Source organism: Coenobita brevimanus, chromosome 17 (genome assembly GCF_032717465.1).
Source record: "Coenobita brevimanus isolate Jiangsu-jjx chromosome 17, ASM3271746v2, whole genome shotgun sequence".
Classification (NCBI taxonomy): domain Eukaryota; kingdom Metazoa; phylum Arthropoda; class Malacostraca; order Decapoda; family Coenobitidae; genus Coenobita; species Coenobita brevimanus.
Window position 1 is genome coordinate 33,777,655 of NC_136970.1, and position 144,179 is coordinate 33,921,833.

Here is a 144,179-nt window from a genome sequence, read left to right on the forward strand (position 1 = left end):
GCTATACATATGTACTTATATTCCGACCATATCCATATCTGACATCGCTTAAAGTCGGACCAACTCCATTGTCTCTCCGCAATAAACTATTCCAAATAAGGATCAAAATTCCAATAAACTGTTCCAAATTTGAGTCATACATACATACAAACATACAAACATACATAGATACACACATATACACATCCATCCATCCATACACACCAAAAAGGCTATACATTCCACCAGTTCAAAAGCAAAAACATAAAATCAATATAACTGAGATACATATTACACAACTGGTAATGTGTGCTTTCAACCAGCACACACACACACACACACACACACACACACACACACACACACACACACACACACACACACACACACACACACACACACACACACACACACACACACACACACACACACACACACACACACACACACACACACACACACACACACATCTTGCAACAACAACACAGCCACCGCCGCCACCATCGACAGCAACATTGTGCCGTTTCTTTCCTTGCACTAAAATGGCAACTCCACACATCAACCATTTTTCTGATAGCATTCGACACAACCACACCAGTTCTGCAATGCTAATTAACAAAAGGCCAATTAACACGTCACACAAATGCTCGCTACTGACGTGGCCAAGTGCCCCCCAAAAATAAGAAACCACTTTTTTGGTAAAAGTTTCCTCCCATTAACTGAAATCGTCATCTGTGGCAACATGTATATGATCGGCAAATAATTTGGTAGGTTTAAAAGCATTATTTTCGCTCTGTGTCGAATCAGAGAAGAGAGAGTGAGAGATTCGCAGGCCACATGATTCCTTCGAGGTGATCCGGTGATTTTCTCTCTCTCTCTCTCTATATATATATATATATATATATATATATATATATATATATATATATATATGAGAGAGAGAGAGAGAGAGAGAGAGAGACAGACAGACAGAGAGAGATACTGTTACGATGAGGTGGGGCTAAAAATCTGACTGCCTGAAGATTAATGTGTGCAACGGAAATTTAAGATTACAAAGGGGCCAGCTAGCCACACCAGTCCCAAGCTGAAAAGGGGGAAAATGGTAAAAGGTATAATACAAGCAGCAATGACTAAAAAGGGTGAATGAAATAGGCAATTACAAATATTTAATTTAGTTTACTTAACAACAATATAAAGCTACAAAGAGAACAAAATAAAAAGGGCTCGAAAAGGATTGCAAAATAAGACTTGCAGAATTTATCCTAAAGTTCCAACAACAATAATAAAGCTAATCCAGCACAATGAAACTAGCCCCTGGGTTGTAAAGCCGCTGGAGGAGCAAAAAATTCTACTAAATTAAAGATAGACTCTTGACACTTGAATGAAGTAGGTGGCATTCGCAAGAGCAATTGGAATGACTCATAATTAGCAGTTCATATAAATAATTGCAATGTCAATCAATACAACCTAATAAGTAGGTCATGTGCTGAAAGTCTTAATCAGTAACATTAACTCACGTGTGGCAGATATGCTACTGCTACATACAAAACATCCCAGAGCAGAGCACACCAACACACTGGTCTAACTTCAGCCACTAAGTCAACTTGGTAACAGATAGTCTGGCCTTTATTATTCGAGCGAGCTAAGCGATCGAGAACATCAAATTTAGTCACAGTTTGGACCCCCGACATATGTACCCGAGCGAAAGATTTATCGCATCAGCAAGAAATGGGGCAGAAGTCGGGAGGAAAACTCTGTAGAACAGTAGCGAACTTTTTGGGATGTCTCAGCCAATTTTGTATTTATAAGAAAGTTAGACACCAATCTGGAAATTGCATAAAGATCCACAAATTATTTTCATTTCATAGTCAACTCGTAATTCCCAATAGTTTTTCCGTAAATCAAGGAAACGATTTTTTATAAGGCAGATTGGCGTAACAGCCGGCTCAGCAGGAACTAACGGTCTAAGGTTGCGTGAGTATTTTCCGACGATTGCTGAGAGCAGCCAGGTTTTGCCTTTTGAAAACAAATAATACTTTTTTTTTTTTTTTTTTTTTTTTTTTTTTTTTTTGGAAATTTCTGACTGGATCCGAGCCAAACTAATACAATACCCTGATCGACGAAAGAAACTCTGAACTTCTGACTTCTGATTCGAACCGGAGTGGACCGAGAGATTTGGTGAAAGGAATTTTTGTGAGCAAAAAGCAGTATTATTAACCCCCTAGGTCCCAAGCCCTAGACCTAAAATTATTGCAAGACGAGTATTGGTTTTAAGACGTGTGAGGGAATATTTTTGGTGTAATCTAATAAGTTCTTTTTAGTATTTTCAGGTCAGGAAATCAGATGATGAGCCACATGAGACAATATTCAGCTGTGCCTTACTTGCTCGCTCGCTCGCTCGAACACGTTCCACGCTTTCAATGTGGACGCCTATTTCATGTTATACAAACTCACAGAAGCACAAAAGGCGTAACAGAAACTCATTAACAAGGTCGAAACTAACTTGGACAGACACGAAAAGGTAGTTCTAACGGCAACAACAACTCTATGGAAGGTCCCGGAAACAGATGTGCGTATTAGCTTACACATCGGAAAGGCTCCAAATTACATCTCAGCCAGCGATAGAAAGTCCTACTGGTAAATTTCACATCAAGAATAACATCTCAAGTAGTAACAACACACAGACAGGCCAGTTGCTCTCTCTCACGATTTGATACTAACAAAACTCTTCTCTATTCACATATTTCCTATGCATGATGTTCACAACACAAGTGAATAACAAGTGGTGCCAGGCACAACAAATCTCTCCTGACAGCAGTTATTTTATTTTCATCCGCTTTCAAGTTATAGCCCTCTGAAAATCCGTGATCTTGTGTTTGACCTTTCAAGGTCACTCATGGTCAAAGGTCATGCTGCCAAATGAAAGCCCATATGTGACTTCCTATATCTTGATAAGAGTAAATATCTCTGTCATAAACCAGTTTCGAGTTATTTCCCCTGAATATCCGTGACTCTGACTTTTCAAGGTCACTAAAGGTCAAAGGTCATGGTACCAATTAAAAGCCCATATGGGACTTCCTATCTGTTAATAATAGTAAATATTTCTCTGCAACCAGTTTCAAGTTATAACCCCCGGATTATCCGTGACTTTGAGTTTGACCTTTCAAGGTCACTCAAGGTTGAAGGTCTTGATCCCAAATGGAAGCCCATATGGGAGTTCCTGTATGTTAATAATAGTAATTATCTGTACCATCAACCGGTTTCAAGTTATAGCCCTCTGAAAATCCGTGACCTTCATTTTGACCTTTCAAGGGCACTCAGTTACCGCCAATATTTAATCACTTTCTTTTGGGACAAGTGCCCACATGTCCTGAAAGTTTTTTATAATTTCATCCAGCCGTTTTTGCTTATTTTTGTTAACAAACAAACAAGGAAACAAACACACTCGACCAAAAACAATACCTCGCCCGGACGGGGTCCGGGCGACGTAATAAATGCTCTGAATGATACTTGAGAATATAAGCAATTTGATCGGCTACATGTAACGATATATATCTATCTATTGAATCAACAGTACAGTAGCTATCAATATATGTATGTATGTACAGTATCTCTCTCTCTCTCTCTCTCTCTCTCTCTCTCTCTCTCTAATAATAAAGGCGGGTGTTTGTATGTCTGCTCCCGTAAGGTTTACCCCCACATGTGATACATATTCTGAGTCAGCATGACCCAGGCAGTGTTTTGGTACATGGTTTATCAGGATTAAATGTATGTTGAAAAGTTACATTAGGTGCAGTATACTGGCCGAAGGCACAACCAGCCCTCCGCAGGAGTTAGCCGAAAAAGTCCTCCGGGCGGACTTTTTCGGCTAGTATATAGATATAGATATAGATATAGATATAAAGAGATACAGATAGATAGATAGATATAAAATCAGTGGAAATGAGTTATTTGAGAGGAGCATATGGGGTTACGTGGAGAGATAGACTGACAAACGAGGATGTGAAGAATAATTGTGGTGTGGATAAGGACGTGACAGAGAGCGTTAGAAGAAATACACTATGGTGGTTTGACAATGTGGAGAGGATGGACAGTGAGAGACTAACGAGGAGTGTGTTTGCGAGTGAGGTGGATGGGGAGAGTGAGGGGGGGGGGGAGCAGAGGATGAGATGGAGGGATGGAGTGGAGAGGTACTACATGAGGGGTGTGATCTGGGAACAGGGCAGTGAAATGGCGCTGGACAGGGCGACATGGAGGCGATTTGTTTGTGGTCACCCCTTAAGGGTTTGAGGCGTCTGGCAATTGATAGATAGACAAACTTAAGCACCAGTCAAAGAACCAAGGAAAGATAACGCAGAAGGCAGTCGTGCAACCCTTCAAACCCGGACTGTGCCGTACAAAAAAACGTTGGAAAGCAGTAGCTCACAGGATTGAACTGCCGTAAGGAAATTCTATATGATGCAGTGCCAGTGGAAGAATAAAATTACTCAAAAGGACTGGGTAATAGGCAGATTCATTAAATGCTGTATTCTACGAGTGTTAAGGTACCCAGACATACACTGATGTCTATATATTTTTAAGTGCCTGCATACAATCATATGCATACAAATGCAAACACACAAATACATATACATACACCGGTATATGTTCCAAGTTTCCAGTTTCATTATTCGTAGAAAGTATCAGGCTTCTTGGTCAGCAAATATTGATCAGTTACTTACTGGTACAGTGTGTAGATAAGCTTTATTGTGCCTGTATACAGTTGCTGGTGTATTTTTGTTCTGCAAGTTTTTTTTTTTTTTTTTTTTTTGGCTACAATTTTGCCATATGTATGGTGTGAGTAATGATATAACAAAGCATTGATACTGTTCTGTGTATCTGGTGACAGTTTTATATCTTATACCAGTGCATAATACGGGTAAATATTTTGCTTCATCAGCATATACATTTAATCCACTCATATAACACAGCACTGTCAGGTCTGCCTTATACCATATTCAGATGTAACTGACTATTGGCATTTTTTTTTTTTTTTTTTTTTGTGATATCACAGTCTGGAAGCTTGGACCATACATTTTAAAGACATTTATCTTTCAGTTAGGTGGGGGCGCCCATCATCCACTCACTCAGTGTAGAGTGATGCCATATGAGCTCTACACTGAGTGACAAGCCAAATGGTTTCCTGTACCCAGGAAACCATTTACTACGCTGGGTGGTAACCATATAACCGGGGTTTCTGGCAGGGTTAAGTGTCCCCCAGATTCCCCTATCCAAAATCACTTAATCATGGCAGTCGTTTCAGAGAACCTCAGAGGGCCCAATACCTGCCCAGGGCCCCAACCAAATGGGCAGACTCGCATGGCCATGTGGAATGTGAGAGGTGTGAATGAGGAGAGCAAGAGGGTGGAAGTGGTGAATGTGTTCAAGAGTGTGAGATATGCTGTGATGGCATTGTGTGAAACGAAGATGAAAGGGTGCGAAGTGGAGGAGTGGGAGGGTGTGAAATGTGTAAGATCGGGAATGATTGGGAGAGGAAGATGTGAGGATGGATTTGCTTTGTCGATGAATGAGGTGTGGCAGAGTGGAATGAGAGACTACAAATGTGTCAGCTCGAGGTGTGTGTATGTCAAGTTCAAGCTTGAGAAGGTGAAAGAGGCAGTCATTGTAGCGTATGCACCGTGTGAGGACAGGAGTGAGAGAGAGAAGGACAGGTTTTGGGATGAGCTGGGTGAAGCAGTGGAAGCAATGCCCAGGAGCTATAAAGTGGTCGTGATGGGGGATATGAACGGAAGAGTAGGCACTGGTCATGAGGATGACATAATGGGTTGTTATGGAGTACCAGGAGAAAATGATAATGGGAATCGACTAAAGGATATGTTTCGGGAGAGAAGGTTGTGCATTTGTAATTCGTATTTCAAACACAAAGATGTACATCAATATACATGATATAGAGGAAACGGGGATCGTGGTGAATGAAGCCTGATTGATTACGTGCTCGTAGAGAGGTCGATGTTGAGAATGATTGCTGATAACGGCTGTGAGAGGACGATGTGAAGGTCTGTCAGATCATATGATCGTGGTGGTATGCAAGATCAAGCTGAGAGGAGTGAGGTGGATCAAGAGGGAGAGGAGCAATCAGGGAGAAAGACTGAAAGTTGAGAAGCTGAGGATCAAAGAAATGGCAGACGATTACAGGACCAAAGCAGAGGACGAGTTAGAATCAGGGAGGTGGAATGAACTCGATCTGGGCAGCCTGTGGAATGCATGTAGGGATTGCTTAGTTAGGAATGCTAAAGTAGTGTTTGGTGTGGCGAGAGTATCAGTAAAAAAGAAGGGTACCGCATGGTGGGATGAGGAGGTTAAGAGAGTGGTGGAAAAAAAAGAGGAGGAAGGTGGCTAAAGTGGTTACAGGATAGGGGTTCAGTTGATGTAAGAACTGAGTATATCGAGAGCAAGAAGCACGTAAAGAGACTAGTGAAGAGGAAAAAGAAGGAGGTAAACGATGATCTGGGAAGAAAAACGAATGTGAATTACTCTGAAAATAGTTAATTATTCTGGAAAGAGGTTCGAAAATGTAGAAGTGAAAGCAGAAAGAAATGTGATGGTGTGAAGGATGCAGGTGGTAGGTTACTAACCCATGGAGATGAAGTAAGGACCAAATGGAAAGAATATTTTGAAAGCCTGATGAATGGGAATAGAGAGAGCAGAGCGGCTGTAAACATGATTGGTTTGGGAGGTGTGCAGAGAAGGAATGTAGTGCCAGGAGACGTGACAGTTGCATAAGTGAAGAGCACCGTGAAACGGCTGAAAATTGGGAAAGCAGCTGGGGTTGATGAGGTGTATGCAGAGATGCTTAAGTGTAGTGGAGAGAGTGGAATGAAGTGCTTGTTGGAGATATGAAACAAGGCATGGATGAGTGAAACTGTGCCTGCAGAGTGGAAAAAGGCTGTGATTGTACCCCTGTACAAAAATAAAGGTGAGCGAAGTGAGTGCAAGAATTATCGTGTCATAAGTTTATTGAGTGTGGTAGGGAAGGTATATGGAAGAATTATTATAGAGAAAGTAAGAGAGATATCAGAAGTCCTAGTGAGTGATGAACAGGGTGGCTTTAGGAGTGGCAGAGGATGTGTGGATCAAGTATTTGCAGTGAGACAGATAGCAGAGAAGGCTTGTGAGAAGGACCATAACATGTTTATGGCATTCATGGATCTGGAAAAAGCATACGACAAAGTAGGCAGAGAGGGACTGTGGAAAGTTTTGTGCATGTATGGTGTAGATGGTAAACTGCTAGGTGCTGTCAGTAGTTTTTACGAGGGTGGCGAAGCATGTGTAAGGGTTAATAGGCATCTAAGTGAATGGTTCACGATCGGTGTGAACGTGCGACAAGGTTGTGTGATGTCCCCATGGTTGTTCAATATATGGATGGGGAGATAAGAGAAGAAAAAACACGACTAATGGAGAAAGGGATGGCGTTGGTAAGGAATGGTGATAGATGGAATATCTTAAACTTGTTGTATGCTGATGATGCAGTACCATTTGCAAGTACTAGACAAGAATTTGGAAGGCTGGTGAAGAGTTCTGCTGTCTTTGAGCGGCGTGCCTTTAGTAATGTAGAGAAGAGTAAAGTGATGGTTATTGAGAGAGAAGGTGACTCCCAGTGTGAAGTCAGTGAATGGAGAGAGACTGGAATTGGTGAGAGAGTTCAAAAACTTGGGTACAGTGTTAGAAATGAGAGGAAACTGTGCAAAAGAAGGTGAAAGTAGAGTGACACAAGTAAGAAAAGTAGCTGGTGCAATGAAGGCCTTGATAAGAAACAGAGGCTTAAGTGTTGCAGGTGCACGAGGCTTACATGAGGGTGTTAGTGCCAACTTTAACACACGGGTGTGAGACTATGGTGTGGCATGAAAATGAAAAGTTAAGAGTAAGACCAGTGGAGATGGGACTTCTGAGGAATGTATGTGGAGTACGGAGGGTGGATAGGATACGAAATAATGTGATTCGTGAAAGGTGTGGAGTGAGGAAGTCATTGGACATCAGAATCGAAGAGAGTGTCCTGAGATGGTATGGTCATGTGGGAAGAATGGATTGTTGAAAGAGGTATACCTGAGCGAATTTGAACGAGGGAGGAGGCGAGGTAGGCCAAGGAGAAGGTGGAGAGATATGGTGGATGGGTGTTTAAGGAAGTCGGTAAGGCTAGTGAACTGACAAGAGATCGAGCTGGCTGGATGAATGTTGTGAGGAGAAGTGCATGATCAGGAATTTTGGCACCCATTGTGAGCATGGCAGCATCCGGATTGACGCAATCGGATACGTGTGTGTGAAGCTGCAGAATGTGATGAATGTTTTTGGCATATCCGGTAGAGCCAGGATTCCGGGGGCTTGAATGATGAGTGAATGGAAGTGTGGCCTATTTGGATTGGGCAAGTTTGTGTTGTCTGGACATTGCTACTCCTCACCCTGCCCTTGGGTGGGAAAGGAGGTCCGGATGATGATGATGATATATATATATATATATATATATATATATATATATATATATATATATATATATATATATATATATATATATATATATATATATATATATATATATAAACAACAGAACGAAGGAAGGAAAAACAAATGAGTAAAAAAAAAATAATCCATACATCAGATTACTGGTGTCCTCTCTTCATAAAATATCTGTAACAGTTAGACTTGAACAGTTGTGGGTTGAAATTTGGAGGGAAACAACTCTGGGGAAGCGAATTCCAGAGAGATGCAGTTAGGGGAATGAAAGTATTCTGATAGGCAGAAGTTCTGCAATATGGCTGAGTGACATTCCAGTCATGAGTGCTACCAGATGCCCGTGTAGCACGAGGGAAGGCATGGAGAGGTGGCACCATGGACGCAACTTCGTCTGAGCATTTGCCAAAAAAATATCTGTAAAATAATGCAAGGGAGGCAACATTCCTTTTTACTTGCAGGGGAGGTAGTTTATATGTAATGGCAGGGTTGTTAATAATTCTAACAGCTTTGTTCTAAATTTTGTTTAGTTGTCTTAATGCAACCTCTCCACAACCATTCCACAAGGGTGAGCAATATTCAAGCTGAGAGCACACATGACTCTTATAAATTATAGCTAACTGCTCATCGACGAAGAAGTTACGGACTCTGTACAATAATCCAAGTTTCTTTGAGGCGGTTTTAGCAAGTGATCTGACATGAGAGGTCCAGCTGAGGGCACTGTTAAGTGAGACGCCAAGAATTTCAATACTTTTGGAGATGGGAATATTAGTGGCACTGAAGGTAATGTACGAATCTGGCAATATCTGTCTATTAGTAAACTGTATATATTTAGTTTTACTAGCATTAAAAGAGACAAGGTTGTTTTGTCCCCATTCACTGATTGTAGATAGATATTGATTTATGGAGATGGCTGTACTGAGTTGAGAGGTGGAGATATTAGACTTTGTAAATGGATGTCTGGGTGTGAATGAACTATGTAGTGTTGAGTCATCTGCATATGCGTGAATGGGATTGTGGGTGACAGATAAGAGATCATTAATATGAACCAAAAATTGGGTTGGCGCCAGAACTGATCCCTGCGGCACACCAGAGTTGATTGAGTGGAAATTGGAATATACATCATCTACTTTTACTCTTATTTTCTTGTCACTAAGATATGAAGAAATCAAAGGAACAAAAGACATTAGTCCATAGCAAGGGAGTTTGGACAGCAGGGAACGGTGCCATACTCTGTCAAAAGCTTTAGAGATATCAAGAGCTACTGCAAGAGTTTCTCCAAAAAAGATCAGTTCATTGATGAAAGGTATGAGTTAAGAGATTGAGTATGTCAATGGTGGATCTTTTGTGGCGAAAACCATATTGTCTATCACTAATTAAGTTGCTGGATTCAAGATGTTTAACAATGTGCTTAGTAATTAAAGTTTCAAATACCTTACCAAGAGAAGATGTGACAGCTATTGGTCTGTAATTGGAGGGGTCAGACGAACTTCCTTTCTTCGGAACTGGGTGGATATTGGCTTCTTTCCTTGAATTTGGGAAGAAAGAAGTACGTATGCATAGTCTGAATAATTTAGCTAGGACAGAGGCAAGTTCAGGGGAACACTTTTTCAAAACAATTGGCGGAATTCCATCTGGGCCTGGAGCTTTGTTGGTAGGTAAATTGTCTAGGATGGATTTTACGTATCTTGTCTGTATTTTAAGTGGGGCAATTTCGGGAGAATCAAGTTCCAGTACTGGGACATTCTGGCTGATATCATCTATGGTAGAGTTAATGGCAAAGGTACTGGCAAGGATATCTGCTTTCCAACGTGGGTCATTTGTAATGTCGCCATCTGAAGATTTTAGTGGGGGAATGGAAGATGACTTGTTAAAGTTATTATTGAAAGAACTAAGAGTTGACCAGAATATTCTATTGTCATTAGGGTTGTTAAGTAGTTTTGATGCTTGCTTTTGAAGAAAGTTTGATTTAGATAGATTTAATACAGCTTTTGCATGATTTCTAGCAATTTTAAATTGGGAGAGTGATTCAGATGTTTTTGATTTTAAGTAAGATTTACATGCTAATGACTTTTGGGCTGTTGCTCTGGCACAGTTGCCATCAAACCATTTTGGAGAGTTCGATCTTTTAGTGAACTGTTGAAGTGGTATGAATAAATCCATACCAGCCAGTATTAAGTCGCAAATGTGGGACTGGGTAGAATTGGGATCACTAGAGAAGAAAGACTGCCATGGAACATCAGCAAGATAATTTCTAAATCCATCCCAGTCTGCCCTGTCAAAGTGCCATCGGGTCACCCTGACAGGTTCAGAACGGGGAGGTGTGGGAGGGTTAACTAATGAGCCTTTGATGAGATTGTGGTCAGAGGATCCAGGTGGTGACAGTACCTCTATCCTGTATTGATCTGGATTATTTGTCAAGAATAAATCCAAGAGATGGGCATTATGGTCAGGATTATCAGGTATTTTGGTTGGTTGCTTTACCAACTGGGTGAGATTAAACGATTCCGCAAACAGCTCGCACTTTAGACCAGTGTCGTCAGTCCGGGCAGAATGCAATAACCATTCAACATTGTGAATGTTAAAATCACCCAAAATGGTAATTTAGGTGCCAATGGCAAGGTCAAGGTTACTCAACTGAGTGGATATGGAATCAAATACACTGGGTTCCGAAGAAGCATTGGGTGAATCATAAACTACACAAATATATTTGGTAATGTTTTGACAATTTAAATTATATAATGAGTAATCAATGCTGGATGAAGTGAAGTTAAAAATAGTGTCAACTGCATACTGGGATTTGATATAACAACAGGTGCCGCCCTTGTTACAGAAGTTTGTAAGGAGATGGTAACCGGGAAAACAAAATGGAGATATATCGGTAAAGGGTGAGATTTGTGGTTCTGTGAGGAAAAGGGCCAAAGGGGATATGGACTGAAGGAAAAAATGAACTGAGTTTAAATTTGTGGTAAGGCCACGGATGTTGGTAAAGAATAAGGCCTCACTGTCACTTCTTCGCCGACGAGCATTCCCGGAAATAGCAACAGTCGCTGCCGACACAGTTGCTTGATGGCGACCGGGAGGACCCTTTGCTGCCAGCCCTACGCTGCCTGTGGTGGCAATCCGAGGTACCACCTCATTTGATAGTAAGATTGCAGCGGCCATTACTAAAGATGTGAATAGAAGGTGTGATATGTTATGCGCATGTAGTGTCGTGTAGACAGTTGAAGGTAGAGTTATTATGAGAGCATGCTGGCCTACTCTCTGTGTAAATGAATGCACTGAAAATGTTCAGCAAAGGGAGATGGTCAGGATCAAGTCCTGAGGGCTGGTGAAACGGGAGCTCCAGCTCTCCCTATCACCAGCTTGCCATCAACCTCGGGAGTATTAGCTTTGACCTAGGTGTCAACCCGGGTAGGCGTTGCATGAGTAATATGTAAGTCCATCCATCCATCCATCATCCAATCCTACGTTGACCCACGATGAGCGTACGAGCCCGGGGCTAGGCAGTTGGTCCTGACATTTAAGATGAGAGTGACCAGCCTCACTCATCCCTGAGTGGCATTACTTGAGCAATAAACCCCAACCTACCCTTGGATATAAACCTTCACCGGCTCAATCCGATTGGAGCGCAATAATTACCCACTAAACCACCAGGCGCCGTAATTTGGTTATATGGTTACCACCCAGCATAGTAAATGGTTTCCTGGTGTACAGGAAACCATTTGGCTTGTCACTCAGTGTAGAGCCACAGGCAGAAGGAAGAGGAAAGAATGAAGGAAAGAAAGACAGAAGAGGGAGCGTAAAGTCACCCGTAGACAGAAGGACGAGGAAAGACTGAAGAAAGACAAAGAGATAATTTATTGTATATTGTTCGTATGAATGTGTTGCTTGGAGTATAAATCTTTTTAGAAACATCTTACCTTGAATGCGGGCACCACACTGGTAGATGATTCGGGTGATCGGCCAAATTACAATTTCCCCAAAACGTCAATGTAACCATCCCCGCGCATGCGCACTTCGTACTGATTGGTAAGATGGCGGGTACGAGCGATGATATTCGATGGAATATTATCGATGAATATTCACGATTTTAAGGTACTGTATGTAAGACTTGTGATCAAAAATTATTACCCCCACCCTTATTTACTACGAGTACTAGACGCAGATTTCAAAGTGCTCAGCCTCAAAACTAAAGACATGAATTCTATGACAGCAATCACCCCAAAGTGCAGGATATAATATTAATGTGCACACACACACACACACACACACACACACACACACACACACACACACACACACACACACACACACACACACACACACACACACACACACACAAAATCATTTGCTCACTGCATTATTACTTACTTTGAAATAATTAACTGCATGACTGCAGTTTTTCGATATAATTGTGGGATGATAATTATCACCTTTCAGAGAGTTATAGTACAAAATGTTCTGGTAGACTATTAACATCGCCAACAGCTGACTTGCGAAAATCTCATTTGTCAAAAATCCTTGGTGATTACAGCTCTGAACTAGGAGGCTGAAATGAGCACCTAGATTTTTTTTTCTGTGTTTATCAGTCTAGAGATAAATAGTTGTTATATTACAATGAATGTGGTCCTGGTGTAAAGAGGATATCCTGTAGAAGCCTATGCAATAGACAAGAGTAATGAAAGTTTGCATTTTAATAATGCACTTAGAAGTGTTTGTGTATATTACTGATTTGCAGAATCTATTTACTTCCGATGAATATTAAGCAAAGCAGACATTTGTAATGCAACCAGTACCACTGAAAATTTGTCTTGAAATTAATTACTAAGAATCGAGTTACCACTATATTTTAGTGTGTCGACTGTGTACAAAACTGATATGTTTTTCTTAACCGTCTGCTCTTACATTATGATGAACAGGCATGACAGTGGTGGTGATGGAAAGAAGAAAACACTGGAAAGTCGATGCAATAAACAGTAGGGAAAGTATCCCAAGTGTTATGGATCTATTTGAGGCTGAAAATATATATATATATATATATATATATATATGTTGGCACAGTTCCGAAAAACCTTTATATACCATTTTACACTTTGTGGGATTTCACCTGTAGTTTGATAGAAATTATTTGCTCAAGTGCTGAATCGTAAAGTACAAGCATTTGCGAACTAGATAATTATATCATGAATAGAAGCTGAGAAAATGGCGTATAAACAGGATTACCGAGAAAGGTGTTGACAATTTGATATTGGTGTGTACAACTTTGCATTTACTTTAATGTTAATATTGATTGATTTTATTTTTCTTTATCACTATCATGTTATACCTGTCTGTAAAGACGTGAACCAAGCCAGCATCCAATAAATGTATTCATAATTATGACAACGTGTGCAACTTCATTACCTTGGTTCAGTGTGTGTGCGTGTGTGTGTGTGTGTGTGTGTGTGTGTGTTAGAGAGAGAGAGTTTGAGTGCTTTAGTGTGTGTGTGTGTGTGTGTGTGTGTGTGTGTGTGTGTGTGTGTGTGTGTGTGTGTCGGTGGTGGCGAAATGAGCGATGGTGTGGGTAACTGAGTCCGGGTGTGTTCTAGGGGAATGTGACAACGCTTCCAGTACCCTGAACATCAATGATTGCCATGCTGTGGCTTTTTGACTCATTCCCAAATCAGAAAGCATGTTTATTACAATTTTTTAAATTAACAATACGCACCAACATTGTAAATGAATATTTATAAACATTTCACATAATTTCCAAATAGATAATCTCAAAACTTGTAGAATCGCCTTTATAACAAAGTGTTATGACGTTTTTCCCTGAAAACACTTTCAAAGTACTGTTACGTCCCCGTCCCACACTGCCACAGGCTCCAACAGCAGTAGAACAATATTGGAAGGACGTTGCCCAATGAGTTGTTCTTCCTGTGGACAGACTTTAGGTTCACAGTACACAGGATCAGCTCAGGCGTCGTAAATAAACACTGGTTTCTTAAGTTCACTGCCATTATTTTCCAAATAATTACACTTATGCTTTCCAACTTCGCTTCACTATTCTCACACACACTGGAGTTATACAAACATTACCAACTGCAGTTACACTTAATGCTTGGCAACATTTCATTATTTTTCAAAGGACCGATGATATACAAACTTTAATAATACTTCACTGACACTCAAACTGAACTGAAAACTGACTGAACTTACTCCAATCTCTTCCCCATCCTTATAAAAGCTTGCATTACTCTAGAAATTTTTACATTTTTCCACAGTTCCGGTGTACTCCAGAGAGAGAGCACGGTTACAACAATCACCAGCTCGGAAACATCCAAAACATACCAGAGTTTTCTTACATTACATAACGCTGAAAATTATTTAGTATATATATACAAACTTAAATTACATAATTTAACAAGCAATAACATAGAGAAAAAGAGCACAAAAATTAATGCTTAACTTACGAAACAACTACGCTCACAAACAGCAGGCAAACTGGCAAATCTGACTGGTACTGGAACCACTGTAAACAATGGGAAATATCGAGAACCTGCTCAACTACCTAACTGGCAAATCTCACTTCTTAACACTACCCCCTCCCTAGTTCTTTGTTGTCCCGACAAAACTACACAATATATATAAGCATAATTAATCCTAATGAAACATCTAACTACACACAAAATATTCCTTCAACTTACCAGGTCTTCTCCTATGCCACTTCCAATGACGTCCTTGTTCCTCCACACAGTCCACTTCTGGATGGTCTTGATGCTCTTCCTGATTCACTTCTTCTCTTGGGAAACTGTCACCATCCTCTTGCACTTCAGCTCCTTGGTCCTCCTCAACATCCTCGGCTGCAGGAGAGCATGATTCCTAGGAGACGTCCCAGCTGTACTGTCCTGGCCCATGGTACTGCCATAGACAGTTCACATGTACCACTTTTGGGCGAGACTTCTTGCTGCCCCGAATCTGATACATTACATCCGATAGGCGGTCCAACACAGGGTAAGGCCCTTCCCATGGGATCTACAGCTTCAGTGACTATCCCTTCTTTCACTGAGGATTGTATAACCAAACTTGGTCACCATCCTTGACGTTCATCTCACTTGCCTTGGCATCGTACTTGCACTTCATCACTTCTCCTGAAAACTTAAAGGCTCCTCGCACTTGATGATGTACCTCAGCCAGCCTTTCCTGAAGATGCTTCACGTAGCTGTTGGTGTCTGTTGGCAGCTCTTCACCAGAAGGTCTTCCCACTAACAAGTCAACAGGTAAGCATAACTCGTGGCCCAACATCAGTTTGGAGGGGTGTAGCCAGTAAACGCATGGGATGTAGACCGATATGCCATCACCAAGGCAGGTATTTTCTGGTCCCATTCAGTTTGTCACTCTATGCAATACTTGGCCAGTTCTTGCCTCAGGGTCCAGTTGAATTTCTCCACCATCGTCCTGGTCTTGTTGATCCCCAATAACTTGCAGCACTCAGAATACAGCAGACCCAAAGTTTCTACCCTTGTCTGAATGTAGCGCTTGTGGCACCCCAAAACGACAGAGAAACTGGTCAACCAACACCTGAGCAACAGTCGCATCCTCTTGAACGGGGATAGCATTGGCTTATGGCCACTTTGTGAAGTAGTCCATGACGACACATACATACCAGTTTCTTCTTTCACTGAGTGGCAGAGGTCCAGCAATATCCAATGCGACTCTTTCCATCGGTGCACCCAATTGCTAAAACTGAAGAGGGGCAACCATGTTTCTTGGGCCCCTTCTTGGCACAGCATACATCACAGGCCCAACACCACTCTTCAACATCCTGACGCATGCCAATACAGTAGAACCTCTGTCGCAGCCAGTTTAGGGTTTTCTTCACTCCCAGGTGCCCACTAGTGATCTGGTTATGAGACTCATCCAAGATCTTAGACCTCATTTTCTTCGGATCCACCAGTTGCCAATACTTGCTGAGGCCATCGGGTGTCTCCCACTGATGCTCCAGTAGTCCATTGTTCAAACGAACCAAACGAACTCCAGTAACTCTTGGTCGCATGGCTTAACTTGGAAACTTCTTCCCAAGATGATCGCACTGTACTCCACTGCAGCTACTCTAGCACTGGTTGTAAATCTACATCCTCCATCTGCATCCTCTTTAGGTGATCTGCACTTGACGCTGGCCGTCACAACAGTACAGTGGCATTTCTTGACAAAATTCCCATTCCTGGTACACTGCTTGTCGTCTGCTCTTCTGTCTTCTCACACACTATTCATCAAGATTCTCCTGCATTTCCTCAGTGGTGGTTCTTTTTAGGAAAAACTGGCTGGTTGTCGCCTCTCGTTACCAGCCTGCACTAACCCATTAACTGCGCATGAAGGTTTTTTGAAGGTGTCCGTGGTGTGCAGACATAGGGGTAAAAATTAAATTTCCCAAAGCTCAAATTTTGTCTTAGGAATTGAGAGAACACATGCCAAAGTATATAGTAACGAATTATTAGATCAATATTTACCTTGGTAAAGCCATGGATGAACATCGAAGTGTCAGATTCCCTATTGGAATGTATGGTTTTTGTTTTCTTTTTCGGATTCGGTTTCGGTTTTGGTTTTGAAGGCTCATACATGCTTGCATGGGTCGGCCTTGGTCACCATGGCACTATATTCGAAATTGACCTGCGCAGCCAGGGCTGTATTGAGCAGTCGCACTCGGAACAGCCCAGGCTGTATGGAGCAGTTAACAGGCTAATTAACAGTCATCGTTCTCATTTAGACACTCATAGCTGACGTGTCCCACCTCACACATGTCCAACACCTGTTTGTTGCAATCGTGGGTTTCCTGACACTGCTCCATTCTTGCTCTTTTTTCCATTTGTAACAATCTACCTTCTTGTGTCCCAGCTTCCCCTAGAACCAGCAACCTCCTTTGATCTTCTCATGTTCTCTCTTCCACTTGTTGCAATCCACTTTCTGATGTCCTGGCTTTTCACAGTACCAGCACCATCCTTCAACATTTTCCACTTCCCATACCTGCGCCTTTTTTGCCTTGAATCCTTCACTATGACCTGCCTGAAAAGTGGATGTACTGGACCTGGCATAGGACGCAAATTCTAGAGCTCTGGCTAGTGCTTCTTGCATGCGTCTGGGTTGTGCCTACTTCACTTGCATTTTCAACTCTGCAGTGTCAAGAGCATTTTTTAAAATGCCACATTTGAACCTACGACAATGAAGGTGTTAATACACATATACAACAAATTTACCACAGAAGAACCCCCAGCAAAATTATCACAGAGGATCTCCGCACCCAAACTTGGCGAAACTTGACTAACTGACCTTAGTTTCAAGGGAAAAAAAAAAAAAAAAAGATAAAGAAAAAAATACTAGAGCACATGAAAATACAAATTTACCAAAGTTGCCAACGGTCATGGCAAATGCGTGCACAACATGGATTTAAGACTGAAACTTGGCATGGGGGAGAAATAATACAAAGCACTACAATTTTTTTTTCTTTTTACAGAAGATGAGAGTAAGGAAAACTTAAAGTCTGAAAATCCATACACCAGATTACAGGTGTCCTCCGTTCATTACAAAATCTGTAACACTTGAACCTGATCTGATGTAGGTTGAAGTCTGGAGGGAACTTAATCTGGAGAAGAGAGTTCCAAAGAGAAACAGGTCGGGGAATACATGAATTCTGATAGGCAGAAATTCTGCAGTAAAACAGTGTGACAGTTCGGTCATTAGCACTATCAGATGCCTGTGTAGCATGGAGAAAGGCGTGGAGAGGTGACACAAGGGATGCAACTTCGTCTGAGCATTTGCCATAAAAGTATATGTAATATAATGTAAGGGAGGCACCATTTAGTCTTAATCGTAGGGGAGGTAGTTCACTTGTATTTGCAGGGCTTTAAATAATTCTTATTGCTTTGTTCTGAATTTTGACCAGTCGTTTTAGTGCGACCTGCTAGCTTCCACTCCACAAGGGCGACCAATATTCAAGCTCAGAGCACACACGACTTGTAAATTATAGCTCACTGATCGTCGGTGAAGAAGTTACAGATTCTGTTCAGTTACCAAAGTTTCTTTGAGGCGGTTTTAGAATGTGATCTAAGGTGTGAGGTCCAACTGAGGGTATTGTTAAGTGAACCAACGAGAACTTCAATGCTTTTAGAGACTGGAACATTAGTTGCATTGAAGGTGATATAGGTAGCAGATAATATCGGTCTGTTAGTAAACTGGATATATTTTGTTTTCCTTGGATCAAATGAGACAACATTATTTTGTCCCCAATAAGTGATCTTAGATAAGTCTCGATTTATGAAGACTGCTGTACTGATTAGGGAATTAGAGATATCAAACTTTGTGAATGGGCGTTTAAGTGTGAAGGAACTGTGAAGTGTTGAGTTATATGCGTATGAACGAATGGGAGACAGACTGGAGATCATTAATATGAATTAGGAACAGAGTTGGAGCCAGGACTAATTCTTGTGGCACGCCAGCATTAACTGAGTGGAAAATGGAACTTAAATTGTCAACTTTTATCTTCATGTTGCCGAGATATGAGGAAATCACTGGGACAAAAAATGATGGAATGCATAAAGGGAGTTTGGATTGCAGGGAATGGTACCACACTAGCTTTAGAAATATCAACGGATGCTGGATTTGTTTCTCCATATTGGTCAGTTGACTGTTGGATGGTATGAGTAACGACTCTGAATATATCAACAGAGGATCTTTCATGTCGAATTCCATACTGTGTGTCACTAATTAAGTTGTTGGATTCAAAAGGTTTAAAAATGTACTTATTAACGACAGTCTATACTTTACCACGAGAAGATGTGACAGTTGTTGGGCTGTAATCAGAGGGATCAGAGGAATTTTCTTTCTTTGGAAATGAGTGGATGTTGGCTTCTTTCCCAGAACTGGGGAATGAAAAAATAATTATGAATAGTCTGAATGATTTAGCAAGAACATCCTGAGCAACGTATGGTGAACACTTTTCCAAACTACTGGAGGAATTTCATCTGGATCTAGAGCTTTGTTGATTGGCAAATTGTCTCGGATAGATTTTACTTATCAGGTCTGTATCTTTAGTGGAGCCAACTGGGGGGGGTCAAGTTCTAGTACAGGAACGTTCTGGCTGACTTACTCTAAGGTAGAATTTCTGGTAAATGTACCTGCAAGAACGTTAACTTTTCCACTTGGACCATGTACTGTGTTGCTGTCTGAAGGTTTTAGTGGGGAAATGGGTGATGACCTGTTTAAGTTACTATAGAAACAACTGAGACTTGACCAGAATATTCCATAGTCAATAGGAATACTTAATAGTCTGGGTTCCTGATTGGGAAGAAAGTTTGATTTCTATCTATCTATCTATCTATAGCCCGACGCCCTAATCCCGCAAAGGGTGGCCGCAGACAAAACGCCTCCAAGTCACTCTGTCACCCACCATTTGACTCCCCTCCCCCCAACTCACCCCCTCCTCCCTCATATACCTCTCAACTCCATCCATCCACCTCATCCTCGGTCTACCTCTCCCTCTCCCTCCCTCCACCTCACCTACATACACCCTCTTAGTCAGTCTTTCATTCTCCATTCTCTCCACATGTCCAAACCACCTCAGTGTATTTCTCCTAATCTTTTCAACCACATCCACATCTACCCCACAACGTTCCTTCACTTCTTCATTCGTCAACCTGTCCTTCCACGTCACTCCACATGCTCCTCTCAAGTAACTCATTTCCACTGCTCTCACTCTTGATTTGTTCCCCTCTTGTAAGGTCCACGCCTCGCTTCCATACGTCAGGGTAGGGATCACAATACCATCATGAGGTGACTTCTTAACTTCCATACTCACCTCCCTATTTCTCATCACTGCTTTCAGTGTACCAACAACCTTTCTTCCCTGCTGTACCCTTTCACGTACTTCATCCCCCAAAGTTCCATCCTTACTCATCACACTACCCAAGTACTTGAATGCACTCACATTCTCCATATCCTCACCATCCAATCTCACTGCACACTCTGTGACTTCATTCCTCTCAAACACCATAACTTTACTTTTGTTTACATTAACTTTCAGCTTCCTCCTCCTACACACTGTCCCAAATTCATTCACCAAACCTTGCAACTCCCATTCATCTTCACTCAACAATACTGTATCATCAGCAAACAGCAACACCGGAAGCTTCCAAATCTCATCCTCATTCATTAGAGCCACCCCCACATCCACTGCCCTACCCTGCACCTCCTTTACAACCCCATCCATGTATATATTAAACAGCCATGGAGACATCACACACCCCTGTTTCAGTCCCACATTGAGATCAAAGAACTCACTCAGCTCACCATCCACTCGCACCGTAGCCCTAGCTCCCTCGTACATACTCTTCACAGCACTTAACAATTTCCCCTCCACTCCATATATTCTCAATACCTTCCACATACCTTGCCTATCTATTCTGTCATAAGCTTTCTCCAAGTCCATGAAGGCAGCATACACTTTCCTTCCCTTCTCTAGATACTTCTCCACTAAACATCTGAGAACAAATATCTGATCTACACACCCTTTTCCCTTCTTAAATCCCCCTTGTTCTTCTCCAACTAGCTCCTCTGTCATATGCCTAACCCTATCAATGAGAGATTTATTACTGCTTTTGCGTGGTTTTGTTACTATTTTTTTTAAAGTGACTGAGAGATTCAATAGGAGTCGTTGTGTGCCACAACCGCTGCGGAACATTTCGGGGAGTCTGATCGTTTAGTAACTTGTTGACTGGGTATGAACAATTCCATACAATTTTGTATTAATACATAAACGTGGGGTTCGTTAGAACTGACATCAGTGGGGGGGGGAAAAAAAAGACTGCCATGGAATATCAGCTAGATAATTTTTAAATCCATCTCAGTCTGCCCTATCAAAGTGCAATATGATCACCCAGACTGTTTCAGAATGGGGAGCTTTTGGGTCACAGGATGAATGAGGCTTTGATGAGATTGTGGTCGGAGTATTAGAATGATGACAGTACCTCTTTGCATTACTGATGTAGGTTATTTTTTTCAGGAATAGGTCCAAGAGATAGGCACTATGGTCAGGGTTATCTGGTATTCTGGTTGGATGTTTTACCAGTAGCGTAAGATTCAACGATTCTGCAAATAGCTCGCATTCTTGACAAGTATTGTCAGTCCTAGCAGAATGCAATAACCATCCAACATTATGGACAATAAAATCACCAAAAACGGTAATTTCTGTGCTAAGGGTGAGGTTCAGCTTGGTAAACTGTGGATCTGGAGTCAAATATTCTAGGTTCTGATGAGGCTTTGGGGGAGCAATGAACTACACAGATACATTTGGTTGTTTTAATGTAATTTAGTTTGTATAATGAGTACTAAAAATAGTAAGAGTGAAGATCACGATAATGTCAACTACATAATCAGATTTAATATTGCGATGTGCCATCCTTGTTTAGAAAATCTGTGAAAAGATGGTAACCAGGAAAATTGTTTGGGGATAGGTCAGTAGAGAGAGAAATTTTAGTTTCCATGAGGAACAGGGCTAATAGAATGCAAATTCAAGGAAGAAGTAAACAGAGTTCAGATTGGTACTAAGACCATCGATACTGGTAAAATATAAGGTCGAACTCGCACTTCTCCACTGACGAGCGTGATCCGTGGTAGCAACAACTGCTGCTGGAACAGTCGCTTGACGACGGCCAGGCCCTGTGCCACCAGTCCTATCCTGCTGGTGGTGGCAGTTCGAGGTATACCACCGTATTTGCTCCTAATACTGCAGCGGCAATTGCTAAAGGGGGATGGAATAGAAGGTATGATGCCTAACGTGCATGTAGCTTGGTGTACACATGTGGAGGTGTACGGTATGTAAGAGGACTACTGGGCCTTGATAGCAGGCTGTGAAGCCTATGCCCAGAGTCAGACACATAAAAAAAAAAAAAAAAGACAGTCGGAGGCGGGTGTTTATGAGAGTATGATGGCCTCTCTGTGTTAATGGAAACACTGAAAATGCTCAGTAAAAGGTATGGTCAGGAACAAGTCCTGAGAACTGGTGAAATCGGAGCTCCAGCTCTCCTTGTCAACAGTTTGCCATTCACCTTGGGCGTACCGCCCAGTTCGACTGGTGCTACCATCTTCATAACTGACTGGTATGATAACATTCCAAGTCAAACGTATACACACACACACACACACACACACACACACACACACACACACACGGACGCGCGCGCGCGCTCTATAACTATTTTTTTTCGTCTGATTCAGAATAAGCCAAGGATGAAAAGGTTCGATTTTTAAAACAAAATGTCAGAGGTGAAGGTCATAGGACAAAGTCAACTCAGACAGTTTTGATCCGATTTGGTCCAACCATACTGGAAGTGTTGAGGATTAGGCAAGAATGAACTCATCCGGTCTTGAGAACAATCAGTCAAAAGTCAGTGTCACAGGGCATAGTCAATTATTCGGTTCTCAGATCACTCTGAACACTTCTCGTTTTTTTTCTGGGTGGATCACTGACCTGCAAACCATCTTTTCTGCCCCCACGACATACAGGGGTCAGTGTGGTTGGTTATATAGTTATTGCCCAGTGAAGTAAATGGTTTCCTTGTTAACAGGAAAAAAAAAAAACAGTCCTGACAATACGAGAACGATAGCATTAAAGTTAGTGAGTGGTTTGTGGGCACCCAGCATAACACAAACTACAAATATCAAATTTTAAAAACTCACTTGAACTAACCGTGAAAAGTTATCGGAAACACAGAGATATGTGTCTTATGTACTGTGGTGCCCGACTTCTACTTGCCTTATATAAAAGAGTAGATCTGGTAAACAATTTCATGCAGTGCTCTCGGGGTTCTGAGGGAAATTTTCCATAGATCTGAAGAACACTGCTTTCTACCACTGGGGAGTTGATTCAACCCTACTCAATATTTTACATATAAATATATTGCTTCAGAGGTAACCTAATCCATTAGCTCCCAGTCTTCCTGTGTGAGGGATTGTTGTGGAAGTCGGCTCATAATCGCGACGCTTATAGGTCCCTGTCCTGGAGTTCCACCCTTTATTATCCTTTGAAAACGCCCAGTTCCGTCCTATAGTGAGGACCCTGGACGCAAATGGGTTAAGAAATAATCACGTAGTGTTTGTATGAAGAGTTTATTTCTTTAGTGGCACATATATTACATGTTATGATCACTACAGTATTTACACTATAGGATTTACATATTGTTAAAATACAAAATATATGTTTTTATTTTTAGTAAAAGTGGAATTTAACTGAAGTGTTTTTTCCTTGCAATATTATCGAACAGATTTCTGATTCTTTTTTTTTTTTGTCAACTTTAGAGGAGTTAATTCAGCTACGGAAGGCCAGAAGAGCCAGAAAGTTATTAAACGCCTGTCCTCCATTTTGATAAATTTACCCAAAGGTGAGTAAAATAGTGTGCAGACAGCATGTATTACATGAAAAAATTGCCAGACCTTACCATTCTTTTGTATTCTGTTTATAATTTCTTATTACCAACACAGATTGCCTATAAAACGAAGTGCAAAATATTAACATGCTAAATGCAGGTATAAACTGATAAGGAAGCTGTGCCTATACATCTAAGCAGTCGGAAATACGGGTCCAAGACACCAGGTGAGAACAACAGTCACGAAGTACTCCCACATACGATTACCCAAGATGCGGTTAGAGGTTTTCCGATAATATAATGTCATCAGGGGCAATGATGGGTCATCTACCCCAATATATTCTGTACTACAGCAGACTGGCCCCGGGCCCCTGCACCACGCAAGGGACAGTATGGGACGGGAGACTGCCGCTGGGATAGGATGGAGAGGATATACGTACAGGGCAAGAGAAAGACAGACTGGCAAAAGTAACCTCGTCCCCCCTCCTTTATTTGCTGATCACTGAATGTGTTACTGTCATTAACTGCTACACTATGATGACGTCTTTATTTACCTCTAAATACTTTTAGACGGCTTACGGGAAATCAATGAAATGACAAGGTCAATTTAGATAATATGATATATCTAAACACTCTGGGCTGAAACGTTTGTCCTAAGCTGAATAAAGTCTTCTGGCATTAGGGAAATTAAATCTGTCGTCTGAAAAAAGCCTTAACTCATCCTTCAGTCGTTCAGGCTTTTACTGGCCTTACTTTCAAACCTGTTTTTCTTATTGAGGATCAAACCAGTATAGGCAAATAGCACTGCATCTCCACAAAGCATTTCCATATACTGAAAAGGCCATCCGCCAGGAAGACTGCCATGTGATACTGCCAGGATTGTCTGCACCTAGCCAGCCACCCAGCCCGTATATATTCCATACTGTTGGTGCTTAAACATTGAGGGAGGTTATATGGGATTAATACAGCAGCCACCATTCACTTATTCACTTTTTTTTTTTTCCTGGAAGGACCGAAAAATAATGAGAAAAATCCACGGGGTAGATAAACTCCACTTTTACCATTTTCCTATATCAGCTTTTAAAAATTCTCAGCGTACAGATGGAATACACTCTCATTTACTCCCTCCCTCCCCCCCCATACTGCGTTTTGCATGAGAGTGAGAGATGAAAAACACAGGCTTAAAACCCAAACTCAGTAAAGTTTTCAAATATACCAAGAAACAAAAAGTGAATAATTATGGTCAAGTGTGGATAACCCAAAGACCTGATTCGCAGATAAATTTATGACCAACTCCGTCGCAACTTGGCTTGTGTTTTAAGAGAGCACAAAGAAGGGGAGTGTAAAACATTATGTTACTGGTTCTTCCTTTATTAAAGAACTGTTGAGAAAACTCACTGTAAATTATAAGGTTGATTAGTAACGAGGAAAGGGGAAAGCTGAATGTCCCCACGCCTCTCGTTCTTGCTGAGGCAAATCATGGTAGTGAAATAAAATGATCGTAACCTATGCTTGTTACCGCAGGAAGGACAAAGCAAGGAGGAAAACAATATCTTTTCAAGCCTCTTGCTCTTCCTGCAAAAATACATCTTAGTTACGACCGAAGACTAATGGTAAGTTAGTATGAACAGTTGGAAGTATGTCGTTAGCTGTGGGCAAGGGGGTCAACCTCATAGTCCTGGTCGTAGTCTGCGGGACGCCGGGCTTCTTCAGGATCCTCGTCATCTTCATCCGTGTCCCTGTCGTCCATGTCGATCACCTTCACTGGATAGGTTAACTGCTTGCCGTTGTCCCACGAGTAAATTTCCTGCAGAAAGGAATATATTCTATCAGTTCATCCATCCATCCTTCAATCAGTCAGTCAAACAAACCATCTACCTGTCTGTTTGTCTATCTCTTCCTGGCTCAGAGTTCTTTAACAGTATTTTAAATCCCCTTCCATCACGTAGATGTCCTGTTGTGAGCGATAAATCACCCAAGCCATGTCGGTGATCCAGCCTGCTTAAGATTAATGTACGTAAATGGAAAAGAACAGGACGCCAACGCAAACTGAACCTTAATGTGTACATTGTCTGGTAAAGCGAGCTTGTCTACTACAACAAGCTTACCTGTTCATACTAAGGAGTCATGTGATTTGTAATATCATAGGTCTTAGTTCGAAGGGCAAGATAATAAAGTGTAGCGAAAGCAAATAAGGAAAAAAAAAATATGACACTGGATGTTCCATCATCAAACACATGTTGGCAAGCTGGCACCAAATTACCATGAAAGATGCATCTTGACAGTGAAGGGATCAATATTCTTATTTAGATATTTCTCTGTTTCTCTTCTTATTCCTAGACTGTTTCCTGTCTATTACGCGTTTCCTTCCCCTAAGCATTCCCTCCACCTGATTTTTCTTTAATATGTTCAACTCTGGACACAGACTTAACGATCCATTCCCTGAGGTCTAATAGTAAATCATCGTGCCTCAGAACTTTACATGTCACGAGTTCATTGCTAGTAACCACAGTCCATACTGACTGTATTCTACAAGTGTCTCATTCGGGACTGATGTGACTGCATTAGCAGGGCTATTTTTATAATATGTCATTGGGGTCTGTGGACGACCGGCAGTGTTTGATCGACTGAAAATCATCAAACTGTCTGTGATCGTCCTCGCGTTTTTTCCAAGAGCAGACCTATTCTCTAACAATCGACCCATCACCACCACCCATACCTGACCTAAAATTATCTAAGTGGACCTACAGTAAATGGACCCAAAACAATCCTAACCAACTAGAAGTTCCCAAGTGAACATAGGGCCGTCTGTTTCTATAATCCTAAGTTCACGTCAGACCTTCTATCTTTCTGTCTGTCTGTCCGTGCAGAGGATCACACACACGCGGCAAGAGATATCAACAAACTCTTAAAACAAAAAATGTTTAGAACCTTGCGAAGCGTGCTGTAGGCAAAAAGAAACAAAGAAAAACTGTCAATGTACGAAAACGCTATTGGAGGCAGAATAGCCATTGTGTGGAGCGTCACGCATAAACTACAAAACTTATCAACATCTCCAAAAGCAAAATTCACTAAGACCTATTTGAAATGTGCAGTAACCACCGCTCCCCCTCCCCTCCCCCAAAAAAGAAAAAACGGAACAGTTGGGTCACGTGAATGCGTCATGTCAGAATAGCGCTAAATATGACACAGAGGGGCAGGGCAACACGTTAATCAGAATAGGTGTTTCACCTGATTCAATAATTCTAAGTTTGAGTCTGTCTGTCCGCCTGCAGAGCAAATTTTGTGCAGAGCATCACCGCAAAGCAGTCAATGATACCTGAAGTTCTAAAAGCAAATGCTCTCGAAGATCCTTTGTTGTATATTTTTCCCCAAAAATTATCCACAAAAGTCGACCGTGCACCTGCGTCCTGCCAGAAAACAAACATGAAACAGTGGAATAGGGCAAAGCATTACGTACTGTACGTAATTATGTTTACATCTGCTTGTAATCCAAAGTTCATGTCTATACGTAAGTTCGTCTCTCTGTCTGTAATGCGAATTTAGGGCAGAGCAGCACACAAAAATCCGTATTATGACGGAAAATCTCTCTCTCTCTCTCTCTCTCTGGAACTCGAGGGGGGTGCATATAGAACTCTAAATATCACAAACAGGTGTAACTTTTTACATCAAACTTTGATGTGTATATTACATTTCTAAAATTTTGCAAAACGTTGCTAACTACACGCTTTACCGTGAGCCTAACAACGTTTTTCAGATCGTCGGAGCGGGGCAGGCTGGGCCGTGCGCGTGCGGTACAGGTTGGGCGACTAGAAACTTAGTTGAAAGTTTGAAGGTTGGGCTCAGAGAACATAATTCAGATTAACTTATGAGCCATATAGTTGGAAGTAATGAAGGATATTCACACTGGCTGATGATTCGTATGGCAAAACTGGAATTAAGTATAATGGTGTACAGTACATTAAAGTTCCTAAAATTTGTGAAACTTTGCTAAACCTGCAAAACATGGATTTCCTTAGTGTCCCCCTGTTGGTCCAAATTGGAACTACATATTATTCGGTGTTTCTAACGACGCCTTTTGGAGCATCGGAACGATCCAGGCCAAGCAAGCAGCGCAGGCAGGAAGAACAGAAACTCACGTGAAAATTTGTGGATTTGTCTCAGAAAGCTTACTTTAGATTAAATGATGAATTATATATATATATATATATATATGTATATATATATATATATATATATATATATATATATATATGTGTGTGTGTGTGTGTGTGTGTGTGTGTGTGTGTGTGTGTGTGTGTGTGTGTGTGTGAGAGAGAGAGAGAGAGAGAGAGAGAGAGAGAGAGAGAGAGAGAATGTCTGTCTGTCCTCTATGGAGATCAAGGGGGATGCACAGAGAACTCACTAAAGAGCATTAACATTTGTAACTTTTTACGACGAATTTGGATGTATTCCTGAAGTGAAGCCCCTAGTGGCCAAGATTAGAACTAACTTGAAATAAATAACACGATGGAAACATGATAGTTAATTACGTTTGTTTTTTTTTAACTTATACAACCATATCATCATTAGCAACAACGAGACTGACGGGTGGACAGACTGGTGGGGTAGGCAGAGCAGGTGGGGTGGGTGGGCAACGTTAAGTAGCTGGGTGGGTGCGGCGGAGCAACAAGGGTGGAGTGGGTGTGAGGGTGGAAGGAGAAGTGTGGTGGACAGGGTTGGGTGGGTATAACTGGGTAGCGTGGATAGGTGAGTGGGTGGGCAGAATGGATTGGTGAGTGTGGGTGAGTGGAAGAGTGGGGTGGATGGATAGATAGCATAGGTGTGTGGGTGGGTGTGCAGAGGTGTATGGGTGGGTGAACAGGGTGGGTGGGAACTTTCGTGTATGGGTAGGTAATAGGAAAATAAGGGAAATACATCCTTGGTGAAATGGACCCATGGAAGAACATAAGTTCAGTGGATAAAATGTGAACTCATGGGTGTTATGCTACAGGAGGAGTGATCATCCAGGGTCCCAGGCAATGCCGACATGCACCATCATTGGATTTTACCCGGACAACGCCGGGATCTTCTGATAGTGGTAAGATAGGCTATATCAACAGACGCCAAAAGTAAAAGCTGTTAAGTACTCTTCCACTTGTGCTTTATGCATAAAACAAACAAAGCGGGAATCAGATGTCGACCGCATACCTGTGTCATTCCGGATGGCCCATAAATTTGACACTAAGGAACAGGACAAAACATTACATGCATACATACATAATTACATCTGATTTAGTTATCCTACGTTTGTCTTTGTCTGTCTTTAACGCGAGCTTTGTGTGGAGCATTACAAAACCAGTAAGGTTATCAACAATCTCCAAAAGCAGAAGTTATGGACCTTTTGCAGTATGTTTGGAGCCAGATATTTTCTGGACACTATCCTGGATTGCTTTCTAACCGTGATATTTTTTTAATGGTATTCTGGAAGAAGGTAGGAGATAATGTTGATCCACAGAAGAGCTAAAAAGTGACCAAAGGCTTCTCTAATTATTAGAGGCTTTGATGACTTCATAACATTTCATCACTTTATGAAAAATTGTTTACTTTGTACTTCAGTATCCTTTTACACAGTGTTCATGTAAATGATAATATATTGATATTTAAACGATTTCATTATCAAGGAAGTGTTAGGTTGTAATATATTAAATGAATCGCGAAGGAAGAGCTGCTACAACCTATGTCATTTTGAACACAGTATAGTTTTAAATCTTGACTGATCCGATCTAAAGGAATTCGAGTGGATATGACCTGACTTAATACGAGACCCGATGAAGCGTGAATCAACTACGCATCGGCTAATGCATTATACTGTGCAGAAGGCTGGCCAGGAGGTTACTAAATACTTCTGCAGATTTTTTTTTTTTTTTTTTTCAAGGCTGAGTTCAACCAAAATTTGGATGACTGAACACTGAGATAATTACTAAAAATGAATGTTTAAAATTAATGAACAATCAACACAATGAAAACACGAATATACACATAAATATATACATAACTTTAGCCCTGATCATCTTACGACGATGACATTCTTGTTGCGTTTTACATAAGGTATTTTTAGACAATTTTATACAGCTCGAGCGACATTTCGAACAAAAAACAGAGAGAGTAAGCGTTATTTATTTCGCTCAAAGTTACAGTTCAGTGGAAGCGCTGAGCAATTTATTCCGGGGGTAGATCCAATGAACAGAGAAAGACAATTAGACTGAAGGGTTTACCGCCTCACTGCGGTGACGTCTTTTGCCACACTCACAGGGGGGCGGCCAAATCCAGTGTGTGTCCCTAACTGTCCCACTCACTCATTGAATCACCACACCTTTTGGTAGGATGAAATCTTGCCAGATGCATTCATATAGTTTCTGCTTGTCACACTTTCGCTTCCACACAAGTTTACAGAAGCGTGTCTGGGTGTGTATGAGGCGCATGTGGTGTGCACGAGGTAGGTCTGGGTGTGTTTGAAGTGCATGTGGACTATGGCGTAGGTCTGGGTGTGTTTGAGGTGCATGTGGTGTACTGTATATGGCGTAGGTCTGGGTTTGTCTGAGATGCATGTGGTGTGCATGGGATAGGTCTGGGTGTGTTTCAGGTGCATCCGTCGTCCATCTGTTATGTATGTGGAGTAGTTCTGGGTGTGTCTGAGATGCATATGGTGTGGATCTGTTGTTTGTACGGGGTGTGGCTGACAGTGTGCCTAAAGACAAAGATTTATAAGGCTGGGGTGGGTGATGCTATCAAAGGTGTCCTTTATCTTCTTTTTAAACACCTCACAAGTCACAAGACTAGGGAGAGCAACACAAGCTTGTGTTATTCTTTTTGGAGAAAACTTTTAAGAACGGTGGACCCTCCCTACATCAAACCTCGATATAATGGATTTCTGATTTATCAAACACCTCTGAGCCCACCGAACGTCTGTCAGCTATACCAAACTAGGGTTGATAAATGGGACCGTACATTGTACAGGTTTTCTACATTTACTTTACCCCAACCTGGCCCGAAATTGCGCTCTCCTCGTCTGAGGTTTAATAACATTATAGTAATACTGTATTAGACATGAAATGCCATGACAAGGACGTGAAAAATGTTGCAAAAGGGTGAAATTATTTGCCAAATTAGTGTAAAATGGGTATAGTTTTCATTTCTAGTGCTCGAATGATAATGCAGTCAAATATTTTCAATTATTTTTTAATTCCCTCCTGCTGGGGGTGACCCTTGGATTTATCGAACTTTTGGTTTTATTTAACCAGACTTCCCCAGTTAACCCGTTACAACTAAAGTCTGCACCTTTGTTTTACTCAGACCATGGTTCCTACAGCTTTCCCCCTCACAGGATATATTCTTAGTGCCTATCCCCGCCCTAACATAATTCAGTTCATTCATTCTAATCATTTATTCCAATGACCATTACTCTATCTCCTCTCTCCCAGCCTTTTCATTTGCTGAGGGTATTTTGAAATATATTTAAACTGTCAGCCAACAGTTCTACATCATCCGTTTTCACAGTACATACTTTGGTAAGCAACTCCATCACTCACAATATTTCTAGCCCATATCACCCATTCACGTGCATTTGTTCCCCACTCTTATATAATTAACAAGGGTCACGGGGGCCAAGAACAAACTGTTTTTGCATTATTCTTGTTACTACCAGACGATTTTACTCAGGCTGCAAGAGACTTCCCCAGTGTGTGTTGCGATTGTTGAGCAACGCTGATCTGTCTAGCCGAGCATATTCATTGACTGCAAGCGAGCAACCAACCCTACAGGGCTGTCCCATGCAATGAAGTAATGTTCCCTTCCAAGGAAGAGTGTTGAGGTTTTGTTCCCAGATGGATGCAGCATTTGCATCTCCCCGCCCAGCTAACTGTAATACCCTAACAGATTTCACATCAACCTGTTATCTGGCTATTTGGTCATCACCCAACTTTGTCAACGGTGTCCTTGGTTGCAGGAACCCACCAGTCTTGTCTTTCATTTTATAGCCAACTGAAATGGAAGGAAGAGAAATAAAAAGTGACAGGAAGGATGGGAGAAAAATGAAGGGATGAGGGAGACGAGGGCTTACACAGAATTAAAGAAAAAAATCTGAAGGAAGAAGTAAGCAGCACTACAACAAGTGAGTGGGTGATCGAAGTGAGTGGATGATGGCTGTCTTTACCTACCACCATCCAGGGTGGGGGAGACAGTTCTTTTCTTTTCTTTTTTTTTGCCCCTTCACCACGAAAGGTCTCCCCTAAGCTGACTCAAGTTATCTGGATGTTATTTTTGTAGAAGAAACCCGGTCTGCCTGTCTAAGCATACCCATCAACCACAGGCAAGTAACCTCTCCAGCAAGGTCGTCTTTGCAATGAACCGATGTTACCTTGCGGTTAACAGAGCCCCGCAACAGCAAATCCCAGGGAGAAGAGTGGAAGTTTGGGTCCTAGATGGATGTCACATTTGCACCTCTCCACCCAGTCAGCAGGGGCACCATAGAAGGCTCCATACACCCCGTTACATGGTTACCACCCAGCACTGTAAATGGTTTCCTGGGTTGCAGAAAACATTAGGATTGACATTCAGTTTAGAGCCACCTGAAGGGAAATAAGAGAAATGAAAACGGGCAGGAAGGAAAGGGATATGTAGAAAGAAACGAGGACAGACAAAGGAACAGAACGATAAAGGTAAAGGAAGAAGTAGACAACACTATATCAAGTGAGTGGATGATGGTCGCCACCACTTAGCACCAATTAGCTGAGGGCAGGAGGAATAAATCAATAAATGATGGCACCACTCTTGGTTAACTCATTCCTCTAACCCCGTGGCCCCAGTTAAAACACTGACCTTATTATCATAGTTGTAGCCCAGCATGGTGGTTCTCTTGAAGGGGTTGTTGAAGGGCAGGTCCACATCCAACAGTCTCTCTCGAAACAGGTCCAGGGCCACTCTGTGAACCAGGACAGACAGCAGTACGATGACAGCCAGGCTCATTTCAGCAACTTAGAATATAGGAGCCCGAAGCCAGGCCACTGCATTCCAGTACTGTTAAGGGTAGACAACCTGCCTGCTGTCTGTGATGGCAGTAACTGACAGAAAGAACTCCAGATATCTCTACAGGCCTGAACCTGTGGAAGGCCTTCATTCTGAACAGTCCAAACAACTAAATAAAAGTAATAATTCCCATGAAAGGAAGAAATGGAGAGACTGGAAAGAAAGGTTGTCTATTGTCTAAATAAAAGAGAGAGAGAGAGAGAGAGAGAGAGAGAGAGAGAGAGAGAGAGAGAGAGTTTGAATACGAAAGATCCACAACTGTACACAAAAGGCATCTCCTACCTTAAGCAATGCTAAAGTAGAGCTGACCCTGTATTATGCCGAAGTTGGTATAGCAAGAATTTATTCTGAATGTGTTATTCAGTAAACATATAACTAGCATAGGAGTCCAAGTCCCTAATTTAGAATGATGAATTCTTTCACTTTTATTCTAGCTACTTCCAAACGATTTTTAGTTCTGCTTTGAAGAGACTTTTGGATCAGGAAGAATCAGATTTTGGTTGCATTATCTTTCCACGAAGAGCGGCCTCCACAGAGCTGAATAAAATCGTGTGTGGACTGCCAAAACATATGTCACAGTTATAGTGTTAATATTACACAGGCATTCTATCATCTAGTCCCTCACTGGTCCATAAGGATCGTGGGTCCCTGGTCCAGACTACTTAGGCCACACATACGACGATGGTGACAGTGCCTTCTCTCCCACGAAAAACTGTGTTTATTCTGAACATACCAAATCTTCTGTCAGACTTGAGGTCATGTCGGGTTGAGGTTGTTGTACCATCACAATAAACACATATTCATTGAGTCTGTATACAGAAATGTTTCCATCCAAGCAATTTACGGCATTATTATATATATACACGTGTTAATGTTACCTTATCCTGGTTTCCCTTTTAGTGGAGCTATCAACTGCGTAGAGGACCCCACAGGTGATGAAGTAGTTGCCATAGTGTTTGTGGTTCATGGATATATTCCAGATGTACTCAACCTGCGGCCAATAATATATATTATGAAGTAGTTGCCATGATGTTCATGGGTATATTTTAGCTATACTCATCCTGTGGACAACAGTACAATGTGATGAAATCCAGAGTGGTTATGGTACCTGGACAATACTCCAGCTGTACGTAACAACGGCGTGGCACTAAAGAGTCCGGTTAGCTCTTGTTGGTAAGTAACCCTAATCTGTTTGGCCGAGCAGACCCATCAACCACAAGCAAGCAACCACCACTGTTGGCCATGCCATTCAGTGAACCTATATTCCTTCGTACTAGACAACATCTCGCCATGTCGAGGAGCAGAGAGGAGTGTGGAGGTTTGGTTTCTTGATGGACGCAACAGTTGCGTCTCTCCACCTACTTAGCACGGGCACTATAGTAGGCTCCACATCACCCCGTTATTTGGTTATATGATTAACACCAAACGTTGTAAATGATTTCCTGGATAACAGTAAACCATTAGGCATGTCCCTTGAAATGGAGTCACCTGAAGCAGAGAGAACAGTAGCCTAATGAAAAGTTACAGGATTGCTGGGAAAAACAGGAAGAAAGAAGGTCAGGCGAAGAAAACAAATGATAAAGATGACAGAAGAAATAGGCAGCACCACTTTCAGTGAGTGGATGATGGTCGCCACCACCTATTACCATGGCAGATGAATAAGTCAGTCAGACTATATTTAGAACTACCCATACGTCCAATTATCTCGATGCCTTCTGTACTGTTCCAGAGTCCAATTGTGAATTTATTCAGTGGTCCAGACATTATATTTTACATACTGATCATTCCTGTAACTGATATGCTAAAGTCATGTTATCCAGGTAACTAATATTTTAGTCTGATTATTCAAACACCAACTAATCCTGTATCAAATAGTTATATCTGTCTAAGGTATACTGCAGGACCGGATCTTTTCCTCGGAGGGACATACCTATAATTAATCCTTTTCCATGCTGACAAAGGAAGAATGGGAAGGTGGTGTTTGCAGGAAAAGTGATGCTTGTGGAAGCCTGTGCTGCAATGGCTTTATATACCGTATATTATACATATATATATATATATATATATATATATATATATATATATATATATATATATATATAGAGAGAGAGAGAGAGAGAGAGAGAGAGAGAGAGACTGACGAAGAGAGTGTATGTGAGTGAGGTGGAGGGGGAAGAGGGAGGGAAGGCCGAGGATGAGATGGAGGGATGGGGTGGAGAGGTATATGCGAGAGGGGTGTGTGAGTTGGGAGCGGGGCAGTGAAATGGCGGGGGACGGGGCGACTTGGAGGCGATTTGTTTGTGGCCACCCCAAACGGGATTGAGGCGTCTGGCAATAGATAGATAGATAGATATATATACAGTATATATATATATATATATATATATATATATATATATATATATATATATATAGATGTGTGTGTGTGTGTGTGTGTGTGTGTGTGTGTGTGTGTGTGTGTGTGTGTGTGTGTGTGTGTGTGTGTGTGTGTGTGTGTGTGTGTGTTTTAGTCATAAGTCGAAGCAACAGGGTGGCACCATATGTTAGCATATGGAATGACATACACTAACTCTATATGTCCACAGCGACTGTGTTTGTACCCTAGCCTCGAGGCACACACATTACGAGATCAGGAGGGTACCAGCAAGCCACTGATTTTCCATCTGATGATTCAGGCAAGTGATAAACATGTTACTGATATTAAAATGACTATACATCATGGTACCTAATAACTCAGATAACGGATATTATAGAGTGCAAATAACGTGCTACCTAATACTAAGTAAATTACGTTCTTACACCTGAACATCTTAGCACCAAACCTTCAGGTAACCTGTATACTAAGTCTGAACATCCCGCACCTAATACTTCAAGTGATATTCTAGAGTCAAAATATCCTGGTACATACCTAATAATGTATATTCTAGTGTCTATCTGGTACCTAGTAATTCAGATAACTTATATCCTAAAGTCCGAATATCCTGGTACATAATTATTCATGTAACTGATATTCTACAACCTCCAGTATTTCGTGGCATTCCGCGAGTATTTCATGTACACCCAGATTACTGCAGACTTTTGTGGCCTTCAGAAAACCATTCGTTCCCTCACCAACCGTTTCCATCATACAGTAACTCCCCTATTAAATGTCCAGGGGACACTCAACATTTCTATTAACACAGTAGTCATGACCAGCCACTATCAAACCTTAGCCTCATTTGACGCTTCTAAGGGCCAGTCTATTCCTCAACAGTCTTTGCTAACCTTTATCAACCCCTCTGAGCCCTCAAAAGTCCTTATCTTGAGAGTTAAGTTTCAATGTTGCCCTAAAGGTCCTTTCTGGCTACACCGGATTTTCTTGCTACACATGATCCCTTTTCGAGAGTTCAGAGATACGTCTTGCTTTCAGCAATCATCTCTAACCTCCAACAACAATTGCTAAACAACAAAGACTTCAGCAGCTCTTGCTAGCCATCAGCAGCATCGGTTTTGAGCAAACATGATCAGTTCAGTAAGCAACAGCTACCTCTAACAATCATATGCCCTTACCATACCCTTCCACCACTCGAAGCTCCCTCCATATAATTCTAAAGTCAGTAGCACCTCTCACCCATAAAATGCCATCTCTAACCCTAAACAGTCCGTTACCAGCCCATTCCACTCCTCAACAGTCCTTTCCCAGCCTTACCGCTACATCCACGCTCTCAACAGAGTCTCACCTGGAGTGTGTAGGGATGTATCTTCATGATGACCGTTGCGCTGTCTGGCGCAGGACTGTATATGGCCCACAGACCATTGCCATCAATATTCAGGTCCAGGTAGTCCCGGCTGTCCTGGTACAAAAACACCTGCCCTTCCGTCGCTAATCCTGGAACTGTTAGCGATGTGGTTTCGTTCGTGGCTAGGTCGAGACGGATTAGGTTGGGTTCATTCCGTTCTTGATAGTAGAAGGAACCATTGAATACCACGTGAGAGTTGCCCTATGAGAAAGTGAGCGAGAGTATTAGGTACTGATGCTCAGAAAGGGAGATGAAGAGAAAATATGAAACTGATATCTGCAGGATGTTGAATGAGGGTAAAGGGAAAATTACAAACGAAATGAGCTGGGTTGGTTCCTGTCTTAATTTAAAAACATCAGTTGAATAATACATGAAAGCTGCCCTTTAAAGATGGAGAAAGTATGTGGAACCAATAACTTCACACAACACTGGAGTGGGAATATAGTGCACTGAAAGCTATGGAGGTGGAGGAAGAGTAATCTCGTTGCACACAGGGTCAGGTAAAATCAGACTGGGAAAGGTTTTTGAGAGATGGAGTGATAGGATGAAACACCAATATCTAGATCGAGATACAGAGTGACAGAAGGGGCACTGGTAGCTGATTATGAATGAAGGTAGAGTGAGAGGATGAGGCACTTTTATATGATGTGAGAGGAAGAGGCACTGGCATCCTAATATTATGGTTGGAAATGGAGCGAGAGGATGAGGCACTGACACCCTAATCTGGATGAAAATGAAGTAAGAGGATGAGGTATTTATGACCAAATAAGAATAAAGATGGAGAGAGAGGACAGAGTGTTTCATATTACCATGGATGAAAACTGAATGAGAAGAAGTGGCAATAGCATCTTAATATGAATGAAGATGGAGTGAGATGATGAGGCAGTTGTATATTAATATACGAAACTGAGTGAAAGGAGGAGGCACTAGCATCTATATATCGATATGTTGAGTGGGAAGACGAATATGGAGTCAGAGAACAAGGCAGTGATAACTGACATGGACACAAAGGTACTGAGAGGATGAAGCACTAACATGGTAACCCAAAGCATCGGGATTGGCACAGAGTACCACGTCACTTGATATTCGGGTGATTGCTGTGTGGTACACGGCAGTGTTTAAAGGATGAGCATTCGTTCGTGGATCTAATGGTGTTTGGTACGTTAGGAGAGATTGCCTGGAGCCTATTGGCACTCATTTGTCTCAGTTCTCCTTCAGTTTTCACCACAGGAAGACGTAGTACAAGTTCCCACCAATCCTCACTGTAAATTTCATCCACTAGAAGTGATAACATAAACAAGAAAATTGCATGATATACAAATGATCTAAATATATTTAAAGAACTCAGTGATGGCTTTTGAAAGCGGTTGTTTGTATTTTTTGTGGTATTGTTTGAAAGAAAAGACAACTAAGTTTTGAAAATACTGGAAGCATGACATAACAGAGGAAATTAATTTTACATATATCAGATGAATCAATACTACTTGCAAATGCTCAGTGAAGTTATTTTTTGTGCTAAGGTTATTACTATGATTTAATTATGCAATTATTGTAGTTATACAAAATTGTTGGGCACATTGAATGCCTCGACAGCTTTAGTTAACTCTGAAGTAAAGAAATTAAGTTTTATGCCCTTGAAAAGCAAGTGCGTGGTAAGCAACATTATTTTTGTGTTCAGTGTTATCTATATGGCCATTTGAGACGGGAAAATGCGCAATTTGAGAAAGGCGACTTTTCATACGAAAAATAAAATCACTGGTTCTTGTAGACCCTTGGATAAAACACAAAAGATTACTAAGGATTAATAATGACAGATGGAGTGCTGGATACGACACCGGCATCTTATCTTGAGAGATATGCACCAACTTGACATTTTAAGAAAGCTTGAGGAGGGGGGAATTATGCTTATGGACACAGTGCATATGTTCATTCCTTTCAAGAGCGATGGAGTCACTGGCAACTCTCAGGGAACCATCAATCTGCTCCTGGTTCATGTCTGGTCGAGTTATGAGCTGCATGAGGCATTTTAAAGATCCTGGCTACGCGGCATAACTCAAGGAATTATTATCTGAGGTGCAATAGATTGTGAGCACCCAGTGCACTGAAGTGTCCATCATGTGGTATGAAAATAAAAAAATGCTGCAGGAGCAAGTGTGCTGAACCAAATGCATCTGTTTCAACCACTTGTTCGTTATCTTCCATCTTTACCCACTTCCATATGGGGTCATTGTCCGTGCTGATTTGTTTTTAGCCAGTTTTAAGGCCGGATACCTTTCCTGACGCCAACCCTCCCCCTTTATCTGGGCTTAGGAGCAGCACCGAGTTGGACTATCTAACCACCTCTCCTACCAGTGGCTGGCAGGAGTGCTTTTGGTCTGATTGCTGCTAATGGACCCATCTAGTATGGCCCCACTTAGTCGGTGCAGTACTCAGGCCTGCTCGCCAATGTAAGGTAGCATTCCACAAGCAGGCTCACTTCCACATCTAAATGGCCGACACCACATTTTCCAGTTGTGGCTGTTGCTTAAAGGGCCTCAAGAGAGGTGGGGGATGAGGTGGTCTGGCCAATCTCTGCTCCACTTTCCTTGTCCCTACTCTCAATAGCTCATCACCACTTTTTCTGGCTGGAGTTCCGGCTTAAGAGGGTCTCAGGAGAGGTGGTGGTTGAGGTGACCTTGTCAACTTTTTCTGCGTCCTGACTGTCCCTACCCTCAGAGGTCCACCACCATTTCCAGCTGTCTTTGACTCTAGAGGGTTTCAAGAGAAGTGGGGGAGGAAAACAGCCAAAACACCCATCCTGGCTGACTTATGACTCAGATAGAGAGAGTGTTTTCAGTCTGATTGCCACCAGTAGTCTCTTCTGGTATGGTTGCCCCTATGTAGTACGACCCTACTTGGCTGAAGCTGTACTCAAGCCTGCCCACCACTGCAAGGCGGCACTCCACGGGCAGGCAGTGAAGAAAAAGGAATAAATCTAAAATATTTTTTTTTTATATAAATAACAGAACTGAGGAAGGAAAAACAAATTAGTAAAAAAAAAATAATCCATACACCAGATTACTGGTGTCCTCTGTTCATAAAATATCTGTAACAGTTAGACTTGAACAGTTGTGGGTTGAAATTTGGAGGGAAACAACTCTGGGGAAGCGAGTTCCAGAGAGATGCAGTTCGGGGAATGAAAGAATTCTGATAGGCAGAAGTTCTGCAGTATGGCTGAGTGATATTCCAGTCATGAGCGCTACCAGATGCCCGTGTAGCACGAGGGAAGTCATGGAGAGGTGGCACCATGGACGCAACTTCGTCTGAGCATTTGCCAAAAAAATATCTAAAATAATGCAAGGGAGGCAACATTCCTTCTTACTTGCAGGGGAAGAAGTTTATATGTAATGGCAGGGTTGTTAATGATTCTAACAGCTTTGTTCTGAATTTTGTCTAGTTGTCTTAATGCAACCTCTCCACAACCATTCCACAAGGGTGAGCAATATCCAAGCTAAGAGGGCACATGACTCTTATAAATTATAGCTAACTGCTCAACGGCGAAGAAGTTACGGATTCTGAACAATAATCCAAGTTTCTTTGAGGCGGCTTTAGCAAGTGATCTGACATGAGAGGTCCAGCTGAGGGCACTGTTAAGTGAGACACCAAGAATTTCAATACTTTTGGAGAAGGGAATATTAGTAGCACTGAAGGTACTGTACGAATATGGCAACATCTGTCTATTAGTAAACTGTATATATTTAGTTTTACTAGCATTAAAAGAGACAAGGTTGTTTTGTCCCCATTCACTGATTGTAGATGGATCTTGATTTATGGAGATGGCTTTTACTGAGTTGAGAGGTGGAGATATTAGACTTTGTAAATGGATGTCTGAGTGTGAATGAACTATGTAGTGTTGAGTCATCTGCATATGAGTGAATGGGATTGTGGGTGACAGATAAGATATTATTAATATGAACCAGAAATAGGGTTGGCGCCAGAACTGATCCCTGCGACGCGCCGGCGTTAAGTGAGTGGAAATTGGAATATATATCATCTACTTTTACTCTTATTTTCCTGTCACTAAGATATGAAGAAATCAAAGGAACAAAAGATGTTAGTCCATAGCAAGGGAGTTTGGACAGCAGGGAACGGTGCCATACTCTGTCGAAAGCTTTAGAGATATCAAGAGCTACTGCATGAGTTTCTCCATGTAGATCAGTTGATTGATGGATGGTATGAGTTAAGAGACTGAGTATGTCAATGGTGGATCTTTCATGGCGAAAACCATATTGTCTATCACTAATTAAGTTGTTGGATTCAAGATGCTTAACAATGTGCTTATTAATTAAAGATTCAAATACCTTACCAGGAGAAGATGTGACAGCTATTGGTCTGTAATTGGAGGGGTCAGACGAACTTCCTTTCTTTGGAACTGGGTGGATATTGGCTTCTTTCCATGAATTTGGGAATAAAGAAGTACGTATGCATAGTCTGAATAATTTAGCTAGGACAGAGGCAAGTTCAGGGGAACACTTTTTCAAAACAATTGGCGGAATTCCATCTGGACCTGGAGCTTCATTGGAAGGTAAATTGTCTAGGATGGATTTAACGTATCTTGTCTGTATTTTAAGTGGGGCAATTTCGGGAGAATCAAGTTCCAGTACTGGGACATTCTGGCTGGTATTGTCTATGGTAGAGTTTCTGGCAGAGGTACTGGCAAAGATATCTGCTTTCCCACGTGGGTCATTTGTAATGTCGCCATCTGAAGATTTTAGTGGGGGAATGGAAGATGACTTGTTAAAGTTATTATTGAAAGAATTAAGAGTTGACCAGAATATTCTATTGTCATTAGGGTTGTTAAGTAGTTTTGATGCTTGCTTTTGAAGAAAGTTTGATTTAGATAGATTTAATACAGCTTTTGCATAATTTCTAGCAATTTTAAATTGGGAGAGTGATTCAGATATTTTTGATTTTAAGTCAGAGTTATATGCTAATGACTTTTGGGCTGTTGCTCTGGCACAGTTGCCATCAAACCATTTTGGAGAGTTCGATCTTTTAGTGAACTGTTGACTTGGTATGAATAAATCCATACCAGCTAGTATTAAGTCGGAAATGTGGGACTGGGTAGAATTGGGATCACTAGAGAAGAAAGACTGCCATGGAACATCAGCAAGATAATTTCTAAATCCATCCCAGTCTGCCCTGTCAAAGTGCCATCGGGTCACCCTGACAGGTTCAGAACGGGGAGGTGTGGGAGGGTTAACTAATGAGGCTTTGGTGAGATTGTGGTCAGAGGATCCAAGTGGTGACAGTACCTCTATCCTGTATTGATCTGGATTATTTGTCAAGAATAAATCCAAGAGATGGGCATTATGGGCAGGATTAACAGGTATTCTGGTTGGTTGCTTTACCAACTGGGTGAGATTAAACGATTCCGCGAACAGCTCGCACTCTAGACCAGCGTCATCAGTCCGGGTAGAATGCAATAACCATTCAACATTGTGTATGTTATCCCGCCCCGTCCCGTTGACGTATGGGTACGTTGCAACGATTTGCATTTGCCAGTCACGGCGACGTACCATTACGTCGTGCAATTGCAAGGTCCCTAATTTGCACAATTTTCAATTTTTGCGTGTGATTTTTCGTATGTATACACAGGACACCTTCCTCTATTCCTCTACAAGATGCCAAGCAGGGACAATGCCTTACACCGCATAACCTCCCCCCTCCCCCCCTCATGCCATTGTCTCGGCAATGGACCTGTTACCAATGACCTGGATAGTAAAAATATTCAGGGCCAGAGTGATTCCCCAATCGATGACAATGTGGAGGACAATGTTTACATAGCATTAGAAGAAGAAACAGCCAGAAATAATGATCAGGTAATGTGGCAAAAAAAGGTCAGGTATGGTGATTAGTTAGTGAGTTAAACAATGCTTATAATGCCTTTATTACTGCTTGAAAACCAATATACTCTCATACTACATATACATTCGTACCAAGTAAATAAATAAATACCGTTTATGAGTGGATAAAATAGTTACCCTCCCATAGAACTCGTTTTCTTTGGTGCCAGCATGTTAGAAAACCCAGTCAGGTAAGGAGGAACTCCTACCTGGAATGGGTATTTTAAACCTCAGGTGAGGGATTTCTCTATGAATTTTCGAAGTTTCTCACCAAAAGCGAAGGTTTTAGCCAAAAAATTTTTTTTCGAAAATACCTCGGGACTGGGGGATGTCAGAGGTGCGGAAAACCTCGGGACGTGACGGGTTAAAATCACCCAAAATGGTAATTTCGGTCCCAAGGGCAAGGTCAAGGTTACTCAACTGAATGGATATGGAATCAAATACACTGGGTTCCGAAGACGCATTGGGTGAACGATAAACTACACAAATATATTTGGTAATGTTTTGACAATTTAATTTATATAATGAGTAATCAAAACTGGGTGAAGTGAAGTTTAAAATAGTGTCAACTGCATATTGGGATATGATATAACAACAGGTGCCGCCCTTGTTACGGAAGTTTGTAAGGAGATGGTAACCGGGAAAACAAAATGGAGATATATCGGTAGAGGGTGAGATTTGTGGTTCTGTGAGGAAAAGGGCCAAAGGGGATATGGACTGAAGGAAAAAATGAACTGAGTTTAAATTTGTGGTAAGGCCGTGGATGTTGGTAAAGAATAAGGCTGCACTGTCACTTCTTCGCCGACGAACATTCCCGGAAATAACAACAGTCGATGCCAGCACAGTCACTTGATGGCGACCGGGAGGACCCTGTGCCGCCAGCCCTACCCTGCCGGTGGTGGCAATCCGAGATACCACCTCATTTGATAGTAAGATTGCAGCGGCCATTACTGAAGACGTGAATAGAAGGTGTGATATGTTATGTGCATGTAGTGTGGTGTAGACAGTTGAAGGTAGAGGTATTATGAGAACATGTTGGCCTACTCTCTGTGTAAATGAATGCACTGAAAATGTCCAGCAAAGGGAGATGGTCAGGATCAAGTCCTGAGAGCTGGTGAAACGGGAGCCCCAGCTCTCCCTATCACCAGCTTGCCATCAACCTCGGGAGTACTGCCCTGTTCGACTGGTGCTACAGTCTACTCCACCTAACTGTGTGTAAATTTTCATATTTATTAGCATACTATGTAGTCTGCTATAAAAAAGTGCTTCATGACTGTAAGTACAAGACAAAGGGCCTTTTGGTTGTGTCCTCTGTTGTGTGTAATTTCGAAATTAAACTCCCTAACATACCTACACGTATAAAAACTAGGTTTTATCCTGTATTGTACAAACACATCACCAACTACCCTCTCTGACACACACACACACACACACACACACACACACACACACACACACATATGAAACGTGAAAGTCTGCATTTATATTATACGAATCGTTTTTATTGTATAGTCTGCCAGTCGTCTGTCTTGCACATTATCGTGTGAATTCATTAAGCACATACTGGCTTATACTTTTCCATTTCAGAATGACTTTTTTATCGTAATCAGTCATTAACCCCTTCCCTATGACCGTGACTCACTGGACACTGTGTCCATGTCTGAGATACCTGCGTGCGCATTTTTTTTTTTTTTACTATGTACCATTAAAGAATATTATTAGAGGTACTGAATTATACATCAGTTAATACCTTGAGAAAACCTTCAATTCATAGTTATTTATTATTGCTGAAATCAACCAACATAACATAGGTATTTTGTGAAGAATGCTAGAACTGATGATGTGTCCTCCCTGCTAAATGGGAGTTGGATGGAAGAATGGAGAGAAGAGATGAGAAAGCTGGAAAGGAGGAGGCAGTGGGCTAGTGTGTGGAAGGAACAGAAGAGGGAAAAAGGGAGAGAGGAACGGATACTGTAGGGATGGAGACTAGGAAGGGAGACTGTGGAAAGGGAGAAAGTGAGGGTGCAGTGAGCCAGAAAGTGGGAAGGATGGGAGACGGGAAGATGGAAGGGAGAGAAGGAAAGTCGAGTGTCTCATTCTTTCTCGGTGTATGAAAGTGGTGAAGGAGTTGATTTATAGCACATCATCTTTTCTTCTTCTTTTCTTCTTTACACTTTTATAGCACCAGTCGAACAGGGCGGTACTTCCGAGGAGGATGGCAAGCCGGTGACAGGGAGAGCTGGAGCTCCTGTTTCTCCAGTCTTCAGGACATGTACCTGAACATCTCCTTTGCAGAACATTTTCACTGTTTCCATTATCAAAGAGAGGCCATCAAACTTTCATTAACCTCTGCCTCCTACTGTCTACACCACACTACATGAACAATAGACATCACATCTTCCGTTCCATCACCGCTTTAATAAAGCCCATGGAAGAAAATTCGGTGGTACCTTGGATTGCCACACCGGCAGGATAGGTCTGGCGGCACAGGGCTCTCCTGCTCGCAACCAAGGGACTGTGCTAACAGCGGTTGGTGCAACCACTGATCGTGCTCGTCAAAGAAGCGCAGGATCGGCCCTATATTTTTCTAACGTCCGTGATCTTAGTACCAATCTGAATTCTATTCAATTTTTCCTCCAATCTGTATCTCCTCTAGCCCTATTCCTTACAGAAACCCAAATCTCTCCCTCTGATGACATAACCCCATCTAGTTTTCCTTGTTACCATCCCCTCACAAATTTCCGTAACGATGCTGGTACCTGTTATTATATCAAATCTGAATATGCAGTTGACACTGCCTTGACCTTCATGTCTAGTAACTTTGATTATTCAGTATGCAAACTAATTTACCTAAATATAATCAAATATATCTGCTTAGTTTATTACTCCCCCAATGCTTCTTCAGAATGCAGCGTATTTGACTCCATATCCACACAGTTGGCTGACCTTAACCTCACCCTTATCATTGAAATTACAGTTCTGGGTGATTTTAACGTCCATAATGTAAAAGGTTATTGCATTCTGCCAGGACTGACAATACTGGTCTAAAATGCGAGTTGTTTGCGGAATCGTTTAATCTCACGCAATTGGTAAAACAGCAAACCAGAATACAAAATACAGTAATCCTGACCATAACGCCCATCTCTTGGACCTATTCCTGACAAATAATCCAGATCAATATAGAACAGAAGTACTGTTACCACTTAGATCCTCCTACTACACTCTCATCAAAACCGCATTAGTCATTTACCCCAAACCTCCCGGTTCTGAACCGTCACTGACCAGGTGGCACTTTGATAGGGCAGACTGGGATGGATTAAGAAATTATCTTGCTGATATTCCACGGCAGTCTTTCTTTTCCAGTGACATCAATTCTACCCTGTCCCACATTAATAATTTAATAAAAGCTGATATGGAACTGGTTACACTCAGTTAACAATTTACAAAAAGATCGGATTCGTGTAAATGATTTGACAGCAATTGTGCCAGAGCAATAGCCCAAAAGCCCTTAGTACATAACTCTACCCTAAAATACAAAACACCCGAATCCCTCAGTGTATTTATAATTGCTAGAAACCAAGCAAAACCAGGAACAAATCTCGCCAAAACGAACTTCTTCGCAACCAATCATCCAGACTATAAAATAATCCTAATGACCATAGAATTTTCTGGTCAACTCTCAGTTATTTCAGCAATAACTTTAACTAATCATCACCCATTCCTCAACAAAACTATTCATTAGGAAAAACTATCAATGACCCCCGCTGAAAAATAAACATCCTTGCCAGTACATTTGCCAGACATTCTACCTTATAAGAATTCTGTCAAAACGTCCCAGTACAAGAACTTGACTCTCCCAGACTGCTCCACTGCAGTTACAGACTAGACACGTAAAATCCATCCTAGGCAAATTACCGACCAACAAAGCTCCACGTCCAGATGGAATTCCTCCAATCATTTTGAAATAGTGTTCCCCAGAATTAGCTCCTCGTCTAGTTAAATTATTCAGACTATGCATACGTACTTTATAATTCCCTAACTTTTGAAGAGAAGCCAATATCCACCCAATTTCGAAGAAAGGAAGTTCCTCTGATCCCTCAGATTATGGACGGTTAGCTATCCCATAAAATTCTTATTAATAAGCACATTGTCATACATCTTGAATCCACCAACATAACTAGTGACAAACAGAATGGTTTTCACCACGAAAGGTCCACTGTTGATATACTCATTCTCTTAACCCATACCAGCCATCAGTCATTTGACCAACATGAAGAAACCGTGTAGCAGCCCTTGATAATCCTAAAACCTTTGACTGAGTGGGGCATTGTTCACTACAGTCTAAAGTCCCTTGCTATGACCCATCATCTTTTGTTCCATTGATTTCCTCATATCTCAGCAACGGAAAAATTAGAGTAAAAGAAGATGATGTGTATTCCAGTTACAACTCGGTTAATGATGGTGTGCCACAGAGATCAGTCCTGGGTCCAACCCTAATCCTAGTTCATATCACTCATAATCACATTCACATTTATGCAGATTACTCAAAACTTAACACCTCTTTCACGTTTACATACTCATTCACAAAGGTTGATATCTCTAACTCCCAACTCAGTACAGCAATCTCCAAAAATCAAGACTTATCTATGATCAGTGAAAAGGAACAAAATAACACTCTCTCATTTCATGCTAGGAAAACCAGACATATACGATTTACTAACAGAGATATTGCCTGATTTCTGTATCATCTTCAGTGCTACCAATATTCCTGTCTCTACAAGTATTGAAATTCTCGTTGGTCCATTAAACAATACCCTCCGCTGGACCTCTCTTATTAGCTCACTTGCTAAAACCACTTCAATGAAACATCGCTTATTGTACAGAATCAGTAGTTCCTTCACTAAAGAGCAGTTAACTATAATTTTCAAGAGTCGCGTGCACTCTCAACTGGAATATTGCTCACCTCAATGGAATGGATATGGAGAAATTGCACTAAAACAACTGGACAAAATTCAAAACAAAGCTTTATGAATTATTAACAACCCAGCAGTTACAAACGATCTACCTCCCCTACAAGTAAGATGGAATGCAGCCTCCTTTGCATTATTTTACAGATACTTTTATGGCAAATGCTCAGACAAAAATGCATCCATTGTGCCACCTCTCCACGCATTCCCCCATACCACACGGGTATCTTATAGCGCTCGTGACTGGACTGTCACACTGCCGTATTGCAGAACTTCTGCCTATCAGGATTTTTTCATTCCCTGAACTGTTTCAATTTGGAACACGTTTCCCCAGAATAGTTTCCTCTAAAATATCAACCTACAGCAAAGAGTTTAAGTCTAACTGTTATAGTTTTTTTTAATGAAGGGAGGACACCTGTAATCTGTTGTATGGATTATTTTTTTTTTCCTTCCTCCATTCATATTCTGTAAAAAAAAAATATACAATGAAAATGGAAAATCGAAAAGCCTTTTAACAACACTTGGTCATTCCACAGACCCCTCTCGGGTCTACAAAATACTTGGCAGCATCACTAAATCACAAACTTCAACTTCCAAGATGCACAGCACCACCACCTCCAACTCATCCCTTCCTACAGGGAACAAGTAAACATATTCGTGAACCACTACACAGAGGGCATGGAAGCATACATCCCCTTCTCTTATCCTGTTATTAATGCAAAAAAAATCTTAGTTTAAACAAGCTTGTTCTAATGCTGTCCACAACAAGAGGAAGGCCTATCATATGTACCGAAGCCATCCCACCCCTGAATCTCATCTCTTTTATATTTCTGCCTGGAACCATGCTCAGTCTGTTCTCCTCTCTTCTGAGAGTAATTTCATCCGTACTATATGGTCCAAACTCCCTGACTCAAAGTCTTTCTGCTCCTTCTCGCACCATGCCAAAAAATCTCTTATAACTTTACTTCATCTTCCTTCCCTACTCTTTTCTGTTCTGAAAGCTCTGCAGCTGTCTCTTCTATTGAAAAAGTAGAACTCTTTGCTGAGGCTTCCTCCTCCAATTCCATCATCGACAATTCCGGCACTGTTCCTTCATCACATCTGACATCCTTATTACTGACAATAAAAATTCTTCAGTCAATATACACTACTTTCTGCCATGACTTGCCTCAGTACTAACAAGGCATATGGGCTTGATGCAGTCCATCCAGTTGTCCTCGAGAACTGTGTTTCTGTGCCTGCACTCTGTCTATGTATGTAAACTCATTCATCTTTGTCTGTCGACTTGTACTTTCCTTGTTGCTGGAAGTTTGCTCTTATCTAGCTTGTCCCAAAAAAGGGTGACGATTCCCAGCCCTCTAACTATCACCCAACTGCTTCAACATCCTGTAATTCAAAAGCTTTTAATCTTAAATAAATAAAGCACCTTTCCTATCAGAACCTTCTTTTCTACTGCCAGTATGAGTTCCTCCAGGGACACACCACTGGTAACCTTCTCACCTTCAGGCTCCTAGTCATCCTCCATTTGGAATTTGGCGAAAGCTTTGCCTTTGTGCTTGACATTTCAGAGGTGCTCGATCGAGTCTGGCATAAATCTTTAATTTCCAAACTGCCCTCTTACAGTGTCTTTCCTTCTATATGTGCCTTCATCTCTAGCTTTGTCTCTGTTAGTTCTATAGCTGCTGTATAGACCACCACCATTCTTCTTGAGCTATCAGTAGTGGTATTCCTCAGGGTTCTGTTGCATCGCCAACTCTCTTCCTTCAATTCATCAGTGACCTTCCAAGCTGTACATCCAACCCTGTCCACTCATATGCTGAAGACTCCACCCTTTACCCTTCCCTTCATTTCTTGCGGCATCCAGCTCAGCAGTCATTTTAACAAACACGGGATAAGACACACCTAATGTTTTATTTGGCTCATATCTCTGACTACGGTAAAAGTAATCATGTTGTTTTTAATGCATCAGAAACTCATTTTTCATCGTTCGACCTGTCAAAATCTTCTACAGGAGTACGAGTATCCTCAATTTTTTTTTTGTAATATCCACCTCGGTCCTGCATCTCTGAACATACTGGGTTTTCATTCTCTCAGGATTTAACTTGGAAAGATCATATAATCTCTATTGTAAAATCTGCTTCAAAGACACTAGGTCTGCTAAGCCAAAGCCTGCTCCATGCTTTTTTTACCCCCTTCACAGTTGTACCCTTGCTACATGGTTTTTATTTGCCCCTGTGTAGAGTACAATTCTCATGTGTGGGGAGGCTCCCCACATACAAATCTTCTCAACAAAGTGGAGTCAATGGCTTATTGTCTCATTAACTCTCCTCCTTTTACTGGCTCCCTTCAACCTCTGTCTATCCGCTGCACTGTTGCATCTTTATCTCTTTTCTATCGCAACTTCAATGGTCACTGCTCCTCTAAACTGTTTGCGTCCCTCCACCACTATGGCGAGCACTTAGCTCTTGTCTGGCAAACTCTCATTCCTTTTCTGTCCAACACTCTAATGTAGGAGTTAAACATCACTCCCAGTCCTTCATATATGCAACAGGCCAACTCTGGGACTGCCTTCCTCTGTCTGTATTTCCTACTACCTATGGCCTGCAGTCTTTTAACCCGCCACCCCAGACATAAAATGGCACGCCACTGCCGGCCAATTTTTGATTTTTTGTTTTTAGGCTAAAATGATAGATTTTGATGTGAAAAAAACGAATATGACCATTAAAAGACTCACCACAGGCTAGAAGTGCATTTTCTGGAAGTCTCCGGTCTGCCCCTCAGGTGTGGTTTCCCAGCAGAACTGCAGCGAAGGTGAGAGAAAACCTCGTTTTCTATCAAGGTAAACTCAGGTATTCTGCCCAACGTCACTCTGGGAAGGTCTAGGAATGTTTTTTTACACTTTTCAGTTCACTTCATATGCATAAAAAAAAAAAATTTCACTGGATTTCATACAGAAAACATCTTTTTTCCCCATATAAATCACTTAGTACTGCAACACCTGTCACCTGTCACGTATATCTCTCATTGTGCATCCTTCGTCTTACATTTACGGTAACTTACGTACAACTTTACTTCACTATGTACTGCACTTACACTTACGGTAAATTATTTACAACATGCCTTCAGTATACACAGACACTGTATGAATATTTCTGTGTGTCTCACTGTGAATACATCGTCTTACACTTACGATAACAACATTACTTCATCACCTCCCTCATCCAAGGGCTGTGGGGAAGCGTGGGGAGGTGTGGGGAAGGAGGAAAAAGTCTCACTGGAGGTGCTGGGAAGTGTGGGGGATAGAGGAACACCTTCCCTCAGTGTGCTGGGAAATATAGCAAAAGGAGGAACACTTTCATGAGCTATGCTGGGTGTGGGGAATTGAGGAACACTTTCTGTGGATGTGCTGGGTGCAGGGAATGGGGGAACACTTTGTCCTGAGGTGCTAGGGAGGGCTGGGTCACGTGGGTGCGAGGGATAGCGCAGGTGAGATGACTCATCTATATCCCCAGCCAGTGGAATATTCCCAAATCTCCCTCTCTTCCTCCTAACACTTCCAACCCCACGTGGGGAAATTCTCGGCTTCCCCAGCCACCCAGGAATGCTAGAAGCCTCACCTTCCTCCTCTGAATGCTCCTCCTCATCACATAGGGCTAGGCGACGACGTGCTGATGGCCTCATCCCTCGGGTACTAGCATACCCCACATACCTGGATTTCCTTGGTGTGGGTGTTTTCTCCTCACTAGTACTTTCACATTCCAGTTGCACATAATCCTTATCTTGCACGTCGTCATCCATGTCGCTTTCGCCAGCACAGGGCACCTTCATGAGCTCCTGAATCTCCTAATCAGAGACATCACGGCGAGACATGACTGTACAGTGTGAGTGGTACAAGCAGAGTGAGGCAGAGCAAGGGCGATGACTCAGCGCATGGGTGTATAGGCCTGAGCGCCTGAGGCAAGGCAGCGGAAGAGTTGATATACATCCTCACCAATTTTTGCACACTTAGTTTGAAAATTGCGCTCACCATGATTTTTGGAAAAAAAAATGACATTTTAAAATGGCACTGGCACTAAGCACGCATTTACGTAACACCGTTTTAAAACAGCACTGGCACAGGGCGGGTTAAATGTAATATGTACAGGAATCTCAACATGAAATAATCTTGATTTTGGTTCTGCTTTTTTTTTTCTCTTGGGGGGAACAATCTTGCAGGCTTCTTGCCTTTGGTTCCTTCTTCCTTGCATAAGGAAAAAAGTATCAACATAAGTAACCTAACACCAACACATACTGAATCTGAAAATGAACCCTATTAATAAAATAATACCTTTCCACTCTACCAGCATGTAGCCGACTGCACTCCAGAACAGACACGTAACATCAAGAAAACAAAGAACTGTACCAGCACAGGGCCAGGTGGCATCAGGAACCTGAATCTGAAATACTTAGGACCAAGAGATATCCAGGTTTTCGAACATGGAACAATTATCATTATATTAAACCAAACAGTAACCCAACACACCCGTCTTCGTACAGACCCATATGACCACTTAGCACACCATACAAAATAAATGAACCTCTCATTCTCAGTTAAGCCACACCCCATGTCCAACTTGCTCCTTCGCACCCCGGATATAGAGCACTACAGTCTACAAACATCTTGCTGAGTAAACTCACACAACAAGCATTTGATGGCATCAACTCCACAACATCCAAACAATGCATACTTCTCATAAAAATACATACTATTAAAGACTTCAGTGTTATCACCAGGATAATATGGAGAACAACAGCAAATGCTGGCTTGCCAACTGTTTATCTGGTTGAAATGCATATTTTACATTTTAGGGCAGGTCTTGGTGAGCACAAAATTTCCCTAACAGCGTTCTAAAGGACTCCGTTCTCTTAAGGCCCCGTCACACGATCAGTGGGCAAGTGTGGTGGCCAAGCATGGTGCCGAGGAGCGTGGTTCAGCTGGAGTATTGTGTCGTTGACGAACCTGCTCGAACAAGGATGGTGCTTCAGTTCCGCACGTCTACACGATCATTTTCCACACATTCTCAGCTCCCATGCTGAATCAGCACACTTGCCCACTGATCGTGTGACGGGGCCTTTACCCACGCACTTCAGCCCATACCCCAGCAGCCCACAAACATTGCCTCATATATATATATATATATATATATATATATATATATATATATATATATATTATGGTGGTAGGTTGTGGCGACCATCATCCACTCACTTGATGTAGCGTTACCTACTTCTTCCTTAGCATTTAGCATTCTTTTTCTGTACCTGCCCTCCTCCCTTCCTATTTCTCCCATCTTTCCCGTCACTTCTTATTGCTTTTTTTTCCTTTACAGGTGGCTTTACATTGAGTGACAAGCCAAATGGTTTCCTGTAAACCAAGAAACCATTTACAACGCTGGGTGGTAACCATAAACCCAAACCATACGTGCTCCCTACGTGTCAACAAGTGGGTTGGTGGAGTTTTAGTGCCCCTCCCCGTAAAACAAATAGGCTAACTCAGAGTCAAATGGCCTCCCCTTACGGGATTATGGCGTCTTGCAATAGATATATAGATAGTAATTTTTAGGTGATCGACCCTGAGAAAAGGCTTCAATGCCTATTCCCTAGTCCCAGTAGTCCTCCTTGGGGCCCAGTAGTCCTCCTACCGTACATCTCCACATGTCACCACTTCGGCGCTAACACCCACCATCCATATTGAATATACTGTATACATGCTAGGGCTGTCTCATACAGGACTGGTGTACTGGTATTAGCGGGGGTACTTTTATGACATGTCGGCGGGTCATCTGGTAGATCAGAAAGTCTGCATTTTATGAAATTCAAATCCTTAAACTCTTCCCTGCCCCAGCCGGGATTCGAACCTGGGTCCATTAGGACTGCAGGCCGTCTTTCTACCGATTCTGCCAGCGCCTTCCCCGTAACAACCACACCACACTTCACACATTGCAAACCTGGGTCAAGGACATCAGGCTGACGATCACCCCAGCCAAATACACCTCAATATTCATCATCGGTAGTAAATATGAGCACAGGTACTCTCCTAATATAACAATGTAGATGTACCACACATCAATTCAAACATTCTTGGAGTGACATATGACACCAAACCCACCATCAAGAAGCACTTACATGACATGAAGAGGTGGTGAACATCCGGACTCAGTGCACCCAGAGCTACTCCAGGACCAGACTTTTGGCAACAAAAAGAAACACGCTCCTAACTCTACAAACAATACATTAGATCAGTAATATCCCATGCAGCCGTGGCATGGGTTCCCATCCTATTTCACAGCCACTACAACACCTTGCAAACCACACAGAATAAGGCCCTAACTATCACCATTGGCTGCCCCAAAAACACCCCCCCCCCCCAGCTCACATTGTGGAACTAAAGTCATCCCTGTCAGAGACTATCTTCATATTAGAAACACAGTTCTTTGCATCAGCCTGTGCCAATACACAGCACCCCTGTCAGTACACGACAGAGACACACAGCAGACACAGGCACATAAAACGATCATCACAGATATTATCAAGCCTTCTACAACAATATCACGCCTCCGGACATTCCAACACTAGCAACGAGGAAACGCTTCATACTCATTTCATACGCAGGTATTGCAACACCTAGATCAGAACACTGTACTAAAAGCTCACCTTCCCATATTCACACACTGGATTTGTCCTTAAACCAGTTCTGTATGAGACAGCCAAATCATGTATTCATTATGGATTGCTGGTGTTAGCGCCGAAGTGGCGACGTGAATAAGTATATGATGCCAAACGGAAGGACTGCTGGGACCTAGGAAAAGGGGTCTGGAGTCTATGGTCAGAATCGGACAGAGAAATTACTGATTGGACTCATCTAGCTAGGCTTAGATTAGAACATCACCCAACCCTCCTCAGCTACCAGCTTAGATATGGATTGGGTGGAATCACAGATGGCATGTGCCACGCTTGTAGTGTATGTTCAGACAACATAACAAATATAACAGAGGACTACGCACCACAAGCCACACTAAACAGACACAATATCAACATATGGGACAACCCCACTGGGACAGTTTCTTATTTGTGGTCTATGGGTCTGCCCGATCAGACGGACCGGCACTGAGCAAGAACAACAACAACAACAATAATGATTATTTCAGCTGGAACTGAAGTAGAAAAAGAACACAATGAGAAGAAATGATTACAATGGAAAGGTGAGAATTATCACAGTGGGAAGATAAATAACCTCTGGAACGAAAAGCAGAGAGAGAGAGAGAGAGAGAGGATGGTATAGGAATGGAGGTATGAGGGAATGAAGGAAAGGACTGTATAACGAAGGTGTATGGACAGAGGATCAGAGGAGTGCGAAAAGGGAGGAGGAAGATTGCAGAGCCAGAGGGTGGAGGGGAAATGAGAAGGAGAGGGGAGAGGAGAGGAGAGTGTAAAAGTATGTCATCCTATGAAAGTAGTGAAAGGGATGATTTACGACGCATCACCCCCTCTCTCTTTCTCTCTTTCTCTCTCTCTCATTTCCTTCTTTTACATCTCGTCTTACTTCGATCCATCACATGTCATCTCATTTTCATCATTTTGGGATAAACTATAAAGAGAAATGAAATCTAAGTTGCTAGAAAATCACTAATTATGCCAACCGATAATGTGCAGAGGGAAGGTAAAGATGAAAAAAGGAGGAAAACGAGTAACTCAACAACAATGCCGAATTCTCCACAGAAGTCACAAACCTTACCACAATCGGGTGAGGCGTTATTATGGCTGGTGTTCAATGCTTCCTAGATGGTACACCCCGTTAACAGGATTGACAGATGAGGTTATGATGGGTGGTGATAGTAAGGCCCTTCAAACCAGATCCAAGGCTTTCTAAACCAATGGGAACAGGTACGATGTAGGGCAATAGTCCCACACGCTATGTAGATCTATGACGAAAAACAGGTATTATCGGATGTTTCATGGATGATGCCACGTCAAATAGGCATCAGCAGACTGAGGGCTTACAAAATCCCTAATTATCAGCATGCAAAAGCAAGAACATACCACACCACATCACACACCCAAAACATTATAACACACTACTAGCACACCACTTCAGATCACACAACACCATTATCATACCACACTACCACATCACACCACTACTATATCACCACATCATACATACACCATACCGCATCACACCACTCACGCACAAATACTATGCATCAGTATTATTGGCTGTACCACAACCTTACATACTGCTGTTCTGTTTAAGATGCGCTCCTCATTTCTGATTCATTATGTTCATAAAAAAAATGAAATATTAGATCTAGTAATAAAAACTGTGTTCTAAGTAAATAGGCGTGCATATAGTAAAATGGTATTTAAATATTTTTTTCAGTACTCTACCAACAGTATCTTTTCTTCTTCAAACTTTTGTATTTCCGCGACGGCATTTTTTCTTTTTTTCCAGTGATTTGTGTTGCTTCGTTTTCATCAAGGATTTTTCTTTCCATCATTACCACAATCATGTCGATACATCAAAATGTCGTGGGACACAGTTAAAGGGAACCAGCTGTTTTGTTCGTTTTTTTTGCACACACACACACACACACACACACACACACACACACACACACACACACACATATATATATATATATATATATATATATATATATATATATATATATATATATATATATATATATATATATATATATATATATATATATATATATATATATATATATATATATATATATATATATATATATATATATATAATGTTGGCATTATTCGCAACAATCACATTTAAATATAATTTACTCTGGTTCCGCTTCTGATACTATCAATCACATTGGTTCACAGTCTTTGCAAAGAGTTGTACATTGTGATTCATTGCTAGAAACAGTTTTCAACATTCTTTACGCAAAATCCAGCAGAAAGTGAAATGGAGTATAAAGATTTTTCATTACCATGCCGTCATTTGAGTTTTTACTTCAAATCCAAACAGCTTCCTGATAGATGAATTTATTTCAGTTCCGTCTGTTGGATTGTCTTTCTCGCGATTTCTTCTTTCCTTTAGTACACCATATTCCCCTTCATACACCAAACTGCAGTGGTGCGTAGAGAATGGAAACAAACCAGTTTTGTACATGGTTGACACACCGAAATATTGTGCCAGGGTCCTACACAGTACACGCTTTTAAACTCCATATTCTCACCTAATTTGGAGAGATTGAATGTTACGTGCCAGAATAAAAACAAACACTTTTCAGCGGTCAATAGCTGAAATCCTGCAAAGAGCGAAATAACATACTGTACAAATATTTTTGTTCAAGTGGAGACTTCTTTTTTCAAATACAGCACTCCATATCTCTTGAGCTTATATATTTTTTCATCGTTCCATCATCTTCTGCATGAATTTTCCATTTCATGAATGTCATATCATGGCCATATTTATAAAAATGCATCACATAAAAAGTGGGAAAAGTTTTTTTTTTTTTATTATTATTATTATTACAGCTTTGAAGAATTTGAGGTATTCATGTGTTAATGCAGACTTTGCTTCATCTGACGACGGATTTTCATAAAAATATTACTACAGTATATGTACTGGCCAAAAACAATACACAGTAAAAATAATCTTAGGACACGGTTCGGCCTTCCAACCCCCTTGAAGGGGGTAACCAACGAGCAATTTAGACAACTGGATATTTCGTAGGTCAGGCGTCAATGATTGTGCCAGTATGAATGAACATGGAGTAAGAGGGTGAGGTACTGGTACCTTGACACGGGTGAAGAAGTGACGGGAAGAAACACTGGCATCTTAACAAGGATGAAGATGGAGTGAGAGGAGGAGGAGGTCTTGGTAACATGATACTGAGATGCACTGAGAGGATGAGTTTCAGAAGTTCCATTGAGGTGAAGCAAGAAAACATATGCTAACCCGTATCCAGCTTCGCAAAATAATAAAGTCTGTGCAGGGTTTAGGTTAGCTTTCCTGATTTCAACAAAATGGTGCAGCGAGATAACAAAAATAACTGTATTTCTATATACCATAAGAGATGTGACCTGGATGTACGAGTAGTCACTGCAGTGTTTCTTTAATCAAGTTATGGCTATGATGACCCAATGTCTTAATCTACCGTAGAACGACAGTACCTGAGTTGTGCTGCAGATTTTAAATTATGTCGAATCTTGCTACCCAACATCCTCCGCCGTTACCATTGTCAGCAACGTATCATCATCAACTTAAGAAGAAAAATGTGAAGAGTGTGTGACTCATGCAGTAACTGTTGTAACACTACAGGTGTGGTGAGCCAAACTGAAAAGCTAAGCAGCTTCTCTTATAACCATAATACTCCTGACTGTCATTCGCATCATCATCACCGTCATCATGTGAAACTTACCACAAAAGGTGTGGGCAGCGTGTGAGTCTTGCTATTTTCCTTATGAAGATAGTAATTCTTGTTGGCATACTCGTAGAGATAGTTGGGGTCGGAAGGTGAGGTTATGAAGTATTTGGTTTCGCCTTGTTGTCCTCTTGGGTGTGTGTCTCTCATCCATGAACCGTACTTAGAGTTGGTCTGACTGTGATAGACAGGCTTGCCAACAGCTGACAGCATGCAGTCTGCGGGTGCAAGAATGAGGGATTAATGTGAGAGAGAGAGAGAGAGAGAGAGTAAATGACTGTGTAAATAATATTTGTTGCCATATCATCGTACGAGTATATTACCTTTCATTAAACCTTCATAATATTCACCACCTGTACTCCATCCATCCATCCAACATCAAATCCTATGTCGCCCCAGAGAGGAGCGTAGGAACCTGGGGCTAGGCAAGTTGGTCATGACATTTAAGGTGAAAGTGACCAGCCTCACTCATCCCTGAGTGGCATTACGTGAGTAATAAACCTCAACCATCCCTTGGATATAAATCTACACAGGTTCAGTCCGATTGGAGCGTCTTAATTACCGTCTAAGCCACCAGGCGCCATAATTTGGTTATATGGTTACCACCCAAAGTAGTAAATGGTTTCCTGGTGTACAGGAAACTATTTGGTTTGTCACTCAGTGTAGAGTCACCCATAGGCAGAAAGACGACGAAAGAATGAAGGAAAGACAGGCAGAAGTGGAAGGATGGAAGAAAGGAAAGGGCAGACTCCCAAAGCAGCACTATATCGCGTGAGTGGATGGTGAGCGCCCCCACCTACCACAACCACCTGTACTGCCGTCCGATATTTACTTGTTCATATTATTAATCTGTCATTATTTAACATTTCCTAGCCTATCCATTCCTTCTCTCTCTCTCTCTCTCTCTCTCTCTCTCTCTCCAGTCCGGGATAATAGACATGCCCATACTTCTCAGCCACGAACCCGACCAGTATACACTCCTCCACTCCGTTGATCCTTCCCATCACACACTTTCCACCCTTTGTTCCCACTCTTCATTCACACTTTGGTATTCCCCCTCCGAATTTACGTATTACGCTGCTTCTCCCTTGCCTTTAAGGAAGGGTATGGCGCAATCCCTCCCTTACCCCTCCAGTAATCTCTCTCGCTTCCTCCCTCCCTTTCTCTCATTCTTCCATCGCTCTTTACTCCTCCGATTTCTTTCTTTTCCCGCCGGAAGAGCTCACAATTCGTACTTCTAAGGCCTCCGAACAAAGGTACAGTCCTATGTCCCTCGCGCTTCCTACACCCTTTATACCCTGTCTTTTCATCTATTCAACCCATTTTCCTCTTTCCACTTTTTTCCCGTCCTTGTCTCATTTTCTCTTTCTTCATCCCCGCCCCCTTCCTCTTCCCTTTCCCTCGCAGGTCTACCATGTTCCCATTCCCTGACTTTTACCACATGATTTTCTTGTCCCTCTCCTAAATTCTAATTCTTGACCTGGGTAGGTGACACTGTCGTACGTTTCCATCCTAAAACACGTACAGATTAATAACCCGTGCACTTTACTGACATTCTTCATCCTTGCATTCCTGCTTCTTCCTGCGTCTCGTTCCATCCCCTACCCTCACCTTACTTTCTTCCATTTCTACCGTTTCTCAGTACTTTCCTACATTCGTTTCTTTTTTTTTCTTTCATCAGGTACGTATAGTCATGCATATAAGAAAAGATCCCCTCCGATGATACTGTAGCTCTCGGCAAATCAGTTCTGGCAATGCTGACCCCGCCTTTAGGGATGGCGTTAAGGGGGTGGACTTTGAAAAAAAAAAAAAAAAAAAATGACCCAATGCATGTTTTACTTCACCCACACCTCATAATCAGTGACAATATTAAATTGCAAACGATTGCCACTACTATTTTAAGGTTTTACTGACATCAGACATCATTATAAAACATGAATATTAACATTCGCTTATTGAGAGATAGAGAGAGAGAGAGAGAGAAGGGGGGGGGAAGTGTGAGCAGATGACCGTGTATGACTGGGAAACGAATGTGTGGGAGGTGGTGTGTTATTTGGAGTAGACAGATGTTAAATTATGTTCATATACTTAAATGTGAACACCGTCGTTCACACTTGACGCTAACTGCAAAGTTTAATCAAAATGTGTAATCCACATGTGTGGTATTCCACATTTTGTGCCGTCTTTGAAAGCCAAAATTACTGTGAAGAAAAATATGAACTACAAGATGCCTGTTCAAAGTTGTTTTCAGAGACAAGAAATACAGTTATATAAATCAGTCTTCTTGTACCCACAGTCTTACCAATCTCATCCCCACGCAGCCCTTTTGACTAAGCAGTCAAGAAAAAACAAGCATCATGGGAGGCGAACGTAGATATCATACGATCCAATAAATCAACGCATAATGAAAGTCCCCACATCTAAAAGGTAAACACAAAGCTCTTCTTGTAAATGCACCTAGTATGCGTAATAAATATTCATATTTAGAGGCCCTTGTCTTTAATGAAGATTATGATGTAATTGGTATAACAGAATCGTGGCTAAATACTGAGCAAAGACATTTTCTAGAAGAGTTTAATTTGCCAGGCTATCACATTTTCAGCAGTGAAAGGAAGAAAAGAGCAGGTGACAGTGTGTTATTCTACATTAAATCAGAATTTCATCCAGTCGTCATTATCAAGCCATGTATCGAAAACATCGACACAATTTATATTCAGCTTAGAAACGAATCTTGTCATAAAAACTAATATTGTCAGCCACTCAACAATGACAGTGAAATCTACAATCAAATTGCCGAAATCTCTTGTATGCATAGCACCATAATATTTGGTGATTTATACTTACTAGTTCCGAAATTGGAAGAAGCCCTATCCTCGCACAGACGGTCAGACCTATAGGCTATGCAAACTTGCAGGAAAGTTCATTGTATCAGTTTGTAAATTATTTGACACGCAGAGCTAACATCCTAGATACTGTCTTAGTCACATCAGGGAATTTTGTGAATAACGTTATTATAGGAGAAGAATTTATTACAAGTGATCATCGTATAGTTACATTTAACATTAAATTCAGTGAAGACAATGTCAGGGCCAGTTGCGAGAAAGTTACCAACTATAAGAGGGCAAATTTTAATCAATTAAAGGCAATTGTAGGTACAAGTGACTGGCATCCTATTGTTGAAATATTAGATATCAATACTGCATGGAAATTTTCAACGGAAACTCTCAACAATGCAGTCAGTTTATGTATTCGAATGTATAACAGAAGGCCTGCGAAAAATTCTAAAACCAAATGGTGGAACTTCGATATTAAACATTGTCTGGTACCAAAAAATCTTGCATCTAAAAATTACAATACCGGTACCACAAAGAGTCAAAGCAATAAAAACAAACACAATGTGCTTCAATGATGGAAAGCCAAAAATTTAATTGAATACGGTAAGAAAAACCTTGAGGCACATATTGCCAGTGTCAGTAAATCAAATCCCAAAGAATTTTTCAACTACATAAGAAGCAAAAAGGTAATAACTTCAACTATCAGGCCCCTTAATCACAGATAACGGAGAACACACCGATGATGAAACTAGATGGCGAAAATCCTTAATACTTTCATCGCATCAGTAGCTATAACAGAAAATATATAAAAGATTCCTGCAGTTTCTCCAGATCCTATAGAAGAAGGCAACATAATCAGTGATTTCACAGTTAATGATTGCGGTGTACTACTTGCAATATAAAAGAGAATAAAACACCAGGTTTGGACAAAATATCACCACGTTTATTAAAGGAACTACATAATGAAATATCAGAGCCTTTATCTGAAAGTTTTAACTTATCACTAAAGAGCAGTAAGGTGCCACACGAATGGAAGCTTGCAAACATAACCCCGATATTAACAAAGCACAACCAGAAAACTACCGCCCAATTAGTTTAACATCAGTGGTATGCAGGTTATGTGAAACTATTATCAGAGACAAATTTGTGAATCACTTAGAGACAAACAATCTCATCAAAGACATGAAACATGGTTTTCGGAATAATCGCTCTTGCCTCACGAATCTGTTGGACTTTTTCAACGATGTATTGAACATGTACAGTGAGACCAGATCTGTTGATATTCTGTTCAGGTTATCTACCTCAATTTTCAAAAGGCTTTTGACAAAGTTCACTCAAAAGACTCCTTGAGAAGCAGAAGGCACATGGTTTCAGTGGCAATGTCCTCGAGTGGGAAAAAGATTGGCTCACTGGACGAAAGCAGAGTTGTAATAAATGGTTAGGGTTAAGAGTCAGACTGGATATTTGTTACAAGTGGAGTGCCTCAGGGTTCACTGTTAGGTCCTATTGTTTTTTTTATTATACTCATACATAAATGATACTGATGAAGGATTATGTTGTAAATATATTTCAAAATTTGCTGACGATACTAAAATAGATAATAGAGCAGATACAGCACTGCAGAAACAGGCGCTTCAGAGAGATCTTGATCAACTGTTCAACTGGGCCTAAACATAGCAAATGGATTTCAATATTAATAGATGTGAAGTGCTAGACACTGGTAGTAAATATGTAACACCTAGTTATAACATGAGTAATGTCCAACTTGATAGCATAAACCATGAAAAAGACCTAGGAGTAATAACAGCAAATGATATGATATCAAGCAAACAATGTACAGAAGCTGTTAAAAAAGAAAGGCCAATAAACTGATTGAATTCAGGGGTAAAGCATTTGATTATTAACCCCTTAACCATGGGGCGTCACTTTCGTGACGCTTGGGAGCAAGGGATCATACCGCGGGGCGTCACTTTTGTGAATCTGTGTTATTTTGAATTTGCCCGGGCTTTTAAGTGGTGGCTTGTATTATCCATCAGTACTGCCAGTGTCCAACACTAGTCAGCACTCCTAATCTCATCTGTACTCCCATCCATTGTTGACAATTTAGCCATTTCTCCCTGTTCTTGACTCCCCTCCCTACCTCTCCTCCATTACCCTCTCCTCTCGCCTGCCTGGCCGTGCTATGCTAAGTAAATCTCCCTGGAATTTTCCACTGATTTCATCCATTGAAATAAGCCCTATGCCCTATTCTTATACCAAATAATATATACAAAAAAAAAATAAGGTAAGTGATAATGCCATACACCTGGAATTGGCTAATTATCACCTGATAACACCTCACGTGCACTCATTCGCTAATTTTCACTGTTTATTTCCCCTTGAAATATGCCATATAATCTATTCTCGTAACAAAAATATGCATAAAAAGGGAAGGGAGAAGCCTAAGTGATATTTACATTCACATGGAACTACCTGATTTATTATGTATTGTCTAGATTTCCTGCCAATCATTTTATAGCGTATATATTAGCAGTTGTCACCAGGCTGACATTGGCAGCATTGCACTTCCCCTACGCGGCTAGGTAGCCACACTGTATTCAGTTTTCTGTCGTCTTTCAAGGTGAAACCACGTCGGATTCGTGCCTGTCCAATTCTGCCACTTTTTAGCCCTATGCAAAGGGCCCTGTGACCTCTACTACCTACTAAACCTCGTGCGGAAAGGGGTAAAGGGCCAAGTGACTGCTGTCAAGTGGCTAATTTGTCAATGAAAATGATAGACAGTGACTATGATCTTTCTGGTGAGTAAAACAGTGCAAGTGGAAATGTAAATAATGTGTAAATAATGTGTAAACAGCAAGTGAAAGCAATGAATGTAAATATAAGTGAACAGTGGAAAATAGGTTTATAAGTTACTGCAAGTGACAGTGCATAACACAGTGTAAATAAAATAGAGATTGTAAATAGAAATGCAAATGAGTAGTAATATAAGAATATGAGTATATATACTAGGAGTAATGAAAGTGAAAGTTTCACTCTAGCATATATGAATACTATGAGTTATGAGAGTGAAGGTGAAAGTGACATTCACTCTCAATGCTAGTATACAGGACGAGAAAGTGAATGCTACGTATTTTACTGAAAGAGAAATTGAATGCCTACAGTGACAATAAACTACTGTAACTGAAGGAAACTTATGGATAAAGACTGTAGATATATATAAGTGTAGTATAGTAATAGAAATATAAAGTGTGAGTGTTTTTATGAATAATAAATGACAGAACACCAGCGGCGAACCAGCACAAGTGGGAAGGTCATACGTGCTCGTAATTTTCATTGCTTTCACAGTGTTTTTTTTTTGGAGTATGGATTCCAAACTATTTGAGAATCATAGAATAGTATTTCTAGTGATAATATCAGGCTATGGTAATCATATTACGGGTTGTCAGGAAGTGTAAAGTGGAGACTTCATTACCCAACTTCAGAGGTCTCCACAAATCCTACGGTACTCGACGAAGGCTCAACAAACATCCCAGGAGAAAGCTGAAGGTATGTGCCATATGCATATGTAATTTTAATATTCTAGGACTAATAACTGATTTTTGGCAAATATTTTTAGAGAGTCTGTCGGAGCGCAAATGTGCCCGCGAGACGCAAGTCAAGCAAAAACAACCCAACGGTTTAGGGGTTAAGTCGATAATATTGTCCTCACTTTGGATAATTCCTTTGTATGCCCGCACTTGGAGTATTGCGTTCAGTTTTGGCCACCGTATTATAAAATGGATATGGAGAAACTTGAAAGAGTGCAGTAAAGGGTGACAAAGATGATACCTAAACTGAAAAGTAAACCATACAAGAAACGTTTAGATGCCATGAATCTCTTTACCCTAACTAAACGGAGGTTAGGGGAAGCTTTAATTCAAGTATTCAGAATATTCAAATGACACGATAATATGGCCATCTTTATTTTCACAGTTAATCACTCAAACTATACTAGAGGTAATGGGCATAAAATTATTGACAAACGATTTCAGTCACATGAAGCCAGGCATTTTCTCATTAACAGAGTTGTAAATGTATGAAACAAATTGCCCTCAAATGTAGTAAACTGTGATACAGTACTAACCTTTAAAAATCGCTTCAATAAGTACCTGTCATCGGACCCCCAGCTAAGTATGTTCACTCCAGAATAACACATTTCTGAGGTGTATGTTATTTTCTCTTTTTCAGAGCCTGGAAGATGCAACTGCTGAACATCAGCAACAAATACTGCTAACTTAATGTCCCTCTCCTTTTCAGGTAGGTAGTGTGGGATAAAATATCCTTTCCCTCTTTCGTATGAAATTTCCATGACAGTTTTCCTGTGTTGCATGGTCGTCTTTCTCATTGTTTCCTGCCGGCTTCGGCTGGAGGGTTTGAAGGGTGGGAGCCTTCCTGTTCTTCTATCCTTGTCTTAAGCTGATAGATTAGTTTTGTTAGTTATAACCTTCCCCATACTAAACAGCTATGAAAGGACCAACAGGTCTTTTGCAGTTTGCTTTCCTTTGTACTCTTTTGTACTACCTGGGTTGGGCACAAAGTAACAGTAGATTCTATGAATGAAATTAAATTTCCGATCGGCGTTAGCATGCATGGAAGGTTCAAATATGTGTCGAAAAAACGGATTTTTATCATAAAGTTGAATGAAAGACCGACAGTAGCTAAGGGAAGAAAGGGAAAGATGAAATAATATATCTGATATAGCACCTCACGAGCAGGTTGTGGCCAAATGGACTGACAACCCAATAAGATTTTGATGGGAGCAAGAAACACTGTAGTTGCCGATTTCCCGCCAGCAGGGAATTTTCTGACTACAATAGATCCGTAAGTGTGGAGAGTTGAGCGAAAATAATTATGGGTGGGTGTGTAATACCAAGAAAATTATGTACGTTTGAAATAATTTTGCAATGGTCGCTAAATTTGCTATATTGTCACACCACAGAGGCTGTTTTGCAACCCTTTTGCTGCAGTCCATGGGTTAACAATGTACCTGTGCCACATGCACTCTCCGCCAAATTTCTTAGAATGACATATGCCACTTGGCTCACCTTCATGGACAACAAACAAGGCATCAAGAAGAAATGACCACTTGACTAACTGAACTCAGGACACATACAGGGACGGAGTTTGTCATAAAAATAAATCAATCAATAAATAAATTACGCTGTACTCTTCAAACAGTAAGGGATGTCTTACATCTCCCCACCAGGGGCTTCCATCACAATACATTCATTACAAGACCTTGTAGACCATACAAAACAATACTGTAGACATCGTCGCTAGCTGCACCATTACCAGTCCCATAGCTCAGTAACTCTATGAAACTATACTCTTCCCTGTTATATATATATATATATATATATATATATATATATATATATATATATATATATATATATATATATATATATATATATACTGTAAAAATCATCCATCCATCCATCAAGTCCTATATTGCCCCATGAGGAATGAAGAAGCCTGGGGTTAGGCAGTTGCTCCCGACATTTAAGATGAGAGAGACCAGCCTCACTCAACCCTGAGTGGGGTTACATGAGCAATCAACCCCAACCACCTCTTGGATATAAACCTTCACCGGCTCAATCCGATTGGTGCACAATAATTACCCACTAAACCACCAAGAGCCAAAATTTGGTTATATGGTTACCACCCTGCTTAGTAAATGGTTTCCCGGTGTACAGGAAACCATTTGGCTTGTCACTCAGTGTAGAGTCATCCACAGGCAGAAGGAAGAGGAAAGAATGAAGGAAGGAAAGAGAGAAGAGGGAGTGTAAAGTCACCCGTAGGCAGGACAAGTAAAGAATGAAGGAAAGAAAGACAAAAGAGGATGGAAGGAAAGAAGGATGGAGGAGAGGAAAGGGCAGACATCCGAGAGCAGCACTACATCGAGTGAGTGGATGGTGAGCGTCCCCACCTATATATCTCATCTCATCTCACCTCATCAGCCGTTTGAGTGTCCGCTGCAGGACCGGCCTATCCTTACCGAAGTGGGATGATACAGCCAATATATCTCTACCAAATGGCTTAGGCTGTCTAGTAGAGTTTGTATGTAGGGTGAGAAGTGCTTGTAAGTGTAATTATAGTGTTGTAGTGGCTTTCGATGTGTGTGTAGTCTGTGAACCAAGTGTAATCGGCCAGTGCAAGCTGGCTGGGTGCAAGCATACTTTATAGTATGCGACACTGGTTCAACCACAGCACCCCTTGTGTCGGCCAATTCAGTACGTGGCCAGAAGAACACTCCCAAAGTTTATTACCCTGGTGGGGCGAGAACCCTGGTTCTTCAGTTATATATATATATATATATATATATATATATATATATATATATATATATATATATATACACACACACACACATATATATACTCTGCCCAGAGTCGGACACATAAAAGAAAAAAGTATATATGTCATATATATACTGTATGTATATATATCTTGATATAAGAAGCATACAAGTCTGTGTGGCAGCCTGTAATAACAGCCAGCACCCCTGATCAATATACTTATGACTGAGTTACATGACACAATTTGGCACATAAAATAATCGCCATACACACATTAAGTAATCATCTTCAGCAACATCTCACCTCCAGACAAGCCATCACTCGCAATGAAGCTGCATACTCATTTCACACGTAGGGCAATACAGTTCCTCGATCAGAACACTTTACTACAAGCTTCTCTAAGACATCCACACATCAGAGGTGTCCTTAACTGAATCAACTCGAATTCGCTTGCATTGGCATCACCCATCCCTCCTCGCTTACCAGCTTATGTTTGGAGTGGCTGTAATCTGAGATGGCACGTATCTCGCCTGAAGAAGAGGCCCCACACGGTAACGCACATAATGGAGCACTCCACAGAACATGCCACACTATGATGCATACACATCGACGGTGTTGGAAACCTATGGTACGGCCTCACATGGACAGTTGCTTATCTTTAGTTGATGGGTCAGCTGGGCCTGGCAGACTGGGACTGAGCAACAACATCAACAACAATATTGCTCCATGCCACATACACGTCTCACATTCCTGACACTTCCTATCCTTACCTGATGTCCTATTCCTCGGTCCAGGATAGGTCACATTGCCGTACTTCTCCACCCTGAGCCCATACAGTATGGCACTATGCCCAACACACTTCTCACACTTCTGGCACTTCTCAGGTGCCGGGCAGAGTTCCTCGTAGCTCTGGATGCGGGGCGGGGCAGGACCGAAGGTGATTTCGTCTGCGTGGTTGACTGAAGGTGTGTAACGAGTTCGATCGATCTCTGTGGATGAGGCAGATGTGGGGTATTGGTCATTATCCCTTGTTGGCTGTAAGAACCATTAGCATATGCCAAAAGTATCATTATTTGTATTAGAGTTTCCCACAATACGTTTATGTTCCTCATCCCGTTTTCCACTCAATTTGGTCGTGACTCACTGAAATACATAAAAGTAAACTCCTTACAGGGGATATTTTAGACGCCTACTCTAATTACTGTAATGGTGGTTGTAGTGACAGTTCTGATGAACACTGTGAGAAACAGGCGGAGAAGTGACCGGCAGAGTCATCAATGTATTGGTGACTGGGGTAATATGTACAGTCATATCAAATAAGTGTCGCACAGGTAGGGTTCAATGATATTCTAAATGATCAACAGAGCTCGTGGTGTTCCGACGGAATTAATCTGCTGTCATCTGAATTTACATACGATAACAGTACTGGAAAGATATGTCAAAGAAGGGAGATATACGGTTTCCTCATAAAACCAGCCTTAATAGCACCTTATCGACTAAATAACTCTAAGGGTCATTGTTTAAAAAATAATAATAATAATGAAATTAGTGAAAGACCAGAACCCTGTGGAATGTCACTTTTGATATTTCTGTGAGAATATTTGTCGTCTACAGCCACAGCTATGGAACGACCGGTGAGGGAAATTGTGATGAAAGCAATGAGACGGAAAGAAACCGCAGAAAGGCAGCATGAAAATAAAATATTCGTGTCTGACTCATTCGGATGACTTTGAATATTTATCTACTGACTGAACCAATATCCCGCAAAGGAAGATTAGCGTGAATATGAAGGAAATGTGAAGCATCTGTAACGAAAGACTGAGTGACGACCAGAAAAGAGGTTGTGGGAGGATAGGTGCTCTAAATTTTCTTTATCTTAAGAAAATAAATAAAAAATAAAATCAAGCAAGCAAGACACTGAAGAAGTTGGGAGGTTTGGAAATGGCCACCCATTTCGGGGGGGAAGACTGATCGAGTGCAAACGTCCAGCAAGAAGGAAATGTGCATGTCGAGAAAGAAAGACGAATGAGTATTCTTAAGCTGGGTGTCAGACGGAAGCACTGTTGTTGCGAATAAAGGAGGGACCCTATCAGAATTGAACACCTCATTAGCATTAAGGCAAATGAGGGCAGAAACACTTCTTCCAAAAAGTTATAGTGTAATGATAATGATGATGATCATGATGATGATTTTATTGTACTTCATCTGTATTTCTGTTGTATTAGGCTTGCATTTCTCTTGCAGTTTCTTGTGTACCTATTGTATTTATCGTGTATTTCATTTGTTTCTTCTCTGCTTGTACCGGATTTCGTCGGTGTTTCTATCGTTATTCTCTCTGGTTTCCATAATATTCCTCCTGCTTATTTTTTATTAAATTTCTTTAGTATTTTTATTTTATTCCTCTTGCATGTCTGTTATCTTGCTTCTGTACTTATATTCTCCTGCATTCTTTGCCTGCCAAACTGTACAACAAGACGCAGTGAGCTCACCATGAACCTTGACTTGTCCTCTGGTGATGGACAGCTCGTTCTTGGCGACGCAGTGGTAGTTCCCGTAGTCCGACCCGTCAATGGTCAGGATGTTCAACTGCATCGTGGTCTGGGGGAAGAGGGAAAATGCAGACGTGGATATGTAGGTGAGGCGTAGGACAGTAGTTACAGTATTTATAAGTGTTTAAAGATCTCCATTATCCATCTTTCTCCCTTAGTACTCATCCATCACTTTTCAGTCTGCAAAATCGGCTGGAAGTTAAAAAAAACATCGATAATGAAAAGACTATTTCAGTAAGAGATGCATGTGCACGTTGCGTTAAATGACTGGAAATGACAGGCGAAAGAAACACAATCCGATGAAGACTATTCCAAAGTTTACCCCCCTCTCGCCAAGCCTCTCATTCACAGCCCACGAATCTCCCTCTCCCAACTGCACCCCACCACCCCCTCTGAATCACTCCTCTCTCCCTATCACGCATCCCAGTACCACAACTCAGTCTTCATCCCCAATTCCACTTCCTATAGCATAATCTCTAACTCCCAACCCACCCCTAACTCAAGACTTCCTATCTTACTCTTCCCTTCCCTCTCTTCCACCCAGCTCAACTTTTATAACCTCATTCCTACCCCACCCCTCACTCCCACTGTCCCCTCCCCAACCCCTCTCCTCACACCCCTTCCTCTCATACAAACTTTCTCTTCAACTCCAGCATTTTTAACCCCACCCACACTCCTACCCCACCCTCAATCCGATCCATCTCCTCATTCCTATCCATCCCCTCACTCCTACCCCACCCCCATTCCTACCGCACCCTCATTTCTACCTCACCTTCATTTCTACCTCACCTTCGCTCCTACCCCACCCTCACCCCTATGCCTCCCCTCACTTCTACCTCATCCTCACTCCCACTACCCCCTCCCCAACCCCAACCCATGCCACCCACCTTCCACACGACGTCCGGGTTCTGGTGGTAGGAGATGGAGTATTTGGTGGAGTTGCCGATGATCCGACCCACTTGGTCCTCCCAGTAACTGATGGCCACGGGGAAGGACTCCACCAGGCACTCCAAGGTGGCGCTCGACCCGTTGTATGTGCCAACCTTCCAGTGTTTGACCCTGATGTACGGTTTGACTGGAGAGAAATAGGGAGACGGAATGATCACAGGCAAAGAATAAGGAAGAAAGAGTCGAATGGGGAGAATGGAGAGTGGCAGAATGGGGTATGTGGTGGGGGAAGAGACAGCGATATAGATGAGACAGGAGAGGTGAGGAAATGGAAAGGAGACAGAGAGGAAAAGAGGATGAAAGAAGAAAGCTCATGTGAAGGGGAAATCTTCCACTAAGCATTCCATGTTGGCACTCGCTCCAGTGTATGTGCCAACCCTCGTGTTTCACCTTGATATATGGCTGAACTCTGGAGAGGGAGAGACGAAACAATTTTGAAGCGGGGAGAGAGGATGTAATGGAGAGAGAGGATGGGTGCAGGAAAAGAGGGTGAGAGGAAGGATAATGTGACAAGGAGAAAAATAAATGTATGGAAGGAAAAGAATGAAAGTGGCGATAATGACAGAAGAGAGAATGACTGGGAGAGAAGAAAGAGACAGAAAGAGTGGGAGGAAAAGGAGACAGATGAGGAAAGAGTATGAGAAAATGAAACTGATACAGAAGGAGAAGAAAAGGTAAGGGGAGAGGGGTGGGGCCGATCAGAAGAGATGAGAAGCGTGACAGAGTGGTATTACAGCAAGGAAATGGAAGGAGAAAAGTAGAGGGAGAAAGTAATATGAGAAGGGGAAAGTCTGTGAGGCACTCCAGGCGGCATGGGAACCGCTGTGTGTACCCAACGTGACAGTGGGAAAAACAAAGAAGGGTTTGAAGAGAGAGAGAGAGAGAGAGAGAGAGAGAGAGAGAGAGAGGGGGGGGGGGTTGTAAAAAGAGGCTGAAGAGAACTGAGCAAAATGAGAAATAGCTGAGGGGAAAAAAAAAAAGCAATGACAAGGGGGAAAATGGGGCAGAGAACAATGTAGGACGCGGGGAGAGGCGGAACAGGAGGTAGAATATAAGGATGGACATGGAGAAAATAGAGAATGGGAGAGAGGGAATGGGAGTGAGAGGGAGGGGTGGTAGGAGTGGAAGGGCCGGTATGGCAAATGTGATGAGTGGAGAGGAGGAAAAAGAGGAAAAAAAGACTAGGAGACGCAGAAAGGGAGAGAATGGCACTTCAGCTGGCAATGAACCGATTATATGTGTTAACCTGCCAGTGCCTCACAATGATGTTCGACTATACTAAGGAGAGAGAGAGAGAGATTAGTAATAATTACCTTCGCCAAGGAGGTTATGTTTTTGCCCGCGTTGGTTTGTTTGTTTGTCTGTTTGTTAGTTTGTTTGTCTGTTACCAACTTTACTTAAAAAGTTATGAACGGATTTTGATGAAATTTTGTGCAAGGGTGGCCATGGACCAAGAAAGACACTGGTTAAATTTTGGGACGGATCCGATCTCCATTCGTATTCTATATCCATGGATCCGGATCCGGATCTTTTTTAATGGCAATGGCATTGGCGGAGGTATGCACCCTCTGAGTGCTTTCTAGTTACAGTATATATTGTCTTCATTGTGTCACCTACAAACTCGAGATTAATAATTTTATAATCAGGCGATTAAAACCTTTCATATGAAATATTTCGTGTGTGTGTGTGTGTGTGTGTGTGTGTGTGTGTGTGTGTGTGTGTGTGTGTGTGTGTGCGTGCGTGCGTGCGTGCGTGCGTGTGTGTGTGTGTGTGTGTGTGTGTGTGTGTGTGTGTGTGTGTGTGTGTCTTACTGAAAGCACTTGTGTTGCTGCTAGAGTGCACAGCCACGTCTAAATTTCCATAACACCGTCTCTAGAAAGTGCGTCATAACCCAGTGAGATGCATTATTAGGTATGTAGTTTCAGCATGACTAGAATTAGAAAGTCTGAGAGATAACGCAGAAACAGCAGGTTGAATAATCAAGATGTAGTGATAATAGATGGTTCAGCAGGTGTACTGTTTTGGCTGATGTAATCATCATATGTTGTGGGGTAGTTAAATGTAAAGACAAGCGATACAAAAACATTAGATGTATTATTTTGTAGCTGTGCAGTATCAGGCGTGCCGAGCCAGCAGATAGTCAGCAATTAGATCTACTACTGAGTGTCATATCTAGTGTCAGGTGTGAAGTATGAAGTATCAGCAAGTTGAGAGAAATCAGCGCCAGTATGTTATGTGTATTATCTAGCGTCAAGTGTACAGTGTCAGTGGATACCGTTTCTGCAACTGCAGTCAAAAAGTGAAGTATCATACAATGTACTATCAGTAGGCAGTATATGCCATTTTTGCATATGTGTGTATCTTATTAGGTAGGACTCAGCAGTTAGAATCAGCAACAGAGGCAGCAGGTATAACAAGTAAAGAACACGGACATAAAGAATATTTTCATGAGAAGTGCGGTATGTGAGTGCTGGTGTTTAAAATATAAAGTCAACTAATAGATTCTGCAACACAATCTGCAGGCAAAGCGCTGTAGTACTGACAATGAACCTGACTATGGAAGGAATTAAAGCCCATAAGTGTTTTAGAGTTGTCAGGTTCACAGCAGGTACAGTGTCAGTAGAAATGGATCATAAGTACAGACGCAGTTGAGATTAAGCATATAAAATCATCAGCAGAATCAGTAGCCAAAGTACTAATAACGAACCTGACCATGGATAGCTTTGAAGTAAACATACAGTATATGTGGCGTTAACTGTTGTAGTGCTAAACAGAATGAATCAGTAGGTGTTGTAATTAGTAGGTAGAGAATCTGCAGGTATAAAATCAATCACACATTCACCAGGCATAGTGCTGGCAATGGTAATGAACATGGAAGGTTATGAAATCAGGTGTGTAGTATTAGATAGGCAGATTTGTGAGCAGAACAAGTATGTTTGATATTAGGCATGTAGCGTTAGCGACAAGAACCAACAACACAATCAGCAGCCCAATACTGACAATGAACCTGGACAGCATAGGTCTTGTAATCAAGAATTTCTGATCAGAGGGGTATTCAAGTGTGAAGTGTCAGATAAAGAGCCAGCAGGTAGAGAATCATCAACATAATCAAAAGCTATTATACTGACAATGAACCTGCACATCGAAGGTCTTGAAGTCAGCAGGTGGTATGGAGTTGTCAGCCTCACACACGTAAACTCCAGCGTGAACTCGGTTGATAAGGGTTAGGTTCAGTAATGGTCCAGCAATCTGTACGTCTGAAAAAAGATCAGTTACATGCACTGTTACTATACAAAATATATAAGGTGAGAAAAAACTAAGTTAATAATAATGATGATGATGATGATGTTGATGATGATGATGATGATAATAAGAGCAATAATACGAATACGAATAAGACTAAGAATAAAATAAACATACATACATCATCCAATCCTGTGTTGCCCCACGAGGAGCGTAGGAGCCCGGGGCAAGGCAAGTCGGTTCTGACATTTAAGATGAAAGTAATCAGTCTCACTCATCCCTGAATGGCATTACATGAGTAATAAACCCCAACCAGCCTTTGGATATAAACCGACACAGGTTCAATCCTGCTGGAGCACCTTAATTACCCACTAAACGCGCCGAGCTCGTGACCGGGAGGTAGTGAGTTCGAGCCTCGCCCGGGACTGCCGTGCCGGGAGTTGTAGCGCGCTCCTGTAACCAAGTGGGGCTATATGGCCATAGTTGCCTATCTGTGGGATTAAACCCTTACCCACTAAACCACCAGGTGCCAAAGTTTGGTTATTTGGTAACCACTTACCATGGTAAATGGTGTACAGGAAACTATTTGGCTTGTCACTCAGTGTAGAGTCACCCGTCGACAGAAGGAAGAGGCAAGAAAAGAGGAAAGAAAGACAGAAGAGGAGGGAAGGAAAGATGGAAGGAAGAGGGGAAAGGGTAGCCACCCGAGGGCAGCACTAAACAGAGACGGTGGTGAGCGCCCCCCCCTACCACAATAAACATTAACATACTACGACTATCTGTCTATCTATCTATCTATTGCCAGACTCCAGAATCCCGTAAAGGGTGGCCATTTGACTTTGAGTTAGTTGTTTTACGGGGAGGGGCACTAACCCTCCACCAACCCACTTGTTGACACGTAGGAAGCACGTATGGTTTGGTTATATGGTTACCACCCAGCGTTGTAAATGGTTTCCTGGCTTACAGGAAACCATTAGGCTTGTCACTCAATGTAAAGCCACCTGTAAAGGAAAGAAAAGCAATAAGAAGTGACAGGAAAGATGGGAGAAATAGGAAGAGAGGAGGGCAGGCACAGAAAAAGAATGATAAAGGCTAAGGAAGAAACAGGTAGCACTACATCAAGTGAGTGGATGATGGTTGCCACCACCTACCACAAATACTACTACTACTACAACTAATAATAATAATAATAATAATAATAATATAAATAACAATAATACCAAGTGGTGCCAGGCACAATAACAATAATAACAAGTGGCACCTTGCGAAAAACCTAACAACATTACTTCATCATTGTAACCTCCTCTTTTCTACTCTGATGGCTCTGTAGCATTTTCTTCTACTGATAATGCAGATCTCTTCACTCAGACTTTCTCCTCCAGTTCCACCTTAGACGATTCCGGTGCTGTTCCTCCATCACTTCCCTCCTCCGACTTCCTCATGACTGACATTAAAATTTCTTCAGCTGATGTATTTTCTGCCATCACTGGCCTCAGTACTAACAAGGAATATGGGCCTGATGGAGTCCCTCCTGTTGTCCTCAAGAACTGTGCTTCTGTGCTTACACCCTGCCTAGGTAAACTCTTTCGCCTTTGTCTATCAACTTGTACCTTTCCTTAAGTTTGCTCTCATTCAGCCAGTCCCAAAGAAGGGTGACCATTCTCAACCCTCTAACTAACGTCCAGTAGCTTTAACATCCTGTGTCTCCAAAGTTTTCAAGTCATTTCTTAACAAGAAAATTTTAAAGCATCTTTCCTATCACAACCTTCTTTCTGATCGTCAGTATGGGTTCCGTCAGGGACGCTCCACTGGCTATCTTCTCACCCGCCTTTCAGACTCCTGGTTATCCTCCTTTCGGGACTTTGCCGATAGCTTTGCCATTGCACTTGACATCTCAAAGGCTTTCGATCAAGTCTGGCATAAATCTTTAATTTCCTAACTGCCCTCTTACGGTTTCTATCCTTCTATCTGTGCCTTCATCGCTAGCTTCCTTTCTGGTCGTTCTATAGCTGCTGTTGTAGGCTGCCATCGTTCTTCTCCTCGGTATATCAACAGTGTTGTTCCTCATGGCTGTGTCCTGTCACCAGCTCTCTTCCTTTTAATCATCAATGACCTTCTAAGTTGTACATCTAACCCTATCCACTCGTATGCTGATGATACCACCCTTCACCTTTCCATTCGGTTCCCACAACGTCCATCTCAGCAGTTACTTCAACAAACAAGGGATGAGGCTATGGCACACCCAATGTCTGACTGTCTCGAATCTCTGATTGGGGTAAAAATAATCTTGTTGTTTTTAATGCATCAAAGACTCAGTTCTTACACCTATCAACCCAGCAAAATCTTCCACATGAGTACCCACTAATGTTTAATACTCGTAATATCCAGCTCAATCCTGCATCATCCTTGAACATGCTTGGGGTTTCATTCACTCGGGACTTATTTTGGAAAGATCATATTATATCTCTCATAAAATCTGCTTCCAAGAGATTAGGTGTGCTAAGCCGACTCCATACCTGCACAGTTGTTGACTTTAGACACGGGTTTCATTCGCCCCTGTGTAGAGTACAACTCTCATGTATAGGGAGGCTCCCCACATACAACTCTTCTCAGTAGGGTGGAGTCAAAGGCATTATGTCTCATAATCACTCCTCCTCTTACCGGATACCTTCAATTTCTGTTTCTTTGCCCCAATGTTGCATCTTTATCTCTTTTCTGTTGCTACATCAATGGTCACTGCTCCTCTGAACTGTCTGCTTGCATCCCTTCACCTCTATGACAGGTGCATAGCACCCGTCTAGCAACAAACTCTCATCCCTTTTCTGTCCAATTAACTAATGCAAGAGTTAACCATTACTCTCAGTCTTTTATTTATGCAGCAGATCAGCTCTGGAACTGTTTCCCTTTGTCTGTATTTCCTACTTCCTATGATCTCCAGTCTTTCAAACGCAGTGTGACCAGGCATCTCGAAATGAATGGATCTTGAATTTGGTTCTCTTTTGTTTTTGTTTTTTCTTGAAAGGAACAGTTTGTTGGCTCCTGGCCTTTGGTTCCTTCTCCTTTGCATAAAAAAATAGCAAAAAACCTTATTTATAGCCTTCTGAAGGTCAGTGCTCTTGCATTTGACTAGGTCAGTGCTCTTGCATTTGACCTTTCAAGGTCACTCAAGTTCAAAGGTCATAATGCCAAATGAAAGCCCATATGAGACTTCTTATATCTTGATAATGGTGAATATCTACCTTCAACCAGTTTCAAGTTTTAGCCCCCTGAATATCCGTGACCTTGTGTTTAACCTTCCAAGGTCACTCAAGGTCAAAGGTCATGGTACCAATTAAAAGCCCATCTGGGACTTCCTATCTGTTGGTAATAGTACATATCTATCGGCAACCAGTTTCGAATTACAGCCCCCTGAATAACCGTGATCTTGTGTTTAACCTTCCAAGGTCACTCAAGGTCAAAGGTCATGGTACCAATTAAAAGCCCATCTGGGACTTCCTATCTGTTGGTAATAGTACATATCTATCGGCAACCAGTTTCGAATTACAGCCCCCTGAATAACCGTGATCTTGTGTTTAACCTTCCAAGGTCACTCAAGGTCAAAGGTCTTGGTGCTAGATGAAAGCCCATATGGGAGTTTTTTTTTATAAGACAATGGTAAGTATCTCTATCTTCAACCGGTTTCATCTTATATCTCTCTGAAAATCTGTGACCTTGATTTTGACCTTTCAGGGTAACTCGACTGCCTTCAAAATTTTATCATTTTCTTTTGGGACCAGTGCCCACTTGTCCTGAAAGTTTCGTGTCATTTCATTCAAACACTCTTCTCTACTGTTGCTAACAAAGAAACAAACAAACTCAACCCAAGGAATATCTCGCCGAACTCCGTCCAGGCGAGTTAATAACACTAGAAAACAGAAAATACTATTAGCAGTTTTAACTCACCACATGACAAACTGTCGCTGAACCTGGCGATTTCAAAGCCCTTTATATAGTGGGCACTTCGAGGTGAACAGCTGGTGTACTAGGGCCCCCCTGGGGGCGATCTCAGAAACTACTAGTTCAAATGGGCCCATAGTCATTTCAGAACTGTTCCCCAATCTTGGCTATGTCCCACAAAGGGGGGCACGATAGCACAGTGGTAGCGCGCCGGACTCGTAATCGGGGGATTGCGAGTTCGAGCCTCGCCCGGGCTGCCGTGCCGGGAGTGGTAGCTCGCTCCTGTAACCCTAGCGGGGCTATATAGTCCAATACAGGGCTTAGTTCGGGGGAACTCCATTTCTCCCATTTTTTATGTCCCACAAAAATTTCAAGTCTGTATCTTTAGCAGTGCCTGAGAATCAGCAAATAGTTTATTTTTTGGTGTTTGTAACTGGAAAACCAGTCCTGGGACCTGGATGGTACTAAGTCATAAGGAACCGCCAACTGGGAGACAGATGGCCAAGTATGATGACCGTAGCTTTGAAATTGGGCGAATACGAGCAATTTATTTCTTTGTAGGAAAGAAGGAGAAGAATATTGACAAGAACAATGTAACTCACGACTGGTGTGGTGAGTTATAATAATTATAATAACAATCATCATCATCATCATCATCATCATCACTCTCATCATAAATATTATCATCATGATCATGATCGTTATTATCATTATCACTACCATATTAAAATCATCTTTAACTTTAATCATAATAATAGGCATAATCATTAGGTTCAGAGGGAGTCCGTGAGTGATAAGGTATCTCTGGTTTCCAAGTACTTGTACCGTAGAGGCAGTTTTACAGAGTGCACTTTAGACTTTTACCTTAACAGACCTAATATTTCAATACTCATAAAACCACGGTTAATACACCTGATATGCTAATATTTAAAAAGGCTTGCTTTAAGTGCACAATAGACCCGAATATAAACAGACATCGTACCTTGACTGAAACAATTCGTAGTATAAGACAAGAGACAAAACCATCAACCAGTACCCAAGATACTAACACAACCCAGACACCCTCGACCTCTCACTCCGCTAATTCTACTCTGTCTTTCTACAGTCTGTCAACATTTGGTTTTCTGAACTGTAGGGAAGCGAGTCGAGCTGCCTCTTTAACCGCTCCAGCAGGGGCCCATCACAGACCCTGTTTTGATTCCATCAGTACAGAAAACAACAGCTGGTCTTGCAGTTTACTGAAGTCGCATCATGGCGAATTTAACAGCAAGGATGAGCACCTAAAACATACAAAGGCCCCTGATGAATTTTCCATTTTCTTTGCTGGACATACGACACTAAAGCTCGGGTCTCATATGAAGTACACAAACTGTGGCCTCACTCACCGTGCCAGTGCCCCATATCAATCACGCCTCCGTCCTGCCTGCTCCACACCACGAGTGGTGGCGGCTTCCCCGCTGCCTCACACCTCAGTCGCAGGTTCTCACCCTCACGAATCACCACCACCGGCTGCTTGTTGCTCTTGTGTCGAGTTGACCCTGTGGGAAATATAGGAAAGTGGAAAAGCTAAAGGGAACGGACAGGAAAATTATGTAACTAAAGAGAACAGTGTAAAAACCTCTTGCAGGAAGTGAGGGAACGGAAGAAATCGGGGAGGGAAGTGGCAACATATGATGCAGACATTGAGAAAACTATGAAACGATTTGAAAAACGAACTTGTAAATATAAGAACTGGGAAGGAAGATGAAAACCGAAAAATGATACATCAAGGAACGGGGGAAGCAATTTAATAGCTGTTAAAGAATATGTAAAAATTAATCAAACAAAAAAAAAGAAAGTGGAAAAAATGCTCTCATCTGAAATTAACAAGAATATAATATGTAATCAGACTGTGCGACGTAATGCAAGCGAGGCACATAGCGTAAGAACTTTGTCATTGTGCTTTGGAGCAGAGAATGTGTAATGCTTCAGTGATGACTGAACGAGAGCGTGGCCCATTTCACTGGCAACTCCGCTCATAACTGCTCCTAATCTGGTCTTTCCCTCAACCTTTTCTTAATCACTTAATAAACTGGATGGAAATTGAACGGTGATGGTGGCAGGGATTGTGGAAATGATGGTGTTGCTAGTTGTTGTAATGGCGGTGATGGTGATGGTGACTGTGATACTAATAATGCTGTTGGTAATGCTAGTAGTGATGGTGATGATAATGATGATGACACTGATGCTGGACAAGATGATGGTGATGGTAGTGATGGCGATGGTGATGAAGGTTCTGTTGGTGATGCTGGTGTTCATGGTGATGTGGAAATGGTATTGGTACTGCTGGTGCGAGTGATGGTGACGGTAATGGTGGTGGTGCTAATTTTGCTGGTAGTGATGATGATTGTGTTCATGGCGTTGGTGGTGGTGGAGGCCAAAGTGAAGGTCTTGGTGATTATGCTGCTGCTTTTGTCTTTCTCTGATTTACACTCCAGTCTCAATAAGTACCTCTCTCTCTCTCTCTCTCTCTCTCTCTCTCTCTCTCTCTCTCTCTCTCTCTCTCTCTCTTCTGGTATAGATGGTTGGGTATGGAGTGCTGACGGTGTGGTGCTAATGGCGTGCCAGGTGTTGATGTCTGGAATGCCATCAGCGCGCGGGATCCCACTCTATCTGTACATCCATTCATCTATCTATCTCCTTATTTATCAGTTTATCTACCTATCTATCTCTCACCTGGTATAGATGGTGGTATAAGCAGTGCTGAGGGTGGTGTGCCAGTGACATGCCAGGTGTTGATGCCTGGAATACCATCCATACCAGGGCTGCCACTCTCGCCCTTCAGCCCTCGAGGTCCTGGTAAACCTGGGGGGAGGGGGGAATCGTAGAGAATTAGCCAAAACGTACGGGAAGTAAGAGAAAGCTGAAAATTAAATTTTTTTCCTTTCATGCAAAGGGAAAGAATCCAGTGGCACACAATATGTAAAACTTCTCAACTTCAAAGATACCTGGAGAAGGCGGGCGAACACGTGCAAAACTTTTTCCTTTCAAGATTCCTGAAAAATGATAAAAAATAGAACTAAATTCCAGATTCATTTATTTCGAGATGCCTGGACACAGTAGGAAAAACAGCTGGAAACACAGACTGCGGAAGACAGTTAAAGAAGTGAAAAGTTGCATTAATGAATGACTGAGAGTAACAATTCACTCCTGCACTAGAAAGCTGCACAAAAAATGTGTGTGTGTGTGTGTGTGTGTGTGTGTGTGTGTGTGTGTGTGTGTGTGTGTGTAATTAGACGGATGCTGCATATCCGCTATGATGAAACGAGTGAGCAAAACTCTGGTGATGTATGTTTGTTTGCAAGGCTGGCGTTGGGATACGTGCATGAATACAGAAGGACAAATAAGGAAATACAAAAATGAGTTTCTCTTTTTCAGTATAATTCCTTTAAACCACTCATCGATCTGAACACTATTTGATAGAAGCTGAGAATTCTGATCAATGATCTGTAGATACTTGGTAAATATTTTCTGGTAAAAGAAGTGTACTTCTTTATTGTAATGTGCCATAAACTGTTGACTGACCTATTGGAAATACCCCTTGTTGTAATTCGCCTTCTTCATGTTCCCTTTTGCTGCAATGCCCTAAGTATACTTCATAATACCTAGCAATAAAAGTTTCATGTTTATCTATAAAGTTAATTTGACAGTTTCCCCCATTTTACGTTAACAACTGTATTAAAAATGCTGAGAGGTTTTGGAACACGTTCCTAACGTTACGATATATACTTGTATGCGATGACATGATATCCCTTCTCTGGACATCAGTGCAATGAATATGGATTGGTGTGTATCTGAAGACTGAATTCTCGTTGGCTAAAGAGGTTTGTAAGATTTATTTCTCACCAGCTTACTTTTGTACTTGACATAGTAATATTCCCTTACATGTTATTATTGCAAACTATATCAATATGATGGAGCCAAAATACGAGTAACATATACGTAAAAAAAAAAAGGATACGATGAAAGTCAAAGTAATTTTCTAAGAATGAGGCGGGAATACGGCCCCTTGCCTACTGATACTGTATGCTGTGCCGGTACTCGAGATGTGTTTACTGAGGATTGTCTTAAAAGCGAATTATGTTCAGTTCTCTTTATGCTTTCATTTTTTTAGACCTGTGTTTGTTGTGGGATGTGTAATGGTGATGTGTGTGGTTCTTTATTCTACGTGGCATGGTGTTTATCTCTTCTTCAAAGTGAGCATGACGCACAAGTACAACTAGTACTATGCAGTTTTTGAAGGTTGCACAGTCAGTAGGCAAAATCCTGTATCCTCTCCTGCTCCTTTCTATGATGACTTTGATAATCAGCTTTGTGAACTCACAGCTCGTGACAAGAGTGGCCCGGGTATATGACTTAATAGTGAACAATGCCGGTTGCTGTGAATTAATCTGACTGATTATGAATTTCCTTGGAAAGAGAAGCAGAAGAGTCAACAAGACTTTTGTTGCTGGTAGGGTTTGTTGAGTCACTGATGAAATTTTGTTCCTTTATCAATCGTAATCAGTTTAACGTAGTCTAATATTTTCTGGTGGGGCACTTAGGCATTTTGTTTTCACTCCTGAGCTTGCGCCAGCAGTGGACATAGGATGATGATGATGATGATGAGGAAGTGGTTCTAACCGTAAGCATTGACTGACAGCCAAGAACACCAAGAAATGTTACAGAGGACAGTCATAGTGTTAACTATGATACTGTTAACGGAACATTTTAGAACTACCTATGGTATTATTTGCATTTGCCGCTAGCTCATAGAGTGTCCTATTCTGGAATGGGGCTGCACATTTGTGATGTGCTTGTTTTGGCCAACTGCTATTACCTGAAGACCCTTTTCTTGTTGTCATACGAGACTTCATAGCATTTCTTCCTTAGCAACATATTTGGCCTATTATCTTAAATTCTTAATATTCACTTGTATTTTAGCTACATATCTGTAATATCTGCAAAGTATCCATCGCAAGCATACAAGAGGATATTAAAGCATACGAGTAATATACAGAATCTAACGCTGTCGAAGGGAGCCGAGAAATTTCCTATACCAATGAGAATACAGGTTGTTTCATGTATAGGTAGTGGAGAATAAATCTAGTCACAGAAAGCCAGCCAGTAATCTGGTCCCGAATCTCTCCCCCAGTCCGACTGCTTTAGGGCTGAAGATATCTACTGCTTTGGAATAGCACACATCTAGACGGCAGGAGGAGTGGGGAAGGTTTGGCCCCTCGAGACAGCAATGCATCAGCCAGGAAACATATATCCCTGGTGCAGTCGGCTCCACTAACTTGTATTGGGCGAGGGTGAGGGTGTAGGGAGATCATATGGTGTGTACGTTTAGGGTGAGAGTAAGGGTTGAAAGATGAACGAGGGTATGAGGAAAGACTACAGGGTTAGTGCAGGTTAAGGCGAGAGTGAAGAGTAGACGTGTAGGGTAAAGTTATAGGGTGAAAGTGTTGGTCAAGTTGTGCACTGAGTGAGTCTGGTGAAAATGTAGACAAGAAGCACAGTGTACGTGTGGTGTACCCGGTGGGGATATAGAGGGTGGGTGTGGTGTGAAAATGAGGGTCAGATGAGAGAGAGGCTGTAGGAGGTGTAGGAGGTTAAAGAAAAAAAAAAGTATTGCGAAGATGAAGAAAGAGGAAAAGCATGCATGATGAGGGTGTGGGGTTAGGGTGTGATAAAAACGAGTATGTAAGGTGAAGCTGTGTGATGTAGGGTATAGGTTTTAACGTGATGGTACAGAGTAGGTGACTATTGAGGGTGAAAGGAATCTGGATGTATCATAAAATAGTATATTACAAATCGGAAGACGAAGAAAGAGAGATGAGGCTCAGTTTGTTGGGCAAGGTTGTTGAGTCAAGAGTGTGGGAACAATGAGCAGAATGAATATGTAAATTAAGAGTATAGGGTGACGGTGCAGGGTGGTGATGTTGAGTGTGAATAAACGGTAAGACTATAGTGAGGAATATAGGGAAGAGATAGGGTGAGGGCGCAGGGTGAGGGAGTAGCATGAGGATGTAGAGGGAGAAGATGTAAAGGGAGGGTGTAAGTTGAGTATACAGGGATGCAGGATATAGGGAGAGGATGTCAGATGAATGGGAAAGGGTTTGGGGTGAGGATGAAAGTTTGGAGGGTAGGTGTGAGGTGTCGGGAGAAAGGTGTAGGTGTAGACTGAGAGGAAAGAACGCAAGGTGAGGATGTTACGTGAGGGTGAAGAAAGAAAATGCATGGTGAATATGGATGCAGGGTGAGGTGGTAGTGTGGCGTGACGATATAGGATGACTGGGGACAAGGTAAGGGTGAGGATATAGTGGCAGTGTTATGGGTGTAGAGTGAGTGTGTACCCTGAGGATGAAGGATGAGGGTGTAGCGTGAAATTGTAGGGGGAATGCTGTAAGTTGGTGACACAGTGTGAAAGTCCTGGGTGAGGGTGTTGGTGTTGCGTGAGCCTGTAAGTAGCGTGAGACTGTTTTATAAGTGAGAAAGTAGGGTGAGTGTGTAGGGTAAGGATGCAGGATGAGGGACGTCGGGTGTAGGGTAAGGGTGTAGGGTGAAGATGCAGAGTGATGCAAAGTGAGGATATGAAGTAAAGTTACACAGGGAGTGTAGGGTGACTGTGAAGTGTGACGGTGGATGGTGAATGTCTAGTGTAAGGACGCTGAAGGAGGGATGTTGGGTGTAGGGTGAGGGTGTAGGATGAAGAAGCAGAATGAGGATACAAGGAAAAGATACATGGACAGTGTAGGGTGAGGATGAGAGTGAAGGTGTAGGGTGAGGACGCAGACAGACGACTGTAAGGTGAGGGTAAAAGGCGCGGTGTAGCATCAGGGTGTATGATATAAAGTGGGCTACAAAGGGTAGACTGAGGGTGCAAGGTGGTAGGTACACAGCATGGGGTGAAGGTGAGGGTGCAGGGTGTAAGGCAAGGGTGAGGGTGCAGGGTGTACAGTTTCAAGTATGGGATTAGGGTGTTGGGTAAGGAACTAAGGTATGAGGTACGGATGAGGGTGTGGGTGCAGGATGTAATGCTTAAGGTATGGGGTGAGGGTCAAGGGTAAGGATGTAAGGTACGAAGTGAGGGTTCAGGGTGTGCGTGAGGGTGTAAGGTGAGGGACTAAGGTGAGGGTGATGGAGAGGGATGTAGGGTGAGGCTGTAGGGTGTAGGATGAGTTGCTGACAGGGGTGTACTGTGTGAGTATAGGATATGTTTATACTGTGAAGCCTAATGTTTTGGGTAAAAGTGTTCTGTGTTGGATGCAGTTGTAAGGTGATGCTGTATGGTTTAGGGTGAGAGTGCAGGCTATGACTGTAGGATGAGTGCAATATGTAGGTGTAGGATGAGGGTTTACGTTGACGTGAGAGGTGAGAGTAAGACTGTAGGGTGAAAGTGTGAGGTAACATAATGAAATAGGTGAGAGCTGAGGGTTCAGGATGGGAAAAGAGGATGGTATGATAATGCACGACAAGGGAAAGTGTGAGTGTGGGACAGTATGGTAACGATGAACGGTGAGGCTAAGGGTGGGCAGTAAGGGTAAACAGTGAGAATGAGGGTGTACAGTATGTTTGAGCTGTAAGGGTGAGAGCGTACGGTAAGGGTAACAGTGCGGGTGAAGGTGTATAGTATGTGCGAACTGTGAGGATGAGGGTGTACGGTATGGATGAAGGGTGATATTGAGGCAGTACGGTAAAAAGGAACGGCGAGATTGAGCGTGTAGGGTAAGGATGAACGGTGAGGGTGAGGCAGTACGGTAAGGACGAAGACTGAGGGTGAAGGGAAAAGTTCACCTCACCTCTGATTCCCGGCTCTCCCTTAAGGCCTCTCTCACCCCTGGTTCCTGGGATGCCTGAAGAAGAAGGGAAAGTGTGTGGTTAGTCTCTGGATAATCATCATCATCATCATCATTATTATTATTATTATTATTCCCCACTATTATCATTGTAAATATAAAGTAGGGAAGTGTACGCCTTCATCATTAATGTTTACGACCACTGTCATTGATGTCGCTAAAATTATCATCAATGTAAATGTTAATTATATTTTCATCATTATTTTTGCCAAAATCATTAATACAGTTACCAACATAAACATCACCATTATCATCATTCTTATAACTATCATCACTCTCATCATCATCATCATCATCATCATCGTCATCATCATCATCATCATCATCGTCATCATCATCATCACCATATTCCCTGTTCAACAGACGCAGAAGACGGAAGACACGACCTATGAGCAGAGAAAAAATACAAAGGCAAATGAAGTATCAGTATTGTACTCAGTGAGTTCTTTTAATAGAAAAGGCGAACAAAGGTTTAGACCTAGGCGCATCCCCTGTAAGCCCCTAGTAACAACAATTTAACCCCTGGACTGCTGCAGGGAGATGGGTAATAGGCTGTGATTCACCAGTATGACCAATTTACTGAACACTGAAAAAAAATCCAATATCTCATCGTCTTGAAAATGGTGCGAAACACATACCCATAAAATAATTTTGCTCACTTTAGTTTTGAAGTTATTGTGCTCGGAAATTTCTCAGCTGATGGGATCCAGCAACTACGCGAGTGGGACTTGGTAATGTCAACACCTCTTTGAGTTGCCTGTTGCTGTTGTTGTTTTAGATATTCCTCCCGCAGGAGGACCAGGCCAAATGAGGGCCCGCAAGACAAATGCTTAGAAAATGAAGGGGGCTCTTAAGAGATCTGCGATGGTGGGAGGCTCGCCCAACTCTCAGCAGCAGATGGAGGAACTGAGATGGGTGGGCCCTGATCCAGGTCGGCAGACGGCGGAGGGTCCTCAACGTCCAGATAGGCGGGAGGGAGAGGAGAAATCCATCCCCCCTCGGCTGCTGGCGGCGGAGAGTTAGTCTCGCCAAGTTCAGGAGTGGAGATGTTGACTAGGCGAGAGATGGACTGCGACCGCCTTGAGTTACCAGTTAGTCTAAGAAGCCATAAATTGAGCGTGACGAGCTACTTTCGAATTTATTCATCATTTGCACTCTTCCAGTAGCCTTAATCATTAAAACCATTTTCAGGCCTTCGGTGACCTATGGTTGAGGAGGTACTAGCTGACTGGCCTGTCTGTCCCTGCATGAGTGGGTGCGTGCTTGCATCCATAATGCTTCTCTGGCTGCAATATCTCCTGAGCCCATCGACAGTGTTCCACCAGACTAATGTCGGTGCTGCAGTATGAGATGAGCTGATTAGGTCAGCTAGGTCAAGGGAACATAGGTCACAGTAATATGAGACTGATATTGTTTTTGCTTGAAAGTGCTAGTCTATAACTAAACCCATCAACGGATTTCAGCCAAACTTTTGTCAGTAACACAGTATGAAGCGTGATTAAATAATTAGGTCAGCAAGGTCAAGGGGTCAAAAGTCAATGTCTTTTGACTTAGTTTATCCTTGTTAGCGTGATATCTCCTGAGCCCCTCAGTGGATTTTGACCACACTTTTGTCAGCATACAGTATGAGTGGACAATGAAATGATAAAGTTAGCAAGGTCAAGGGATCAAAGGTCAAGGTCACATGGGTGTGGGTAGGATATCTCCTGGACCTCTCCATGGATTTCGACCAATGTTTTGTCAGTGATAGAGTATGAAAGGATGATGAATTGATTAGATACACAAGATCAAGAGGTCAAAGGTTAATGTCATATGAGGTCAATTTAGTTTATCTTTTGCCTCATTTCAATCATCCTATCTTTTCACCTCACTCTTTCCCTTCACCTTCTTCCTTCCCTCCCTCCACCTTTCACTCTCCATGGATGTCGGGCAGTGCAGCATCCCGGGAGTGGCAGTCCAGGGATCACCGACCTTCCTTCTGTCCTCTCTCCCTCTATTGTGTGTGTGTGTGTGTGTGTGTGTGTGTGTGTGTGTGTGTGTGTCTTGTATTCTCATCTTTTAGGGACTCGCTGTCACCTCTGTTTTAACGATGTATTTATTTTACAAATTCCACTTTTTTAAGCTAAGGTGTTAATACGCATAATGTGGCAAGGAGGAGGTAGTAGGAAGTGCCCTTTGCCAATGAGAATGAGCCAGTGATGTGCACAGGTGGTTAGGGGTGGAAGGGGATGGAAGAGGTTTGGACAGGGAGTGATTACCCATCTCCAGTCAGGATTTTCGGGTTTGGCCTGCCAACTGGGCCGTTTGTTTCCCCACCTCGGGCCCAGCTCATCACTTCTCTCTCCACCTCCAAGCTTTTTGCCTTTCTTTCCCCCAGCTGGCCAGCTCCGGTAGGTTGCCCCCCACCTACCACCCAAAACCTCCATCAGGAGTGCTGTGACTCAGTCCCTCACCACAACCAAGATGGTGGTGGTGGAATGAACTGATTAGATCAGCAAGGTCATAGATGTTGTATGATGAGTCCGTAAGCAATGCTTGGCAGAGGCATACCAAGTGACTCTGTGCTGTCAGCTCAGTTTCCAATATCTTAGTGTTTCATTTGCGACCGGTTTCAACCTTCCCTGGGTGTAGAAGGGAACACCAGTCGAACAGGGTGGTATTCCCGTGGACGATGGAAAGCTGAAGTAAGGACAGCTGGAACTCCCATTTCATCAGCCCTCTGGTCTAGCTACTTACCCTCCTTCTTTGCTGAACTTTTTCAGTGTTTCGGTAACACAAAGTGTAGGCCTGCATGCTCCCCAATACAACTTCCTCTAACTGTCAACACCAAAATACATGCACATTACACACTGCACTTCCAATTCAAAACTTGTTAAAAATGGCACCTCAACACCAAATCTCAGAGTCCACAGGGGGATGGGGGCCAGAAATGCCTCCATCATCCGCCCCCTCTCCTGGTGACGACCAACCTAGATGCCTGGAACCGCTGTTTGACTCGTTTCTTAATTTCTGCAACATTTGGGGCTTGTTTTCTAACCTTCTCTTTGTTGAACACCACCTCTTCCCCTGTAAACCTCATCTCTTCCTTAAAGAGATTCAACTACTTGAGATGACTTAGCAAACCCTTCACTGTATTCTCCTATTTTCTCTCTGCTCATTTCAAAGCTTAAGGTGATTCTTGTGTACGTGTATGCAACACCCTATCTTGCTCTAGTGTTCCTGAACTTGAAACTTCCGAATTCTCAACACTCTGGCTCCTGCTATCCTGTCATTCTCTGACTAAATATTTCTGTGCTGTTTACTTATTCCTTAACCCCTAAAGGGCGGTCAACATTTCCAAACGTACGCTAAGGAAAGGGTGGTTGACATTCCGGAATCCATTTATATTCTGTGGGCCTATTATATGAAACAAATGAGAGATGTGACAAAAGTGCCAGTTAGGACATGACTATGTCTCACGACACCACCTTGAGTCACTTCCAGTTGATGCAAGTGGCCGCAAACAACAGAGGGGGTGTGTTGTGTACAAGAATTCAGTGAGACACCTAGGTAAACACAGAGATGTGACTGTGATGCCCTGAGTGTGGTGTGGGTCTCTTTATCAATAACTTCTTTACAAAGCACCACACTCTAAAGACATATTAGTGTGAACAGTTGTAATATACAGTTGTACATAATATTTACATACATATGATTATAGCTGTAGAGACATAATGTAAAAATAACATATTTTAGGCTACTGTTACAAATAAGAGCAGAAATCAAGACTCTCTGCCTGCCTGCTCTCAGCTGCGTGCCACTGAGAATGACCTTGACGCGCCACCACCCTTCTCACTCACCTCTCACGACCACCCAGCCCGTGCACAATTTGAAGAAACATCAAATTCTTTGTTATTTTTTTCAACTATTCTGATCCATTTATGCATGTTTTCCCTGATCTGATAACACTTTTTTTTTCCCAAAATAATTTGTCCCACACGTACGTAAAATTGGGAAGCAGCCCGCCGTTTAAGGTTTAATTCTACTATGAAAAATTCTCCGAGAGTCTTACTTCTAAGATGGAAAACATCCTATCCCTGAAAGCTCCATTCTGGGTGATTTCAATGTTCACCACCACCTTTGGCTCTCCTCCCCTTTCAGTGATCCACCTGGTGAACAAGCTTACATCTTTTCTATCCTTAATGACCTAGAGCAGCTTGTACAGCACTCTACCCATATCCGTGACTGCCACAGAGAGAGTTTCAACATATCTAACCTCTTTGTTACAGCTACTCCTTCTCCTTACACTGTTAATCTTTTATCTCTGCTACACTCCTCCAGTCACAACCTTATCATACCTTAACCTGTCCAGTCACTGCAGTAAGGCCTGTGGATCCTCCCAAAAAGTGGTGGCTATATCGCTGTGGAGTTGTTGACTGGGAGGCCCTCAGGCAGTATTTCACTGATTTTTCCTGGAATAATTGCTGCTTCCACAGCCGAGGGTCAATTGAGTGTGCCTCACGCATTATGGAGGCTATTTTCTTGGGCAAAGAAACATACATTCCTTTCTCTTATCCTGTGACCAATGCCAAAAAAAAAAAAAAAAAAAGATTTAATCACAACTGTTTTAATGCTGTCTACAACAAGGACAGGGCTTACAAAAGATACCAGATCCTCATCTCTTTTATGTTTCTGGCTGGAGTCGTTTAAAATCAGTTCTTCACTCAGCTAAAAATAATTTCATTCATACTGAATGCTGTGAATTCTCCAACTCAAATTCTTCCCGCTCTTTCTGGCACCTTGCCAAAAACCTTTCTAACAACTTTATCTTTCCCTCCGCTTTCCACCCTAATGGCTCTGTAGCTCTTTCTTCTACTGATAAAGCAGAACTCTTCACTCAGACTTTCTCCTCCAGCTCCACCTTAGATGATTCTGGTGCTGTTCCTCAACCACTTCCCTCTGTCCCTCACTTCCTCATGGCTGACAATAAAATTTCTTCAATTGGTGTATTATCTGCCATCACTGGCCTCAGTACTAACAAGGCATATGGGCCTGATGGAGTCTTTCCTGTTGTCCTCAAGAACTGTGTTTCTGTGTTTACACCCTGCCTAGGCAAGCTCATTCGCCATTGTTTGTCAACTTGTACCTTTCCATCTTGCTGCAAGTTTGCTCTCATTCAGCCTGTCTCAAAGAAGGGCAAACATTCCAAGACCTGTAACTATCGCCCCATTGCTTTAACGTCCTCCCTTTTCAAAAGTTTTCGAAGGTTAGTGACAAAAAATTTTAAGCACCTTTCTTATCACAATCTTCATTCTTATTATGAGTATGGCTTCTGCTCCGCTGGTAATCTTCTCACCAACCTTTCAGACTCCTGGTCATCTTCCTTTCGGGACTCTGGTGAAAGGTTTGCCATAGGCTGTGAAACCTATGCCCAGAGTCAGACACATAAAAAAAAATGACATCAAAGGCTTTCGATCGGATCTGGCTTAAATCCTTAATTTCCAGACTGCCCTCATGTGATTTCTATCCTTCTACCTGTGCCTTCATCTCCAGCTTCCTTTCTGTTCATTCTATGGTTGCCGTTGTAGACAACCACCATTCTTCTCCTATAGCAGTCAATTCTGGTATTCCTCACGGCTCTGTCCTATCACCAACTCCCTTCCTTCTGTTCATCAATGACCTTCAAAGCTCTACATCCGAGTAACCATATCCACTCCTATGCTGATGACTCCACTCTTCACCTCTCCATCTGCTTCCCACAGCATCCATCTTAGCAATTACTTCAACAAACAAGCGATGAGACTATGACACACCTAATGTCTGACTTGGCTCCTATCTCTGACTGGAGTAAAAGTAGTCTTGTTGTTTTTAATGCTTCAAAAACTCAATTCGTACATCTTTTAATCCATCTACAACTTCTGTAGGAGTATCCCCTAACTTTTACCATTATCAGACTCAATCCTACATCATCTTTAAACATACTTGGTGTTTCAGTTTCTCGAGATTTATATTAATAAGATCATATTACCTCTCTTGTAAATCTGTCCCCAAGAGAATAGGTATGCTAAGCCGACTCCATGCCTTCTTTACCTGTACATTTGTTGACTGTATACATGGGTTTTATTTGCCCCTGTATAGGGTTCAACTCTCATGTCTGGGTAGGCTCCCCATATACAACTCGTCTCAAGAAGGTGGAGTCAAAGGTTTTTCGTCTCAGTAACTCTCCTCTGCTTCCCTGCTCCCTTCAACTTCTGTTTGCCACAATGTTGCATGTTTATATCTTTTCTATCACTATTTCAATGGTCATTGCTCCTCTGATCTGTCTGCTTGCATCCCTCCACCACTATGGCAGGTGTGTACCACCCGTCTAGAGCAAAACTCTCATCCTTTTTCTGTCCAACTGTCTAATGCAAAAGTTAACTGCTACTCCCAGTCCTTCATGTATGCAGCAGGTCAGCTCTGGAGCTGTCTTCCTCTGTCTGTATTTCCTACCACCTATGACCTCCAGTCTTTCAAATGCAGTGTTTCCAGGCATCTCAAAATGAACAGACCTCGCATGTGGCTCTCTGTTATCTTGTTTTTGCTTATTCTCGGAAGGAGCAATCTTATGGGCTTCTGGTCTTTGGTTCCTTCCTCCTTATATAAAAAGATAATAATAACTCCATCGTTATTGATCGGGAAGTGCATGAATTTCCTTCATGGTAACTACTGTTACTTTGTTTCGGGGATCAACCTTTGCAATGGGGCTGAGAGATGACAGAAAGCCTAATATCTCATCAAAACAGCATGGTGCTGCTCTGAAATGAAACTTCGTGGTGCGTCGATGTTCCAGTCACATGGGGTAGGCTACATGACCCTTGATTTGTTTCATATGGGATAAGTAGCACAACACGGGTTATATAGGCCCACAGTAGTTTTGCGGCGGTTTGTTTCCAAATGAGAATCGATTCGTCTGTAAGTAGCCAATATGAAATGCAGTACACGTAAGAGTTATACAATTTTGGCCCAGCAAGTATTGCAAAGTTCGATGCATTGCCTGAGGATAATAAGAAGTGAATGGAAAGTTTTTAATGAGTCATACAAAGATTCACTATGGTTTCAACCATTCTTCCTCATTTTTAATTACTGTTTAAAAACTTATATACATTTGTCTATATTACGTAAATACTGTTGTATCTCATACCTAAATGTGCAGATGTATGATGTCTCTCAATAATCATTGCCCTGAAATCCAAGCCAGCCTAAAATGAGCAAATGGCCAAAGTAAAACACTATAGTGAAATTATTTTTATTTGCTTCAGCCTGGGGAAGTGACTTTTAGTTCATTTCTGTTGCTCTCAGATGAACTTAATTAGATTATGAGAGCTCCCGTAACAGTGAAAGAATTATTGAAGGTTCCGTCTAACCCCTCCAGTTGGAAAACGCTGCCAAGAGTTGACTATTGTCTTACGCTGTTACCCAGAATAAAATATATGCTAGACAATGTTCAAAGAGCACAGCGACTGAGTCTGAACTCTGAACTTGAGTTGTGACCTTGTCCTTTGATCGTATGTACACCACAGTTGACCCATTTCTTCCCATCCCAGCACACAGCGAGAGTGTCAGTTTTAATACACCTCATAACTGACATTGATGTGACGAAAAGCAGCACACTAAACAATGAACTTCTTCCCATCCCAACACACAGTGAGTGTGTCAGTTTTGATCCACTTCGGATCAGGTATTCATGAGCTAACCTGCAGCCTAAACGTTGAATTCGATTCTTGATCTTTGACTTTGATCTATGATGGATCTACGAGAAAATCAAATAACTTCCTGCCAGACACGCATACAGTATATAAGCAAATTTGTTCCAAGTCGAAACAAGCACCAACTAGAGGGACACTCAGTGGAGCGCATCTCACTAACAAGGGCAGCGTAATTTCCAAATCACTCTTCATAACGGGTTAGGTTTTCTCATTACTGATTAGGGTTCACAAAAACGTTTTCCGGATCCAGAATCTGTGATACAGACCGGATCGGTCTCAACGGTTAATCGATTGTTCCCTGGGACATGGGCAATCTTTTGAGTAACCCTGCTAACAGACAAACAAACAGGGATGCAAACATATTCTCCTTATCGGAGAGAATGAATATATTGTTAGGATAGACACATACACACATGTAGATACATACCGCTAAGAATAAACCATGTAGGCTGTAATAGGCTGGAGGAAAAACACCAGAAGTAGAGAAAAAGATCCAGGACATATTCAACAATGCCCAGGGATGGAGACTATATAGTGTAGATACATGCATAGATAGTAGCTACTTCAGTAACAACAACAATGCCCTCAACATCACCACTAACTTAGGTCCTCTGGCTGGCTGAAAGTTTCATTGTGAAAGTGTACAATTGCAGACAGTAATGTCGATTCACTTTTTAGCCGAACAAATATAAAATTCTTACACTGTGCTCTGAAAAGCTTGTTAGCTCAATTACAAATACAACTATTATAGTCAGATCGTTTTCATCTGAGGAAACTGGACCACACTCATAGCTCAAATACCAAGTCATGGTTGCATAAAATTCTATGATCCATAATTATGAAGAAGGTTTGAGTCTCCTTGGTTATTATTCAAATCCAACCTTCAGTACGATTACATCTGGCCAGAATTTCAGCTGAAATTGCTTGAGGATCGGTGTCAGATGAAAACAAACCAAATATACTTCTCAGCAAGAATTTATTTTACTTTGCTACTGATTTGGGCTTTATTAAGTATTTGCTTTGTTGCATCAATACGTAGACTTTATTAAACATAATAGGTATGAAGTCAGTGTTCTATTTTCTAACAGGCGAAACTGAAAACTTTGACATAACTAAAGTAATTCTTGTGCAATGAAACATTTTATTTAACTGCCCATGTTCATTTTAAAAAATAAATAAATAAATAAAAATAATGACAGATGTCAGTCTTCCCGACCTCTTCAACTATATGGGTTATAATATTTAGTCTAACAGAATCCTTAGATTATTGCCTGTAGTACTCAACAACGATTAGAATTAATATGGTCAAATAATTACGTAAAGGAAAAAGATAAGTTGTTTTTAAATGAAAATAAGGGAGTGAAAACATAAAAGGCAGTTGCCACGAAAAGACGGAACTGGGCATGACAATATGGTTCCCGTAGAATTTAAATTAAAAAACTGAATTGGTAAGGTGGTCCCCACAGATTAACAAGCACTTACCTATTTAAAAAAAAAAAAAAAGTAACAAAAAAAAAGATAAAACTAAAAATGTTGGTTCTTCAGTCACCAGTACTGAATCGGTAAAAGAACAAAATATATGTGATACATAAATATAAACATACAACTAACACCTTTAGGGACGTAGGAGCGTTTACACGTCCTCAATTATTGGGGAGAAAAGTTTATGAGGGCATTAATGCATTTTCTCCTTTAACACTAATTGATTTGTAAACTATGTAGATGAATGCCTTGAGATCGTGGGGCACGTTTTCGCATCATGCTCTCCCTTAGATGAATTGATGAGAAGTAACGTAGCAGAATATGCGATATTAGCATATTACTGAACTGTGGGAAATCGGCTCAGCAGACAGTCTGACAATGTCGTCTGAGCTGGGAGGTACAGCCCATACATGGCGAGTGGCAACTGGTGTGTACACTGGAAGTATCAACCGCATCTTTACACTGCTCTATTACCCATTTATTTTCAAATTGCAATACCTTAGTTGCTCTCTTCGTCTCTAGAATAATCTATACTTTATATACATAATCGATGCATAATTCATCATTAAAGAGTACATGGCTTGCATATGAAAAGGCAAAAAATGCCCTTGGCATGACAGATAGAGCCTAGTGTTCATTCTTAATTTAAAAAAAAAATCATATCCAAAACCGATTGCCATATCAACATGCAGTTGATTGCGTCCTTTTTCGAAAGGGTTGTACGATAATATACACTCGTAAATATGAACACCATTTGCCACTCTCTACTAAAAAAAAAGAAAAAAAAAAAAGCCATTAAAACCAAAACGGTCATTCGAGTTTTTTTTTTTTATATGCGAGGAAGAAGGAACCAAAGGCCAGGAGCCCGCAGTAACAGTTCCCTCCAAGAGAAAAACAAAATACAATAGAGAGCCAAATTCAAGATCCGATCATTTCGAGATGCCTGGACACACTGCGTTTGAAAGACTGGAGATCATAGGCAGTAGGAAATACGGACAGAGGGAGACAGTTCCAGAGTTGACCTGTTGCATAAATGAAAGACTGGGAGTAACGGTTAACTCTTGCATTAGAGTTGGACAGAAAAGGGATGAGAGTTTCCTGCCAGACGGGTGCTACGCGCCTGTCGTAGAGGTGGAGGAATGCAAGCAGACAGTTCAGAGGAGCAGTGACCATTAAAGCAGCGATAGAAAAGAGATAAAGATGCAACAGTGCGGCGAAGAGACAGAGGTTGAAGGGAGTCAGTAAGAGGAGGAGAGTTAATCAGACGAAAAGCCTTTGACTCCACCCTATTGAGAAGAGCTGTATGTGGGGAGCCTCCCCACACATGAGAGTTGTACTCCACACAGGGTCGGATAAAACCCCTGTATAGAGTCAACAATTGTGCAGAGGTAAAGAAAGAGCGGAGTCGGCTTAGCACACCCAATCTCTTGGAAGCAGATTTTACAAGAGATGTAATATGATCTTTCCAAGATAAGTCCCGAGTAAATGAAACCCCAAGCATGTTCAAGGATGATGCAGGATTAAGCTGAATATTATTAAATATTAGTGGGTATACCTGTGGAAGATTTTGCTGGGTTGATAGGTGTAAGAAATGAGTCTTAGATGCATTAAAAACAACCATATTATTTTTACTCCAGTCAGAGATACGAGCCAAGTCAGACATTAGGTGTGCCATAGCCTCATCCCTTGTTTGTTGAAGTAACTGTTGAGATGAGCGTTGCGGGAACCGAATGGAAAGGTGAAGGGTGGAGTCATCAGCGTATGAGTGGATAGTGTTAGATGTACAGCTTAGAAGATCATTGATGAATAAAAGGAAGAGAGTTGGTGATAGGACAGAGCCCTAAGGAACACCAGTGTTGATAGATCTAGGAGAAGAACGATGGCCGTCTACAACAGCAGCTATAGAACGACCATAAAGGAAGCTAGCGATGAAGGCACAGATAGAAGGATAGAAACCGTAGGAGGGCAGTTTGGAAATTAAAGATTTATGCCAGACTCGATCGAAAGCCTTTGAGATGTCAAGTGCAATGGCAAAGCTTTCGCCAAAGTCCCGAAAGGAGGATGACCAGGAGTCTGAAAGGTAGTTGAGAAGATCGCCAGTTGTGCGTCCCTGACAGAACCCGTACTGACGATCGGAAAGAAGATTGTGATAGGAAAGATGCCTTAAAATTTTTCTATTGAGAATTGACTTGAAAACTTTTGAAACACAGGACGTTAAAGCAATTGGACGATAGTTGGAGGGTTGGGAGTGGTCACCCTTCTTTGGGACTAGCTGAATGAGAGCAAACTTCCAGCAAGAAGGAAAGGTACAAGTTGACAGACAAAGGCGAAAGAGTTTGCCTAAGCAGGGTGTAAGCACAGAAGCACAGTTCTTGAGAACAACAGGAGGGACCCCATCAGGCCTATATGCCTTGTTAGTACTGAGGCCAGTGATGGCAGAAAATACATCAGCTGAAGAAATTTTAATGTCAGCCATGGGGAAGTCAGAGGGGGGAAGTGATGGAGGAACAGCACCGGAATCGTCTAAGGTGGAATTGGAGGAGAAAGTCTGTGCGAAGAGATCTGCTTTATCAGTAGAAGAAATAGCTACAGAACCATCAGAGTAGAAAAGAGGAGAGAAGGATGATGAGGTAAAGTTGTTATAAAGATTTTTGGCAAGGTGCCAGAAGGAGTGGGAAGAATTCGAGTTGGAGAGTTGAGAGCATTTAGTATGGATGAAATTATTTTTAGTAGGGCGAAGAACAGACTTAGCACGATTCCAGGCAGAAACGTAAAGATGATGTGATTCAGGGGTGGGTTGGCTCCGGTACCTTTTGTAGGCCCTCTCCTTGTTGCGAACAGCATTAGAACAAGCGTGATTAAACCAAGGCTTTCTTGAGTTAGTCAAAGGGTATGAGAAAGGAATGTATGCTTCCATGCCCGAGAGAATAACCTCCGTAATGCGCAAGGCACACTCAGATGGCTCTCGGCCATGGAAGCAATAATCATTCCAGGGAAAATCAAAGAAGTGCAAAACTATACCAATTTTCTATTACACCATACTTTTATAATTTACAATATTGTATTTGGTATCACAGTGTTGAGCAGGAGCCAAACGCCATATACAAACCCACTGACTAACGCTGCAGTCGTTATGGGCTACGTGGCACGTCAATGAAAATGGCCGAAACGCTGTAGAGACACAAACTGGTTGCACTACACGGCATACATACCGGTAATTACGCTCCAACAAGCAGTTGGTTTAATTCTCTTCCTAAAAAGAAACACTTTAATATTATAAATGCCCATTTCCCATATCTCTTCATTAAAAAATAAAATGAAAACAAAAGATAGATAATGGTATGGTACAGGATGGCACAAGATGCTGTTCAACCTATCACGCTACATTATTATTTTCCACTTTGGATTTGGAGTTGCTTTTATGTTTCATCTACTGAAATTTCCTTTTCCTCCATACCCCTTTCATAAGAACAGCTCTAATAATTTGTGCACTGGGAGCGAAACAAAATCCTGTAAACACCAACATTGCATCACAGTACTAGGGGTGGTGTTCTATTTTAAAAGTCCAGTTTCTCCCGTTTTGATCATGATTGAAACGTCTAGTTTGCTCTATTATCTTTGATAGGAGTTGTGGTTTACGATTCTGTAATAAAAGCACATTCTTCACAAATCTTTAGGTGAAAACCAGCTAAGAGTATTGTATCTACATCGGGCACCAGATTTTTTTTTTTTTTTTTTTTTTTTTTTTTTTTAGTTCCCGAACTGTTGGGTTTATCTCAGTTCTGTTTGTTGCAACATGCTCAAAGATATTATTTCTTTCTATCCGTACAAGATTTGTGCACATACATCACGCACCAGAGATACAGGAAGAGTGGGAAGGTATTGCTACTCCATAGCTTTTAAAAACCTGGCATCACATTATCCAGCTAGAAGTGGTTCCCAGTGACATTTTTCAAAATCATTTGTCTCCATTACTGAGTATGAGAAACGTCTAGCTTCCTTTGTACTCTTCGTAGACAGTTGTACTTTACGATTCCGCAATTAAAATAAAACACACACACACACACACACACACACACACACACACACACACACGTACACATCTGTATGTGAAAACCAGCTGAGAGTACAGTGTGTATAAGCATTTCACACGCAGCTTGGTTTTGTTTTCCATAAAACTCATAGCTCCTAAACTTTAGGTTTGATATCATTTCTATGTGTTACTTCGTACTGCGAGGTAATTTTCCTTTGTATCCATACCAGATTTTTGTACATAAATAAATTAACGGTGATAGGGAATGGGTGGGAATCTACTGTTACTCTGCAATTTAGATTTATACTCGTCTAAATTGGTTTTACTTATCCTTCCATCGTATTTTTTTGGCATCCACGTGAAAATGCATCTTTTACTATGTCTCGAGACATAGGTTTCACAACAGTATGACTAAATTTACGTGCTGAAAAACGCTAAGTAAATAATTTCTTAGAAAATGATTTCTGGGACAACACGCACTCAGCAAGCACCGAAGTGCAGTGTAGCTGTGGCACAAAGTATAGAGGTTAAAATGCTAACCAGTTTTTACTTACCTAACACTCATAGACAACAGACCTTAGACGAAAATGTGGATTATCGATTTCGTTGTCACTGACTAAAAACAGGACGGTTTGCTTTGTTTGTGGGATTGAAATAGGGAGGATTGTTTTCCAAAACATACGCAGCCGACTCTGTAATAATCCCAGAAGGGGTGGCCTAAGACAAATTGCCTCCATATCACCTTGCCCTCCGCCATCAGGAAGCTTTCCCTCCAACAGACACCTACCTTACTTATACGAGTATCCCTCTCCACCAGCTCAAAGTTCATTTCCCCCTCTCCCTCTCTCCCTCCACCTCTCTCACACACTCCTATTCAGTGTCTCATTCTCCATACAGTCCTTACAGCCAGTACATTTCAAGATCTTCCAACCACTTTCTAGCATATCCAAATCAATACCATAATGTTTCTTAACTTCCTCATTTTGCCTGTCTCTTTCCACGTAAATACACACACACACACACTCACACACACACACACACACACACACACACACACACGAGTCTCAGTTATTTGCAGCTGCATGGGTTCCGATTAAGTCATCTCACAATCGCATCAGGACAGGGATACCTTTCTTATCTTACCAGAATTAAGTTCAGACAGTATCACACTGACATCATGCTATTTGCTAAATGGAACTCTCGTTACTGTAAGCAGTGTGAGCAACTAGAGTAACTGAAATAAATAATGGATTCACGGTTGATCAGCAGTATGTCGTTTCCCTTACAAAAACAAAGCGGTCAGAATGATACATTTTCTCATATATTGTATTTTACAGAGAAAATGTACTTTACATTTAAAAATAACACTGTGTAACAAACTTAAATCATTTTTTAATATATTAATTTTTACGCTATTTCTTATCAGTGTCAATGCGCAGATTCCATATATGCTATTTGTTTTTGTGTAAATCTAGAGTTGCAGGAATTATGCAACATTATTTGTATCGTACAAGGACAGGAACTGCAACTTATTATTTCGAGAATGTTGAGAATGTCAAAGAATTTATATATTTCCGGGTGTATATTATGAATACAATTAGAAAATAAGCAAACAGCAACATCACAAGGAATGCAGGGCACATATTATCTAGAAATGCACTTCTGATCTTGACTTTCTTCTGTAGCTGTGATGACAATTTCGCAACAATCCTCAAACGTTATCGCCTCTATCGCCTCGTTCCACCTGCCCTGATATCTGGATTCCATCAGCAGAATGTCCTGGTGGAACCGTTTGCCATGCTCCTCGCTGACTGCACCCAAGTTGCTTTTGAAGAAATCAAGGTGGGAATGCAGATAGTGCAATTTGATTGACATTTTGCATCCAAGCCGGTGGAATGCGCCGATCGGATCATCGACAAGCTGTGCGGAATCTGGTCTCCTCTGGTTACCAAGAAAACCTTCCACAACCCCTTTGAAAGCATTCCAAGCACGCTTATCATCATCTATCATTTTACCCTGGAGTTCACAACTTGCAAGCATTCTTCGAACTTGCGGCCTGGTGCATGTGCCAGCTGTCTCCTTTGCCACACTTAACTTGGGAAACATTGATCGGATATGCAGAAACGCATCGCCATCCTTGCCGATGGCTTTCACGAATTGTTTCATAAGACCAAGTTTTATGTGTAGCGGTGGTAGCAATACCTTCTCTCTGGAGATCAGTGGAGCTCTCAGAACATTGCACGAGCCTGGTGTGAGACTCTCTGTGATAGTCCAGTCTTTCCTCACGAAATGTTCTGCATCACTCCGGCTGTCCCACAAGCATAAAAAACATGAGTACTTGGTATAACCACCTTGCATTCCAAGTAGGAACAAAATCATGTTGAAATCTCCACAAACTTCCCAACTGTGATATGGGTAAGCCACTTGATCTTTGTGTGACAAATCTTCATATTCTTTCATTTCCACAAAATGTGCAACTGGAATTATTTTTTTTTTTATAAATAACAGAACGGAGGAAGGAAAAACAAATGAGTAAAAATAAATAATCCATACACAAGATTACTGGTGTCCTCTGTTCATAAAATATCTGTAACAGTTGTGGATGGGAGTTCTTTGTTGTTATGCGAAAGTACAGCTTTTAGGCTCTTCACAGAACTGTCAATGAAGAGTCGCCATTCTGAGGCCTTGTAATCCACTCCCATGGCTTGGAACAAAGCCTTAACATTAAAACAATGACAGAATTTGAAGAAGGATGAAAACTTGCTCTGGTGATTCCTATAACTCATCTTGCAACTGGGATCCAACAAGTTCCATTCACTTAGATGTGACGCCAGCAGCTCAGCACTGGACTTGGTGAGTCCTAAATCTCAGACCTAGTCATCCAGTTCTTGCTGACTGGGAAAGTGTGGAGTGTCTCCAGAACATTCTCCAACATACGATTCATCATTACTTTCCCCTCCTTCATTGATGATATCCTCATGGACAGAGACAACTTCCGTGTCCTCAGGAGGGACAGGAATCGCCAGCTCACCATTATGAGGCACCGGAGAGATCAAAGAAGGCAGATATGGATATACAGTGTTCTTTCTGCCCTTAATGCTCTTCGCATCACTTATATCAGCAATGCAAAAATAATAATCGTTGTGATGATTCGAAGGCTCTCGCCTCACTCTCAGAATTGCGAAAGGCATCTTCTTTCTCGCCCTTGTAGCGAAATTTCAAGCGCAGAGCGACAGCTACCACAAGTGTAGTATGGAGCCCAATCCTTGTCTTGATCACCCACTGCCACACCAAAATATGCTTTGTATGCACGAGCAAATTTGGTATCAATGAAGATTTTGTGTTTGATCATCTTCGGTCCAATATATTCTCCACATACATAACAAAATGTATCGACTGACATCTCGCAAGAATGTCTACTGGTCATTCTCATCAATAGAAACACCTTTAGGAACAGCTCAAAAACACGTCGGCCAGCCAAACTAGCAAGGTGAGACTAGCTCATCAAATGAACTGACTCGATCCGTGTTGCATGATGCAATAATGGTCACATCAGCGACATCTACATGGATACAGATGGTGTGTGTGTGTGTGTGTGTGTGTGTGTGTGTGTGTGTGTGTGTGTGTGTGTGTGTGACATTGTAAGCAATACGTCAGCCATTACATTGGCTCGCGGTAACAAGATTGGAATTAAACTATAGCCAAATGTTAACAAGAACCTAGAGATAAACAAAACATACACCATTGGAATCAGCGTGGAAAATTGTGTCTAACAAGACCAGAAACAATGACTAAACAAATTCTTTGTTACACAGTGTAATGTAATTAACAGTAAAAAAATTTTATTTTCATGAAATGCTAATTGTTCAAGTATTCAGGCCATATTATAAAACAGACTATACCAATGATCAATTATAGCTTAATTCTTTCATTTGAACAGCATACTGTATACTCAGTGAGAGAAGTTGCTGACCTCCACATCTAAGATCGTTGCGGTCCACATTCACACCTCGGTCAGCTATTTGAGTACCACTATCCTATACACTCTAGTTAAGTATAGATATGTTCATTCTATCATCAACATGCACATAGTCATGCACTGCCTGACATTCACCCAACTCTACTCCAATCCTCATTATAACTCCTCATTACTCAGTGAATTATCTTACGACTGAAAGAGGTATTGGCAATCCATTCACTGCACGTGCGTCCATGAGGGTACTGCTATTTCCATCCACATCAGTGGGTACACTCTACAGTTCAACACTGTCATCCATTCTAGCAGTTCCAATTAAAAAGAAAATGGAATGCAGGGCTTTAGACTAAACGTCCTGACATTAATTGTAAACTAGGACAATGGCCTCAAATATTAACCGAACTTTGGACGGTAAAATCGTCGTTTCGGACAGTTAAGCATGTCGGTTTACAAAATAGGTTTTAAGACACAGACCAAAGGTGGGGGAAGGTTTCTCTTGTGACTTCTATGTTGCAAATGGTTCGTGTAGTGCTTGGTATGTGCAAAGGCGGTTGGATTCTCCGGCTAGTAGCTCTGTCTGTTATTGGATCGATGTTAAAATGAGCAAGCCTACCCTGACCTCACCTGCTCCAATCAACCTAACCTAATCCAGCCTCACCACACAACTATCTATCTATATACCTAGGCTGCTTCCCCCAAGGAAAGGGAGGTAGCCGAGACAGGACGACACACTTCTCATTTACTCATCCATTCAAACACATTCATTCGCATCTTCGCCCCAAAGGGGAGAAGGGACAGATCCTCACCCCATCACACCGCACAAGGGTCAACTGCGCAGTGCAAGTAGTGACATCCGCAGCAGGGCCCGACAGCAGAGCTGGTTTACCCCTGCCACATCATAATAGACCCATCCCCCTTACCCGCACCTGACCTGACTAGCTGATCAGATACATAACCTTCTATAATTTTACTGAAATAAGGAATCTGAACGGTTAACTGTGACATTACATTAGCTGTGTCAAATATACAATGTTATAGCCTCACCATCAGTGATTTATTTCATCTAACCCATCCTCTTCATATAAGAAGTGCTATAACCTCACCATCAGTGATTAATTCCATCTAACGCTTCTTCTTCATATAAGTGGTATAACTTCACCATCAGTGATCAGTTTCGCCTAACACTTTCTCTTCTTAACAGAACTCTTCTTGTCTTACCACCAGTTCCATTAAAAGCGTCTAACTCTTCTAGGTATCCTGATCTAATATGCTACAAACATATTACAGCATTCACTTTCATCAATACCATGTTACCATTTTTCTTTTTCTCGTCTATTGTACTATATCCTTTTTCTTATATTGATCTCAAGTGTTGTAACCTAACGATCAGTGCCATTAATTCCATCAAAATCTTGTACAACTAGTTTTAAATTATATAACCTTACCATCACTACTTTTAATTCCAGCAACATTTTGTATGTCTGGTCTCACATGTTATAACGTAACAATCATCATCATCATCATCAACGTAACAGCTACTACCATTAATTCATTCAGAATCTTTTAAGTCTGATCTCAGGTGTTACAACCTTACCATCAGTGCCATAAAATCTAAGTAAGCCGCCTAAAATATTGTTATACACTTACCATCACCACCATTACATCCATCAATACCTGTGTCTCGCGTCACGTGTTCTAACCTTACCATTACAACCATTAACTCCATCAAAACCTTTCACGTCTGGTCACAAGTTACACAGTCTTACCAGCAATGTCATTAATTCCATCTAGCCTACTTTACATTGTTGTATAACCTTACCAACCAGTAATTCCATCACAACCCTGTACGTGTGGTCTCCTGGGCTATAACTTTACCATTACTACCATTAATTTCACTGAAACATTGTACGTCTGGCCTAAAGTGCAAAAACCTTACCATCAGTGCCGTTAACTCCATCGAATCCAGGAACACCATTTCTTCCTGGCATTCCGTCCAGTCCAGGCAGACCATCCAGGCCATTGCGTCCAGGAATACCGTCCAGACCTGGTTCACCTGGAAGTCCATCTCGCCCGTTCAGGCCAGGCGAACCTGTTAGGTTAAAACTTGAAAACTGAGGAGAGATTCATTATATATCATAGGAACTCTATTAAAAATGGTATTTGATAATTATCAAAGTCCTCCCACTCTCTCTCTCTCTCTCTCTCTCTCTCTCTCTCTCTCTCTGTATACACACACACACACACACACACACACACACACACACATATATAGATAGATAGATAGATAGTAGACAGATATATAGATAGGTAGGTAGGTAAATAGATAGATAGATAGATAGACAGATATAGATACAGTATAGATAGATAGATAGATAGATAGGTAGGTAGAGATAGATAGACTGATTGATTGACTGATTGATATAGATAGATAGATAGATAGATAGACAGACAGACAGGTAGAGAGACAGATAGATATAGATATAGATATAGATGTATACTGTAGATATATACAGAGAGAGAGAGAGAGAGAGAGAGAGAAATACATTATATCTGGAGAACCAGCAGCCAGATAGACTATTTCCTGGTCAGGCGGGCTGACAGAAGGGTAGTGAGGGATGTTAAAGTTATGGGGAACGAGGAGTGTGTGCAGCAACACAAGTTATTGATATGTGACATGGTGCTTAAGGAGCGGAAGATGAAAAAGGGGACCTATGCACCTGGGAGGAGAATATGGATGTTGAAAAACCAGGCAGTAAGGGAAGCCTTCTACAGAGAGATGAAAGTGGCAGCTGAACAAGGAGATGTTGACTGAAGTGTTAATGAACAGTACAGAGCCCTCAAGAGCAACCTCTTGAGAGTTACTGATTCAGTATGTGGATGGACAAGAGGCCCACCAAGATATAAAGTAACTTGGTGCTGGAATGAGGGTGCAAAAGCTGCAGTTAAAGATATAAGAAAGCTTTTCCAATATGGAAGAAGTGTGGTAACAAAGAGGAATACTTGGCTGCCAAGTATAGGGCTAGAAAAGAGGTTTACAGGGCGAAGTCTGAGTCACAGAAAATTTTTCTTGATACCTAAATTGTGTGGAAAGGAAGAATATGATATTTAACGAGGCAAATCAGATGAAAAGGGAGAATAGGGACATCATAGGCAAACCGTGTGTATAGAATGATGCAGGAAGGGTAGTGGTGAACAGTGGGGATATTACAGACGTAGTGAGAGCCCATTACAGCCAGTTGAATGAGAAGTTTGACTGCGACAGGGAAGGTTTGGAGTCAGCAGATCCAGTGTTTGGCCCCTGGCCTTTGATTGACGCTGCTACTATGAGCGGGGCAATAGGCAGGAGGCAGGTGGAGAAGGCAGCAAGTGTGCCTGGCTTTTTAAGGCCTCAGGAGATATAGGAGTGTGGTTAGACACTGACCCAAGTAATACGATTATACAGTACATGAGTGTGTTGTCCCAGATGATTGGCTGAAGAGTGTAATTGTAAATGTGTACAAAGGGAAGGGTTATGCCCTGGAAAGAGGAAATTATAGAGGCATAAAGCTTTTAGAGCAAATAATGAAGGTAATGGAGAGAATTCTAGAAGGTATGATTAGAGAAAAAGTGAATACTGATGAGATGCAGTTTGGGTTTATGCCAGGCAAAGGGACCATTGATGCCATATTCATTGTTCGACATCTTAAGGAAAAATAAATAGGAAAGAAAATGGAACTGTACTTTGTTTTTGTTGATTTCGAGAAGGCCTTTGACAGAGTCCCTAGAGAGATGGTGAAATGGGCAATGAGAAAGCTTGTGATCGAGGAGTTGCTGGTTAGGGTGATTATGGCCATGAATGTGGGTGCTTGCACCCTGGTAAGAGTGAATGGAAATTTGAGTGATGAGTTTTCCGTGAATATTGGTGTGCATCAGGGGTCAGTTTTGAGCCCCTTGTTGTTTGTCATGATACTTGAACCCTCACACGTGACTAACGAATGTACTCCCATGGGAGATGTTGTATACTGATGATTTGATGTTGATTGCAGAGAATGAAAGGAAGGCAGAGGAACGATAAAGGAAGTGGAGAGATTGTATGGGGCACAAGGGCTTAAGAGTAAATGCAGATAAAAGTGATGGTATCTAGGGCTGGTGGCGGTACTGTCAAAGAAGAGGGAGAATGGCCATGTGCAGTTTGCCACAAGGGCGTAGAAAGCAATTCCATCTTGTGCAGTGTCTGAAATATGTGGGTGCATAAGAGATGTAGGGGTATTAGAGGTATACTGCGAGATAATGCAGATTTCATGCGTGCGGTGTGTCGGGGAGAGCAGTTGGAGATTGTCAGGCGTGAAAAGATCGATTTTGCTGGTGTGTCTCTTGAGTGTGTGGAAGAGTTTTGTTATTTGGGATACATGTTATATCCTGGAGTTGGGGCTTGAACTAGCTCTGTGGCTAGAGTGAGGAGTTGCTGGAAGAAATTCAGGGAGCTGTTGCCACTCCTGACACTGAGAGGGCCCTCCCTCTGTGTTAGGAGATCTTTATATGCAGCATGTGTTAGGGGTGTAGTGCTGTATGGTAGTGAGACTTAGGCAGTAAAGGAAAAGGATATTCGTAGGCTCAAACGTACAGAAATGACAATGAGTAGGTGGATGTGCAGTGCATCCTTGAGTGTGAGGCCTAGGGGGGGCCAGGTTTACGATGAAAGAGTTGTGAGGTAGGATGAGACTTGAGCGTACTGGTGCGATGAGGATAGGTAGATCGAGATGGTTTGGGTGTGTGGAGAGGATGGGGGATGATAATTAGGCGCAGAAAGCAAGAAGTGTTAGTGTTAGGGGCAGGGTTGCAAGAGGTAGACAAAAAAAGACCCGGGATGAGGTCATTGAGTGTGACCTCTGGGATAAAGGACTGAATAGGGAAGCTGTCAGAGATCAAGCAGCATAGAAAGTCGCCAATAGCTGACCAGCATCGACGCATGCATGCATGTTGGAGCCTTCAAAAACGACCGAACGAACGAACATTAATTTCTCATGACATCTCATCACTCACCCTTCTCTCCTGTGCGTCCCGTTGCTCCATGTCTACCAGGAGGTCCAACAGTTCCGGGTAACCCTGGTGGGCCCTGAGGCCCTGGAATGCCAGGCAGTCCACGGTCCCCTGGCCTCCCTGGGGCTCCTGCCTTGCCTCTCTGGCCCTGGGATCCTGGGGGGCCCAGGTGACCTTGTGGTCCTGCTGGCCCAGGTGGACAGGATTCTCGGGTCCGTGAACAGAACTCCTTGATAGCATGTGGCTGTGGGAAAAAAGACATTATTATTAACAACACAGCCTCTGGGTGGTGTGTGGTTGTGAGTCAGAAGACGTTATTAGAAAGAGCTCCTTGATGGTGTGTGGCTACGGGGAAGGCGGCTTTATTATTAGCAACAGAACTCTTTTGTGGCATCTGGCTGTGGGGAAGAATGCATTATTATTAGCAACAGATATGTGGCCAAATAAAATCATTATAGTCTGTCTCAGGAAACATGAGGGAGAGAATTTTACAAAGCCTTTCCGAAAATTGGAACACGAGTGACCGTGTGAAGGATTAAGAGGTCCCCTCGGGATTCTGGACCTTCCTCTTTCCCTCTTCCGTTTTCTTTCCTCTACAAACACACACACACACACACACACACACACACACACACACACACACACACACACACACACACACACGATTCTTAAATAATAAAACAATGTGTAGCCTCTGTTTATCTATCAGTGCCCAGATATCGGTCCATATGAGGAGGGATAGAGGATGGGAGTGGCCCGGGTCGGAATGTGGGGAGGGTTAGGGTAAGGAAGCCAATGAAATAGCCATTAAAGATGAAGAAGAAGATAAATTATTTTATTTTACTTTATTTTATTGTTTTATTACTATTCTTTATGAAAAAAAATGTTATGAAAAAATATAAACTGATTTACAATAGTTTTACTGATCGAAGGATCAACAGTACCATTTCCTTAATAAATATTCATTATACTCTAAAATTTACATTGAAAATACAATCTCTCTCTCTCTCTCTCTCTCTCTCTCTCTCTCTCTCTCTCACTCGATATTCATGTCTCCCTCATCTAAACCTTCTTCTTCACTGGTGGAATCATTCGCCACGTTAATGACGTATTCTTCGACCATGTGATTGCGCACGTCATTTCTGATATATTCCTGTTCTAGCTTTCTCGTATGCTCCATACATTTTTGCCAGTTTTCTGGTGTCACTTTCCTCACTGCATTTCTTGTGATTTCCTCCACAACACGCATTGTCTGATTATCATTGGAATTCTTTTTTCTTATTGTAAGTTCTATTGGAGTTAATTCGCAGTGTTAGGGCGGAAGTCGTAAAACCTCATGTCCTTGGTCTTTTGCGATAGTGTCTATTTCATACTCTTGCCTGTCTTTGTTTCTTTCCACCAGATCTAGCAGCTCTAGATTGGAGTGTTGTGGGTTGTGTTGAACGTTGTTCTCCCTCAGCAATATCACGTCGTTCCATTAGAATTTTTCGTCCTTTATCTGATTTCTTGAAAGTATATCCATTCTTTCTCAGGAGTCTGTGAAGGCTTGCTCTTGATCCCTTAAAATTAATCTCCTCCTTTACCTTCGCTAAAATTTGATCCAAATTCGGAACTTCACCTCTCTCATAAAATGATGTGACAATTCTGCGAAGACATGCCATATCAAACGCGTCCATGCTGTCCACCACTGGAGATATCCTGGGTCTCTTCGATGGGGGCGAGGAAACGCTGCCTTCTCTTGCTTCCCTTTTGAATCTTTGTATAGAGCTCACAGATATTCCTGTCACTTCCGATGTGAATTTAAGAGCGGTCTCATTTAATGAAGAGTGGATCCTCCGATGGAATAATAAGCTATTAAATCTAAATATACAACGAATAACTGGTCCAATATTTTTCATTTATTTTTACCGCTTTGTAACTCAAAAAAAAAAAAAAAAGTTGCATCCAAAAACAGGAACCACAGTTCATAATGACCTGTGAGCATAGCGGGTCACTTATACCCATTCATTCATTGGCTCCGTGTGTGTGTGTGTGTGTGTGTGTGTGTGTGTGTGTGTGTGTGTGTGTGTGTGTGTGTGTGTGTGTGTGTGTGCCTCTTGCCCTCAGGCCTTGTCTCTGGCCAGCCTGTATTCCCACAGGTCGTTAAGTCAGATGCCTTCGGCCTTTGACAGTGACTTTGGAGCAAAATGGACGATATTCTACCCTCATCTCTCCTGAGACAGACTATAGTATCAGTTGCAACAGGTTCATCATTTTTTTTTTTTAAGTTCATGTACAGAAAAACAGGCAAGGTGAAAGGATATGATTTAGAGAAAACAACCTGTACACAAAAAAGTCTTCCTCTTTATCTTCCATCTTTTCTCGCTTTTATATGGTGTCGATGTGTGTGATCAATCTTCTCTATACAGCTTGGTCCTGTGCCTCCTCCCTCATCAGCTCCTTCTCTCTCAAATCTTCGTTTACACAATCCATCCACCTCCTCTTCGGCCTTGTTTTCCTCCTTCCTCGTACCTCCATTTCCAATACTTACCTTCACACATAACCTTCATTTGCTCACGCCACTATACTGTAATCTTGTTTCATGCACAGTCTTGGATACCTCATCCACCGTCACTATCCCTCTGATTGTCTTATTTCTAAACCTATCCAACATCGTTACTCCACACATTCATCTCAACGTTCTCAACTCCGTTACATCTCACTTTTCCTCCTGCACTTTCTTCATTGCCCATGTCTCAGTCCCATATATCACAGCTGATCTCACTACCTTTTTTATATACTTTACCCTTAAAGCCCGTAGTAATTCTTTTATCACACAGCACTCCTGATACCTTCCTCCAATACCTCCAACCCATCTCCAATCCGTGGACTATTTCCTCATCGAAGTCTTCATTCTCTGCCACCATCGATCCTAGATATTTGAACCTCGCCAGTGTGTCCAATCCCTCTCCCTGTAAACTAGTTTCAAAATTTAGAACGTCGCTAAACCTCCCTCCTTTCTTCTTGTGCTGCATAAGCACGAAGTCATCAACGAAGAGCATGCACCTGAGGGAGTGATCTCTTACCCAACGAACCAGCACGTCTATAATCAGCTCCCTGATATAAACCAGCATTAACTGAAAATTAGTTCATCAGTCCTACACTGCTTCTGACCTGGATTCTCATCCCATTATACGTAACCTGTATAATCCTCACATATTTCTCCAGCACAGCATTCTCCCTTTTACACCTCCAGACCTCCTGACGTGGCACTGCGTCATAGGTCTTCTCCATGTCAGTGGATATCAGATGCAACCCTCTCTGCCTTTCCATGTGTTTCTTCATCATCTGCCCCAGTGCAAAAACTGTGTCTGCCTTCCCTCTTTTTCATTCATCTTTTCCCACGTCTATATGGAGTCGATGTGTTTAATCAGTCTTCGCCATACAGATCTGTTTTGGTTTGGTTTTGGCCGGTTCTTACGGCAGGATGCCTTTCCTGACGGCAACCCTCCCTATTTATCCTGGCTTGGCATCATCACTGAATAGGTCCATCTTGTCCTCCCAGTTCTGACTGAATGCTTTTATTCTGACTGCTGCTAGTGGATCTTTCTAGTATGGCCCCATTTAGTCAATCCAACACGCAAGTCTGCTCACCACTCTAAGGCAGCAGTACATGAGCAGCCTCGTCACCACCCATGAAGAGCCACTGTCACCTTTTACGGCTGGGACTGTAGCCAATGAAGGTTTCAGGAGAGGTGAGGGAATGAGGTGATAGGGCTGACCTCCTCCGTGCCCTCCTCGTCTCCATCCTCGAGAGGCCATCACCACCTCTTCAAGCTAGTACCGATAATTTCATGTGCCCAGAGACTGCTAATGTGCCTAATAATAAAACTGAATTAGTATCATTTACCATATGTTTTGACAGTTGTCTGCTTGTAATTTATTATCTCAATTCTCATCATAAAAATTTTCCTCGTGAAACATATCGGAAGTGTGACACATTAGTCGCAGAGATGGATGCATGTGTCGCGCCTCTGGTTTTAACCTGTACCACACTAGCAACATAGATCTATCCCTTTTAAAAACGTCGGTGACGGAGATCTATGTCCTGCAGCACTGAGAAGTCATTTCAAGCAACCAAAGTACAATGGAAGGTAATACCGTATCTCGCTAACTTCAGACACTTCTCCACTACGCCTACAACACTGATTTAGGATCATGGGAGGTGAGTGAATCTTAGCAGGCTCACAGCAGCTCTGCTCTGTCTGTAACCTTGAAGATTTCTGAGGTCGAGTGGCACCATTTAGCCAGAAAAAAAAAATAATAATAATAATCAGCCGGCATAGAGGGGCATCAGTCTTTTTTTTTTTTTTTTTTTTTTTTTTTTTTTTTTTTGCCCAGCACGGTATGGGTCAATTAGTCATTTGAATGGCCTCTTTGTCATACAGGGAGGTGATCCCTCTGATCACTCCCCCATCATGGTAAACGGCGCCAAAACAGGCGTTGATTTAGATGACCTGGCCAAGACGCTGCTGGGAGATATGCAGACTGGACAAAATTGGTTAAGAAACCATTTCAGTTTAACAGAGTCGATAAGAAAATTTTTCTAAACGATGTAGCATAAACACACCTGCCTGAGGGAAACTTAGATATTAATGATTTAGAAAATAATGTCACAGGTGCTTTCTATGAGTGCATAAAGCACAGTATGTATTTAACTAAGCAGGACGTGGAGCAGGGTGTGAAAGGGAGTGCTATATTTTACTAGACAAGTGTACATCTCTCTCTCTCTCTCTCTCTCTCTCTCTCTCTCTCTCTGCATGTGTGTGTGTGTGTGTGTGTGTGTGTGTGTGTCCCCACGGGAACCACCTTGTCATGGTGTGGGCTTGCATACCCGATAAATCTGGTGAGCCATATCAGCGTGGGGAGATACCCCCAGCCTCAGGGTTACCCATGCTGGATGGGGCTTCAGTCAGGGGTCAGGTCCACGTGTTCCCAGGCCCACTGCCTCGTGCATTACACTTAGATGGATCAAGGCTACAGGAGTAAAACCTGAATGAAGAATCCGTGAAGTCCCACGGAAAGCAGGGCTCAACAGACAGACCTCCCGGCAGACTCCTGCAATTCTGATCAGTAGATGGTCGACGTTAGTCATCATATCACAATCACAGGCTGAGAAAAGCCAAGTCATGTGGTGGTAAGGACTGCACACCCTCACCCTCACACCAGATCCAGTCTGTGCGCAAGCCCACTGCTGTACTCACCTTCCCTTTAATCCACTTGCAGAAATAAAAAATTTGTGGCAACTGAATAAGGTGACAGTGACAGGTCAAGGATGTGGCTGGAAGTTGCTAGCTTGAATCCTGCACATAAGCAGCACTGGACCAATAGTCGCTGGCGTGATGCTATACGAGCAGGTCATGCCTTCAGCAGCATCCAGTGCAACGAAGCAACTGGAAACGGACACCTAACTGCTTATCCTTGATGAGGAGGGGTTTAGAAAAGAAACCTAAATGTTTGCTGATCCACACCACCTAGGCAGACAACTATACCCACAATTGCACCTTACACAATCCTACAAGAAACCAAACTGTAGTATTTTAAAGGATATAGCAACTTATAACACCTTCCACAGCACTATGATGGACAAGCTCAATCAATGCCCTCCATCTGATTTAAACAATAATTCAACAAACCTAGACGCAGAGTGGCTGAATATTATGACACTGCTTCAAAGCACTGCAGAAAATACCCTAGGCTTCTCCACTCGATGCCATAAAGACTGGCTTGATGAAAATGCTGAGGGGATACATGACCTTTAAATGAAAAATAGAACACAAATCAACTTGTTGGCTCATCCTAGCTCCTTAACCCTAAAAAATGAATTTCAGAATCTCGGAAGTGAAACCCAGAGAAAACTGCTTGACATGGAGAACAAATGGTGGACTGGGCATGCAAAACAGCTGCAAAGACTGGATGATAGTAATGACTAACATGGGTTTTACAAGTCCCTAAAAACCATCCGTGGGCCAACCAAACACAATATAGCTCCTATTCAATCAGCCAAAGAAGAGCTCCTGAAAGACACTCAAACAGTCCTAGACAGATGGGCACAACGCTTCGATACCGTACTGAATCGATGAAAACCAGTGGAGCACATCTCAAATGCTCCTCAAGCGGCAAATTTTGATGTCCCACCTACACTTGCGGAAACTTTTTAGGCCATTTGATAAAAAAAAAAAAAATAAAAAAAAATTGCATACCATCAGAACAAATCAAAGAGGGTGACCAGTCACTCTACCAGTGCCTCCATGATCTAATGCTGCTGACTATCGGGAACCAAAAACGAATTCCATGTGAATGGCTTCTGATATTGTAACCATCTGCAAGAAGAAAGGGGACTGCTCAAACTGTGATGCCAGCAGAAGTTTCTCCCTTTTTCTGAATATTAGCAAAGTACTAACTAAGACTGACCAGTCACTCTTCATGACACACAATGTGGATTTTGGAAGGAATGAAGCACCTGTTTTTTTTTTGTTTTTTTTATGCAAGGAACAAAGGGCTAGAAGCCTGCAAATTGTTCCCTCCAAGAAAGAAATATCTATCTATCTATCTATTGCCAGACGCCTCAATCCCGTTTGGGGAGGCCACAAACAAATCGCCTCCAAGTCCCCCTGTCCCCCGCCATTTCACTGCCCTGCTCCCAACTCACACCCCCCTCTCTCATATACCTCTCCACCCCATCCCTCCATCTCATCCTCGGCCTCCCCCTCCCTCTTCCCCCCCTCCACCTCACTCACATACACTCTCTTCGTCAGTCTTTCACTCTCCATCCTCTCCCTATGGCCATATTTATATTTTTTTCTTTGGAAAGAATTATAAATATGATAAAAGAGAGCCAATTTCAAGATCCGTTCATTTTGAGATGTCTGGTCGCACTGCGTTCAAAAGGCTGGAGATCATAGGCAGTAGGATATACTGTCATAGGATGGCAGTTCCAGAGCTGACCTGCTGCATCCATCAAGGACTGGGAGTAACGGTTAACTCTTGCATTAGATAGTCGAACAGAAAACAAATGTGAATTTGTTGCTAGATGGGTGCTACGTGCTTGCCGTACTGGTGGAGGGATGAAAGCAGACAATTCAGAAGAGCAGTGACCATTGGTGTACCAACAGAAAAGAGATAATGATATAACAGTGCAGCAAAGAGATAGAGGTTGAAGGGAGACAGTAAGAGGAGGAGAATTAATGGAACAAAAAGCCTCTCACTCCACCTTGTTGAGAAGAGCCGTCATAGTGGAAGAGGATGGATGGATGATGAGGTAAGTTACTAGTAAGGTTTTTGGCAAGGTGCCACAAGGAGCAGGAAGAATTTGAGTAGGAGAGTTCAGAGCAATTAGTACTAATGAAATTATTTTTAGCAGAGCAAAGAAAGGGCTTAGCAAGATTCTGGGCAGAAACATAAAAGAGATGAGACTCAAGGGTGGGCTGGCTCCAGTACCTTTTGAAAGCCTTCTCCTGGTTGTGAACAGCATTAGAACAAGCGTGATTAAACCAAGGATTTTTTGAACTAGTGACAGAATATGAGAAAGAAATGATTGCTTCCAAGCCCAAGAGAATTACCATCATGCGCAAGGCAGATGCAGATGATTCCCAACATTGAAGCATAGAATCATGCCAGGGAATAACAATGATGTTCTGCCTGAGGGCCTCCAAACCAGCAGTTCCAAATTGGCACAGCCGACTCCTGGGAGGGTCCACGAGCCTTACTGGAGCTATAAGACAGATTAAGGTGATAAGGTTGTGATCGGAGGAGCACAACGGAGAGAAAAGATTCACAATGTAGGTAGAAGGATTAGTTGTAAAGAAGAGGTCATGTACATTGGAACTGTCTCCATGGTGGTCATGGTAGAGTGCTGTACAAGCTGCTCTAGGTCATAAAGGATAGAAATAATGTATCCTTGTTCACCAGGTGGGTCAGTGAAAGGAGAGGAGAGCCAAAGATAGTGGTGAATATCGGAATCTCCTAAAATAGAGATTTCAGAGAAAAGAAAAATTGATAGGGTGTGTTCCATCTATGAAGTAAGATAGTCGATGAATTTTTCGTAGTCAGCAAAATTAGAGGATAAGTAAACAGCACAGATATATTTAGTCAGCGAATGACAGGAAAACCGAAGCCAGAGAGTTGAGAATTTACAAGATTTCAGTTCACGAACACGTGAGCAAGATATGTTATTGCGTACATATACACAATAACCACCTTTGTTTTGAAATAAGTATAGAGAAAGTAGGAGGATACAGAGAAGGGTTTGCTATCAGTCGCCTCACACAGTTGACTCTCAGTGAGGAGAGAAGGTGAGGTTTAGAGGAGGAGAGGTGGTGTTCAACAAAAAGTTAGAGGAAAAGCTGCGAATGTTGCAGAAATGAAGAAGAAAGTCAGACAGTGGTTCCAGGCATCTTGCTTGGTCGTTGCTGGAAGAGTGGCGGATGGTAGGGGCTTTGATGGTCCTATTCCCCCTCCCCCCATGGGGACTCCTAGGCTTAATGAAGAGATGCAATTTTTCTGTTTTTGTTTAAACTTTTAATAGGAAGTGTAGTGCATAATGTGCACTTTGTTTCGTGTTGACAGTTAGAGGAACTCGTTTTGGAGAGCATGCTGGTCTACTCTGTGTTTCTGAGACTCTGAAAAACTTCAGCAAAGCACACACACACACACACACACACACACACACACACACACACACACACACACACACACACACACACACACACACACACATACACACACACACATACACACACACACACACACACACACACACACACACACACACACACACACTCATGGGTCCATCTTTGCACCATAATCTCAGTTCATAATTATTTTCCACTGACTTCATCTTCCCTGGAACCTTACCCTTCAGGATTCCAGATGCCAGCCCAAGAGAATTCCAGCGTATTATTCTCACTCACCGAAATTCCAGGACGGGAGGGAGAAGGCGAGGGTGACCGACAACAATGAGGAGCGAAACTGGGAGACAGAGAAAAATCTGGAGGCATTGCAGGAGAGTTAGAGAAAAATGGAGGGAGAATGACAGATCAACTGGACGAGAGGAAGAGAAGAACACCGACAACAAGGTAGAGAGATACAGAGTGAGAGACTGAGTAGGAGTGTTTGAAAGTTATGTATTAGGAATGCTGAGAAGAGAAAAACCAAGAACAAGATGAAGAGACGAGAGAGATGATGAAGGATACAAAGAGACTGGCTGTAGAAGTAAGCTTGAGTGGGGGCGTGCATGACAGTGGGTTGGCTGGGAGGAGGAGGAGAGGGCGACTGAGAAGCTGACGAGACAGGAAGAGGCTGAAAGTAAGGTGGTCTGGAGGAGAAACAAGGGAATACAGAGAGATGGGTGGTAAGATAAAGTGCTATACAGATGTTAAGGGTGTGCTGTGTTTCGAGAGGAAATGTGTCGTTGAAGAGTAGGAGCAGAAAAAAGTGCTGAATCCATCCCACATAGAATCCTAACTGGGTAGGGAGACAGATAGACATATACACAGACAGACAGACAGCAAGATAGACAGATAAATAGACAGATAGATATATAAATAGACAATGCCAGACAGACATACAGACGCTAAAACTGAGGAGTGGGTGGATAGACAGATTCAATATCAAACTGACAAAGATTAGTAACTCTGCGTTAAATTTCCTGTTCTTTCTAAGGTGTGTTTTAATTAATTTTGTTGGACACACAAGACGTGAGAATATTGTATAATCTTCCTCCTTGTTCGTCCTGCAAAAAACAGACAACTTTCTCGACGGAAAATAACCGGAAGTTGCTTGAGAATTTACGTCCAGGTTCTATGCACAGAATACCTTAAGATATAATTATTCCCTTTCCTATGATTATACATTTACAGAAAAGAACACACACAAACATATCAAAGTTTGTGCAGTTTCCATTCTGTGTTCGCAAACAAATATTACTTACAGAGGAACTTGATCAGGAATGTGTTTATGAGAGAGAGAGAGAGAGAGAGAGAGAGAGACTGTAAATGGGCACACAAGTTCGTAGCGCGCACTCGTGTGTGTGTGTGTGTGTGTGTGTGTGTGTGTGTGTGTGTGTGTGTGTGTGTGTGTGTGTGCATAGATATACGGTCCACTAGATGTTCATATCCTTCCCTTCTGTTTGTCAGTTTCTCCATCTCTCGCCTAACATTCTATCATGTTGTTTATCAGTCATTCCACATGTATTTATCTGTCTGTCCTAACTGTCTATCGGTCCATCTGTGTCCTGCTATCATGTGGGTCTTGGTATGCAGGAGGACTTCTGGGCCTCTGGTGATGGTGTATTAAAGTCTTTCGCTCTGAACAGGATACAGAGGAAAAGGAAAACTGTCATGCAAGGCAATCACGAAAACAATGATTAAAAATTAATAACAAAAATAATAATATAAATAATAATAACAATAATAATAATAATAATAATAATAATAATAATAATAATAATAATAATAATAAGTCGGTAGGCGACGACGGCCATCTCCAAGCCGACCAAGCTTTGGCCTACCCAAGGTACATACTATAGGTGGCAATGCCAGTGACTGGAAGTGAGTTTCGACATTAAAAGTCATTTCTATTTGGAGGCACTCCAGTGCAACATTCCATCCAAGAATCATGGCCCTGACTTAATAATATTCAGAGCCTTAGCACTTCACGTGATTAAGGTCGTAATTTTAGTACTTTTCATATTTTCTGCATTTGATGACCTTTGACCCATAACCTGGAGTTTAAAGGTCATGCATGTATGAAGTACAAATGTAGTATTCATTAATGTCTACAAGCTTACAAAGTTTCATTCGATTCCATCCACCCCCTGTGGAGCTAGGGAACTTGTAATTTACGGAATGGCCCACCAGAGATGCAACTTCAAGGTGGCGCTGCTAGCGACTGGAAGCGAATTTCGACACCAAATGTCCTTTTTTTTTTTTTTTTTTTTGTGGTGGAGGTACTCCAGCGCAATATTCCATCCAAGAATCATGGTCTTGGCTTAATAATCTTTGGATCCTTAGCATTTCGTGCAAGCATAGTCGTGATATTAGCTATTTTCACCATTTTCGCATTTGATGATTGTCGACCCATGGCCAAAGTAGAGCATAGGTGTACAGTAGAAAGTTGTAGTATTAGTCAATGTCTATAAGCATGCAAAGTGTCAGTCAATTCATCATGCCGCTGGGGAACTAAGGGGGCATTTTTGAGAACCAGTACTGATTGCTAGGGACACTGAGGGCATTCTTTGCAGGGTTGCCACTCGAAAACTAGAGGAGAGTGGGGAGAAATAGATGGCACACTTTCAGTTGGGAATGACCTCAAGATTACGCCTAAAGGAGTCAGAGCTCTCTACACCCATTAGTAATGATTCTACAGCTCAAAGTGTGAGTGTACAAAAAAAAAAAAGGCGGTTTTTCAGAGGTTGCTGGGCAACGTGTAGTTGCCTTGCATCCAAAACCCTGTGGACACAGCTAGGTTATAGGCTGGGTACTGAGTCCAAGTTTGGCCAAAATCGAAATCTGAAGGGTAAAGGTGTCTGTCATGGTTAAACAAAGAAGGAAGAAAACGTGACTAATAAGAAGGGCGCGTGGAGCTGACCAATAAATAATGGATAAGGAAACGAAATAGGTGATTAATTCCATAAAGTAAGCCTATGAAAAGAAATAAACACCTCACAAACTGCTGCTAAGTCAACTAATACTTCATCCCATCCCATCTCAAACAGCCTGAGCACAGAAAACAAAACACTGTATTCAGGGGGATAACTTTTTAGCCTGGTCAGCCTTTCACCCATACTCATTTCCACTATATTTATCATGCAATCTCTATTTCCACTGATACCATCACAACAAATATATACTCAAAACTATACTCCCACCATGTTTTTGCTATGGATGGTGGTCATTGTGCAAGAGCACTGACATGTGAAGGTATGTTGCATGAATGGGGACTATTAGGCCTTAGGATATGCACCGTCATGTCTATGTGTAGTACCCGGAAGTGATAATGAGTTGTATCTAGTTCATTTTATAAGACCAATAGTTCAGTTAAGTGAGAGAGTGTGGCCTGGACATGGCTGTTTCCATGCGGATGTGACCAGAACATAGATTAAGTTACCTAGTTGCTAAGTCACTTTTTTTTCTACTGTAATTTACTAGTATTAAGTCTCTTTTTAATATAAAAACTCGAGTGAGATGGGAACATGTGCCTTTGTTCACGTAATCCAGCATAATGTACGGGTGAGCAAAGTGATGTAAAACACGATAATTTTCATTATTTTTCAATGTAAGGGTATAAAGTGAGAGGTGTTGTTGTGTAATTACTGTAACTAGAGAATGTCATTTTTTTTTAGTAATCGATTGTAAGGGGAAAGACATCACACTGAGTCTATCACGAGTCTGGAATAATTAAAATGTTAAATTACGTAGCCTACGCCGTCATCCCCCCCTCCCCCTTTCCATACGCAGTTTTGGCGTGTCTCACTCGCTCACCGGCCGTGGTAGGTGGCAGTTTGTCGGTACTGTCGTCATCCTCCTCCCCCCTCCCCTCCAAGGAATTCTGTAAGTAATTTGATATTAATGATATGTCTGATATGTTGAAGCGCGAATAGTGATATCCCACGAGCGATAATAGTGACGAAATAGAGATATAGACTCGGGGTAGAATCGAAGTGTTGTCATTCCTCAGGAAGTGTAACGGTGACGCCATTAGCCTTTGGAGAAGTGAGTCCTGTGTTCCCGCTCACCTCCCCTTAATTTTTGATCTGAATAGTAAGGTATATCCCATATTTTTGTGTACTGTACTGTATAGTATTATTATTTAGTAACTGAAGCAAGAAAATGCTAGCTAGTTCTGTCTGAGCCTCAGATAAATGTGTGATTTTTGTAGGCCAAGTATCAGGTGCCCAGGGACAGTGAATTATTTATTACTGTGTTAAGATGACTTCGCAATTCAGTACTTATTAGGGCTATGTTGTGAGTAAATGTTCACACAGTTACTTTGTGAGGCACAATGATATTGATGCAGTGATGATTTTCATGGTTAGAGTTAGTTATTTATGCTTACTGTATTTGTTATAGTACTTTTTCTTCCATATTATCCCTACAATAAGTATTATTTTGAGCAGACCTATGTGTCTGTAGTGCTATGTGTTGTTCTATTATTACTTGAGATGCCGAGTGTTGTAACTCATGTTTCTTTATTATGAGACCTTCCTGATCATGTGAAGAGATTACTTGCATTAGGGAGAATAGTTATTCATTATACATATTAACTTCTAGCGGGTCCAGGTGTGGAGGTCTAAGTACCAGTGAGTGAGTCCAAGTCCAGACGTGAAGATCAAGGTCCCAGTGTGTGAGCCAAGGTCCCAGTGTGGAGATCAAGGTCGGGAGTGGCAGAGGACTGGACCAGTGAAATTTGTGCTCAGAGGGACGATTATGAAGAAACATATTGGACCGGGACAGAGGAGCTAAGTTTGGTGGATTTGATGTTAGGACCATACAGAGATATATTTTTCGAACAATGTGCCAACTGATTCATGTTAAATGTGTAAAGCAAGTAGCTGGGGAAGATTTCTACTTTTTGGTCTTGTTAATACACATTCCCTCCCACTCGAACTTTATTGTTTGTATAACCCTTGAGAACTGGTGGTATAGATCTTACCTAGTAGTTTATTAACGTGCAACTTAGAAGCATTCTGGGAAACTGCGAAGGTTGGGCTTGGGTTGGCCTAGTTGGAGACTGGCCCCGTCATTTTGGCATGCTACCATTCTTAACTTGACCACTTGAAATATTATAAACGCAACAGAAGAGGCCGCTAATGGGAGAGAGTCTCCATCAATCTGAGTTCCTGACCGTTCCAGCACACAGTGGCCATCAGTAGTGACTTGTTTTCTGCCCCTTTTGACCATGTAAAAGTCTGGATTGCAGAGGTGACAGTACATATGCATACATTATGAAAGGAAAAAAAAAATCATCCCACTTATTCTTCTTTACTTTGATTGTCATTCTATCTTATCACGTGGATATTATTTTGTTTTTTACTTCTTCACATCATTAATGACACCACATTACCAGAGATGTCTTGTGTATAGGGGGTAAATTTAGGGCAAATGTAAGCCCTCAAGTCTCTGCTAAGCTAGACAGTCATCTAGAATTAGTTAGGTATTTATATATCAATATTATGCCAGTTCATTGAATGAGTTTCCACCTACACAACGGGATGTCATTTGCATGCTAAACACAATCCTCTGTAGTGGCAAGTAATACTTTGTTAAGATTTGCATCGTTGCCAGAGACTTGATTCTGTCCAATTTGTTCCAAGCAATCCTTCATATATGCCGTAAGGTGGGGCAATAGAGCACTTGTAGGGGGAACCGGGCACTCACTAAGTTTTTTTTTTTTTTTTCCTATATTAAGGGGAATTATACACACACACACACACACACACACACACACACACACAAGTGTGTGTGTGTGTGTGTGTGTGTGTGCATTTATTTATTTATTAATATTTATTATGGCGACCATCATCCACTCACTTGATGTAGTGCTGTCTACTTCTTCCTCAGCCTTTATCATTCTTTTTCTGTGCCTGCTCTCCTCTCTTCCTATTTCTCCCATCTCTCCTGTCACTTCTTATTGTTTTTCTTTCCGTTTCAGGTGGCTTTACATTGAGTGACAAGCCAAATGGTTTCCTGTAAGCCAAGAAACCATTTACAACGCTGGGTGGTAACCATATAACCAAACCATACGTGCTCCCTGCGTGTCAACAAATGGGTTGGTAGAGTGTTAGTGCCCCTTCCCGTAAAACAAATAACTCAGAGTCAAATGGCCACCCCTTACGGGATTATGGCGTCTGGTAATAGATAGATAGATTTATTATTAATTTATATTTATATTACTTTTTCAGGATTGCGTGTTCAGCCATTATAATGACAGCCAATAAGAATCTGTTCTGCACAGGCTAGAAAAGCTGTCAGCCAAGTTGCTGAACTGGATTTCTAGGCGATGGGAAAAAAAAAAAGACAAGTGGAAATGCTAAGGGAAAGGTAACTATGTTCAAATTTTACTGTAGTAGTGAAATTATTGTTATGTATTACATATATTCTAAGGTAGATTTCTATTAATTGGCAAGTGTCTACAGCTAACCTATAAAGAGGAATAGGGTTTCTTAGTGAGTTGGGGCAACTGGGCACTTTGTACTGGGGTAACTTTGCACCCTTAAAATGTATAAACATTTGTGCTTTTTGTGTCCATTCTGAATTATAACCATTCTTTGCCCACAGAGCTGGAATTATGGTCCGGAATTACAAACTATGTGGGCCTCCCCAGCCAGAGAAGCCCTACACAGAAGACGATGTGAAGGAGGCTGTTTGACATGTTCAGGATGGCCAGCCAATCAGGAGGGTGCAAGGGAGTTCAACATCCCCATCGCACTCTTCAGAACTACTCCAGTGGAGAACGCACCTCCATTATACCTGAGCGAAGGAGAGCATTACCGCCTGAAGAAATGCTGATTGCGCAGCATACAGCAACCCTCGATGACTATTGTTATGCCTTTGACACGCATGACATTAAACTGTTCGTGACGAGCATCTTGGACAAGGCTGGTAGGAGCTAGTTTTTCAAGGACAATACATTTACATGGTGAGGAGTGGGTACGGTCATTCCCGGGCCATTGCAGTAATTTACTGTCCAAGTGAATAAATCAAAATATCAACCGGAAGAGAACGGCAGTGTGATGTGAAAATGTGAACAATTTTTTTCATAATTTAGAAGTGAATTTAGCTGGGATTCCACCTAAAAACATTGTTAACTACAATGAAACCAATCTCACAGATGATCCCAAGGGCAAGCGCATGATATTTAGAACGGGTATCAAACATCCCAAAAGTTATGAGCCCCTCTAAGTCATCAGTTTACCTCATGTTTTCTTGTGCTGAAAATAACGCCTTTCTACCACCATACACAGTATATAAAGCTGAGCGTCTTATGTATAGTTGGTTGATAGGAGGACCAATTTATGCATGTTATAACCGAACAAAGTCAGGGTGGTTTGACTCTTTCTGCTTTAATGATTGGTTAAAGTTATGTGCTTTGCCTTACTTCAAACACACTGATAATTCTGCTGCAAAAGATCTCATTGGTAATAATTTGGCATGCCACGTTTCCACTGAACTCATTAATTTCTGTGAGCAGAGTAATGTCAAGATGATCTCCTTCCACCTAACAGCACACATCTGATGCTGCCTCTTGATGTTGCGGTCTATGGACCAATGATAGCATAGTGGAGAATGGTGTTAACTACCTGCAAGGAAGGACCTGGAAAGTTCTACACAGTCCTAAAAGAAAAAAAAGAGAAAAAGAAAACACTTCCCACACTTGCCATTAAGCTTGCTAACTGGTAGGCATAATAAGGAAGACTATGCTATTAGTGGTTTTTGAACAACAGGAATTTACCCTGTCAACAGACAAAAGTCATTAACAAGCTGACAAAGGCATATTTCCCTAAATTTTCCTCCAACTTGGTCAGCCCATTAGTTACAGAACGTATAAACCACCATCCCACATATACTCCTCAACCACTGACTTTCATTACATCCCCACATAAAATGTTTACGGAAAGTGTCCTAACCCAGTTGATCATTGGTTTCAAAGTGAAGGGTTTTACTCTTCCCATTTTTTAGGTGTCAAACTGTAGTGCTTCTTCATCTTCTTCTTCATCACTCCACCTCGTTCACGGTCCACCTCTCCTCCTCCTCCCATCCCTTCACTACTCATTACATCCATAATCAAGGAACCTAAGTGGCTCATTTAGCCAAAATTGCCAATTATGTCCTTCGGGTACAGTAAAAAAAAAAATATATGGTAGTGAAGTATTTTTGGTGATAACTCCCAAAATGTGTTTGTGACGAACTGGTCGGAAAAATTACGTTTAAAAGATAGAGAGGGAGAGAGAGAGAGAGAGAGAGAATTACATTGACATGCAGTACCTCTAAAGTCCTAATGACCCATACACAGAAGGTACCCTGAGGGAAATGCCAGTTACACGTTTGTGTGCTAACCGTGAGAGAAAAGTAAGTTAAAGATGAAAGCTCTCCTAGTCATGTCTTCCACCTGTTAAGCAGATAGGGAATGGGAAATCCATGGAATCCGCAAGAAAAAGGCTGGGTAAAGAAATTTTAAAGGATACGAATAAACATTCAAACTCTCATTATATTAGAGCCACCAGTAATCTGTTAATCCCTGCACTGAAGTGTTTTATCGAGGATCTTTAAGTTGTCTCTGCTGATATATTTCAGGTGCTGTAGATATTGTATGTAAAGAAATTTTGCCAATTCTGTCATAATGGAAATGCATCAGGTCCGGTTTCTATCTGCAGTTCCTCATCGAGTTGTATTACCCTAACCTTGTACTGGTAATTGATATTTTCGCAATGAATCTAAAACCTTGCATGAGCTCTCCGAGTAAACTCCTAGTCGTTACCGAAAATAGCTAGGCAAATAAGTTGCAGCTTTCTCTATTCCTGAGTATGTCTCATTAGTGGGATCTGTTTAGTAGCTTTTGACTGAACTTTCTCGAGTCTCCCGCTCTCCAGTTTAGGGCTGGTGACCAGAAATGCAGAACGTATTCCAGATACAATCGTACAGGAGAACTGCACACGGTGAGGAATTTTTCTGCTTTTAAAACGAAACCACACTTTCATTTTCGTATACTTTTTTAATGCGTCTAACTAAAAGTATAGATACAAGAATTCGTTTCCTCAGGCACAGCAGTTCTCTGTACCGTACACCACTACGTGTCACCATTTTGGCGTTAACACTCACCATCGATATTAAATACATGTTCGGACTTTCTCATACGGGACTGGTGTGCTGGAAATGGCGGGGCTGTTGTTACGACATGTCAGCTGGTCCTCAGGCAATCCATGAAATCTACTTTAACGAAATTAAAATCCCTAAACTGTTCCCTGCTGCAGCAGGGAATCAAAGACATGCCTATTAGGACAACAGACCGCCTCTATACCAACTCGGACACCACCTACCCTAGAAACTCAAGTGCCTCTTTCTCCACTTCAAAGTGGACTTTAGGAAAATTAGGTCATTGCTGAAAAAATACACCTAACTCCTTCTCCAAGTCAGTACTGTTCATTGTACTTTCAACCACAGAGTAGTTGGTTCATCTATTTGTATGACCAGTACACACCATCCTGCACTTATCCATGCTGTACAACATTTGCCATCCTTCAGACCACTCGCCTATTGCAGCAAAGTCCCTATGGATTTCTCATTTTATCGAATGACGAAAAATTATTCCCAAGTGTTATCTGTAAATCTTGCAATTAAGCTAACAATACCGTCATCTATAATACTGTTGTAAATGATAAATGATAACAAACCAGAACGAACCTTGAACAATCCACTCATAACTGAAGAGAGAAACCTGTACAGTACACAGGAAAAATCATCCAATATATTACCAATATGCCGGGAATCGAACCCGGGACTCTCAGGCGAGAGCCAGGCAGCATACCACTACACCACGACCAGGTAAAAGTTATCTCACATTGTCACAATCTAGCAACCAATGTCCCTCCGCCCCCACTGTGGGCCTGAAGAGGATGAGTTAACCCCCTGGCACTCAGGCAAACTGATGCTTTTACTCTATCCCAAGCACTTACGGCAAGTCAGAATGAAGAGAGAAACCTGTACTGTACACAGGAAAAATCATCCAATATATTACCTCTTCAGGCCCACAGAGGGGGCGGAGGGACATTGGTTGCAAGATTGTGATAATGTGAGATAACTTTTACCTGGTCTTGGTGTAGTGTTATGCTGCCTGGCTAAAGCCATGTTGTGAGCCATAGAACAACTTGTTTGAATCAAGAGGATTTTATCAACTATCTTACCTTTCACTATCTTCCCTACACCGCGTGTAAGGCTGACTGGATGGTAATTTCCTGAACAATAATGCTCTCTCTCTCTCTCTCTCTCTCTCTCTCTCTCTCTCTCTCTCTCTCTCTCTCTCTCTCTCTCTCTCTCTCTCTCAATTAGCTTACCTTTCACTAGCCTCCCTACCCCATGTGTAAGGCTGATTAAGTGGTAATTTCCTAAACAGTGGTGCTCTCTCTCTCTCTCTCTCTCTCTCTCTCTCTCTCTCTCTCTCTCTCTCTCTCTCTCTTAATGAGTCTTACGTTTGCTTCCTTCCAATCTGACGGAATTGTCTGGCAGCCAGCGATTTATTTAAAATTTACCTAGTCATTATTTTTTGCAAAACTTCTTAAATAAACTTGTCAAGACTGGGGGATCCGTTGGCTCATAAATTAACGAACCTTTCAGACACTTCAACACCGATACACTAAACATTCTCCTGTGTAACACGATCATGAGTAATGCCTGGCTCAGTAATGTGACATCCTGCATCTCTATAATAAACTTATGAAAGCAGGAATTCAGGATGCCTCCTGTCTCTTGATCGGAGTTTCGCAGGACTGTTCTTGCATCAACAAGTCAGTCTTGATCATAGTTGGCTTTCTACTGTTCACATAGCCAAAGAACTCCATCGGTTCTCCTCACATAAGAGTCCTATCTGGAGTTTGTCATTCTATTTAGCACTGTCCGCAAGTGACATCACCCTCGTATGCTGGTGAATATACTTACTCAGGACTGCTAAATTACAGTGTGATTAACTGCAGTGAGGCCTCAGAACAATCTAAATATTTTCGTTGATGGACGATAATACTGAAAGCTGTTTCAACATTTCAATATTATTAAACACACTGCTCTAAAAGCAGCGAATTTTTGGTGCAGCTTATCCAGTCCGATGGCTACATTCTCCTTCACACTTTTTTTTCATCAGATATGTAGGGCTTATTTTAAAATCCATTCATCTTAAATGCCCCGCAACCAGGATAATTTCGAGTTAAATCAGGAAAACAGAACATATGGTCAGTTATCATGGCTGGCACGATCAGTTAATCAATGCTGTTGGTCGACTGACGGCTGATTGGTGCCATGTTAATCAAAGAACAGCATTTCATTTCTGGTTTTTGCCTTTAATTGCGAATGATGGGGAGTTTCTCAAACACGGCATGTGACTGACACGGGCTGCCGTTTACAGTATATGTACGGAGAGTCATTTACATCCATTCTTGAATAACGAATACACTGGGGCTATACTGGTGCCTCAGAGTAATAAATCACCCTGTGGCAGTGTTTGTGACCTTGTGACACACTGCCTTTCCCCTCCTAATTATTGTCACTGTCTCACGTGCGCAGCATTAGACATGGAACAGTGGTAATCCAACTGGCATACAGAATCCAAATATTGTGTGCTGCACCATACAGAGGCCTCTGAACTAACGCAATGATTCATTCACACTGTGCACTATCCTAAATACATTGCACACAATTCCTCTCTAAGGCCAGTGATGAGAGACCTCTTTCAATCAGGTCTACTATGGTGCTGGACTCTAAATTCGAACTTGGGAACACACAAGAACCTACTTAGATTATGGCCACTTCCTCGTACACTGCCTTCAGCAAACAAGATGGCAGCGAGGTGGCAACTGGTAGTCAACCACAAGACTTGCCATGTTCTTCCCGCGTTTAATCTCGGTCATCCACTCAGTCAGGAAGGCTTCATCAGCAAAGGCCATAAGCTTTCTTTGCTTTTGCTCTTCCTTGTTTCGTCTGTCCATTTAATATGAAAGAGAGAGAGAGAGAGAGAGAGAGACAGACAGACAGACAGACAGGCAGAGAAACAGACAGACAGCCAGACAGAAAACGATGTGAACAGCCAGACAGAGACAGATTGAATCACCGACACCTTCGGGTAGATGGATATCTCGACAGTGGCAGTGACATAACAAAGCTTGTCAGAGAAAGTGACAAAGATGGGTAGTGATAAATAATCAATGACAGACAGTCGGACACAGAAACTGAGACAGAAACCGACAGAGACAGTGAGTTTAACGGACCAGGTAAAGTGAGAAAGAATGGAAGAGAGAGAGAAAAAAGGCACCAGTTTGGGAAGAGTTGTTAGTGAGAGGAAACAATAGCCGTCGTGAGAAAACAAGGGAATAAAAGAAAAGAAGGGAGATAATGAACATTATATCGCGATCAAACTTCCTTAATCGCCATTCCTTCTCCTGTAAAGAGGTTTCGTGTCTCTCTTCAATTTGTCTTTCACATCCGCCGAGACAAAAGGAGAACAGAAGCAAGAACTACGGAAGCACGAATACTGGCGAATAGTATTGTCGGAGGGTTTCCAGAGCCAGTGAATTTTGGGGGAAAGAAACAGGAGAAGAAAAGGGAGGAGGAGGAGAGAACGTGGGAGAAGATTAGGCGGTGGGAGTGGTGTTGGCCTGGAGCAAACTGCCTGGATATTGTGTGTGGGTGGATGGTTTTTGTGTGATCCGAGATGCTCACAGGTTCTAGAGAATGGGGATCTCTCTCTCTCTCTCTCTCTCTCTCTCTCTCTCTCTCTCTCTCATCCAAAATGAAGAACGATATTAGCCTTCGTTCTTGTGCATAGTACCACTGCTTACACATCCTCAGTGGCTAATCGGCTGGCTAGTGGAGGCAACAACACAGTGGCCCTCCCAGTATCAAGGACAATAAAGGCAACGGTTCTTCAGTAATTCAGCTTCACGGTTTACCCACCAAAACCTTCGTAAAGCCCATCCCAGACCCAAAGCACAACGACATGTATGTGTGAGGCACTTGTACCGCTGGCCGTATGCACAGTGAGTATTAGTGCATGAGGTGCGACACACACACACACACACACACACACACACACACACACAGGCACGCATACGGATTGCATTATGCTCTTTGTGCTAGATTTTCGTGTGTGTGTGTGTGTGTGTGTGTGTGTGTGTGTATCATTCACCGGGTGGGTCAGTGTGCGTGTGTGTGTTTTAAACAAAGCATGGTGGAGATGTTCAGCGTTACACAAGAGGTTGACATGTTAATTTTCAGAACCACTGGCCAAAGATCAACGTCACAATGGCAAGGTAAACCTAAGAGATTATTATCCGATTTTGACTGAACTTGGTGAAAGGGTTTAGTGTACAGCAAGAACAAATGGACTTAATTTTCAGAAAAAAAAAAAAAAAAAGCATACTTCAAGCCCCAGGTCGAGGTAAAATTTCAACCAGTGTAAGTCTGTGTTCAAAATAACTACAGTTGTTGGGTTTCATTTACACTAAACTTGATGGAAATGTTCAGGGTCAGCCAAGAGCATGTTTTCTTATTTTGGACAACAATAGGCCATAAGTCAAGGTAACATGGTAAGGTCAACTTCAACAGTTTTTATTCGATTTATTGAAGCTTAGTGGAAGTGTCTAGGTTGGGGACAAGAACGAAGGGATTACATTTAACAACAGTCAAAGGTCTAGGTCACAGGGAAAGGTAAAATTTCGACTTGTGTGTCTGAGTAATAAAACAATTGTGATCCGACTTCGAAAAAACACTGTGGTACGTTTGAGGGTCAGCCGAGGCTCTTACCTTGTACAGTATGTGAGAATAGTAGGTCAAAGGTGAAAGTCAAATGGCAAGGTTAACGTGAACATCTTTTACCTGCTTTATACTGACACTGTCGAGAGGTTCTGGGTGAGGCAAAGATGTAGATATTCAACCATCACAACAATTAATCAAAGGAGAAATTCACAAAGTCAAACTGTCAAGGTCAAAGTGCAAGGTCAACTCAAAGTTATATTTTTTTTTTTCTGAATTGTAGCAAAGGCTGTAAAAGAAAGGGCTGACGGGCAGACACGCTTGATATAGTTCGATTTATTTTTTTTTTCTTTTAATCGCTCAAAGTTCACAAGTCAAAGTCAAATGTTCATCCCCTGGACGAACTGTTTGGCGCGGCTCCTTCTCTCTCTCTCTCTCTCTCTCTCTCTCTCTCTCTCTCTCTCTCTCTCTCTCTCTCTCTCTCTCTCTCTCTCTCCCTGTAAAAATCCGAGTAAATATGTTTATGTGTGTGCCTGACTGAAAGAGAAAATTGTGTGATTATACGTAAGCGAGCGCCTTTGTGTGTTCAACAAAGCAAAACTGTGTGTAGTGTATACTGTATGAGAGTGAGAGCAGTTATGTGAGTGATGGAGCATGATAAGTGCAATGGACAGAGGCAGAGTGAGTGAGTGGGTGGGGGAGTTTTGCATATACGTGTGTGTATGGGGCCTGGTATGAGTGTAATAAACCGAGGATGCCTACATATATATGCAAATGGAAGTCGTACACACCCAAACACATACACACCTGCATACAGCATACAGCTATACACATGCACACACACACACACGCACACACACACACACACACACACACACACAAGCAAACCCGCACACATGCAAGTTCATTAAAAAACACTCATACACATATACACACAGCTACATACACAAATACACATAAACACACCCCCACACTCAAAAACAAACACACATACAAACACACTCTGAATCACATTAGCCGATTATCAGTCACGTAGAACCCTTCTAACAACAAACTCTCATCCCTTTTCTGTCCAACTCTCTAATGCAAGAGTTAACCGTTACTCCCACTCCTTCATGTACGGAAAAGGTCAACTCTGGAACTGTCTTCCTCTGCCTGTAGTTCCTGCTGCCTGCGACCTCCAGTTTTTCAAACGCAGTGTGTCCAGGCATCCCAAAATGATCTGATCTTGAGCTTGGCTCTCTGTTACCTTTTTTTTTTTTTTTTTCTTGGAGGGAACAGTCTTACGGGCTTCTGACCTTTGGTTCCTTCTTCCTTCCTAAAAAAAAAAGAAATAAATGAGTGGCCAACTCTGGAATCGTCTTCCTCAGCCTGCACTACCCGCTGCCTGTAATATCCACTGGTATTAAAATGAATTAATCTTCATTCTGGCTCTCATTTGGTATCTATTTTAGGGGATTAGCAACATTTTTGCCGGCATCCACCCATTGTTTGTCTTTTCTTTTTTTTACAAAAAAAAATCACACACACACACACACACACACACACACACACACACACACACACACACACACACACACACACACACACACACACACACACACACACACACACCTCGACCACCAACGTAATTAACAACAGCACCAGTGTAGTCGTTTGTATATGTGTGTGGAGGAGAGGGGGAGGTGGCATGTGGAAGAGGTAGGGCGAGGGAGAGAGAGAACGACAGGAAGAGAAGAGGAAATACTGGGAAAGTGATGTAAGAGAGGAGAAGGAGAGAATGGGGAAGAGAAAGAGATGAATTGGGAGGTAGGAGGGAGAGGAGGGGAGAGAGATGTTAGTAAGGGAGAAAGAGGGGAGAGAGACAGAGGAATGAGGAAGGTAGAAAGAAATTTAAGACTGAGGGAGACAGAGAATGGGGCACAGAGAGGGGATAGTCAGTGAGAGACTGGGTTTAAAAGAATTTGTGGGATGTGTCGTGTAACAGGATGGGTATTTAAAACATAAAAAAAATAAAAAGTTTGTGAGAACTTTCGGATTAAAAAAAAAAAATGAGAGAGAGAGAGAGAATATTAGGTGAAAAGGATGGAAGCGGGGAGTGAGAGAAAGGAGTAGGGAGGCTGTGAAGGAGAGTATGGGAAGGGCGAGAAGAGAACAGAGAGAGCGTTGGACTAGGAGGAGGGAAAAGAGGCTGAGGAATAAATATCAGTGACAATAGCTGAATATGAACACTATACCGTGTATTTCGATATGGCAATCAGCTCTCGTCGCGATTGATATGTGAGCGGTATACGAGTGAGTCAGTGGAAATAACATGACCACAGGAAAAGAGTGTGTTTTGCGAGAGGTATGGCAATGGCGATGGTAGGAGACTGGATTACCAGCTGGACGATATGCTGGGTTACAGATGGATATTACTCTTGCTACTGCTTGTTGTGATGATTGTGGAAGTGTGGAATATTTAGAGAGACAGAGACAGAGACAGAGACAGGCAGAGACAGAGACAGACAGACAGACAGAGACAGAGAGAGAGAGAGACAGCGAGAGAGAGAGAGAACACAAGAATACAGAGATGTACATAAGAAGTACAGATAACAAAGGACTTTTTGGCACATGGCGAGATTATCTGAAAAAATGCTGCCACGAGTACTGCTAAAATCAAACCAACGTGAAAAGGATAGAAAAGAGGAAGGCTCTCCTCCATTCACAACACCATACGGTAAACCTGGCAGGAAAAAGAAAGAGAAAACATCATGGCTGTTAGAGGGAACAAGCATAAGAGAGACAGAAGAGGAACGACTATGGGCTCTGCATTATCTATTCTACAGATCTGTGAAGGAAACAGCGTACACATTCGCCGAATGTTCTCGTTATTAAGCAAACGCCTTACAGTCGTCAGCAGACATTTCAACACGGAAATCAACAGGACTAAGTTATACCTATAGTCTCAAAATATATGTCCTGCCGAACTTTAAACGTATCAGTAGTTTTGGCAAGAACTACTGTTGCTGATAGCCTACATCACTGTTCCACTACGCGATTATTTAACTAGTTTTTCCCTGTATTAATGCTGCATCTCTTGTTTTTGAGTTTCATTTCATTATTTCTAGTAGCAGTATGATACTCTGTTTCGCACAAATTATCATATTTAACCACCAAATATGTTACAATATATAAATTCTTGTAGCAGATCTCCCCTGAACCACCTTTTTTTTTTTTTTTTTTTTTAATTAAGAGAAAACAAATACAGGTATTCAGTTTCTTTTGCTGCTCTTCGTGGGGTAAATTTCGCAGCGACTGTATAATTTTTGTGGCTCTGCGTTGCACTCCTTCCAGTCTGTCTTCGTCCAAAATAACATTCGGGGACGACTGCTGCACACAGTTTTCTAGATGTGTCTAACTAATGTCGTATAAAGCTTAGAGATTACGTCGTGCGTCTTATGATCAAAGTTCCTTGCGACGAAGCTGCGTATTTTGTTTGCCTTGTTACAGCCTGCTATACACTGTTCGGAGTTTTTGAGGTCGTTACTGTACTGACAATAACTCCCGAACCCTATTCGTCATTTGCTTCCGTCAGTGCGATACTGAACATGCGATATTCACATTTAATGTTTTTGTCGCCAAAGTACATTACCTTACATTAATCTATACTCTTTTTCACCGGCTATTCTTTACTCCAGTTTATTAACTTATCCATGTCGCTTTATACAGATTCGCAGTCTCCTTTCGTAGTTACTTTGCCACCATTCGTGTCATATGCAAATTTCGCTACCGAAGAAACGGGTCCATTTCTATATCATTCAACTAATGAGTGAAAAGAACTGGTCCTAAAAGTGAACCTTTAGGAACTCCACTTGTTGTTTCTAACTAATCTCGTAATTCGTCATTTATCATTACGGGATGCTAGAAAATCGTTAACAAGCAATCCATGAATATAAGTTGTTGGAGAGGCCGTGGGCTTTTAGTTTTTCTAGTAGCCTTGGATGGGGCACATTATCAAACGGTTTTTTGAAAACTAGGTAGATGACATCCGACGATATTTTTCCGTCCCAGTTGTTGTATATGCTTGTAAGAAAATATCAAGCAAAATTTTGAGGCATGATTTATCATTATGAAACCCGTGCTGGTTATCTGTTATAATATTAGTCCTATTAAGGACCACGGTAGTTTTATCTCTCTTTTTTTTTCAAAATTTTGAATAGTATTAACGTCATGCTTATTGAGAGGTAATTTGTGGCCTGCTTCTTATCGCTCTTTTTAATGATAGGTGATATATTAGTCAGATACTCTTCATTAGGTACTCTACATTCAGTTAATGATTTACTGAATATTTTAGTTACACGAAAGGCCAACTGTCTGTAACATCCACGCAGTTTGCGAAGAAATCAGTGATCAGGGTCAGTTGGTATATTTGGTTCGATTTTCAGAAGATGATTTAAATTTTCTTGTCCTGTCACTTCGTTGATTGGTAATTTATCATCTTTTGACCCTGTGAAAGCCGACTATGGGACAGGGATGTTTACTATTTTCTGAAGACACTGTGAACGAGTCGTTCAGTATTGTAGCTATCGTTTCGTTATCATGGACTACCTTTTTTTTATTTTTTTTTTTTTTTTTTTTTTTAGAGGGCCTACTTTATATTTTACATTTTTCTTATCCCCCATATAAGGAAAAAACAATTTAGAGTGTGATTTTGCCTTACAAAAAATTTTTGCCATTTAGTTTTCCGAATAATATCCAATAGTCATTGTGATTTCCTGTACGTTTTCATTTTGTAAAGCCCATCTCTTGCGACTGATGATTTCTTCTGCATACCTCAACGGCCAGACAGGTTTATTATGTACTTATTCCTCTGGGTAATTCTCGGTATATTTTTTCGTTCGACAGACATCAGTTGATCTATGAATATATCCCCTATTTCTTTGACCTTATCCACCTGTAATAATATAGTATATTATGTTACACATATTGCTATGGACAGTAATGATCCACCGAGCCATTCGCAATAAAAATTGTTCCGACATCAAACATCAGAGTTATCCAATATTTTAGATATTTTTGTAAAGGGACTCCAACTGCCATTTCACTGTTTGTATAATTTATTCGTTTGCTGCTATGGACGGCCTATGTTACTGTACCTAGTCGAACACAAGACGAGTTTACTTGGCTGACATAACTCCTTTCAGGCAAAAGACTGGAATATCCCTTAACTAACTCAGACTGAATATCACTTGTGGAAGTTTATATTAATTCATTCAAACACAGGCGATTTGGCTCAGCTGAGAGTAGTCTTGTCAGGTATATATATAATGAGTTAACTGGCTTCGAATATCATTTTTTTCATATAGATAATGAATGGAGGAAGGAAAAACAAAGGAAAAAAATAAGTCACGGTGCCTAAAGGCATCCTCCATTCATAAAATATTTATAGCAACTGGATTTAAATTGAAGTGGATTAAATGTTTGTGGGAAGCAACTCCCAGGAAGTGAATTCCAGAGAGTAGTTGCTCTGGGGATAAATGAATTTTGATAAGTAGAGGTTCTGCATTGCAGGGGAAAGAGTGTTAGTTCATGGGCGCTCGCAGCTGCCCGAGTATTTCGGGAGAAAATGTGAAGGGGAGGCACAATTGAAGCCAGTTCATCGGATCATTTACGGTAAAATTATCGATAAAATAATGCTAAAGAAGCAACATCTCTACGTATTGATAATGGAGGAAGGTCCTGCGTAATGGCAGGATAATTGATTAATCTAACGGCTATATTTTGAATTTTGTCCAGCTGCCTCATTGCAATCGCTCCACATCCATTCCACAGTGGTGAACAGTATTCGATCTGAGAACGCACGTGACTTTTGTATACTGTGGCCATCTGCTCGTCAGTGAAGAACTCACGAACTCTGTACATAAGTCCCAATTTTTGAGAAACATTTTTAGCAAGGGATTTAACATAAGCTGTCCAGCTTAGACTGGGGTTTAGAGTAACATTAGGATAAATTGCAGTGGATATGGGAATATTGACATCATTTAAAATTATGTGAGAGTCTGAGGGATTCTTTCTGTTGGAGAAATTTATGTATTTAGTTTTCTGAGCATTAAATGAGACCAGATTTGTTTGTCCCCATTGATTAATTTTAGAGAAGTCCTGGTTCAGAGAAATTGCTGTGTTTATTTGGGAATTTATAATATCAAATTGTGTAAAGGAGGTACTAAATGTGAAAGAACTATGAAGGGTCGAGTCATTAGCATAAGAGTGTATTGGGTTGTGAGTGACAGATAGGAGGTCATTTATATGAATGAGAAAGAGGGTTGGGGCCAAAACTGATCCCTGAGGTACACCAGCATTTATGGAATGAAAATGAGAACAAATTCCATCTACCATGACCCGTATTTTTCTATTATGAAGATAAGAAGAAATTAGAGGAACCAGTGATGCAAGGCCACAGTGTGACATCTTGGACATCATACGTTGAACTATCATTCCTTGTTATTTAAACAGAATCATCTGATTTTTCTTATACCAGGCTAGATAATGCAGTAGTGTTCAAAGCAACGGGACATTAGTGAGTGCGATGGCACTTACTGTGTAGGGAATACCCAGGTTCCAATGACGTCATGTACATAAGACATAGGGGCTCGTGTACCAAAACGTCTGTGATGCCCGGTTTTATAAATACAGACCAAAATACCTTCGCTCTTTGTGTGCAAAGTTTGTTGCAAAGTCCTGCCAACCTTCCTAGGAGTCGTGATCTCGCATCACAAAACTATAAAATTTGTCTTTCTTTCATTCTCCACCATTTATTACTGCAGATTGGAAACTCGTACGCGAGTGTGTTAGACACCGAAACACTTCACACCAGTGTCAACCTGGGATGTTTCCTACATATTTTGCTTTCTTGCTACAGTATGCGAGTTACAGCCTAGAAACATTTTGTTGCCCTCTGCCATGTTAACAGATATGTATAACTCCGTGTATTCTTGTTGCCCCATTTCGTGAAAGACCAATGGAGGGAAAAATAGATCCATGGTGGAATATTGGTACAAAATGGACTATGGGAAAATAGATTCAAGAGGAAAATAAGCCCATGGAGAAAAAAAGATTCATCGGGGAAACAGGTCCTGGTGAAAACAAATTATTGGCAAAAATATGTTCATGGTGAAAAATAGTTCCAAGGAACAATAGGTTCATTGAAAAAATATGACCATATGAAAAAATAGGTCCAGAAAAGAAAAATAAGTTTATGGATAAAATTAGCCCATGAAAGAAAATGGGTCTATAGTGAAATTAGGCCCATGTGGAAAGTATGTCCATGAAGGAAAAAAAAAAAAAAATGATCCTTGGGAGGAAATGGATCTATTAGGGAAAAAAGGTCCAAGGAGGAAAATAGGAAACAGGTCCAAGGGGGAAAATAGGGAATATGTTTAATGGTGGAAATAATAAAAAGGGTCAATGGGGAAAATAGGTTCAAGGGGAAAATACGTCCACAGGGGATAATATGTCAGAGAAATAGATCCATGGGGAAAATACGTCCATGGGGATAATAGGTCCATGGGGATAATAGGTCCATAGGGATAATAGGTCCATAGGGATAATAGGTCCATGGGGATAATAGGTCCATGGGGATAATAGGTCCATGGGGATAATAGGTCCATAGGGATAATAGGTCCATAGGGATAATAGGTCCATGGGGATAATAGGTCCATGGGGATAATAGGTCCATGGGGATAATAGGTCCATAGGGATAATAGGTCCATGGGGAAAATAGGTCCATGGGGATAATAGGTCCATAGGGATAATAGGTCCATAGGGATAATAGGTCCATGGGGAAAATAGGTCCATGGGGAAAATAGGTCCATGGGGATAATAGGTCCATGGGGAAAATAGGTCCATGGGGATAATAGGTCCATGGGGAAAATAGGTCCATGGGGATAATAGGTCCATGGGGAAAATCAAAGTCTACTAATGCCAAGTCGGTTCACTTTCCATCAGGGCACAGGGAGGCGTGGCTTGTGTGTGACGTCAGTTGGCTTAAGTAACAGAAAATGTATAAAACCGCAGACTCAAATTAAACATTTATAACAAGGGAAAACAAAGCAGGGGAAGAAGTGCTTTCCCCACACCCCTACACCTTCCCTCACACCCCCACACCTTTCCTCACACCCCTACACCTTCCCTCACACCCTTACACCTTCCCTCACACCCCCACACCTTTCCTCACACATTTCAGTCCCTTCCCTCACTTCACCGAACCGAAAAAAAAATGTGTCATGGTCTGAATAGTGGAGTAAACATCCACCCTCCATCATGATCAGCAGTCAACTGAGCTGGTGTTTCGTGCCATAGTCAGTCGACGTCACTCTGATGCTCCGCCCCCTGCACGAGCTTTGAGCCGTTTTAGAAGGAAGTGAACCGACTTGGTATTAGTAGACTTAGGGGAAAATAGGCCCATGGGGAAAATAGGTACCAAAGAGGGAGTAGGACCAGGTGGAATACAGGCTCATGGGAAAAATGGGTCCATGTGGGAAATCAAGCTCATGGGGGAATTAGGCTCAAGGGGAAAATTTGACAAGACATGAACAGATTGCTGAGGGGCGTACAGGCAGCTGGGTGTTGGCACATATGGGATGTAGCTGATGACAAGTTTATATATCTATGGTAAATGTGATCGGTAGGCTGCTTCTGTAAATATATCATACAGAAGATAACAAAAATGTTATTCTAAAATTTGTGTTAAGTGGTAGGGATGAAATAAAGTACAGAAACAATAGACGCAAAATGCACAAAGTACAAGTGAGCATAGGGAAGGGAAGAGATTCAGAGTTTAATATTCTTTACTACATCCCAGAAGATACAAACATTAAGGGCACAGTGTGGATTGTTGTTATGGGTATACTACTCTGAATCTTCTCCCACCCCAAAGGCTTTCTTGTTTCAGTACTGTTTTGTACTTTTTCATCTTTACATGTTAATCATTGTAGTATATATATATATTTTTTTCTATTTGTTTTTTAAGTTACTATACTTTCAGTGGATCAGGGCGTTTATGGATCATCATGTTTAAGTTTCTGCCTGATCATAACAGAGTGTGTTCTGTTAGGTTAGGCTTAAATATTTTTAGAAAAATTGCTAATTGGCTAAATAATCATAAGCTCAGCATCCAACACGAGATTTCCAGGCCAACTGCTGCCCACCTCACCCCCGAGTGTGGTCAGCATGAGACTGCAAACCCCTTCAGTCCGAGGATGTATTCATTATATATTTTGCTGTTTTCTGATAACTCTCTCCACTTAACAAGACTGCTACATTACTGAAAGGATTAATGGAGGCAATATCTAACCCATCAATGTCGAAGAGTCTGCTTCCTAGGGTGATTAAAAGCGTTTGCAGGTATCAAGAGTAATAATGAAAAAGACGTTCTCTAACTTCGGGTTAACGTCATACTATGTGAATAAATGGTATTTTGGAACACCCACCATCAACTCTCTTTATTGCAACCTTTTTGTGACTCTTCACTGAGTGGCAGGATAATTGACTTTTTAAATCCAGAAATCTGTTTGCTTCGTAGAGTGGTAGCCAAATAACCATGTGGACTTTTTGTGGTGTCGTACGTTGTGTTTTTAACCAAACGTGGACCACAAGTGTTTAAATCCGAAGTGCGGTTTGTTTTGTGTGTTCACTGCATCAAACAGAGGCGAGAGACTAGTCACTCGCGCTAAATGTCAAGACAAAACAGCCAAGCCCGGACCCCTACCATTTTGATGGGACGAGAAGGGTGTGGATGACTGACAGAGATAAAACAATATGTTATCTCACATAAACTACTACGTCAGTAAAGTGTAACCAACCAGCCAATGCGTTTTGTATTGAGCTAAGAAAACAATATACCTGTACTGTGTTTGAAAAGATAACACGCCATACAGTACTATATCAAAATGCTAAAATACTCTTGCCACCCACACACATAAGTATTTTGATGATGGTATCTATTAAGGACCCTAGATGACCTGCTTTATGATAAAAGCATACTAGTCTTTCTGTACGATGGCATTTCTATTTGCTTGACACTGACACAGGATTCATTTCAGCCAATGAGAGTGAAATCTCGTAGTGCAAGGGTTAACAAAGTCAGCTGTTGAAGATGATCAACACTGGGAAGAGAATACTGATGATAGTGATGGTAAAAGAAAAGAAAGGTAGGTGGTATGTAAAGGATACAGCTATGACTTGGTAATTCCTTTCTTTTTCCACGCAACACTTTCCGGATGCCTCATGATGTGAAGGACGGCCTCGACAGACCATCAGGCATTTCTATCCTCTTATTAGTAACTTTCCTCGTCCTCGGACACACCATTCTCCCTCCCTTCCATGCATACGTCTCACACTTATATCCCCACCTCATGCTTGGTCTTTCTCCCTTCCCCTTTTCACCTCTCTCGAATATCACATTCTCGCGCAATTTCTTTATACTATCCTCAGACCATGTCAGTCCATATGGGACCTTGTGAAATCCTTCAGTATTTCCCAACCTGCTTATCCATCTTGCCTACTCTCCTCAGAACTTGTAGAGGTGTGCTGAATAAGAGAAACCACCTTTAATTTTTGCAGAGCAAAGTAGATTTAGTTGACCTCTCCATGCCATCTTCACCTCTGATCCATTATTCTACTAAAATAAATAAATAAATCAATACGGTAAATAAATAAAGTCGAGCTCTGTGCTAACCCTCAACCCTTTCTGAAAACTCTGATAAAATTTATTTAAGTTACTTGAGTTATTTTCTTCACAAACACACACACACACACACACACACACACACACACACACACACACACACACATTGTGGTTGGTAGTGGTCAGATAAGACTTGGATAATTTTATGAGTAAGAGTACAGCAGCAGCTGCAGCAACATGATATTTTTTCAGCCGTAGGGTAGGATTAGAAAGGATATAAAAAAAATAGGAAAGAGAATGTTCAATTATCAGACAACTATCAAGAGTAAGCCCAGTGAAATACATCGGATACTAATTAGGAAGTCATTCAACACCCCAGTATGCTGACTCCACAATTTATAACAAGCCAATGAATAAACAGGCATCCTATCAGTAAAATAGCGAGGCACCCAAGATGACCATGGCTTCACAACGGTTACTGCCACAACACACCTTCTTATTGTCGAAATAGATCGTGTAATATGCAAACATAAACACTGCTGAGGGGAAGCATGAAAAACTACCTAAGGAAGCTTACATCACCATAGATTTATTTTTGCTAAATGAGGTGATGGAGGCTTGGCGCAGGCAGAGGTACAGATACAACATACATTTACTACTTTAGCACATGAGTATTTTTTTTTAAGTCTATGGAAGCCATCTGATGCAATAGGTAATGCAAGAAAATATCACAGTCCACTGAAAGAGTTGAATATTTATGAACCTTCTAAAGCGTTATTAGGCAAAGAACACACACACACACACACACACACACACACACACACACACACACACACACACACACACACACACACACACACAGTGATGTGGCCAAATTGTTATGAAAGCAACAAAAGCGGTCACGCTTTGTAATTAATGTTTTACGTGGAAGGCCTGTGTGTGTGTGTGTGTGTGTGTGTGTGTGTGTGTGTGTGTGTGTGTAGGGGGAGGGGACGTGAGGGGTTACACTGAAAATGATGTGTAGTAAATTGTGTAGATTTTCCTTATGGTGACATGTGTGAGTCATAAGTCCCGACGATCTTACCCGGGTGGTATATTAAGTCGCGCAAGAAGCTTCGTAGTATCTTTTCTCAAGTGATTTATTTTGCATATTATATCGGAACAGTCTCCTCTGTCCTTTATGTCATTTTATATTGACGTACTTTGCATCAACAACATACAGGAGGATACTGAGGCGCAAGATGCAGATAAAGCACTTAGTGAAACGTGCTACGAAGCCTACAATACCACTTAGAATATAGTCCGTACCTCGTACAGAAGGGTCAGCGGAGGGTGTGTCAAATCCTCCTGTTAAGCAGAATCTCATCAAAGGCTTAACAAAAATTTTCAAGCACAGATATTAACTAAGAACACACACACACACACACACACACACACACACACACACACACACACACACACCAACTCTTTGAGAGCACAGTGTGGAATAAAGACTATAGAGTGCATATAACTGAATCTCCTCCCATCACAAATGCTGTCTTGCCAGTTTTTTTTTTTTTTTTTTCTTACAGCTTAACTATCATTTGGGAGAAAAAATATTTGCTTGTGGTTCATGTAACTTCTATGCAAGCTAGATAGCAAACACACGTGAGTTATAGCGACCTATAAAGTACGATAAATGTTACAACGATTACCGGTACATTAAAAGTGTAATGGAGCGACACGGATCCCTAGATTTTTTTACACTTCAACAAGCGTCTGGATGCTAAATAGTGTTTTACGGCTGTAACCAGCGTACTGTAGCTCAAATGCTGCTCTGATTATGTAGGAAACATTCCGGTTGTTACAAGTTATTTTGGTGCGTATCATGCTCCTGTACGCCTATTCGTTTTGAAATTATGACTGATCAGGAAACAAACAACGAAGAGGCAAAATCGAAATTTCTGTGTTATGAGTTCGCGACTCCTACGAAGGTTAGAGGGGCTTTGCGGGTAACTTTGCACGTATATCTTGAAGTCTTTTAGTCCATATGCATAATGCTGGGCTTCAGTGACGTAACCCCATCTTTTGGGAATGAAACGGTCAGGATAATTACTACACCCACGTCTCGCGGAGCAAGAGCGGTTATGTTTTTTGCTGGGGAGATAAACATCATCATCATCATCATCATCATCATCATCATTATCATATTTATCATTATTCTCTTGTAAATATCATCGCCAGTTGTGGGCAGCCTCCATTTTTCAGGACAACCACATACATCAAATTTATGAAGCCGGCAGCCCGGTTCTGAAGTATATGATGTATGGCCGGCAAGCTTGGGATTTATGGCCAAATGTTGTACTTCCCGTCATGAGTGGATTATAGCCAGGTTTAGCGTGGTTTTGTTTTATTTCTCTTTCACCTGACGATTTTGTTCACTTTAGGGAGGACCTTTGGCCATGAAAGGGTTACTTCAGGTTGTTCCTAGCCTGTTTAGCTGAAATAATCTATTCCACGCTGAGTACATTCCGTTAGTAAGCTTAATGTGTCAATTACGTCACTGATATAGAGGTTAACCATTCTATTTTGAAAATTTCGTTCAGTATATTTTTAAAACTGGCGTGATTGGGTAAAGGCGTTACTCCGACACAACGGTGATGGGTTAAGTAAAGTTTCAACTCCTACACAACAACGGGTTCTCCTGGTCTAGCTCTACTCATCTCGAGGTAACAAGAGTTAACAAAAAATTGCGTCACAGGATTATAGTGAATATGGTTGTTTGCCTGGCACCTTCAACCCGGTGACAGGGGTTAGAGAGTGACGCCTTCACGTGGTGGCACTGATATAACAGGGTATCTCTGCTGCCTGGTTATACAAACGCCTGTGCTTCCTTTCTATCTCCCAGAAGGAGACCGGTGGAGTGCAGCAACTGGCAGCTTCATCCTGCAGTCCATCACTTTTATGTTCACATGAGCCTCGGGCAACAGCAACTTCTACCTGTGACATATTTTTATTTATATTTTGTTGCCTTCAGACAATTTTATTCAGGTTAAGAGAC

At 41.7% G+C, this 144,179-nt stretch overlaps 1 protein-coding gene across 1 annotated transcript; it reads right to left on the minus strand.

Annotated features, from left to right (window-relative positions):
- Nucleotides 1–25,103: 25,103 nt before the first annotated feature.
- LOC145391149 (uncharacterized) lies at nucleotides 25,104–108,013 on the minus strand. Its single transcript, XM_080265828.1, has 14 exons — nucleotides 107,984–108,013; nucleotides 104,898–105,072; nucleotides 85,687–85,740; nucleotides 80,579–80,707; nucleotides 79,249–79,401; nucleotides 73,813–73,941; nucleotides 70,624–70,811; nucleotides 69,677–69,785; nucleotides 67,958–68,176; nucleotides 58,013–58,233; nucleotides 36,668–36,928; nucleotides 33,827–33,939; nucleotides 32,742–32,844; nucleotides 25,104–25,689 (listed from the first exon to the last, which is right to left on the minus strand). Exons 1-14 carry the CDS (start codon nucleotides 108,011–108,013, stop codon nucleotides 25,528–25,530), a joined length of 2,046 nt encoding a protein of 681 aa, XP_080121954.1. The 3' UTR covers nucleotides 25,104–25,527.
- Between the last annotated feature and the right edge of the window lie 36,166 nt (nucleotides 108,014–144,179).

What these genes read in the sequence shown, in the direction of transcription:
- LOC145391149 (XM_080265828.1), bottom strand. Translation starts at nt 108,013, where the DNA reads ATGGAGCAACGGGACGCACAGGAGAGAAGG. An exon ending in TGATATGGGGCACTGGCACG is followed by an intron (nt 73,942 to 79,248) that starts GTGAGTGAGGCC and finishes ATCTTTTTTCAG; the next exon opens with ACGTACAGATTGCTGGACCA. An exon ending in GCTACAACTATGATAATAAG is followed by an intron (nt 25,690 to 32,741) that starts GTCAGTGTTTTA and finishes TCCTTTCTGCAG; the next exon opens with GAAATTTACTCGTGGGACAA.